Genomic DNA, 143,441 nt, shown 5'->3' with positions numbered 1-143,441 from the left:
ATATTGCTCTGAGGGCCAGAGATAGAGCGGGAAGCCATTCACACACTGATAAAATGAATCCAGTTTCTGGTGGTTTCTTCCCCCAGTTCCTAGGTCTTCCCGAACCAGGGATGTGATCTGTCAGGGGAGAGAAACAGGCTGGCTTCCTGCTGTCCCTGCCACCCAGCCCTTGCCTCACAGCTCTGCATTGTCACTGCGGTCCTACATCTGGGGAGATCACAATTAACATGTTTAAGCTCGTCACCTCTGGTCTCTTTCTTCCATCTTCTAAGCTAAATTCCAAAAGGGTAATTGCATTAGTTATCCCCAAACCCAGGCTTCCCATGGGGCCAGCCCCGCCTCCCACCTGTCCTGTTCCCTTCCCCTCCCTCTTTCATGGAGCTGGAGCCCCATTGCACAAGCCTCTGCCCCTGAATTTCCAACCTGTACCCTCTGTGGAACCTCGTCCTTTCTAGACACTAGCCATCCTCGTGGGAGCTGAAGCCCAGAAGTTTCCAGAATATAACCCTTCTTGTCACTCCCTCCGCCTTGTCGCCAGATACAGGCACGGAAAGCTAGCTGCTGCCACTGCAGCTCCGTGGAGGGAGGGAGGGAGGAGGGGGAGGATGAGGAGGAGGCTTTAAGAAGAGGCGGGTGGGAGGCCCCCGCTGGGAACCGGGCCAGGCCCTGGGCTAAGATGGGTTGGAATGTGCGAAGGGATTCTTGGAAGCTGGGGTTGGGTGTGAAATTGTGCACAACGGAGCTGAATTGCAGCCCTGCAGAGGAAACGCTAACAAGAAGTTTCGTCGGTTTTCCCTACAACCTTGGCATTTTCTCCAGAGTAGCTGTGATTCTCTGTTCTGTGGATGGGGCACCAGTAACTTGCTTAGGACTGTTCACTGTATCTCCTCACCTGCCTCCAGGCCTAAATACACAGGGAGGTGTTTGAAATAGACATCACTGCCCCGGGGGGTGGGGGGTGGGGTGGGGGGGTGGGGGGGGGCGTCTAGCTCATTAAATAAACACATTTGAACCTCCACTCATTCGCCCACCGGTGGACCCCGAAGTTCACAACCCTGTTCAAGGAGGGGTATGTTTCTGCTGTGGGGCTTGGGGTCAGAAATGAGAAATTTACTTGCTGTGTAACTTTGTTTTAAAAAAGTTTTAATGTTTTTGTTTTTGAGACAGAGAGAGACAGAGCATGAGCAGAAAGAGAGGGAGACACAGAATCTGAAACGGGCTCCAGGCTCCGAGCTGTCAGCACAGAGCCCGACGTGGGGCTTGAACTCACGAACGGTGAGATCATGACCTGAGCTGAAGTCGGCCGCTTAACCGACTGAGCCACCCAGGCGCGCCTGTAACTTTGTTTTTTAAATACAGATAGATACTTTTTTTTTTTTTTTAATGAAGTTATAAGAAATGTACTCTCTGTCATCTGGCATCCATTCTGGGCTGATGGCTCTCAAAAATTTATTTTCATAAAAAAAATTATTTTCACGACCCAGTTGCTCTTCCAACATTTGCTGAGAACTTCTTGTGCGCCAGGCATGATTCTAGGTGCGGGGGGCAGGGGGGGGGCAGGGGGGGGGTACAGGGAGCGGGACACAGCCCTGCCCTGGAGGAACTTAGATGGGTGGAGAAGCAGACTCCTTACCAGAAAAATTCTGTGTGTGCGAAAATAGGATGTGTGCTGTAACAGAGGAAGCACCAGATTGCTATGAAAGGACAGACAGGGAGCACCCAAGTTGGGGTAGTCAAGGAAGGAAGGTTTCACCAGGGAGTTGACATTTATGCTGAGTAAGTAGGGTATTTTGACACCCGCTGGCCTGTCGCAGTGCAATTCTGGTGGTCACTTCTCGGAGTCAGCACATCCCCGCAAGACTGCCCCCCACTTCATACACCAGCCACAAATTCAGGGGGTCCCCAGGCCACCTGCCCTTCTGGCTGATTGGCTATTAATTTAGGGGCCCTCTTGACCACATTAGGTTTGATAATTTGCTAGAACAACAGACAGAACTCGGGAAAGAGCTGTATTACAAGTACAGCTTGATTGCGGAAAAATACCTACAGATCAGGAACAGCCAAATGAAGAGACACACAGGGAGAGGTCTGGGAAGATCCTGCCCTCTTCTCATGGAGTGAGGGTGCATTATGCTCCCAGCACATCAAAGTGTTCATCAACCAGGAACTTTGTTCATCAACAACTGAGCTTTGTTGTCCAGAGTATGATTACATGGGCATAATTGAGTGTATCGCTGGCCCCGTGACTAAACTCAATCGCCAGCCTTCCTTCCCTTCCTGGAGCCTCGGCCAGCTCAAAGACCCAACTAAAGGCCCTCTAATCATAGGTTTCGGTCTTCCTGGTGACCAGCTCCCATTCTGAAGCTATCTAGTGAGTCATCTCTTTAACTTAATGATAGTGTAGTGACCCACAGGGCTCATGAGTAACAAAGGCACTTGTATCACTCGGGAAATCCCAAGGATGTTAGAAGCTCCATGCCAGGAACCTGGGGGCAAAAATCACACAAATTGTTCATGACATAACAAATTCTTTCTTTTTTTGTAGCATTTATTCATTTTTTGAGAGGCAGAGAGAGACAGATCATGAGTGGGGAAAGGACAGAGAGAGAGGGGGAGACGCAGAATCCGAAGCAGGTTCCAGGCTCCTAGCTGTCAGCACAGAGCCTGACGTGGGGCTCGAACTCATGAACAGTGAGATCATGACCTGAGCCGAAGTCAGACACTTAACCGACTGAGCCACCCAGACTCCCCATCTATCTATCTATCTATCTTTTTCTTTTCTTTCTTTCTTTCTTTCTTTCTTTCTTTCTTTCTTTCTTTCTCTTTCTTTCTTTCTTTCTTTCTTTCTTTCTTTCTTTCTTTCACATTTGTTTATTTTTGAAAGAGAGAGAGACAGAGAGACAGAGCATGAGCAGGGGAGGGGCAGAGAGAGGGAGACACAGAATCCAAAACAGGCTCCAAGCTCTGAGCTGTCTGCACAGCTGATGTGGTGCTTGAACCCACGAACCATGAGATCATGACCTGAGCCGAAGTCAGATGCTTAACCGACTGAGCCACCCCTACAAATTCTTTTTTTTTAATGTTTATTTATTTATTTATTTATTTATTTATTTATTTATATTTTTTTATTTAAAAAAAAATTTTAACGTTTATTTCTTTTTGAGACAGAGACAGAATGTGAGCTGGGGAAGGGGCAGAGAGAGAGGGAGACACAGAATCCGAAGCAGGCTCCAGGCTCTGAGCTGTCAGCACAGAGCCCCATGCAGGGCTCGAACCCACAAACCGTGAGATCGTGACCTGAGCCGAAGTCGGACGCTTAACCGATTGAGCCACCCAGGCGCCCCACAAATTCTTTATACCAACTAAGGTAGGCTGGGCAGAAAATGTTATCGAATGATGGAGAGTTGCTCCAAATGTAGATTTGAGGGTCACCGGCCTACACTGACCAAAAACTAAGTTGAAGATTTCCCTTGGTCCCTGTACCAGGTAGCAGGTGAACTTAACGTGGATTAAAGGTAGCACGAGTTGTCTCTGTTTGTTCTCTCCCTCCTCTTCAGTCTTGATCTCCCCCTCCTTCTGCTGCTGTTCCTTTCCATCAGCTCCTTCAACCTTCCCTGCCTGAATTGCTTAAGGTCATGGCACAAAGCCCCAAACTCCACTGGTATCAGCATTACATCAGAGAGCCCTCATTTCTAACTGCACTCTTCCCCAGGGCTGCGACTTAGATGTCAACCCCCGGAGCCCCATCGCTGCATCTCACACCAGCAGCCGGAGGTGAAATCGTGTGGCAGTCACCGTGGCTCGGATTTTACACTCTTGAAAGTGGCCACAACTCAGAAAGAAAAATCTGGAGCTTTTTACAGAAACCTTAGAAAGAAGGTAGAAAATGACATCCCCCCAGGATCTCTGTGATGTGAGCTCTGTCTCTCCTCGCACTCTTTCCTCTGTCACTGGATTCTCCCTGTCCTCTTCTGGGAGGTGGTAAGGAATCATCACTGTCCTTGCCTTGCAGATATAAGATTTGTCCCAAAGGATGGCTCTGAAAGAAAGAAGGATTCCTGTGATAGTGCACACGCATCCGTGAATTCTCTCTCTCTGGGGGGTTGCGGTGCTGTTACGGAAAAATTATGAAAAGGGGGGTAAGGTTCGAACTATAAGCAAATAAAATAATTTCCCTCCAGGAGATAAAGATTTTACATCAAAATTCTCATTCTTCCCAGAGGCATTATGAGATTGGGTAGGGGAGGAGGAAGGTTTTGTTCTGTTTTCTTTTTTTTTTTTTAATGTTTATTTATTATTGAGAGACAAAGAGACACAGAGCGTGAGCAGGGGAGGGGCAGAGAGAGGGGGAGACACAGAATCCGAAGCAGGCTCCAGGCTCTGAACTGTCAGCACAGAGCCCCATGCAGGGCTCGAACCCACAAACCGTGAGATCGTGACCTGAGCCGAAGTCGGACGCTTAACCGATTGAGCCACCCAGGCGCCCCACAAATTCTTTATACCAACTAAGAATCCGAAGCAGGCTCCAGGCTCTGAGCTGTCAACACAGAGCCCGATATGGGGCTCGAAGTCACCAACCGTGAGATCAAGACCTGAGCTGAAGTCGGTCGCCTAACCAACTGAGCCACCCAGGCGCCCCTGTTTTATTTTCTTAAGGAGTCCTAGACCTCTCACCCATCCATTCGACAAATACTTACTGAGCACCAACTACGTGCAACACAGTATTCTAGATGCTTGGAATGCAGCAAGAAATGTAATCGAAAAAGTCCCTCTGGGGACAGTCTCTTCAATAAACGATGCTGGGAAAACTGGACAGCCACATGCAAAAGAAAGAAACAGGACCACTTCTTACACCATACACAAAATTAACTCAAAATGGATTAAAGACCTGAATGCAAGACTCAAAGCCATAAAACTCCTAGAGGAAAACAGGCAGTGAGCTCCTTAACATCAGCCGATTTTCATTTTTTGAATCCGACACCCAAAATAAAGGCAACAAAAGCAAAACGAAACAAGTGGGACTACGTCAGACTTCAAAGCTTCTGCACAGAGAAGGAAACCATCAACAAGATTACAAGGCACACTACTGAGAAGGTATTTACAAATCAAATATCCATTAAGGGCTTACTACCCCCAAAACATAGAGAACCCATACAATTCAACAGCAAAAAAGCAAACAACCTGATTAAAAAAATGGGCAGAAGGTCTGAACGGACGTTTTGCCAAAGAAGACATACGTATAGCCCACAGGTACGTGAAAAGGTGCTCAGCATCACTAATTCGCGGAGAAATGCAAGTCAAAACCACAGTGAGATATCACCTCACATCCGTTAGGAAATGGCAAGTATCAAAGAGACAAGAAACAGCAAGTGTTGGCGAGGGTGTGCAGAAAAGGGAACCGTTGCGCGGCGTCGGTGGGGATGCAAACTGGTGCAGCCGCTGTGGAAGACCGTGCAGAGGTTCCTCAAAAAGTTAAAAATAGACCTACCATATGATCTATCATTTCCCCTTCTGGGTATTCCTCTGAAGAAAACAAGAACACTAACTTGAGAAGATTTGTGCACCCCCATGTTTATTGCCGCGTTATTTACAATAGCCAGATGATGGAAACAACCAAAGAAACAACCCAAGTGATGGGTGAATAGATAAAGAAGTTGTGATAAAGAGGATAAAGATAAATAGATAAAGAAGTATGTAAATATACATATGTATATTTATATGTATCTATATATATGTATATACTTGTATGTATCTATATATATGTATATACTTGTATGCGGAATCTAAAAACAAACAAATTAAAAAACCTGAACTCACAGATAGATTGGTGGTTGCCAGAGGTTGGAGGGGGGAGTAGGGTGAATTGGGGGAAGGGGTCAGAAGGTACAAATTTCCAGTTATAAAATAAGTAGGTAATAATCTAATGTACAGCACGATGTTAATGCTATCTTGCATATTTGAAAGTTGTCAGCCTGATAGATCTTAAAAGTTTTCATCACCATAAAAAAAATTTTCTATAACTGTGTATGGTGATGGATATTAACTAGACCTATTGTAGGGATCATTCTGTGATGTTCACAAACAATCATTATGTTGTACACCTGAAATTAATATAACGTTAGCTGCCAATTATACCTCAATTTAAGAAAAGAAGAGAAAAGAGAGGGGCGCCTGGGTGGCTCAGTCGGTTGAGTGTTCGACTTCAGCTCAGGTCATGATCTTACGGTTCATGGGTTCGAGCCCCTCCGCATCGGGCTCTGTGCTGACAGCTCAGAGCCTGGAGCCTGCTTTGGATTCTGTGTCTCCTTCTCTCTCTCACTCTGCCCCTCCTCTGCTTGCACTCTGTCTCTGTCTCTCTCAAAAATGAAATATAACATTACAAAAAAGTTTTAAAAAGAGAAAAAAGAAAGAAAATGTCAGATAATATACTTTAATAATTTCCAAGATGTTACACAGATTCCTTAGGCAGAGCTGAGTTAATCACTGACAAATTAAAAAGAAAACACAAAGAGTTTCAGATGTCTATATTAGTAAAGTGAAATAATCCTATATATCCTATCTCCTAGGATATTGCTTTTATTTCTTTAGTAGTTAGTTTTGCAAATGCTTAGGCTCCATGTATTTTTAAAGTTGAAATAAAAATTTATAGTAATAAAAAAAAAAAAGGAAAACCCCTGTGCTGGTGAAGTTTACATGCCTTGGAGGGAAGAAAAACAAACTAAAAACCATGATATGGCAGGTGGTGATAATGGCTATGGGGAAAAATAGACCGGTTAAGGGATTAGAGAATGATAAAAAGGTGTGAATTTTATATAGGGAGATCAAAACAGCCTCACTGTGAGGTGACATTTGAAGTGAGTTGGACAGTAACAACATTGAGGAGAGCGAGTTCTTAGTGGAGGTGACCAATGCAAAGGCCCTGAGGTAGGACCTAACACAATCCTAGAAAGTCAGTACTATCTTTTTTTCTTTAATTTAAGGGTTTTTTTTAGTTACATACAGTGCAATACTGGTTTCAGGAATAGAATTTAGTGATTCATCACTTACATACGACACCCAGTGCTCATCACAAGAAGTGCCCTCCTTAGTGCCCATCACCCGTCTAGCCCATCTCCCACCCACCTCCCTTTATCAACCCTCAGTTTGTTCTCTATTGTTAAGAGTCTGTTGTGGTTTGTCTCCCTCTCTTCTCTTTCCCCCCTTCCCATATGTTAATCTGTTTGTTTCTTAAATTCCACATATGAGTGGAATCATATGGTATTTGTCTTTCCCTAATTGACTTATTTCACTTAGCATAATACATTCTAGCTCCATCCACATCATGGCAAATGGCAAGATTTCATTCTTTGTGGTGCTTGAGTAATATTCCAGTGTGTGTGTGTGTGTGTGTGTGTGTGTGTATACACCATGTCTTCTTTATCCATTCATCAGTCGATGGACATTTGGGCTCTCTCCATAGTTTGGCTATTGTTGATGCTGCTGCTATAAACATCGGGGTGCAGGTGCCCTTTCAAATCTGTGTTTTTGTATCCTTTGGGTAAATACCTAATAGTGCAATTGCTGGATCATAGGGTCGTTCTATTTTTAGTTTCTTGAAAAATCTCCATCCTGTTCTCCAGAGCGGCTGCACCAGTTTGTATTCCCACCAACAGTGCAAAAGTATTCCCTTTTCTCTGACTCCTCACCAACACCTGTTGTTTCTTGTGTTGTTAATTATAGCCATTCTGATAGGTGTCAAGTCATATTTCATTGTGGTTTTGATTTTTACTTCCCTGATGATGAGTGATGTTGAGCATTTTTTCATGTGTCTGTTAGCCATCTGGATGTCTTCTTTGGAGAAGTGTCTGTTCATGTCTTTTGCCCATTTCTTCACCTGGCTATTTGTTTTTTGGGTGTTGAGTTTGATAAGTTCTTTATAGATTTTGGACACTGACCCTTTATCTGATATGTCATTTGCAAATATCTTCTCCCATTCCACCGGTTGCCTTTTCGTTTTGCTGATTGTTTACTTTGCTGTGCAGAAGCTTTTTATTTTGATGAGGTCCCAGTAGTTCATTTTTGCTTTTGTTTCCCTTGCTTTTAGCCACGTGTCTAGTAAGAACTTGCTCTGGCTAAAGTCAACGAGGTTTCTGCCCATGTTCTCCTGTAGGATTTTGATGATTTTCTGTCTCACATAAAGGTCTTTCATCCATTTTGAATTTATTTTTGTGCATGGTGTAAGCAGTCCGAGTTCATTCTTTCGCGTGTCGCTGTCCAATTTTCCCAGCACCATTTGCTGAAGAGACCGTCTTTTTTCCATTGGATACTCTTTCCTGCTTTGTGGAATATTAGTTGGCCATACATTTGTGGTTCCATTTCTGGGTTCTCTGCTCTGTTCTATTGATGTATATGTGTCTGTGTTTGTGCCATTACCGTACTGTCTTGATGCCTACAGCTTTGTAGTACAGCTTGAAGTCTAGAATTGAGATGCCTCCAGTTTTGTTTTCCTTTTTCAGGGTTGCTTTGGCTATTCAGGGTCTTTTGTGGTTCCATGCAAAATTTAGGATGGTTTGTTCTAGCTCCGTGAAGAATGCTGGTGATAGTACTATTGTTATCTTCCCACCCGCCCCCTGCCCATCGTTTTTTCTCCCACCTCTCCCACAACTTTTCCTCCTTCCTTTCCTTCCCTGATTTTCTCCTTCTTCACTTACCTTGGAGTAAGCCCGGTCTTGTCCAGAAAAGCTAAACTTTTTAAAAAGTAGGGGAAGGGGCGCCTGGGTGGCGCAGTCGGTTGAGCGTCCGACTTCAGCCAGGTCACGATCTCGCGGTCTGTGAGTTCGAGCCCCGCGTCAGGCTCTGGGCTGATGGCTCGGAGCCTGGAGCCTGTTTCCGTTTCTGTGTCTCCCTCTCTCTCTGCCCCTCCTCCGTTCATGCTCTGTCTCTCTCTGTCCCAAAAATAAATAAAAAACGTTGAAAAAAAAAAAAAAAATTTAAAAAAAGTAGGGGAAAAGAACAGAAGGAGAAAAACCTGTCTCAGTGAGTGACACTCAGTCTGCACGTAGCCGCCATGTGACCATAACTCGCTGAGAAAGCCCTTCCCTGGCTCAGGACCACCTGCAGAGCAAACTTCAGCTCTTCAAATGGGGCTACATTCTGCCAACTGTCAATGTCTACTGCCAGCTCTGAAGAATATGGGAAGCAGGACAGGGTATGGAGAGGAAGAGACCGCAGAAAATACATTTCTCTGTCAGCCGCCCAACTGAAAACTCACGACGATCTGCCGTGACAGACTTCCTGGTTCGTGAATTAAAGTCAGAATGCTTAACTGCTCAGCCACTTCCATGAGAGGAAAACCTAAGTCGTTTAGTTTGTATACAGTTTGAGAAAATGCATTACATGTTATAAAACAGAGAAAAACATCTTTAACAATGGCGTAATTTCCCCATCCCGTTCTCCTTAACCTTATGCTGAAAGATATGCCATGATCAGAGTCTCTCTAAGAGCAAGCCCCATTCAGGGGTGCCTGGGTGGCTCAGCCAGTTAAGCGTCTGGCGATCGCACGGTTTGTGAGTTCAAGCCCCGAGTCGGGCTCTGTGCTAACAGCTGGGAGCCTGGAGCCTGATTCAGATTCTGCGTCTCCCTCTCTCTCTAACCCTCCCTGACTAGTGCTTTGTCTCTCAAAATAATAGTGATAATAATAATAATGATAGTAAATGTAAAAAAAATAAGAAAAAAAAGAAAAAGTCCCATTCATATGTGCAAAGATCAACGCAGCCACGAATACGTTCGGAGTGTCTTTGAAGACTTTGGCGGGGGGAACCCCTGGTGGAGGTGGTTCCTGCCTCAGATGGGGACAGAAGACGAACGGACGACCGCCCTGTGTCGTTTATTTCCTCTTCTCCATTCTCCTGTTCCTGGCCCCTCCTGATCTCATCTTCAAGCCACCAAACCCACCCAGTCTCGTGTCTCTCCCGCTGAGAATCCCACACGCACCCCCGTCTGTACTGGCCGCACTTTGTGTCTCTGCTGACGCCCTCCTCACACTGTGGCACGACAGCCCCTTTCCACGTGGCCTCCCCTACCTGCCTGCAGGCCCCTGTCTGTCAGCCTTCGGGTGTCTGTCATCCCCGGGGGTCCCCGTCCCCTGTGCGGGCCCGGAGATGGTACGTGAACGGCTGAGGGGTCGAGCAGGCCTCGCTTCTGAGGGGGAATTTGTAGCCCTGTTGGGTCTTACCTCTGAAGTTCTCATGTCACTGCAATAGCTTTTCCTGAGGCACTTCTTGCCCTTGAAGTTACTAGTGTCCACCACCCCTCCCTCCCTCACGATCCTCCCCTCATCTTTGTGTTTTGTCTGATTTACGCGAAGGAGTCCGCGTTCCGCCTTGGTACGGCGCTTGATGCGTTTCAAATGGCAGGGCCCAAGTCTGAGTTTACACAATCAGGGGCAAGGGCTTAACCCCCAGTAGGTGTGGAACCCTCTGCCGGAGTTGGAACGGTGCCCTCGAGGTCCCAGAGGGAAAAAAGGAAGGAAGAATGGGGACTCTTTACAAAGGAAACAGCTGGAAAATGAGTCCCATTTCTTCATTCACTCGTTCGTGTACTAGTTGAATAGAAAACGTGTTCGCTGAGCCCCCGTTGTCCTGGATATAAGGCATGTAGGAGTGGACGTGGCTTAGGTGGCTGTAGGCCTCGGTGTTTGTGGGCTAGCGCCCCTCAGGAGGCTGGGGACTATGCCTGGCCCAGGTCCCATGGCTGGAATACCTAGCAGCTTTCCCCGGTTACCATGGAGACCCCAGGGAGAAGAGGAGGGAGGTCCTCTCTGGTATCATCCAGCAGCTTCTAAGGTTCTTTCCTCTTGGTCTAAGCTGTGGCCCTTCGCCCAGCTGCCAATGCCTCCCACACTGGGCCCCTGGAGGAGGAAAGAGGAGCTCTTGACCTCTGGGGGCTTCGGGCTGCAGGCGACCCGTGGCCACGGAGGAGGAGGGAGCGGGCTGTGCCTCGCGGCTGGCCAGGCAGAACTGCCATGAAGAAAATTATGAGGTGAATTAAACTTTAATTTGATTTTTATTTGGTTTCAGCAACCAATAAAGGGACAGCAATTTTCCAAGTCCTGTCAGCGGTTGGAGGAATGTTTTGAGAACATCTGTTTTATTAACAGCGGCAACAATAAAAGCCGATCCCGTGTTTGTAGAGGAGATGCCTTCTCAGGGCTTCGCAAGGTACGTGGCGATGTGTGGTCGCAGGGAACCAGTGGGAACGCGTTTCTGGTTGGCAGAGAATTCCACCTTTCTGAAACAATAGAAAAATACAGAAATTTCCTATTGGCCCCCAAGCCTTTTCTCGCTCTCCTCCCCTATAAATCGCGGAAATGCCCGAATTGTTTAAAAAACTAGACATCATTTATTCTAACTACTCGACAGAAACTATACAGGACAGCGATTTCCAAGTTGACTGTAGTTTAGGCACTGGAAGTGATGTGCTTTTGCTTCAGAGGTCAAATGGGATCCACGAAATACTGGATGTCCCTGCAGTGAAATACTGTTTGGCCGGGAAAAGGAGTAACATCCACGCTTTCTCGTGGATGCCACTTGAAAACACTATGCTGATTGAAAGATGCCGGTCACAAATGACATCACGTTAACTGTCCAAGTTAGGAAACAAGAAGGGTTTAATTTAACGACGGGATCAATTCTTCCAAACACTGCGTTGGATGAGCAAGGTCATAGAACGCATATGCATGCTGTGGGGGTACACATCTTGGGTACCTGGGACTGGGTTGGAATGATGGTCAGGGATGAGGGGAGGGGGTCTTAAATGCATTAAAGATGATAATATATCAGAACTGTGGGGTTTGATTACCTTCGAAGGTTATTAAAATATTGCCAAAAAGATTCTTAGGAAAGAAACTGGGGTGATAAACCCTGTAAAGAACAAAATAACGGGACGCCTGGGTGGCTCAGTCGGTTAAGCGTCAGACTTCAGCTCAGGTCATGATCTCACCGTTCGTGAGTTTGAGCCCCACGTCGGGCTCTGTGCTGACAGCTCAGAGCCTGGAGCCTGCTTCAGATTCTGTGTCTCCCTCTCTCTCGGCCCCTCCTCTGCTCGCACTGTGTCTCTCTCTTTCTCATAATTAAATAAATATTAAACAATTTTAAAAAAGAAAAAAATAAAGCAAAATATAACCAAGAATCATGTGTTTCTCAGGTTATAAGTCAACAGGGAAATCCAGTCACTTTTTACAAAAATTGAAATTATTTTCTCTATTGAAGAGTATTATATGAATTAAAAGTATGAATAAATGATTTCTGTTGTTTTTTCCAAGCCGTTTTGGGGTTGTTTTTATTTTTATTTATTTATTTTTTAACTTTTTAATGTTTATTCATTTTTGGGAGAGAAAGAGAGAGACAGACCACGAGGGAGGGAGGGGTGGGGAGAGAGGGAGACACAGAATCCGAAGCAGGCTCCAGGCTCTGTGCTGTCAGCACAGACCCCAAATGCAGGGCTCGAACTCATGAACCGTGAGATCATGACCTGAGCCGAAGTCGAAAGCTTAACTGACTAAGCCACCCAGGCACCCCTGGGTTATTTTTAAAGTTATTCTCACGGTGCAACCCATATTATAACACACACTTTTCGGTTCAGGTTATAAGAAGGATCCTTATCCACGTTATTGCAAATTCTTACTAAATATCCCATTAATCGGGCAACTTTCTGATTATGCGTATTGTGAGAAGGGAACAGATTCAAAATGATGGGTAATAAAAAAAATCGTCTCCACAAAGAGCTAGACGAACTTTGATTAGTCTGACTACTTACAGAATTAATTCTCATTTATAAAATAAGTCTCTGCCTTAAAAATCATGCAGTGTTCTAACCAGGGAAACGGCAAATACAATCGAGAAGAGCAACAGCACAAAGGTATCAATATTAGCTTTGCTTCACCGGCCTCTCGGGCAATGATTTTTTAAAAAAACTATTCTTAGGATGCCGGCAGATACGGAATGGGACAAAGGAGTCAATTGGATGGTCGAATGAGGTTGTTTTAAAGTCACAGCTGAAACAATAGTCTGGAAAGGCAAGGTACCAGAGAGGGGAAAGGGTTTTTAAATTCCAAGAGCTGGCTTTGAACATCAAAAGCCAAACCGGAAGGAGGCTGGGCAGACCGTTCATCCACAAGCCACGGCATAGGTAGGAATGCGGGACCCCATAGGCTGCCTCCTGAGAACTATTTGTGACTGAGAGAAAGAGCTCAGAAGAGAACGTAAATCACCTTTATCGCCGTGAACACGGTTGTGTTCAGTGGGCGCTCTTTTTTTTTTTGCTTTTGGTAGCCAGACTTCTTTGATGCGGGAAACAGTGTGGTGATTCATGGGCCAGCATAGCCTCCCTCTCTTGTCGTTAACCAGCGCTTTGAGCAGCTTGAGTGCGAAGAGAGAGCTTGCGATCCCACAGCGGGGAGGGAAGAGAGAGACCTGGGCAAGGAGAATCGGAGAAGAGGCGATGGTGCCGCTTCCCCGCGAGAACGTTCGGAGTCCTGATCACCACCCCTGCTCCCCTCTCCTTAGGCTTAATCCCCGCGACTGAGTGTGGAACAAGATGGCCGGGCCCCTCTGATAAGGTTCAGGGAGGTGGGGCCGGAGCGGGGCAGGCATTTGTGCCTTGCTCCCCAAGGGGTGGCTTAGGGAGGTGGTGAGGCTCTAGAGATAGTTCCCGCCACCACCCGCAGCGTGGCATGGTGCCAGAGCGGTGGTCACGGCCGAGGAATAAAGTACTTGAGGACGGCCTCCCGGCCTCTTAAAGGCCTCGAGATCCACAGCCCTGGCACGAGGGGAGGAGAACTGTTGTGCGAGGGCAAACGGATGCCAGAGGCCTTGGGTTGGGATGAGGAGGGGCCAGAGCGGTGCATCTGGTGTTGGGAGGTCTCGGCTGGTGCTGGACATCTGCTACAAAGGGTGGGAGGACAGTCGCATGGCCCTGTGGGCCCGCAGATGAGAAGGCAGTGGCGGGCAAAGGTATCCCCCTGGGCCCCTCTTCCACGGGGGCACTTACCTACTCTTCCTACTCCCTCCACCCCCCGCCAACTGAGATGTAAACCGAAAGCAAACCGACCACAGCCTTAGACATACTGTCCCCCTTCCCCACTGGACAAGGAGGGGAGCAGAACCTTGAGTTTACCCAGTGTTCCTCCCTCAAAAAATGGCTGACCATCCCGTCGAAAGTGAGCAGAGTGGGGAAAGACCAGATCTCTACATTGGTAGAAGTGAGGCCTTGACCGTCAAGCTCAGTCAAGAGGAAATAAAGGTCCGTTCTCATACTCTCCAGGTCGTTTCAGCCAGGGTAGGCTAGACTGTGCTGCAATATCGACCCCTAAATGTCCACAACCCATCTACCGTATGTCCGCTGGTAGATGGGTACTTGGTTCATGCTGTTCTCACTTCAGGAGCCGACAGAGCTGGTCGGGGGGCCGTTCACAGAAGGGGAGAAGGCTCTGGGAGGCCCCAGGGCGGTGGGGACGCACACCATTTCCATTGTTTCCACTCTCAACTCCTGGGCCTAAATGGGTCATAGGGCCTCACTCAACCCTGGGGCGGGGAGGGGGGGGGGTCAAGAAGTCTGCGCCCAAAACGTGGAGATCTGAAATATTTGGTGAGCACCACTACCCCTGTGGGTGTAAAATTCTCACCCACTATTTGGTTTAGGGCATAAATACAAAAACTAAACAACATAACATAAAAAAAAAAACAAAAAACAAGATAAACATAGCATAGCTGTTTAGAGCATGGAACCTGGGGTTGACTTCTGAGTCTCCCACTTGCACATAGCGATAGGATCGTGTGTAGGTTTCTTAACCTCTTGGACCTTAGGGTTTCCCTCAGGTCGGTGCAAATGTTACTTAAAGCAACTTCCTGGAACAGAGAAGCGACTCAAGAAATGGCTGTTATTTTCATCTGTTTTGTTAACATTTTGCTTCTTTCTTGCCTTTGTAGTTTACAATCCTAATTAAGTAAGAACTCTAGTTAGTTGGATTCCAGCCAATCGAAGTGGTCTTTTTAGGTTTGTTTTCTTCTAAAAATACCGTCAGACTCTCCCGTGTATTTACAGTGCTAGCCTTTGGGGTCACTCTGCATGATAAATATCCTGACCACCCCCCCTCCCATCCTGGAATGGCTGTATGCTGTTGGGTGGCACCAGTGGTCAGTGACTAAGGAGTGGTCTGCCTTCAGTTTTGTGTGCTTTATGGTTGGCAGTAATTGGGAATAATGGCCCACCCCCACCCGGCCTGACAGATGTGACATTAAGTAGAAGATAAACAATGTGGGGGGCACACCCCGGTCTCCACTGTGTTCACCTTAAACCAGTATTGACGTGATTCGCCGTTAACCCTGGGAGGATTTCCATGAACAGGTGGTCCTGTCGCTTCTTTAGAATGAAGCCAGGGGCACCTGGGGGGTTCAGTCGGTTAAGCGTCGGGCTCTTGATTTCAGCTCAGGTTGTGATCTCATGGTTTGCGTGTTCGAGCCTCGAGTCAGGGTCTGTACTGAAAGTGTGAAGCCTGCTTGGGATTCTCTCTCTCCCTCTCTCTCTGCCCCACCCCCACTCGCTCTCTCTCAAAATAAAAATAAATAAACTTAAAAAAATAAAAGAAAATTATTTCGAATGAACCCAGAGAGGCCACCTGCTATAGTCTGGGGTGTGAAAAGGTCCCCAGCAGAAATGTGGAAACAGCAGCACTGTCCGTTTCCAATCCCCGCTATGTGCACTGGGGGGTTCAGCCTGGGTCGTGGAACAGAGAGGAAGGAAAGCGCCTCTCTTGAGGCAGCCACGTTCCAACTTAGTTGTCTCCTCTTTCCTGACCATTCCCTCTCTCACTCTGCCTGCAGACCACCACGGGGCTGGGGGACACACGGGCCCAAACTCACACCTCCCTGTACCCCCTCCCTCCTTTAATCCTTCTCAAGGAATAGGAACACTTCTGGGAGGCACGTTTCTCCCAGAGTCTGTGTGTGTGTGTGTGTGTGTGTGTGTGTGTGTGTAGAACAAGCCCCTGTGTGATCTCTTTAATCACTGGGGGACCCAGTATGGCAGCTGAGAGTGAGATGCTGGACACTGACAGAGAGTCACCTTACAGGTGAATGGGTTTGGCCTGAGGGGAATGACGTTCTTTGCAGGGAGCCTTGCTGGCATTTAAGGATATCCCCTGCTAACCCCCGATTGTGTTGTAAACTAAGCTCGACCAGCGTGAGGGCACTCCCTTCCCTTAGTAGTGTCACCAGGTTACAGCATTCCCCCAAACCACCCCAAGAATAAAACGAAAGACAGGTCTAGAAAGAATTTTTTTTTTTTCTATAGACCAATCCCCAGTACACATTCTGCAGAGGGAATAAAAAATGTCCTTCAAGGAAGGACAGCCTCAGAAATTGCATTCTCTTTCAAAATTAATTTTAAAACCCCATGGCAGGGGCGGGGAGAAAATCCTTTAGCATACCTTACAAAACGCAGGATAAGGTCAATCACAAATAGCAGAGTCCCTCTCCTAACTTGGTTTGAAAGAAGAGTGAGGCCGAGACTAAAAGATTCCACAAGAAAGGGAACGCTGAAATTAATTAGAGGTACCTGCAGAATGAGAATTTAGACCTCCCCGAGGACACAGATGTCCTCCATGAATCCTGTCTGGAAATGATGTTGGGAAGGTGGGATTCCGGGCTGATCAGAGGCTCTCTGCTTCTCAGAGCAACAGAGCAGAACCAGGGAAAATGTTTCCGTTTGCAAGGTGAAGCCTGCGGCCAGCAACTATCAATCAGGAAGCCAGTAACGGGGTTGACCAGCAGCCTTGGAAATCACCGGGGTCAAGAGCAAAACGTGTGTTCGTGGGTGAGCACGTGGGGGGGTGGGGGCGCACGGGACCATGCATAGATACGTGACGAGGGAGAGAGGGGTTGAAAAGTCCTTGATCCCAGAAATGGAACCCTACTCACCCTGGTGGACATAAATCTAAATGTGCGTTAATAAAAGGGCAGGACCAAACCCTACCGAGGTCCAATTCTGAAGGTGCAAACGCGGAGATCTTTCCCTGGCCTGACCCCTCGGGGTCGTGGAATCTTGGATGCAACTGTTAGTTGGGTCCAGTCACATCTGGTGTCTCCCGACACCGCCTAAAGGGTTTGTGACTTTATGGAGACAGCAGAAGGACTCATCGACGATGACTGTGCCCACACTGCTGTGGGACTGCTGGTGGCAGTGGGCATACCTGACCGTGAGCATCAAGCTAAACAAATGAACGTATCCTTTTGTTACAGTGATAGTTTGAAATGCTCTCTCTCTCTCTCTTTTTCAGGATTATATAAGTGGCCTATGTTCTTCCGTGTGGTTTTGGGGCTAGTCCTCGCTTCCACCTCTCTCCAGATTGGTAGGACAAAATATATAAGAAAAACATTTTATTCCCTCTGCCTGCAGCTATTTTGGTTCCCCTTTGTAAGTGTAGAGCCTTCCTCAACTGTTTGTATAGAATATAGACATGTAAAATAAGGCTTCGGAACCAACTGGATGAATCCAGAGCAGACCTGGGTCCAGCCATCACGCACAGACACTGAAAAATTAATCTCACCAAGGTCCCAGGGTGATCAGACGCAGCGGCTTTGACCCACGCTTTACAAAGCTCATAAAATACAGATGGCGGAACAAAGATGCCCTGTTACTAATGCACATTTTGATTTATGTCCACCAAGGTGAGTAAGGTACTCCTGACCCTTGACCTACAAATTCTCTCCCTGAGGGAAAACGACTGGAGAAGCTCGGTTTATAACCAGAAGCATTCCAGGTGAGCGCAGAGTCGGAGAAGGATGGGCCGAGACTCACCTGTCCTGCCTGAGGCGGCGGCCTTCTCCACAGTGGGGATGATGTGCAGGCCAGACTGAGAATGAGACGTCAGCATGACTGAGCGGTGCTGAGAGGGGTTCTCCCCATGCTCCCTTTTGTCACTCTTATTTCCAACCCCCTTCTGCTTATCACATCACTTCTTTTTTTTTAAGTTTATTTATGTATTTATTTTTAATGTTTATTTATTTTTGAGAGAGAGAGAGAGAGAGAGAGCACGAGTGGGGCAGGGGCAGAGAGAGAGGGAGACACAGAATCCGAAGCAGGCTCCAGGCTCGGAGCTGTCAGCACAGAGCCCGACGTGGGGCTCAAACTCATGGACCGCAAGATCATGACCTGAGTCAAAGTTGGACGCTCAACCAACTGAGCCACCCAGGCGCCCCTTAAGTTTATTTATTTTTGAGAGAGAGAGAGAGAGAGCAGGAGCAGGGGTAGGGGCAGAGAGAGGGAGAAGATCCCAAGCAGGCTCCACAGTCACCAGAGAGGCCTACGTGGGGCTCGAACCCATGAACCCACCAACCGTGAGATCATGACCTGAGCCTAAATTAAGAGTCGGACGCTTAACAGACTGAACCACCCAGGCGCCCCTATCACATCAGTTCTTAAGGGAAGTAAAGCAACTTTCCAAAAGCCACTAGACCAGTTTGCTAAAAGCCATGTGCTGGATGACCAATTACTGCAATTTGCTGAGTGACCAACTTACCACATTATTGATTCGCCAAAACCTTGATTCTGTTAACTGCTTACGGAGCTCGCCACAGATTGTATGACGTTGTTTGGATTTGAGGCATCATTTGCGGTGTCTGTGTGGACAGACATTCGTCCAACTCTTCTACTAGCAATTTGTCAGGCCGGCCCGGTTGAGTTTGGTTTTATGTTTTTTACTTTTCAGATCTTTAGTGCACAGCAGTTTCTATGTTAACGGGTGAGCCCACTCTTCAGCACAGTCTATTGCCTTTCTCTAGTTTTGAGGCCCTTATGCCTCAACTAGATAACTTAGATTTTATAGGCCACGTGCCTAAATTTATACAGACGACTCATTTTCTGAAAAGAATTTTGCTCGTTTCCGCATCGGTTGCGGATAAGCAAAATTAACGAGGAGACAAAAATCTTTTTCCAAAGACTGATAAAGTCGGCAAAAATAGGGAAGGACACATTGTTATAAAACTGGGTTCAAAGGGCAAACCTTTAACCATATTATCTCACGTATATGACATCAAAAGTGAAGGGAGTCTGGGGGCGCCTGGGTGGCTCAGTCGGTTAAGCGTCCGACTTCAGCTCAGGTCACGATCTCGCGGTCCGCGAGTTCGAGCCCCGCGTCGGGCTCTGGGCTGACGGCTCAGAGCCTGGAGCCTGCTTCGGATTCTGTGTCTCCCTCTCTCTCTGCCCCTCCCCCATTCATGCTCTGTCTCTCTCTGTCTCAAAAATAAATAAACGTTAAAAAAAATTAAAAAAAAAACTGAAGGGAGTCTGAAATTTGAAACATGCACAAAATATTTGAGCTTATTCACAAGGCCGTGATTAACAATAATAGGAAAAGCAATGGGCTAAATGTAGTTGCAGAGAGAAACCTACCTTACTATTTATCAAATCCTTGACATTGGAGATGTGCGCACTGCATGAAATTTGAAGTATACCAGATCGTCTCATTGCTTAATGACGTAGACCCAGAGTGCCAACTACACTACCAACTGGCCAGCCTCAGTGACACAACTCTAGCAAACAGTGATCTATTGCAGAGGTCTAAGTTTTAAGGTCCCAGATTTGGCAGTTTGGGGTAAGTTAATCGTTCAGCAAATTAATTTTCAATGCATTGGATTTCGATGAATTGGCCATTGAGTGACTTATCTTTCGGTGAATTGACGTTTGATCCATTGATCTTCCCCAAATTTACCTAAAGTTCTTTGGATTCATTCCCACCATCATTAGGTTAGTGTTAAATCTCTAGTGTTAGGCATCTCTAGCTCTTTAAGATGATTTAACAAATCCCCGACTGAATCCTCCTACGTTGAGTGTATAGTTTAGTCTGAGGGCAAGCATATCTTTAATTTCTCGGGAAACGTGTCACTAACACTTGCCTATACTGTTCGTCAGTATTTTGGTCTCAGCTTCCATTATGCTGCCGAATTATTCATGCCATACGCAGAGTTAGGGCATGCGATTTTCTTGTGAATGGTTTCCTGGGGTCTCCCCAGACATTGGTTCTCAAGGAAGGTCACGCCCCTGGGAGTATTTGGGAAATTTATGCGGGCATTTTTGTTTGGCACAATGACTGGAGGCACCACTGACATTTCAGGGAGGGGACCAAAGATGTTGCACTTCGTAAGACGCACCAGGTAAATCCTCCATAACGGCAGCTGTTCTGGGTCTCACATGACTCTGGGAAGTCACGCTACACATTTGTGTCGTTGAAAATCCTGCAGATGATTATCTGAACCTAGCATAGAACTGTGAATCGAGGGAAGATGATGTTGCGTTTTGTTTAGAACTTCACCACGAGTTGTCCGCGATGTACGAAATGCGTGTTTCTGACGGTAATACCTCTCGCGTTACTGAATCACCAATTTAACCGCAACGATACCAGTTGGTCTTTGTAGCTGTTGCGCTCACAAGGAATTTATGCAAAGGTGCAAGCTGCCAGCATCTGGCTCTTTGCTGTCTTCTGGGGTAGTTGTGTGCCAACGTCACATATTTAAGTGTGCTTTATTTTGTTACCGACTACTTTCCCTTTATTTTTTTCTTTTTGTTATAGGCAGGACGTTGTATTGATTTTTTAAAAACCATATGTGTAGGTAGGTTAAAGTGTCTAAGAATTTCATCTGCAGAGAGTAAAAGGGATATTAGGAAAGATCTCCTATAAAAGGGGAGCGCTGCGTCCGAGAGGGCTGGCCTCTGAGGAAACAGGGCCCTGGTGTGGTCAGGCCTTGGGTCTGGCCAAGAAACCCAGCTGCTATGGGTCCTGCAGGGGTCACCTGGAGGGGTGGGGGGGGCACAGACTTTACCAGGGGTTTGTCAAAGGCTCGTCGTCTCAATGCCACTGACGGAGAAGAGGAGAGACAATTTCCCACAGGAACGGGCCTAAAAAGCTGACATTATTGCCACATAAAGGTGGGTTTTGCAGTAAGGATAGCAGGTAGGAAGTAAAACCAATTAGTTACCTCTGTTGGTGGAATCAGAGGTGACTTTCACTTTCTCCCCTTTCCTTTTCTGTATTTCATAGAAAACGGTGGGCGAATACATAGCGTCCTGGCCGGAGTCTGGCTCTGTGGTCACACCGCTGGGGTGTGAATCCCCAGGCTGCCACTTAGGAACCGTGATCTGAGACAGATGACTCACCCTGCCTCAGTTTGTTGCCTCAAATGCAAAATGGGCAGGTGCTAGAACGGACTTCCCAGAGCAGGTCCAATACTCAGTGAGCTGGTACACAGAGTGCTGTGGCGCTCAGTACCTAGAGTCACTCCAGTGACCGTCACTTTGGAAGAGTGGGTTCCTCTGGGGTTGATCTGGACTAGCCACGCCTCGCGAGAGGTAGTCACTGCCTGTGTCACCGGGGGCCTGACTCTCCCACGTTAGGGACACACAGGCATCCTGGTCAGATCCTCCCCTGCTCTGAATGGACAAATAAATGGACCAGCCCAGCCCAGAGAGCCCAGGAGGTGGTGGCAGAAGGACAGAGGAATAAGTGGGCAGCTGGCCCAGAGAGGGGTCATCTAGGAGAGAAACGATCATCATGGTGACCAGGGCAGGCCTTGCCCACGGAAGTGGGTCATCGGTGCCCTCCCTCTTCCCCTTCAGCACCCTCCACCATCACCAACCTTGGTTCTTTGAAAGTAATGATATTGTGGGCTAGAGCCAGAGTATTCTTACATGGGACTTTCCCCTTACTTTTCATTAGCTGCCAACACAAATCTTTTTATTTTTTTTATATATTTTTTAATGTTTATCTATTTCTGAGAGAGAGAAAGAGAGAGAGAGGGTGCGAGCAGGGGAGGGGCAGAGAGTGAGGGAGACACAGAATCTGCGGCAGGTTCCAGGCTCCCAGCTGCCAGCACAGAGCCCGACACGGGGCTCGAACCCACAAACTGTGAGATCATGACCCGGGTCGAAGTCGGATGTTCAACCGACCGAGCCACCCAGGTGCCCTGCCCGCATTACTTTTAAAATACCATTCGCCTCAACTTTCTCACCCATCTTTGGAAATTCCAGCCCCTTTAACTTTGGTAGTTTTTTTGTTTTCCGTTAATCAACCAGTATTTGCTGAGCGTGGGTTACATACTGGACGGCAGTCAAGCCCTATGACTAGCCAGCATGGGCTCGTAGAGTTATTGCAAGCACACCAGATGTCGATTTGGGGCGGCATGAAGGGAAACTTGCTTCCCATTGGGAGGGTCAGCATGTCTGTACTACTGACTCCTGATGTTTAGGGCCCTGAGTGAGTTGTGGGCTCCCAGGGCTCTGAGAATATGGAAGTGGTGCCATGGGTGGATGGCAGTTCGGATTTGCATCACGAATGCTGGTGTGCCTCCTGCCGTAGTCCTCGAGAACCCTCCTACCTTTCTGAGTTAATTCTGTTTTATCTTCAAACTTCCCACAGAACCTTCTCTCTACCCCTTTTGCTTAACTCAAAGCTCATCCCAATTAAAGGACGTTGTTTCCTTTACTGTTTTCCTAAGTAGAATCTTCTTCTTATCTCATAGTCTTGACATTGCAGGACCCAGAAATTCAAATGTGTAGTTCACTGGGAGTATAGGAGTCTTTAGGAGCTTGTTTCTTATTAACCAATTTACAGGATCCTGGTGTATAAATCTATACTACCCATTTTTCCTTTGCAAAGGGAGATATATCCAACCAGCAAGCCCTAGGCATTCTGCTTGGCATACAGATTGTTCAGAATTGTGTTTCACTGTTAGCAACAGAGCTCTGGGATAACGGTGGTTTTAAAAAGAGAGAAGTTTATTTTTCTGTCATGGAAATGAAGGTTAGATGTTGGCAATTAAGGGCTGATGTGCTGACTCTGTCGTGTCCTCAATGTTCCTGCCTCCTTCAATAAGCCATCCTCATTGGATAGCTTCCATTCACAAGGTCACTCAAGTTGGACATTGCCTCTCCAATCACTGAATCCACAGTTCTAGCAGGAAGAGAAGGAAGGGGACGGCCAATGGGGACTCCCAACAGATTAAACGATCCTTTCTTAGGGGCTTTCCCCAAAGGTCCAACATATTAGAAGCCAGAACTTAGTCACAGAATTACCTACTCTCTTTAAGAGGAGCTGGAAATTCAGTTTTCATCTGGAAATTTCATCACTCACCCTCTTCCCAACATCTTAATTATGTTATAAAAGAAGAAAGGGACAGAATGAATATCGGGTAGACAACTAGCAAGCTCTGCCATTATTGGGGAAATAGGATCAGACTATTTTATTATTATTATTATTATTTTAGAGAGAGAGAGAGCACAAGCAGGGGAGAGGGAAGAGGGAAAGAGAGAAAATCCCAAACAGGCTCCACACTCAGCATGGAGCCTGATGCAGGGCTTGATCCCAAGACCCTGGGATCATGACCTGAGCCGAAATCAAGAGTCAGATGCTCCGCTGACTGAGCCACCCAGGCACCCAGGATCAGACTATTTCAAAGCAGCTGTAGAATCAGAGATCAGCCAGTTAGGTACTCTTTCTTGAGTGAGATCTCATTTGGGCTATGGAAAAGATGGATGAGCACCCCAGCCACACCCAGGGGTATTCAGGGGTATTCGCTCCTGGACTGCAGTGTCCATTTCCTCGTGGCGGGATGGAATAAACACGGATTAAGTGTTCATAACATTCTTCCCCCATGCAGACCATGCAGACCGCACTGCAGCGGGACTGGTCGGCTTACACTCGTGCTGCTTGTGTATCCACTGAGACACCCGTATCGGTTATGAATAGAATGTTGATTACCGATCAAGCGCCTGAAGTTTCCTCTCTGACTGATAGTTTCACTCTAGGAAAGGGGAGAAAATAACCAGCGGCTTATGACTCTTCCTCAGAGAGAGGGACTCTTCCCCTATGCCCTTTTATTAACTCAGAGGCCAGAAGGTAGGGAAGGAAGGGAGACCAAGAGGACATAGCGGGGGTCCTGGGAGGAGAAGGTGCTAGAGAATTCTGGCTTCCTGAGATATGCTGACAGGAGGAACACTCCTTAAGGTCCTTTAGAGGGAAATTGGGAAGCTGCTCAAAGCTTTTGTTCATTCCGTGAGGGAGGTGTGACATAGCTGGTAGCTAGAAGCCCAGGCTGTTGGTCCCAGAAGTTTGCACCCAGGATGGGGATCCTGTCATTCCTGGTTGTCCTGTGGGGGCGCTCTACCTGCCTTTTCAGTACTCTGAGCTTTGCCTTGACAAACAGTTGTTACTTAGAATTACATCAAATTTTCTTTGGCTGCGGTCCACATTGCCAATTTCTGCTTCAACTTCAGAATGCTTTAAGCTTAATGCTTTCTGGGCCAGCCCCTCAGGTATTGAACGAGGTGAATTGGAAACTTGGCACACCCACATAAACACACACTGATAATTATTACAAAGAACATCTTACTCTTCTACAGCAATTCCACAGCAACTTGCCACGGCAGAGTGAATAAAGGCATCCTTCTGGGGACTAGAGTGCAATTTAATTAACCTCTGCAATCAAGGATAATGTCCTTCAGTAATTTGTTTTATCTTAAAAATGGATACAAATTCTGCATTTTACTACTTGACGTTGCTATGTTTACATCAATGTTTCTAACTCAATAACCATCTTGTAATATCTCTATTCCAGGAAGTTGGAAAGAATGACTTTTCATATTATTTGTGTACCTCCAGGGGATGCATGATCCATTTTGAGCTTTCTTTGGCTACCTTTTGGTATTGAGTTAGGATCACCTTGACTGGTATTGGGACACTTGCCAATATTTTTTGCAGAAACGTGGTCACTTCTGGTGATGGCAAATCCTTTCACTGTTTGTTTATTATTTATCATATCTATTTATTAATTTATTAAGTTAGTTAGTCAACTAATTAAATGATATTGTATAGTGGTGATTTATATTTATTTACAAAAACAGATGCTCTATTTAAAGACTGTCTTGTCCATTTTTATATCCTATGGACTTTATTCCTGGGGAATGACTGGCAAATTTTTTCTGCGAAGGGCCAAATAGCAAACCTTTTGGCTTTGTGGGCCTTATGGTCTATACCAAAACTACTCAGCTCTGTAGTTGTAGTGTGAAAGCAGCCATAGACAATGAATAAATGGGCTGGGTACGGATATGTTTCAATAATATTTTATTTGCAAAAACTGGCAGTAGGTGAGATTCGGACCAATTTATTAATTCCTACTCTATACCCTATAGAAATTGAATATTGACAAAAATTGGCTCACATATTTCAGCCACAAGAACCTAACAAATACAAACACCAAAGAACTGGACATCTTTATTTTATATTTTATTTTTATTTTTTTACAACTGGAAATTCTTAAATACTCTCTTAAGTAATTCCTGCATCAAAGAAAACAATCAAAATTGTAATCACAAAATATTTAGAAAATCATGGTAATAAAAAGAGCAAATAGCCAAACTTTTGAAGACTAGCCAAAGCTATACTCAGAGTCAACTTTGTGGTCTTTAAGAAATTTAATATAAATAAATATTTATTTAAATTTAATATAAATATGGATTTATATTAAATATATATTATATATTAATTTATATAGTAAATATACTCGTATATTTAATATATAATAATAAATATATATTTATATTTATATATTTATATTAAATATATATTTATATTAAATACACCATATATTTATTGAAAAATACATGTAAATAAAAAATGAATGCACTGTGTTCTATTCAAGATGTTAGCAAAAGAATAGTAGAACAAACCCAAGGAAAGTGGTAATAAGGAATTAACAAAGGTAAAAGCAGACATTTAATAATTAGGAAACAAATAGTAAAATAGAGTTCCTTTTGACAAAACACAACAAAGTAGATGATCTACTATCTAATCTAAAACAAAAATGAATAAATACATATAAAACATTAGGAATGAGAAGGAGACTATAGTCATAAATACAGCAGGAACGTTTAAGATTTATAAGTATGCTTCATATAGTACATTTGACAATTTGCATTAAACAATTTCTAGAAAAGTATAAGCAGTTACAATTTCCTCAAAAAGATGTAAAAAATAATAAACCACAGGCCATGGAAGAACCACTTTAAATGCTGTATAGAATAACTAGACGGAAGATCAGCAAAGAACTAGAAAACTTGAACAACACTATAAGCCCACAGAACTAACAGCCATCTACAGAACGCTATATCCAACAAAAGCAGGATACACATTCTTCTCAAGAGCACTTCACCTAGTTAGATCATATGGTACGTCATAAAACAAGAGTCAGTAAATTTAAAAAGGTCGAAATCACATAAGGTATGCTCTCTGACTAAATGGACTTAAATTAGACATCAGTGGGGTGCCTGGGTGGCTCAGTCAGTTGACCGTTCAACTCTTGATTTCAGCTCAGGTCATGACCTCAGGGTCATGAGATTGAGCCCGGAGTCAGCCTCCACACTGGGTGTGGAGCCTGCTTAAGATTCTCCCTCTCCCTCTCCATCTGCCCCCTCCTCGCTCATGCACTCATGTGCTCGCTCGCTCTCTCTCAAAATACATAAATAAACGTTCAAAAAAAAAAATTAGACATCAGTAACAGATGAACATAGGAAGAAATTAGACAACATACTCCTAAGTAAATAATCCATGGGTCAAAGACGAAATCACAAGGGAAATTAGAAAATTCTTTGAGATGAATGAAAATGAAAGCGGAACATACCAAAATGTATGGGATGCAGCTAAAGCAGTGCTTAGAGGAAAACTTATAACTGTTAACACCTATATTTTTAAAAGAATGACTTCAAGGCAATAATCGTTATCTTCCACCATAAGAAACTGGAAAAAAAGAAGAGCAAAGTAAACCCAAAGCGAGTAGAAAAAGTAAGTATTATCAGAGCAGAAATAATCGAAATAGAATAGAAAAATAATAAAGAATCAATAAAAGTTTGGTTATTTGAAAAGGTTGACTGGAGTAACAAATCTTAAGCTGGACTAAGCAAGAAGAAAGAAAGAGAAGACAGAACTTCCTAAAAGCAAGAATGAAGAAGGAGATGGCATTTCTAACCTTACAAAAATATAAAGGATTGGGGCGCCTGGGTGGCTCAGTTGGTTAAGCGTCCAACTTCGGCTCAGGTCATGATCTCACAGTTTGTGGGTTCAAGCCCCGCGTCGGGCTCTGTGCTGATGGCTCAGAGCCTGGAGCCTGCCTCGGATTCTGTGTCTCCCTCTCTCTCTGCCCCTCCCCTGCTCGTGCCCTGTCTCTCTCTGTCTCAAAAATAAATAAAACATTTAAAAAATATATATGTAAAGGATTGCAAGGGAAGAATATGAACAACTGTATATATAAATAACTAATTATATACATAAGCCTTCTATTTGTGTGAATTACTGAATAGGAAAAACCATAAGGAAAAAGACGAAATTTTTTTGACTTATCTCAAAACAAAATTTCTGTATATCTGAAAAATTAGCATTAATAAAACTACAAGAAAATAAACTGAGGAAATAATTTATTTGCAAGATATATGACAAAGTCCAAGTGCATTATAGCTACAGACTCTATGTAAATTAGTCAAAAGATAAATACCCCGAAGTGAAAAGGGCATAGCAACTGCAGAGGGTGCAACTTATAAATTATGAAATACCAACAGTCAGTAAACACATGGGAAAAAGCCAGATTCAGCAGTAATATTTTAAAAAGTATGAAACAATGAGATGGCATTTTATTATGTGATTTGGGGCAAGCTGCTGATACTTTCTATACTTTTCTTCTTTAAAATTTATTTGTAATTTTTATCAAAGTAATACATATGTGTTGCTTTACATGTACATCATTTCTAAAGTTAAATACAATTACAAAGTTAATAACAAAAATCAGGAGACACCCGCGTCAGCTCTCTTCCCTGCTGATTTCTGCCTTCTGTGGGCAACCACCTTCACCTGTTTCTTCTAGCAAATAGGACAAGCGGCCCTGAGGTGTGTGATGAGTAAAGGTATAAATAGTCATCGCCTGGGAAGGCTGCAGCTGAAGCTGGGTCCTGAATGAAACGCCAGATTTCTTTTCTTCCTTTTTTTTTTTTTTTTAATTTTTTTTTAACGTTTATTTATTTTTGAGACAGAGAGAGACAGAGCATGAACGGGGGAGGGTCACAGAGAGAGGGAGACACAGAATCTGAAACAGGCTCCAGGCTCAACGCCAGATTTCTTTTAAGGCTAGGAGAGGATGAGGGCAATCGGAGAAGGACGCGGGTCCTCAGGGAGTACCAGGTGTAAGGCAGCCTTTGCAGGAGGGTTTGGAGGTGGGGAGTAGTGGGTGCGCGGGCATGGGCCAGGAGGTACAGGGCATCCTGGGAATGATGGTGTAGAGAAGGTGGGGCCAGGGTGGCTGACACTTGAGCATCATCAGATGAAAGAGGGGACTGGGGATAGTGTGGTTTTGGTTCCCAGTCTCTTTGAGAGCTAAACAGTGGGCTGGGACTAGAAGGTTAGTTTCACTTGGCCTGATGGAGGACCTAAAAAATGACAGACTCCCACCAGCTCTGGGAAAACACTGGCACAGTGCTTAGCACATAGCAAGCATTCGATAACCTCAGCCATCGTTAGCATCACACTATTTTTGCAAAGATAAGTGTGTTTGCTAATATCCAGCCCAGGTGGCAGTGTGGAGAACTCGTACTTCTGCTGATACCGAATTTATACAAACTTCATAGAAGGGAGTTGACCGTATGTTACAAAGAGGGTTTGTTTTCGGATTCTAAGTATGTAGGCACTGAGGTAAGAACTTACGGGAGTTTATTTTGAAGAAATAGCTGGACAGCCATGTGTGTATAAGGTGATTCATCTCGTTGATTGCAATAGGGAAAACTAGAAAACATAACTGTAAAATGAATGAGGCAGCCCCAAGATAGAATACTATGAAGTTGTTAAAAATTGCATGGTAGGGGGGCGCTTGGGTGGCTCAGTCAGTTAAGCGTCCGACTTCGGCTCAGGTCACGATCTCGCGGTCCGTGAGTTCAAGCCCAGCGTCGGGCTCTGGGCTGATGGCTCAGGGCCTGGAGCCTGCTTCCGATTCTGTGTCTCCCTCTCTCTCTGCCCCTCCCCCGTTCATGCTCTGTCTCTCTCTGTCTCAAAAATAAATAAACGTTAAAAAAAAATTTGCGTGGTAGGGAAATACCTTCAGTGGGAAAATATCAAGTGGAGATTAAGTTTAAAAATGTATATAATATGACCTCAAATATATAAAAAGTATGTATTTATATATACACATAAAAAATATCAACAGTGAACTATGATTACAGGTAGATTTCTTTCCTTTTTGTGTTTGTGTGCATGTGTGTTCCAGATTTGCTTCAGTGAAATTTTCCTTTTTATTTTATCATGGTTATTATTTTTGGTAATGGAGGAAAAAAAACCCTCCAGAATGTTATTGGGAAAAGTGTAATGATTCACACCATCCAAGTTCACATTTCATTATCTACTTTTTAAGTATTCTCAAATCGATTCTCTAATTCGTCAATGGGCATGGGATTTGTCTTGTCTGGAAATTGTATTCTGATGGGAAACTGCTTTGGCATGGACGCGTTTCTTATCCTCAATGTTTCTGTCGGACCAGAGCCACAACCCCCGCCTTTAAACAGCAGCTGTACTCCCAATGACAGCAGAAGTCTGCAGAAGTTACTAATCTCACCAAGCCTTTCTTTGGCTGAAGCTTCTGTAATTCCGTGATGGAATCACTGTCCGCAACAGGCACAGATCTCTTTTACTGGCTCTGGGGCGAATTTGCCTTCTCTCCTTCGAAATACCTAGAACATCGAGCAGTAGCAATGTAATTAAGTAAGCTGATAGTGGCATTACCAACAGAGGCCAGTCTCACTTTACACAAACATTCTCAAGCGACAGGTAGTAATGATGTTTGTGGCGTGCACCAACAAATCTGACAAAGCACGTCTGATACCTACAGCAAAGCTGAAAGCCCAATGAGAAAGTTGTTCCAGAAAATAGCAGATGCTCTCAGATCACATATCTCTTCCCAAAGGAAAAAGAAACAAACATCGGAGATGATCCCAGACATGATCAGGGCGTCCAGTTGGGGAAATATCAGTATTAGAGACCAATTAAAAAACTATGTGCTCAGGGTTGATTTATGGTATTAGTCGTTGATTGAGGGGTCGGGGAATGGTAAAATGAATTAGGAGCATGAGAAGATTCAAACTCCCAAGACTTTCAAAATCCCAAGCCATACCTGCAAGAGCATTTTGCGGTTGGGAGGCCAAGTAGGGTGTGAGAGAGGGTGTCGGCTCCAGAGTCAAGCAGGAATGTGTTTTAAGGTCAGTCCTGCCAGTCTAGGTGTGTGACCTTGCGCAAGTAATCAAACTTCTCTGAATCTGTTTTCTTAACTGTAAAATGGGCATAGAAATGCCTATCTTGTAGGATTGTTGTCAGTATGAAACAAGAGAATGCGTGAAAATATCTGGCATAGTGCCTGTGGACATTTCACCCACGGTGGCGCCGAACATTATTAGGAACATTAAGGGACCAGTGCACAGGATCACACAGAGAAGCAAAACAGACTTTGACAAACAAGCAAACAAACCCAAATGGGGTGCCTAGTCATCCAGTTCCTTACCAGAGAAAATAACAGAATGCTTTCGTTTAAAACTAATCATGGGGTTAAACCAATCAATGTTGAGTTGAACTCTTCCACACTCAAAGTGTGGCAAAAAGATATCACTGTTCCAGAAAAGGCTTGGTGGGAGGGAGTGTTGTCTAGAATATTCTTGAGAAAAACCAGGATTTCATTTATTTTATTTTATTTTTTTAATTTTTTTTAATGTTTATTTTATTATTTTTGAGACAGAGAGAGACAGAGCATGAACGGGGGAGGGGCAGAGAGAGAGGGAGACACAGAATCGGAAGCAGGCTCCAGGCTCTGAGCCATCAGCCCAGAGCCCGACGCGGGGCTCAAACTCACGGACCGCGAGATCGTGACCTGAGCCGAAGTCGGACGCTTAACTGACCGAGCCACCCAGGCGCCCCCCAGGATTTCATTTAAAGAGAAAGTTTTAAAAATCACCTTAAGGAAATTGATAAATTTCTAGGAAGTTCCTAATGGCTAGAGGATGGGCATTGAAGTAAAAAAAAAAAAAAAATGTGAAAAATCGTCTTGCTGATCCATAACACTAAAAAAAAATCTACTATGTAGTAGTCACATTTGAATTATTAACTAATTATTTTTAAGTAAAATAATCAAAATGCCATCACATATTGCTTTGGATCTAGAACGAAAATCAATTAAAGTGGCACAGTGAAGAAATTGTCGGGTCCAGGCTCAAAGTTACAAGGTGTATTCCCTTCTCTGTCTTTCCCAGTCGATTGCCCTTGCGTAATTTCTTTAACTCCCGAACCTATTTTTCCAGTGCAAAACGGTGATTAAATGCCTTCTTTTGGTTGTTGTTAGGTCACCTAGATGACGTAGAGTCACAAAAGCTGGGATGTGCCAACCGTGGCTTACCGTAAGGTCTTGGTGAGTCCTGGAAACTTGGGTGGAATACAGGCTCTGAAAGCCAAGTTGAGAGATTTTGTGGAGAAATCAGAGGTGGGGGGCGGCGGGGGCGGGGGTAGCGTGGGCTACAACCGTGCAGCTGAAAGTTGACTTAAAGCTTCAGACTTGAAGAAACATAATTTTATTTAACAACAAAAAAGATGGGAGAATAATGTCTGACGCCATTGTAGCCTATAATTTTCTTGATCATTTCTTAGCTTTATCATAATGAAATAAACACAGCATGATAGGCATCTTACATAGAGAGGTGCACAAGTTAATGAAATGACATTTTATCGGCTAAAGGGAAGGAAGGAAATTTTGAAGGTTGTCCATGCAATTAAATTGTTCTGCTCACTTGCCTTCTGTAGTAAGTACTCTCGGCTTGGCCAGGCCAGTGGAGACATTGAAGGTGCCATGGAGGGCTGATGGCTGTCCATGCACAGGCATGTAGTATTCATCTGGACAGAACTCAGTCCTACCACTGAGACTTCATTGAGGGTCAGGCCTGCAAGGCCAGAGTTTAGAGGGCCTAGTTCATCTTGTTCACTAGTGTGGTGGTGGTGAAAATATTTTATGATCGTAAATGCGATTTTTAAAAATCATCCAGTATACAATCATAACAGACATGATATTTTTGTATCAAGTAAACATTATCGCCTAAAACTCCACATCTGTCATAATGCGATAAAAAGCTTTGATTGGCTTGGCTGAAATGCTGACACACAGACTTTAAAAAGAAAAGAAAATTTAGGGGCACCTGGGTGGCTCAGTCGTCGAGCTTCCAACTTCGGCTCAGGTCATGATCTCGAGGTCTGTGAGTTTGAGCCCCACGTCGGGCTCTGTGCTGACAGCTCGGAGCCTGGAGCCTGTTTCAGATCCTGTGTCTCCCTCTCTCTCTCTGCCCCTTCCCAGCTCGTGCTCTGTCTCTCTCTGCCTCAAGTACCCCAATGTTTATAGCAGCGCTTTCAACAATAGCCAAATTATAGAAAGACCCTAAACGTCCATCAACTGACGAATGGATAAAGAAGATGTGGTTTATATATACAATGGAATACTGCTTGGCAATGAGAAAGAATGAAATCCTGCCATATGCAGCAACGTGGATGGAACTGGAAGGTATTATCCTAAGTGAAATAAGTCAGTCAGAGAAGGACAGATATCATATGTTTTCACTCATATGTGGATCTTGAGAAACTTAACAGAAGTCCACAGGGGAAGGGAAGGGGAAAAAAATAGTTACAAACAAAGAGGGAGGAAGGCAAACCACAAGAGACTCTAAAATACAGAGAACAAACTGAGGGTGGATGTGAGGGGGGGTGGGGAAAAATGGGTGATGGGCATTGAGGAGGGCACTTGTTGGGATGAGCGCTGTATGAGCGTTGTATGTAAGCCAATGTGACGATACATTGTATTAAAAAATGAAAGTAAATACATAAAAATAAATAAGTGTTAAAAAAATTAAGAAGAAAAGAAAATTTGGAGTGGAGGGCCAGGATGTTGGAAGCGAGCTGTGCGGTCTTGCGACCCACTGCATGCACTGAGACGTACATCTTAAGAGACTTAAAATGATAGAGGAGAAAGGAGGGAAGGGATCTTTCTTGATTTGCAAATGGCCCCATGTTCCCCTTGTTATTCCTCTGTCACAACTTACAGGCTCCCAGAGCTTTCGATATCCCTCAACAAACCTTACTTTCTCGGGGTCCGTCTCCTTTCACAGGGACCCCAGCTTATCCATGCCGCTGAGTCACCCCTAATTCACAGACACTGTAAGTACAGCTGGGCCTTAATTCAAAGGAATGAGTCTAATGCTGGGATTTCAAGCCGAAATTGCCTCGGGCTCCCAAGTGCCATTCTTTGTCAGAGAACCCACCAGAGCATCCGCACTCTTCAGAGGAAGACGCTGTGTTTCATTCTTCTTTGCATTTGCAGCGCCCAGAACAATTCTTGTTCCCTAGAAAGTACTCCCTAAATGCTGCTTGAATGAAAGAAGGAAAGAATGGATGAAACCAGCGAAGGAGAGCTTTTCTGGCGGGTCCCAACTGTTGTTGATTAATATATTATAAACCAGGTCGACGGAACGGGTCTAGGATTAGACCCATTTGTCTAAATGTTGGCTGTATGTGAAGTCCTCATGCCCCCTGACCCCACCACTATCGGGCAGGGCGCATTTTCCTTCTGTTTGAAAGACTGTGAAGATGAGTGATTTGCTCTTTCTCTGTCTCTGTTTCCGTCTCTGTCTCTGCCTCTCTCACACACACACGCACGCGCGCGCGCGCACACACACACACACACCCTCCAGCTCTCTGCCATCTCCCCCAGCAGCCTTTGTAATAAATCAAGAGCTACATAACTACCTGTGCCGAACAGCTTTAAAAAGAGAAAACTGTCTGAAATACGCACAAATATTGTGACTCCCTGGAATGAAAGCTTCTCTCCCAGGAGGAGGGAGGAGACAGCGTGCTGAACACTGAACCTCTTTGAACAGCCGTCCTGTAGGTAAAGCTCCTATTTAAGAGCAGTCCCTGGGGGCTCTGGGCTTGTCATCTTCCCGACGCTCTTTTGCGCTGGGCTGTTTATTAGTGAGACGGCTAACACAGACGACGGAGGGAGGCCAACTAGAGCACCGGCTTTGTTCAGGGACTGCGTCTTCTGGATGCTGCCCTGCAGTCAGATTTCAGACTTCTCGGCAATTCTGGTTTCAATCCTCCCTGGGCATAGATCTTTCTTAAAGGCAAAATGGCATGCTAGAAAGAGTGGATTTAAAATTAGACGTACCTAGGTTCAAATGTTCGTTCCCCTGCTTACATTGCCATCCTGGACACATCGCTTAAGCCCTTTGAGTCTGACTTTTCACACCTGTGAAATGGGGATGGAAACAGTGGTTTTACAGGGGCCCCCGGGTGGCTCAGTCGGTTGAACGTCCGACTTCGGCTCCGGCCACGATCTCGCGGCTCATGAGTTCGAACCCCGCGTCGAGCTCTGTGCTGACAGCTCACAGCCTGGAGCCTGCTTCCGATTCTGTGTCTCCCTCGCTCTCTGCCCCTCCCCCACTCATGCGCTGTCTCTGTCTCTCTTTCAAAAAGAAATAAAGGTTAAAAAAAATTTTTTTTTAACAAGAACCACCCAGTGGTTTTACAGAGTTGGATTGGTCAGCAGGGCTACGTGGGACTTGGCCGAGAGGTGGTCAGCTGCCTGCCTCTCTTGCTAGGCCACTCTTGGGGGCCAGCAGGGCCAGGAGCGGGAAGCCACCGAATCGTCTTCCTGTCTGAGGGCGCGTTTGCCTTGTCGTCTCGTTCCAGCAACTTTAATAAGGCAACAATCCGTCTGAGCCACGTCTTCTCAGGGTCCTGCAAAGGGCAGGGAGTCATGCCTGCTGTCTGTCCTTTTGCCGGCTGCGGGGGCCTTTCTTGCCCTCTGTTCCTTTGAGGGATACCCGCTTCTCCCCAAACCGCTCTTAGCGGCTTCACGCGAATGGGGTCAGAGCAGGCCGGCTATCGCTGGCGCAGAGCGGGGCGGGGACCAGTCATAACTGTACCAGCTTTTGGAGTGGCTTTCCTTGGCCCTCCCTTCCCTCCGCGTCAGCCTCAGCTCCCCCTTGGAGAGCGTGGACTTTAGTCAAGACTGGCCTCTCCGGAAGCACCTGCGCTGCCACTATCACTCGGAGAGAAATGCTTTCGGCAGCTCTGGTCCAGCCGTCAGTGTCGGCGAAACGGGGGCTGCTCTCCCAAGCGGGTGCCTGAACTGCTGTGCCTCCCGTAGACGTCCAGAATTCCCTCGGATCTTGAGTATCCCGGCACATACCCCATCACTGTCCCGTCACACCCTCACGGTCTTGCTCACTCGTCACGGGGCCAAAAAAGGAAAAAGGTCGCTCTGAAACGAGACGGAAACAACCTGACTTCTTTGGGTACTAAAAATGACCCATGCTGAATCATTAATTAACTAGGCCGATCAATAATGCCATGCCTTTAAAATAAGACTGATTTAAAAACTGGCGATCCAGTGGTGGGTGTAAAAGATGCTTACTGAGCATTTGTGATGTAGCAGGCATTGTCCTAAGCACTTGACGGATGCCCCCTGCTCTGTAAAGTGTGTAGGCTCTGAAATCAGATGGCCTCCATTGGCATTTTGGCTTTGACGTGGAGTTGCCATATGACCTCGGGTCACTTATGGTTTCACCCCTCCGGACCCCAGTGTCCCCATCAGGTTCTCTGTGGAGGCTGTCTTTCCTCGGGGTCCTTACCTGACTGGCTCCTTCTCATCATTAGAAAAACTGTCCCCCTGATCACTCTATGGCCATCCCACTCCCCACCCACCGTTGTTTCCACTGTGTTACCCAGCTTACTTCTCTCAGAGCACTATTGTCTGTAGCCAAAACACATGTTTGTGAAGAGCACCTTTTAGCCTAGGCTTGACTTCCGGGTGCTGGGGACACAATGGCGAACTACAGGTACCCCCATGGGGCTTGCATTATCCCATTTTACTTTATTTTGTTTTGTTTCATTTTTTTTGTGAGCTCTACGCCCAATGTGGGGCTTGAACTCATGACCCTGAGAGCAAGAGTCCCGTCCTCCTCCAACCGAGCCAGCCAGGTGCCCCGGGGCGTGCATTTTAGCAGGGAGACAGATAAATAGGCGGGCAGATAATAAATAAACAAGTAATAATCTAAATCTTCAAAATTCCTAGTTCACTGCCTGGCTCCCTTAAGAAGATGATTAGCCCCTTGAGGGCAAGTTCACCCGTGTCTTCATAGCTCCTGAATCGCCAGTGCCTCTCATTGTGTTTAGTCCATCATGTACTTCAACAAAGCCAAGTAAAAAAGTAAAGGGTGCGATTTCGAAGAGAAGGAGTAGATAATCCATGCTAAAGCTGTTAGCATGCCCGGAGCACCGTAAACGCTTAGTAAAGTATCAGCTGTTTTCCCATTAGATTCCAAAGCTGTGTTCTTAACCCGCTTTACCACGTCGTGTCTATGATAATTCTAACAGTGGTCACATTATCGTTATAGAACTACACACAACAGCGTACAACTTGCTAAATGCTACAGCATGCCATCGCCTGTCTAGGTATGTTCAAATAGTATCTGATTTAATTATAACCTCACAATAATCCTAACAGACCTGGAAATGGAGGGTGAGGTGGCCCGTGATGGCCAAGTGAAGGAATTTAAGTTTCGTCACACAGGCCGTAGGGAGCACTGTCGTTTTTAAGCAGAGGAATACAAAGAACCAGAATTATGGACCCTGGGAAGATTAGTTTGGTTCTGGGCTAGACAGAAAAGAGAGGAGTCTGGACCTGGTTAGGACCTTTGGCAGTTGCCAAAGCCAGGTGGTGGATAAAGGAGGCCTGGTTTGGGGAGCGGAGACGGTAACAGAAGGAAGAGGGCAAACGTGGTGGGTGGGGTTACTTGGCCCGGGTAGAGGCGGACAGGCAGGTGTCAGACCAGGTGTCGCAGGTGTCAAACCTGTGAGGTTTCAAGCTTTAGGGGATGCTCTCCTGATAGACCCGCCACACTACGGAGCCTGGACTCATTTGTCATTGGTGACCAATTCTCCCACGCCACCCCAGGGGTGAAAGTTTCAGAGAGGCCAGAGAAATTCACATCCCTCTTCTGTAACATTCCTAACACCCACAGCAGAGTCTTCCTAATCCAGCGTCACCACTGTGTCACAGGGCAGCTGGTGCACTGGCCCAGCAGCACTGCTGTTGGAATCTTCCCCACCCCACCCTCCTCACCCTCCTCTGTGCCCACGAGGCTGATCGGATGCCCTATACGCACCAACTCTCTTGCCTCTGGCTTTTGGTTTGTGGGGGGACCGGCAGGAGACTGGAGGCTGAACACCTCTGGCTCCTTCCCTGTGGGGCCCTGCCAGGCTGGGTCCCAAGACCAAAGGTATCAGCTCTTGTAAGACAGCCCCCTCCGCGCAGCCGGCCCTCCCTGTCTCTAGGGCTCCCGTGACAGCTCAGGCTCAGCCTCTTGCCTCTTCAGCCTAGAGATGTGACGCCTGGGGTGCACGCTACCCCTCTACGCTCTGCTCACCGCTTTGTAAATGGACCTCCCTTTTTGAATTACCCTCATCTGGGCTTTCTGTTTCCTTCCGGCAGGCTTCTGATATACGTTGTTTCTTCACAGCCTCCATGTGTTCATTTCCCCTCTAAGGCCTCACCTTTGAGGCAAAAAAAAAAAAAAAAAAAAAAAATCTGTTCTCTCTTTCTCACCCCCACCCCCCACCCCAGGATTCTGCACAGTATGTCCACTCTTGCGGGGTCCCCTTCTGCATACTATTCTCCCGTTATTGTGGGAGTTTTCTCCTCGTGGACTCTACCCAACTCAGGGCTCGACAAAGGATGTTGGTTCAGATTTATCTTTTCTTTCCCGTAAGACAAAATTACTGGCTTTTGGTTGGGTTTGTGTAGCTAAAACCCTGTCCCAATAGTTAATTAATTCTTAAGAGTAGATCGATCCTGTAGTCAGTGCATAGTGTTCTCGGTCCTTTAAAACAACATCATTGGGGAGGTTCCAAAGACACGGCCTTTCCACTGAAATCTATGCATCTCTGTGCTGGTTATCCTCTGTTTGCCCCTTCAGATTCATTTTTTTTTTGCTCTTCTCCAACACTGGGCTCCCCTTCTGGCTGGATTCCAGGCAGGTTTGGCCAGTGAAAGTTACGAGCATGACACCACATGCTAGGAAGAGAGAGAGGTCAGGGTATTCGTTCCCTCTCCGTTTCTGCCAGGATATCGGGTGGCCCTTCTCCCGTGGTTGTGGGTCTTCGGGCTCTGCAAACAGCCCCTACATATTGTCCCTTCAGCCCTAGGGTGGTATCCATTTCTCAGGTAGTGCTAGTACCCGGATGCTTTGCTATTCCTTCCTGTCCCCTTACCCCTGTCCATGCCTCTGTGCATAGTTCCTGCATTAAACTCTCATCCGTTTCCAATGGGGGTGTGCCATCTACTGGGACCTTGACGGGCAACACATACCTTTTAATGTCATTCAGAGACTGGACGGCTGGAGTGCCACCTATCATTCTGGGTTTGGTCTAAAGCAGATGTCACCCTTGTAATCCTAACCCTCTAAATCCCAGCTATTCCTTCAAGCTCATCAAAAATCACATAAAATTTCTATTGGTGTCATTTCCCCAAATAAAGTCTGGACTCCAGGACTCAGCTAAATTCAGAATCCTAAATTCTCAGACACCTCTCTGACGACAGGATTCTAAAGGAGCTCTCCTTGGAGACACAGCAAGCAAAGGCTTTTCTCCAGGTCTTGACCTCACCCCTCTCTGGTTTCATCCTCTAGTGAGCTGAGCGCCTCCACAGAGGGGCCAGTGTTGCCCTCTAGCCTATGAGTGCAGCTAAAAGCAGGCCAGGTGGTCTGTGTCCCCCAAGGCTCACACTCAAGGCTGGGGAAAGACTGGGGGTGACTCTCGAAACCAAGAGTTTTCCATGTTTGTTCAACATCCATTCAGGGGCGTATGAGTTGGGAGTGACTAGGTATGTTTTTAAAACAATTGTCTACCTTGAGGTGATTGAGATCACCTTATTTATATTTTTCATTTATGTTAAAAAAGAGAGAGACGTGTGTGAAGGCCTGAGTTAATTCGCTCCTATGGATGGGTGGGTGCCGGGGGCAGCTGCTCAGCTGGCCTGTCAGTTCATTTGGTCTCTTCATCCCTGACCTTGGCTTTCTAAGTGTTTATCCTCAAATCACAAGATTATTCAAGGTAAGGGGCGCCTGGATGGCTCAGTAGGTTAAGCGTCCGACTTCAGCTCAGGTCACGATCTCACAGCTCGTGGGTTCGGGCCCTGCATCAGGCTCTGTGCTGACGGCTCAGAGCCTGGAGCCTGCTTCGGATTCTGTGTCTCCCTCTCTCTCTCTGCCCTCTCCTGCTCACACTCTGTCTTTCTCTCTTTCAAAAATAAATAAACTTTTTTTAAAAAAGTAAAAAACAAAAATCCAAAAAAACCCACAAAAGCCACAAACAAACAACCAAGATTATTCAAGGTAAGAAGATCAGAAAAGGAAAACACAGCTGTTGTCTCAGGGACATTCTCATTGCTCCCTCCAGAAGACTAACCTCCCAGTTTATTGTGCTTGTGCCAGAAACTTCCCCATAGGAGTGAGATGTGCATACCCTAAAATGGGCCACAACTAGTCTTCTTGCTGGGGGCCATTTTGAAAGTTTACTTATTTTGAGAGAGAGAGAGAGAGAGAGTGGGGAATAAGAAGAGAGAGAGAGAGAGCGTGAGTCAGGGCTTGAACCTATGAACAATAAGATCACGACCTGAGCCAAAACCAAGAGTTGGCTGCTCAGCCAACTGAGCCTTCCAGGGGTGCCTTGCTGGGGGCATATTGAGATGATGTCGTTTCATATGATGAGAATGTTCTATCAGGCTCTGGAAACCAGGGACCAAGGCTCACTGAAATTCAGTGAGCAAAGGGAGAAGGAAAGGGCCACATGGGACAAAAACTGAGCAGTGTTTTTTCCCAAGGCCTCTTTCTTCCTCTCAGTCAGAGAGAAAAGGCCCATCATCAGATGCCGCTGAACTGTAGCCTGAAGGATTAAAGGGAAGGCAAGCGAGTTAAGTCAATTGCTTCGACGGCAACTACGTGCAGTTCTGAGTTTGAGCTCACATCTGCTCCCTTCTGCCTTAGTGTTTTTATCTTTGTGCCCATTGACATGTTTGATGCTTGAGTAATAATCCACACAGTAAGGTTACATAATCTCCGCATCCCATGAATCTCAGTTAAAAACAAAACTGGTCACATGATTAGCGATCACCTACTATTCATCCCGTTGGTGGGTTCCTTGCCACCCCTCTTCCTTCTCATTAATCATCCTATTGCCAACTGCATCTCCTGAAGTGGATTTTTGCGTTGGTCCAGACATCCTGGAGCCCTGCATGGCACATGCCCATCTTCAAATCTTGTAAGTTACGGCAAGTTGAAAGGAACCGTAGAAACCAACCCACCAATGCTTGTCATAAGGGGCTCAAAACATGTCTGCTGGATTCAGGAACCCAACCTGTGTCCGGGAAGGCAGACGTGCCTCCGGGAATAAAGGGTAGAGAATTCTCACCGACCTAGCTCATCCAGAGTGCGGGAAGGATCCAGTGGGCTGTCCACTGGATTGTCCAACCATCCTCCAAGGAATGAAAAGCAAGGGTGACAACGAGATTTCATAAAACCCTGTCTCCATCTCCTTGCCTTGGGCTTCTTTTCTTCCCACCCCCCGCCCCCGTGGTTTGCTTTTGTTTCCCTGCTGTTCCAGAGGGACCCCCTCTCCACCTGTATCTCTGACCGCAATAAAACCCAGTCTCGGTCTAATTCACGGTTACTCTCAAGGGTCCTCCTCACGTCTTCCCACTAGGTTGTATCATAGGTGAAATACTTGATTACTGTTTTAATGTGATGACAGTGCTGTTGTCTGGAGGCACAGCGTTATGGAAGGAGGTGAGGCTGGCCCGTGATAACCCGCCTCTGTCTTTTAAGGTGGGTTCAAATGAGCTGAAAGTGACCAGAGCGAAGGGGAAATGTTTGACAACATACCACTTTAATGGAGATCCAAAGCACTGAAAAGGAACAACCAGAACTCAGCTTTGTCAGGAGAGGGGAGACTTGCCACAGGAGACATTTCCTGGGTCTCGTTACAGAACCACAAACCGGACCACGTCCTGCATTCAGTCCTCCCGCGGACGTAAGCCGAAGTCTCTGGCAAGCTCTGGTTCCATCACGAGCTCACCTCGCCAGTAGGTGACGGACACTGTCAAATACACGAGGGAAGTGTCAAAGCTCAAGAGGACGCCGGGCAACAGAAAATGGTGTCCGGTGGCCTAGCATGCAGACCGCACGCCGACGGCTCTCCTCCTCCCCTCTATCGCGCCTCTGGGGCTCTGCTGCCTGGTACCTCTCTTTTAGGCTCTGCCCCGCAGGACGATCCCTTCCACATCCCTGTCCCTTGGCGGGTGGTGGCAATGTGCGTCCTGATCCCTGTGCTAAGCCGCGCGGCTTCTTGCCATGTTCTCAGTCTCCCAGGTCCGCCTGGCCCAGCTTAATCCTCCCTCCTTCTCTGCAGCTTAGTCCTGGTTTCTTCCTGCCGACGTCTCCAGGCAGCGATGATGGCTTCGTCGTCCATTGCTTTCTCTTCCTCTCCGTCCGTGCTTCTCCGATACTGGGACCGCCGCCCCGAAGCAAACCTCCCTTCTTCTCTGCTTTCCATCCTCTCTTTCTCTCCCTCCTCCTCAGACCTCATGAAGCTCTGGGTGAATTTCCTCTTGGCTCCGAATTCAGAAAAGTCTGAGTTGGACGACTCTTCCACGTCTTCCCAGTCCCTGGGCCTGGCCCAGTTCCGACGCCGTGGTTCCGGGGACTCTTCCCCTTCCGAGGGCTCAGGGGTCCGGCGGAAGAAGTAGGGCTCCGGGCTCTCCTCCCGGGAGCTCGAGGTCTCGCTGAACATCGACCGGGAGAATCTGTGCATCTCTCTGCCCTCCCGGGTAGAGGAGGAAGAGATCCGTGAGGTGCTCCTTACGGAGTTGCCGCTGGCCTCACGGTAGGAGGACGTGTCCTGTTCCTCCGACTGCGATTTGGAGAACTTGTACCTGGAGGACTTGGACTCCGTCTCCCGGAGCAGGGAAGATCTGGCGTACTTCCCCCTGGAGCTTCCAGACCAGTCGCTCTGGGGAGGAGACTTTTCCTCTGTCCCGAGGCCACTGAGCCACTTAGCGATACTGCCGTCCGTGTCTTTGCCGACGCTGCTAGCGCTGCCACGGCGATCAGGGCCAGCCAGGGAGGAGGACGTGTCTGTCTCGGGTTTTTGGGAATTGCTGCGGGAAGAGTAGCGGAAGCTCCCTATGGCGCTGTCAGTGTCCTCGTCCCTGCCACCCCCATCCTCCTCCTCATCTTCCTTGACCTTCTTCTTCTTGAAGAGGGAGCTCCGTTTGTGGTCGGAGGCCAGCTTCTCTAGCTTGTACTCGGACATCTTCTCCCTCAGCCCCATTTGTATCTCCCTCTCCTTCCGGCCAAGCTCCTTCAGGTCGACGTCGTCAGCAAAGAGGCTGTAGACGGGCTTGCTGGTCCCCCTGACTTTGCTCCCAAGACCTTCGGCCCTCGAGCCCGGCGCCGTGCGGGAGGACGGCAGGGACTGCGAGTCGGGGCCGGGTCCCGGCTGGCCCCGGGGCAGCAGGCAGGCGCCCGGGGAGGAGCTGCCGTGTCCGCTGAGCAGGGACGCCTGGTCATCCCCCAGGCAGCTGGCCTCCGGCGCCGCCTTCGCGCTCAACACGGACGGCGGGCGGGACAACAGCAGCACCTCGTTTTGCTTCTGGGCGAGAGTTTCGCTGACCACGCTGGCAATCCAGTTCTGAATGCTGGCGATGGAAATGGTGTCTCCAGGCCCCACGGGCAGGTCAGGCGGTGCGGGGCCGGGGGCAGAGGCCGGGCATCCGCCTCTGTTGCTTCCAGCCTGAGAGGGGCGGGAGCCGTGGCTCTGGGTGCTGAGCACCGATGCCGTGTCCTCCCCGGCACTGACCGAAGGGGCCGCCGACCAGAAGGCGGACAGGGGGATGCTCCTGCCCGCCGCCGAGCTGTCTGCCTCCCAGCTTCCCAGGGACTGGCTCTCCTCCAACGTCTGCCTGCTCCTCTCCAGCAGCTCCAGCCTCCGCTGCCTCTTCTTGGCCGAGGCAGCGTCCTCGCCCTTGCTGAGCTCCACTACCTCCTCCCTGTTCTCGCCGCCCACCTTCTTCTGGTGTTTCAGCTTCCAGGCCTGGTAGGCCGTCAGGTCGACGTCGGAGAGACGCCTCTCGCCCTCTGCCTCCTCCGCCCCTGGCTCGGTGCTGCCGTCCCCGGCCCCCAGCTCTTTCTTGTGGAATCCGAACTGGATTCTCTTGATCTTCCACCTTTCCAGGGCGGTGAGCTTGTCCTTGTTCCTGCTGCAGAAGTTGGAGAACGAGCTGGCCTCGGAGGACACGCTCTCCTCGTCGTCCTCTCGCACCCTGCCCCCCGCCTCGGAGCCTGCGTCCGCCGCCTCCCGCTGGCTCCTGGAGTGGTACTCCCGGGAGGCCTCCCTCTCGATCTCCAGCAGCCTCTGGTTCCACACGTCCCAGGTGCTCTCGGTGGACACGGAGTCCGAGCGGCGCCTGCCCCCTCGCTTCCGGCCGCTCGTCTCCAGCTGCTGCTCCAGGACCCGAACGTCGCGGCTGCGGACGCTCGCCGAAGTGCTGCTCTCGCTCAGGGTGTGCCTGCGTCGCCTCGTCACGAAGCCTTCGGCGTCGCCCGCCTCCACCTCTGCCTCCTCTCTACCCCACCTCTGATGCCCCTCCGCCTGGTACCTCTCATTTCGGCTCTGCCACTCCCGGATCATCCTGTCCACGTCCTCGTCTTCAGGCCCCCCGCCATCCTGGCCGGAGGCCGAGCGCCCGCCGTGTCCCCCCGGGGGGGCCTTGGCTGTGGGGAGGCCCCGCGCCTTCCTCCACTCCTCATACAGCTTCTCCTCCTCGTCGTCGTCAATGAGGGTGAGGGGCTTGGAGGCCTGGCTGGCCTTCCCCAGGGAGGAGCCGCTCAGGTGGCTGGGGGTGTCGTCCTCCTCCTCCACCGTGAGGGCGCCCACCCTGGCCCTGCTGCTGCTCCCCGCGTCCTCGCCCTCCTCAGCCTCATCCGTCCCCCCTTCCTGGCCGGAGTCTTCTTCTCTCTCCTCCATCAGCTTCTCATTGAGCTCCCGGAGCTGCTTCAGGAAGCCGTCGTTGGGGTAGATGGCCCGCTTCTGACGCACAGTCATCAGGGCCTCCAGGATGGCCATGTTGTGGAAAATCATCAGGTAGGCCACCACCAGCACTGCTGACCGGCTGATGCCCATCTCGCTACTGACCAGGACTTTCCCTGAAAGAAACCACAAGAGATACTAATGTAACCACAGTGGCTGCCTTATAGGTTTTTTTTTTTTAGAGCACTGTTAAAAAGAACTGTTTAGATGTGCTGGATTTAATACATTTGCTTGCCCCCGGCATTCATCTGCGCTCAAGTCCCGTGAGGGACGAGCATCGCTGCCCCAGATCACAGATGTCTGAGAGGGCAGGGAGGCCGCCTGCACTCGTGTAAGCATTTTCTGCACTGTCTGAACACGGGCAGAGAGAAGGAGGGAAAGGGAACTAACCAGCATTCCCCGCTTTTGAAACACTGGAGTGCACGACTACTTTCTTCTGGCCAAGCCGAGCATCGGAGGGAGGAGAAATAAAAGAGTTGGGGTGGGGGGCGCCTGGGTGGCTCCGTCAGTTAAGCGTCTGACTCTTGATTTCGGCTCAGGTCATGATGGGCTCTGTGCTGATGGCGAGGAAGCAGCTTGGGATTCTCTCTCTCCCTCTCTCTGTGCCCCTCCCCCTGTGCATGCTCTCGCATGCGCTCTCTGTCTCTCAAAATAAATAAATAACATTAAAAAAAAAGGGTAGGGGAAGTGGGGAGAAAGTAGAAAAGAAATGCAGCTAAGGTGAAGAATCACAGACACATGGAGTCTCAGCGTGGGAAAGCACCACAGACATAACAGACACTTGAGAATTCCCTTTACAGAATCCCTGAGGCTGGGTCATTCATCATCCAGTGGAGACTGGATCCTTCTGTGACAGGGAGCTCAGTATCCTGCGTACACACACACACACACACACACACACACACACACCCTTCACTCCATATTTAGATCAATCTACTCTTTTGAAACTTCTTTCACATGTTACGGCAAAGTATACCTTCCTGTAATGGGCACCCAGGTCAATAAGGAACACATCTATATGAACAGGGGCTTTCATACAAAAACTACTTAAGAAGATCACTATCATATTCTTCATTAATTTTTTTCTTTTCCTGGCGATTCTAGGTTTTTCAGTCATTATTCAGACACCTTTTCGTGTCCCATTACTATACTAACCAACCTTGCAAATGAAACTTTATCAGTTTTTTTCTTAAGAGTCTGTGTCAGGATGGAGCAGATAGGGGCGCCTGGGTGGCTCAGTCGGTTAAGAGTCCGACTTCGGCTCAGGTCATGATCTCCCAGTTCGTGGGTTCGAGCCCCGCGTCGGGCTCTGTGTTGACAGCTCCGAGCCTGGAGCCTGCTTCAGATTCTGTGTCTCCCTCTCTCTGCCCCTCTTCTACTCGTGCTCTGTTTCTCTCTCTCTCTCAAAAATAAACATTAAAAAAAGAAAAAAGGATGTAGCACATGTATTTCAGGTTTGGACTGGCCCACACAGAGCAGAGTGGGCCTCTCTCCACTCTCATTCTGGGCATCGAGCCTTCACGGATGCCATTTAAGCTTGCAGTGTGCATGGCTATGTCCCCAAATGAACTCAGATTATTTTATATCAACTGAAACCTGTAAAGCTTTTTTTAAAAAACTTTTTTTGTAGCATTCTTAAAACATAAGGCTAACTTTACAAATTCCTATTCGTGTATTTGGTAGATATAACCGGTTCTTATAAGCTAACCAACACTTTTACCAAGCCTTGACCCTAGCATTCAATAGATCAATTATCCCCTAGCCTTGCTTTCTGCTTTGTATCCTTCATAAACGTGACAAACACGCCTTCTGTGCCTTTATTCTAATGGCTGTTTACAGTGCAGCCTGGAGCCATTGACAGTCCAGGCTGTCATCAATCTATTTGCCAGCAGTCTTTGGGGATGTTTGTCCAGTCGGTGAAGAGTACTAGCTAACGATATAGGATGGGCGGGGGATGACTTTTGTTAGTATGTCTTTGCATCAGTTAAGACCGTATCTGTCACACAGGAGGTGGGAGACCAAGGCAAGACTAAAAGGGACCTGAGGCCCAGTGATGCTGAAAGGCATTATTGCCAAAGGCCAGCAGTCACTAGAGGGAGGCAAGTGGGCAGAATCAGAGCTGCTTAAGGTGCATCTACAGATTCACTCTCTCATCTCCTCCCACCCCAGCTCCAGGCTCAGCTGTCTCTCGCCAAGGACCTCCCTTTATTTTTTTTATTTTATTTAAGAAAAACTTTTAAGGGGCTCCTGGGTGGCGCCGTCGGTTGAGCATCTGACTTCGGCTCAGGTCATGGTCTCACGGCTTGTGAGTTCGAGCCCCACGTCGGGCTCTGTGCTGACAGCTCGGAGCCCGGAGCCTGCTTTGGATTCTGCGTCCCTCTCCTGCTCTGTTCCTCCCCCACTCACGCTCTGTCTCTCTTTCTCTCAAGAATTTTTTAAAAATTTTTTAACGTTTTGTTTGTTCTTGAGAGAGAGAGAGAGAGAAAGAGAGAGTGAGTGGGGTTGTGGCAGAGAGAGAGGGCGACACAGAATCCCAAGCAGGCTCCAGGCTCCGAGCTGTCAGCACAGAGTCTGACGCGGGGCTCGAACCCGCGAACCGTGAGATCATGACCTGAGCCGAAGTCGGACGCTTAACCCACTGAGCCACCCAGGCGCCCCACCAACAACCTCCCTTTAACTGGCTGCCCAGGCCACCATTTGCTGCTGCTGGCACCAAAGTCCTCCTTCCTTCCTTTGAAGGAGTTACCAGGCCAGCTCACATCAGGACGCTTCAGGCACAACCAGCCAGGCTTCCTCATAGGGACATCAAATGCCTCTTAGACTCAGTCTGGCAGAGACAAAGTTGGGTGGGCCATGCTTTTCCATGCTGTGGAATGTGTGCCTGGCACCCTGGGATGCCTCCATGGAGCCTCAGCGGCAGCCTCTGGAAGAAGGGAGAGCCTAAGGGTCAGACCCTGGGTGACAGGATTGTCCATTTTCTGTTAGGTTCAAGGTCACACTAGCACTGTATAGACTGTGCTCTACACAACTCCAAGGGGCACCTTTCGCATTGAAGTCAAAGTAGATTGGTTATGATGAAAACTTTCCAGCTGTAAGACAGCTGGAGGGAGGTGGTCTTTTTCTAATTTGCAGCCTCCATTTTGATTAGCAGCAGGGCCGCTGCGGGAGGGAGGTTGCATCACGACGTGCTCTCTCTGCTGTAAAAGTTTGAAGGGTGGAGAGAGCACTGGGCTTGAGTGAGTTCTCTCCCCCTTCTCAGTATGCCTTTACATGGCAGGCTTGTGTGCTGTATTCTTCCGATTCATAATTCTCGTTCGCCTCAGAACTTTCCCTCTCTCCATACCTGAGAAAACCAAGAAGGACTTGCCCGGAAACCACCCTCCCCACCTTTGCCACCATGGATAGAATTCAGGGTGGACAAAGGACCAGAGTCTGCCAGGCAAATTTTCTCTCTCAGGGAACTTTGGAAATGGGACTGAGGCCGGAAGTTAGCCAGTCTGTGCCCAGGCCTGCGGGCGGCCTTGCTGTCTGAGGTACGGAAAAAAAGAGAAGATGGAAACCAAGAGTCCTGAGATTGTCCAGTCCTTGTTCCAGATGATCCTGGGGCCACATTCTCCTCTTTGGATTGGTGCTTGTATTGTAATTAATGCCTTTGGCGATGGTTAGGTAGTTTGAGACGGGTCCTACATACCAGCAACCAAGATACTAATCTTGATTATTACACAGCGGCAAAGTCGCTAAACCTTCCGTGGGTCTCAATTTCCCATTTGTAAAATGTAAGTAACATCCTCTGGCTGTGGGCACTGTGATTATTACATGAAGCACCCAGCCCGGTGTTCGCTTTCTTCCTTAAGAGCTGTCTCCCAAGCATCTTGGAGGCAATCACAGAAACTAAGGCTCAGGGGCGACTTCTAGGGATGGTGACAACCGTCAGGGCCCTGACGGGAGGAGGAACCACCCCAGAGGCAACCCCGGTAAGGATAAGGTCCTCTCCCTGTCCGGCAGGGGTGCGGGCGGGCGGGGAGGGGGAAGGGACGCGGCGCGCTGAATGCGAGAGCAGGGGTCAGGTGTGCCGGCTCGGGCCCCTGCTGGTGACGGGGCTCCCCCGGGTGTCCCCAGCGCCTGGGCCAGGCACCCTGCGCACCGCTCGGGCCACAGGGCGGCCCACAGCGCCGCCCACTTCCTCGAAGCCCTGACGACACCCAGGTGGCGCAGCTCCGGTCCGCCCAGGCCCCCCCTCTACGCGCCCGGCAGCTTCTCCCGCCCTCTGGCTCCCGCTGTCGCCCCACTTCTGGGGCTGCGCGTCTGCTCCGCTGATAGTCACCGGCCCTAGGGGCTGCTCCAGGCCCGCCGCCCGAGGCCGCGTCTACACGATCTCCACTGCGCCGCCCGCTGGAGTCGCCAGGGCGCTGCGCGCGACAAGCAGCCCAAGAAATCCTCTCCCCGCTGGCATTTGGACACACGCTCAGATCACATTGGTCAGAAGGAATACATTTTTAAAAAGAAGTTGTTTTTTTTAAAGCATTGAAAAAAAGGAGAAAACCGTTTCATATATATACATACGTATGTAATATATATATGTAAAATTGATAAATTTCACTTTTTTTTTAAATTTTTTTTTAACGTTTATTTATTTTTGAGACAGAGAGAGACAGAGCATGAACGGGGGAGGGTCAGAGAGAGAGGGAGACACAGAATCTGAAACAGGCTCTAGGCTCTGAGCACTCAGCACAGAGCCTGACGCGGGGCTCGAACTCACGGACCGTGAGATCATGACCTGAGCGAAGTCGGACGCTCAACCGACTGAGCCACCCAGGCGCCCCTAAATTTCACTTTTTTAACGTTTATTTATTGTTGAGAGACGGAGCGTGAGCCGGGGAGGAGCAGAGAGAGAAGGAGACACAGAATCCGAAGCAGGCTCCGGGCTCTGAGCTGTCAGCCCAGAGCTGATGGTGGGGCTCGAACTCATGAACCGGGAGCTTGTGACCTGAGCAGAAGTCAGAGCTTAACTGACTGGGCCAGCCAGGTGCCCTCATAAATTTCACTTTAATAAAAATTTATACGTATATAAAAACATTCTATGTATAGATACGTATTTATAAATATACATATATACATAACATATTTATTTGCAACTCTTATGTGCGTTTTAAAATTTTACTCCTGGGGCGCCTGGGTGGCTTGGTTGGTTAAGCGTCCGACTTCGGCTCAGGTCATGATCTCGCAGTCCGTGAGTTCGAGCCCCGCGTCGGGCTCTGTGCTGACAGCTCAGAGCCTGGAGCCTGTTTCAGATTCTGTGTCTCCCTCTCTCTGTGACCCTCCCCCATTCATGCTCTGTCTCTCTCTGTCTCAAAAATAAATAAACGTTAAAAAAAAAAATTAAAAAAATAAATAAATAAAATTTTACTCCTCACAGCAATTTTAGGACGATTAGGTCTCTTTGTCTCTGTGCTATACACAAGGGAAACTGAGGCTCTGCTGGAGAAGGGAACCGCCCAAGGTCCCATGGAATAGAGAGCGTAGCAAAGCCTGGCCTCAAGCCCAGGTTTGTGACACTCCCAGCTGCCCCCGCGGCATGGGCTGCGGGCCCGTCTGCACTGAAGCGTCCTATCCACTCTGCCGGCTCCCACCGCTGGGGTCTCCCAAGCCCAGGGAGCGAGGTTTCTAAAACGCAGATCAGATCAAGGCGCTTTTCCACTCCCTCACCTTGGCGGTCAGCTGCCTGCGTGTCGGGGGCCCTGCCACTCTGCCACTCTGACCCTTCCCCGCCACGCCGATCCGCTCTGGCCTGTGATCCTGAACGCGCCCCGCTTACCCCACTTTTGGAGCTTTGTGCTAGCACTTTCCCCTGGCCGGGAATGCTCTTCTTCTGACTTCTCCGTGGCCAGCTCCTTCTTGTCACTCAGGGTAAAATGTCCCCTTCTCAGAGAGGACCTCTCAACCAGCCTCCCCAAGGAGCTGGCCGGTCACTCCAACACATGGTCCTGCTTAGTCTCTCTGCCTCACGCTTGTCGCGGACATTTTTCTTTGTAATCTTCTCTGCCATCACCACTGTGTGAGATTCAAAGGGCAGGACCCTTGTCTGCATCTTCCACCACCGCACCTACGACAGCGCCCGGCACCTGTTAGGCCCTCAGTCATTACCGATAAGGTGCATGATCATCCTTTCCTTTCCCCTCTCCTTAGGATGAGACAAAAATCTTAAGACAGATCGCCTCCAGACACGACAGATAACCCAGAGGTTTCCATGAGCTCTCCTGGTTGCTTCTCCCCCTTGCGGAATTAATTCGAGCAGCCTGGAGCAGGCAGACTCCCCCCTCCCCCCTCACCTCTATAGGTCAGCAGGGCTTCATCGATGAACTCGGCAGCCTTCCGGAAATGCTGGGAGATGTCCACCTCGGGAAAGTCGTCCACCTCCACACCCAGGTACTGAATCTCCAGGCCAGTGTAGAATTCGGGCCCAGTGTAGACGCCGGTGCCATGAGCGGCGTTGAGGATGTGAGTAATTCCCAGCCTCTTCAGCCTCGCCTTGTTCACAGCTACACTCCTGGGGGGAAAGAGGCAGAGACATGTTTGCCAGAGTCAGAGCTAGAAACGAAAGGTGCACTGCCACTGAGACCCGCAGTCTGCCTCGGCTGGCTCGGGAAGGCCATAGCTCGGTGAGTGCCCTCTGTGCTGCCAGATGTGTCCCTGGCTCACTGCAAATACAGCCATAAGCGGGGGCCAGAGAGAGAAGGCACAGGGAGCCGGGCAGGGGAGGGCAGGATGAAGGGAACAAGACTGATGTGTAAGGAAATCTTTGGTCCACAGATCCCTGGTTTAAAAACCCTCTGCCTTGGGAATGGACATTCATCAAGATACAAAAGTGGCAGGGGAGCCTGGCTGGCTCAGTCGGAGGGGTGGGCAACTCTTGATCTCCGGGTCGTGGGTTCGAGCCCCATGTGGGGTGTAGAGATGACTTAAATAAATAAAACTTAAAAAAAAAAAAAAGACACAAAAGTGGCAGACAAAAGTAGTAATCAAACCCGGTGTGCTTCACTTTTTCAAAGTCCTTTCACATGCATCATCTTATTGTATCCCTAGTACTAAACTTAAGAGGTAGACAGGGCAACTATTTTTATTCCCATTCGAAGATTCGGAAAGTGAATCTGACAGCTTTTTTGACTTCCCAAGACTGAAAGGAAAAAGGACCAAACAAGGGCAGGTGTTTCTGGTTTCTAGTTCAGAGCTCTTTTTGCTGCAATGAATCAGTGAAGACAGGGTTGCCAGAGAAGGAGCAGAAGCCTGGGGCTATCTGGAGGTGTCTGGGTCCCTGGTAAGCACGATGTGAATGTTTCTGGGTCTGCAGAGCTAGCTGGAGATCGCTCAGGACTTGGTGTCCAGCTCTGAGAAGCAGGTTCTAGGCGACAGACTACTTCCGGGGGAGTACTCAAGACCCACAGTCCAAACTTATCTTCCCTACTGCCTGCCACGGGGGCCCCAAATTGCCTCCTTTGCTTCTGCGTATCTGAGTATTTACACTGGGAGAATTAGTTTCACAAACTAGCCTGTTGGTGCCAATTACGCACTGGCAAGAAGATCCTGAAGGAACTGCTTTGGGTTTTGTTTGGGAAACCACTCATAAACTTAAAAAAATAACATTTTTTTCTGATTATAAAAACAAGTGGTGTTTCCTTAGGAAATCCGTCCGGTTCAAAAGAAACCTAAAGAAGATAAACATCAGTGGTAGAACCATCGCCTAGATGGTTACGCTTTTATCTCGTTTGTTTCGAATTTGTTACTTATGCAAAAGCGCATACACATACACACCTATATATTGCTCAGGTAGCATCACACTGTATATATAATTTGTAATTTAGCATCATACTATATATATATACATATATATCATACTATACATATATCATACTACATACATATCATACTATATATATCATACTATATATGTATCATACTATATATGTATCATACTATATATGTATCATACTATATATATCATATTATATACATCATACTATATATATACTATATATATCATACTATATATATCATACTATATATGTATCATACTATATATATCATACTATACACATACTATATATATATATATCATACTACATACATATCATACTATATATATATCATACTATATATATATCATACTATATATGTATCATACTATATATGTATCATACTACATATGTATCAGACTATATATGTATCATATTATATATCATACTATATATATACTATATATATCATACTATATATGTATCATACTATATATGTATCATACTATATATGTATCATACTATATATGTATCATATTATATATATCATACTATATATATCATACTATATATATATCATACTATACATGTATCATACTATATATATCATACTATACATGTATCATACTATATATATCATACTATATATGTATCATACTATATATGTATCATACTATATATATCATACTATATATGTATCATACTATATATGTATCATACTATATATATATCATATTATATATCATACTATATATATACTATATATATCATACTATATATATATATCATACTATATATGTATCATACTATGTATATCATACTATATATATCATATTATATATATATCATATTATATATATCATACTATATATACACTATATATATCATACTATATATATCGTACTATATATGTATCATACTATATACGTATCATACTATATACGTATCATACTATATACGTATCATACTATATACGTATTATACTATATATATATCATACTATATATATCATACTATATATATATCATACTATATATATCATACTATATATATATTATACTATATATATCATACTATGATATATATATGATATATATATCATATATATATACATGTAATTTGTAACCTCTTTGTCCTCTTGTGAAATGTTTCGGTGGTTGGCAATACATACAAAAATCAGTATCATCACTGGCTCCAAATATCCCATCAGGCAACATCAACTTGCTGATGGAGTTATTGGGGCCTTTGCCAAACGTGGGGGAGTTTCATCGCTCTCGGGCACTGTCCAGAAGGGTAGGACAAAGGGTCGTGACCTCCCCGCAGTCAGACTCACTTCTCTGCTATGAAGATATTGGGCCAGACCTCATCCGCCTCATTCCAGGGGGTCTCCTGGCGGTCTTGGACCAAGGCCCGCTGCAGATCCAGGATGCAGGGGGTGTTGTATAGGCTGCTGTCGTCCATCTTCTCCCTAACACGGTTGTACAGGTCCTCCACCAGCAGGTGCTCGGCCGACTCCAGCATGCCTGGACACTCTGCCTCGGCTCTGATCCCCCGCGGCTTGAATTCTAGAAGGGACAGGCAGCACTCTCGTCAAAGAGTCAAGAGCACCATGACGCTCCCTGTTCCTCAGGAGAATCCACTCTTGGCCAGTCTGCTGCCAGGACTCTGGACATGAGCTCAAATGCCAGGAAGGACTTAATGAAGGCCCGGGGTGGGGAGGGGACCTGCACTGGCCTGGACACTTGTGGTCAGGGGCAGCAGCAGCAGAGGTAGATTGGTATAGGTGAAGGGACACTGGTTTTCTTTACTCCTTCCTGTATTTTTCTCAAGCTGGCTGGCAACTTCTTAGACCAAGGTCCTTAAGTACCTGGTATATGTCTGATTCACACTTACAGTTCCCACGGTGCTCCATACAGGGTGGAATCATTTACCAAATGAATAAATGACACTCTTTCATAACGTAAGTCACTTTATTAGTTTGACTCCTTTACATACGTAAGGCAAGTAATCTTGGGAAAAGTAAAACTTTAGACTTCACGTGCGATCACTTTCCCATACACGTTTAATTAATTTATTTCACGCGTTGTCTGCTTCTTCCCACTGGCGTCCGAGCGCCTGTGAGTCTCAGCCTCCCAGCTTTCCAACAGGTGGCAAAGGTTTTGCCAGGAACTCCAATGCCAGTCCCAAAACAGCGCTCAGGGCCTTTCTGCCAACAGCTCAGAAAAACTCAGATTCTAGATGAGTTCAAAATCCATTCACCCACCTCTTGAGCGAGCCTCTCCCTCCTGCTCCTAATATTTTTGTTCTCAATTGATCAAATCTGGGGGGAGAGTCAGATATTTCTTTCTCTGAGAAAGTCTGCAAGAAGAGTGGGGTGGGGGGGGCGAATCCTTTCCTGCCACTTAGGAGCCAAAAATCCTGACTAGAGATGGAAGAAAAGTAAGAAAGGCGTGTTGCCTGTGTTGGCCATCGCTTTCCCTGATGGGTGAAAGCCACGTGTGGCTTTCACGTGAGAGCACAGCCACGTGTGGCACATAGACGAGGCCCAGCCCTTCACGGGAAAAACAGTACACCGGGCTTGCTGCTCAGCGTCTGCGGGTCCTGGGAGTTCTGGGTTCTAGCACTCCCTTTCCCTAAAGCCCTTCTCTCTCTCTCTCTTCCCTTTCCCGCACCACCCGATGGGCCCCCATATCCCTGCGTCAGATCTCAGCTCTAAATGTTCTCTGATCTCCGTTTCAAAAGCGGAAAGAAGAAAACCCCTGCAATCCCAGAGCTTTATTTTGTTTAAAAATAGATGAATCATTCCTATTTTCTCTACCACTCAGTCTCCCCTGGCTCTCCTGGGATCTTACTTAGCAAATGTAAAAGCCCGTCTCCTTTCCTCCCCTAACTGAGATGGCTCTCCTTTACTACATGTAAAAAATAAAACTCCCTGATGCTTCATGAAAATATACATACAGCATTGTCTTCCTCAGCTCTTTATATAGCAGGTCGCTGTCTTGATATTTCCCTTTCCAGTGGAACAAATGTCCCAGTCCCTCATTCCTGCTGGTGGCTCCTGCTTACAGTAGGTCTGTGGTCCACCCCTCGGCCTGTTTCAACTCCACCCCCTCGCCCTGCATCAATTTCTCCCATTTATTTCTGCAATCTAAGGTTTCTTCAGAAGAACGCATATGCAGACTTTCATGAGAATGAAGGATTCTTCAACAATCATTTTTATCTTCAACAATCTAACAATTTAATCTTCAACAATCATTTTATCTGATCACTGGTGAGCAGGGCGATGGCTTGGAATATGACTTGGTACGTTTTTCCTTTCTCTGTCATATACTGTTTCTTCCCCTACCGCCCTTCCGCCACTAAGATCGAGGAAATGTAAGCTTACTGCCCCAGACAAGAGGAGAGTAGCTAAACCCTAGAATCGAAGAAAGGCTTTAGATTTCAACCTACGTGTTCAACGTCCTGTAGACGTGTCCATAGCATTCTATAGGCTTGACAGTGAAGTTTTCAAGAGGGGAAATGGTTTTCTCACAACTCCTAAAGCTGGATTTTCGCTTAGCAAGAACTCAGGCATGGAGGGGGGGGGGGGGGGTCCAGAGAGTGAAACACAGAGCAGGGATGATGCAGGCTGGAAGGTGAGGGAAGTTCCCAAACACACAGGAGGAAACAAAAAACAAAACTTCCGGACTGAGGGTGGTCCCTGTGGCAATTTAGAGAGATCTGGACGCTGGGTGAAGCCACTTTGGTCTGCCTGGAGCAAGGGAACAGAGACCCCAGGTAGGGTGGTGAAATAGAAAAAACTTGAGAGTTCCTTAAAAAGATGGGGCCTCCCACGGTGCCCAGATCGCAAGCACAGGCAAACGGAATTTCTGGCTCCTCGCGAGGTGAACAGAAGATCTAGGCGTCCTCAGGGACCCTGTGGGGACCCAAAGAGCCCAGAACTGACAAAGACCCGGGATTATATAGAGCAAGCAGCATGCACAGTTCTCACGACCAATGGCCGGGGACCGGATTGTGGCCACCATCAAGTGGATGTTGGATTAAGCCCAAAGCCCAGCAGGGCCCTGTGTCGTTAGCAACATCCCACCAGCAGTGACAGAGACACCCAAGACAAAGGAAGAAGAAAAGAAATTTGCTCAAAATGGATTAGAGGGGCGCCTGGGTGGCTCAGTCGGTTGAGCGTCCGACTTCGGCTCGGGTCGTGATCTCAAGCTTTGTGGGTTTGAGCCCCGCGTCAGGCTCTGTGTTGACAGCTCGGGGCCCGGAGCCTGTTTCGGATTCCATGTCCTCCTCTCTCTCTGACCTCCCCTGCTCATGCTGTCTCTCAAAAATAAATAAACGTTAAAAACATTTTTTTTAAATTGATTAGGAAAAAAAAAACCCATCCAATCAGGATGAGTATATTTTCTGTTGTGTGCATATTAACATTTCTCCCCTCCCCACCTTTCCCTACCTCCTCCTTATATATATTTCAGATTGAAAACCATTTCCAGGCACTAGTGGAAATGCAGATCTAAATCTGGATATCCCTTTGAACAGAACTCTCTGGGTGCTTCTGGTCATTTCTTGGGCTTTCAGGTCTGTGTCTCTAGCATAAGCCACCCCAGGACCCCTGAGATTAACTGAAAGAACTGAATGGGAGGCCACAGGAGCAGACTGGAAATGCCTCCCCGGCTGTTGACTCGACAGAGTTATTCATTCACCCTGATACATAATAATTTCCACCTCCGTCTCATGAAGGTGGATAGTGACTTGTGTTGGCAGAAATGCCTCCTCGGATCTGTTCCTCTTAATGTGACGGGCAGCACCTGGGAAGCACACTGACATCTTCCACGGGGCCCCTTCCGAGGATCCCCAGATGAGTCGCGGGCTCTCCCTGCTCCCAACCGCCTTCTGATGGCATTACCTTCATTGATGATCTGTTTAGCTGCAACAGCTGAAGACAGGTGAATGGGTTCCATGAAAATGCTTTCTGTTTCTGCATCTGAGACCATGGAGTACCTGAGAGAAGAGGACATCTGTGTGAGAAGGTTCTGGGCGGCATCTGAACGGGAGCCGCTCTGACTAGACAAGACCCCTGGATCTGACTTCAGGCATAGTGCAAAGCAACGAGAGATGAAGGGAATGCCTTCCTCAGTGTAGGGAGCCCGAGAATGCAGAACACCGTGACGCTGTCGCCACCTGTGTTCAGACCGGAGCTGACACCTGTGTGAGCTAGCGTTTAACGACGAGGTAGTCCAGGCTGTGGACAGAATAGTGTCTGTGGTTGGGCCTGATGTGGCCTCACCTTCTCTACTGGGTTCCCATCCTTGGCTGTAGTGCTGCTCATTTTTTCCCTCTCGCCCCCGTTCCTCTGTTGTCAATACCATAGCATGGCCCTAACCAAGGTGCTGCTGGCTTGGCGGGCTGGGCAGACGGCCACCGTTCCCTCCATGCCCCACATCTTTCCCCTGTTTGAAAGAGAACGGGCTCACAATAAAGGGCTGGCATGGGGAAATCCGAAGGTGTGCTCAAATGCACAGTCCTGATTCTCAATATAAGCAATCAAGGTTCAGCCTGAGACCAGGGATGCAATAAAGTAACTTAGGTAAATGTCAAGGCAATTTTTCCAGAAATAATTCAGCAGAGATGTCAAAAAGGATCTGAGGAACGCGGCGAATTACGGGCAGAAACAAGGGTAGGACGCAGTATCCCTTATGCTGCCCCTTTATGTTCAGCCCCTCCCTGAACCTCATCCCCTGTAAAATCGATGATCTGTTTTCTGTCCCTACGGTGTGGCTTTTTCCCAGAATGTTATATAAGTTGAATCATATCATCGTCTTTTGTATCTGGCTTACTGCACTTCGTACAAGGCATCTATGAGTAATCTATTCTATTGCAATAATCAATAATTTGTTCCTTCTTACTGCCGGGTAATATTCCATTTTTAGGCACCCCAGGCTACTGTTTCCATTGCCTCCAGTCACAACTGGGTATTCCAGAGGGAAAAAATGATACTCATATTGCTGGTTTGGTTGTACTTTGAATTCTATCTTCCTCAACCTGCCTGCTACTATTTACTTTCCAGAGTCCCTGAACCGTTGCTGTATCCTTCTGTTCAGGTTTTATAAAGGCAATCCATGGGACCGTGGCGGGTGTGTTTGCCGACTTACCCAGAATTGGAACCTCTGTTCTACTGTCTTTTTGCTTTTACAAAGTCTGAAGTCAGTGTGTTTCCCGATCCTTGCAAATTGACTTATTTTATCTTTATGGAAACTGATAGGATTTTTTTTTTTTTTTTTTTTTTTTTTTTTTTTTTTTTTTTTTTTTGGTTTTCAGTATTTAGAAACTTCCCAGGGATGTTCCTTGGTCTCTTTTCATTCGTTTCGTTGTGTTGCGAATGGATACCATTTTGGGGCCCCTTTATGAGTTTCATCCTGGCGAAACTCCCACGCAGCAGGTATTATCATTTCTGTTTATTTTAAATAAGGAAACTGGGGCCCAGATAGGCTAATGAAATTCCCCCACGGCAGTCAATAAGAGGCAGGGCTATGATGCAAACATAGGGCCATCCTGTTCTGAGTGGCAGTGAGTCCAGTTGAACTGACCGGAGCTAACTCGAGTGAAGGTAAGTGTAGCCGAATCGATTAGCAGGACAATTTTCTCATAGAAATCCACATTAGGGTCACCGCCTTGGAGAATGGTGTGCTCAGGGCTAGAAAGCCTACGGAGGAGGAAATCGCTTTGCCAAAACGAAGGAGTAGCCTACGACTCTACCCAGGATGGGGCTAGACCTGCCCATGCAGCATAAGGGACAGCACAGTGGGCACTGTCGTTGGTAATTCCTGAGGGATTCCCATTCTTGCACCAAGAATGACACTCCCCTGGCACTCCCAGCACTCCAGAAGATGCATTTTTAAGTAAGCGTGACTGGAGAGTGGGGGTGGATTAAAGGTGAGGTGTGTGGGATACGATCCTTGGATGAACTGGAGACGTCCCGTGGTTTGGTGAAGGTAGAAAAGAATAAAACACCTGGTGGGGGCAGGTGTGAGGTCTGCAAAGGCACACATTAGGTCCTTTCTTCGGCCCCTGTAGCTCCAGACCAGTGAAGGTGATCAGACAGACAGATCACACTGAGTGAAGGGTGGGTGGACAGATGGATGAACAGACGGACGGATGGATGAATGGACGGAATTGGCCAAGTACTGGGCAAGGTGCCCGCACACCACCTTGGGGAGCAAACCCAGTGGCCTCCAGGCCCTTCCATCTCTGGCCTCTTTCTCCTTTCCAGCCTCAGCTTGCGCTGGTTTCCCTTGGGCTGTTGGGAGGCTAATCTTTTGGCCTCCCTTCCTCACCCAGTTTCCTCGTGCGATGGGACTTTGCAGAAGCCCGTCTCCCTGTGGACATCGTGGGCCCAGGTTTCAGGGCAGTCTCAGTTTTCAAATAGCAACACTTCATAAAACTAGGGTCAGAGCCTCAACTTGTATAGAAATGGGAGTCACATCCCCATAAATAAACAAACAATATTTACTAAGGGAGTTTTATTCTTTCGTTTGTAAGCAATATTAGTCATACTAGTATTAGTAAAATAACCATTTTGTTTATTAAGGGTCAGTATTACGTCAAACGAGGTTTGGGGGGGAAATCACAGCAAAACCCTGACCAGGTAATGAGCAGAGAACCCTTGTGTTGCTGCGGGATGAGAGGGGCTTTCTCCTGGCCCCGCACCTCTTTTCTCCCTCAGGGTGGTTTTCCCTGTGCTCTGCGCTCTGAAGAGGTTTTCTCACTCCTGTAATGGGTTTTCTAAACAATGGGCACAAACTGAAAAGGGACACAGGAGGAGCCCTCACCTGGCAGCTGTGTGGAAAGGCTGGCCAGGGACTCACCCGGCAGTGTCCCCAGGATCCCCGCCCGGAACTCTCCGCGAAGCCCACGATCACGCCGTTTTCCCTAAACAACACAGACGCCAGGTCGTCGTGTGGATTTGGTTTCCACGACAAATACAGGGAACTGAGCATCTGTCCTAAATGGACCTGAACTCTGAGGCTGTGGGTTTGATAGGGGAGAATTTGAAATTCAAATCTGAAAATGGAAATGGGTGAGAGCATCCTCCCCTCTTGTGGGTGGTCAAGATTGAGAGGCAGCTAACAGGTCAGTGAGTCTGAGACTCTGGGAGACTCTACCCAGTACACTTTTCAGGAGTTGGCGGCTTCATGGTTGAGAAAGGAGGGGGGTAAAGAACAGATTCTTCCCCCAGCCCCGTGATGTGTCTGTTCTTGGCTGCTGAGGCAAGCAGGTGAACCACAGTAAACTGAGCTCAGCATTATCTAGTGTTGAGGATAGGATGTAAATTATGAGTCATCTGCTAAGAGAAAAGGACGTGTAAACCTAACGGTCCTAAACTGTTGTGTCACAGACGCAGTTTACTAAGTCAAGTGAGGAGTGGGACCCCAAAGGACCTAAGTGGAGAACAAAGTTTAGGCATTGAGAAGCAGTTCTCTCATTTTCCGTGGAGAAGCAGGACTGCAGGGAGGAAAAAGGAGAAAGAGAAGCGAGACCTGAACAACGGGCCCTGTTCATATTTGCAAGGTCAGTGAGATGGTGGCCGGGGAGGCTTTGATTTATGACCACGTCTGTGCCTCCGCCCGCAGATCTGAGACAGAGTGAAATGACACTTACACCCTGATTGGAAAGCAGCAAGGCTGGCTGCTCGAAAAGACAGGCAGGGAAGGAGAGAATCTAGGATCGATACACACCTCATCACAGGATCACAGAGCAGCAGCTAAAAAGCCTTGAGGGTGATTTGGAAGAGAAACAATAAAGCAGAATTTGATGGACTTCCTAACCAAGAGCAGGAGACTGGTGCAGTTTTCTTTAGACCTGTGTTTTTCAAAATTACAGACTGTGCCCATTATGTTTCATAAAATCAATTCAATGGGTCTTGCCCAGCATCTGAAAAAGGAAGGAAGGAAGGAAGGAAGGAAGGAAGGAAGGAAGGAAGAGACGAAGGGAGGGGGGAGGAAAGAAGGGGGAAGGGAGAAAGGGAGGAAGTAGGGAGGAAGGAAGATAGGGAGGAAGGGGGGAGGGAGGAGGGAAGAGAGGGAGGGAGGAAGGAAGGAAGGAAGGAAGGAAGGAAGGAAGGAAGACAGGGAGGAAGGAAGGGGGGAGGGAGGAAGGAAGAGAGGGAGGAAGGAAGGAAGGAAGGAAGGGAGAAAGGAAGGGGGAGGGACAAAGGGAGGAAGGAAGAGAAGGAGGTAGGAAAGGAGGAAGGAAGAAAGGAAGGGAGAGAGGGAGGGAGGAAGGAAGGAAGAGACGAAGGGAGGGGGAAGGAAGGAAGAGAGGGAGGAAGGAAGGGGGGAGGGAGGAAGAGAGGGAGGAAGGGAGGAGGGAGGAAGGAAGGAAGGAAGGAAGGGAGAAAGGGAGGAAGGAAGGAAGAGACGAAGGGAGGGAGAAGGAAGGAAGAGAGGGAGGAAGGAAGGGGGAGGGAGGAAGAGAGGGAGGAAGGGAGGAGGGAGGAGGGAAGAGAGGAAGGAAGGAAGGAAGGAAGGGAGAAAGGGAGGAAGGAAGGAAGAGAAGAAGGGAGGGGGGAGGAAAGAAGGGGGGAGGGAGAAAGGGAGGAAGTAGGGAGGAAGAGAGGGAGGAAGGGAGGAGGGAGGAGGGAAGAGAGGGAGGAAGGAAGGAAGGAAGAGAGGGAGGAAGGAAGGGGGGAGGGAGGAAGGAAGGGAGGAAGAGAGGGAGGTAGGGAGGAAGGAAGAGAGGGAAAGGGAGGGAGGGAGGAAGGAAGAGAGGGAGAAAGGAAGGAAGAGAAGGAGGAAGGAAGGGAGGAGGGAGGAAGGGAGAAAGGAAGGAAGGGAGGGAGGAAGGGGGGAGGGAGGAAGGGAGGGGGGAGGAAGCCCCCCCCTCAAGGAGTCCCTTGGGAATGAAATGGAGGCAGAGGCCCAGGAGGGGGTGTCTATCTTGATGTGGCTTTTGCAAAGAAGGAACAGTGTTCATTCACTTCAGAGAAAGTGACCACACAGGCAAAGTTCAGGCTCCAGAGAAGGAGAGAAGTCAGTAATCTTAAGCAAACGGATTTATGGCCAGCTGCTTCCAGCAAGGTTTGTGAAAGCTGGAAAAATCTTCACGGAAAAAGAAATATAAAAGAGAAAGGGTAATTAGGAGTAGCCATTTCCCAAGGACACACAGACCTGACACTCCATGTCCCCAGTTCCTGTCCCACCTGTCGCTACCAGGCACAGAGACCTCGCTGTAGGGAAGGTTGGCACAGCATCGTTAAGGGACTTAGCTGAAGGTGGAGAGGAAAATGCTGTCACGAGAGACGGTCTGAGGAGATCATCAAGGAGTTCTAGAAAGCGCAAAGGCTTGAAAAATTCAGGTCCAAAACGCCGAAGCAAGAAGTGAATTTTGACTTGGAAAGAAATGAAGGAAAACAGAAAAACGCTCTCCAAATCAGGACAGGAGAAGGCTAAAGAAGTCTGATCCTTCATTTGGAAAGGAAGAGAAAATTGGTCGTAGCCAAGGAGGAAGAGGAGAGGCAGACGTGGGCTCCAGACCACCTAGAGAGTTGGGGGGCGGCAGTCTCCTTACTAGGGAGGGGAGGGCCGGTCTACAGCTTGGTTTGCGGCAGAAGCACGCTGACGTCTTAGACTGTGCTCATTGGGTAAGTGGGGGGGTCTGATGGAGATTATGGAAACGGGCGAGGCCCCACCAAGTCGCCCCACTGGACAGGAGGCTTTAACTTGTAGTGTTAACTCATAAATTACCTAGGGAAATTTGTCTCACTGGGAGATGGCTGAATCTCTAGCTGAAGGCTTTCTTCCAGAGAGAATGATTCACAGAGGCGGGTTTGAATTTAAGGCGTTTGAGGTCAGTGCCTCCAGTCAGGCAAAAACGAAGATCTGACAAGCCCTATCCACTGTCTACACATCTTTCTCAGGTTCTTAGTTCACCCCGGGATGAAATTTACTGACGAGGCTGGAAATGTCAAGACTCCCTGCCGGGACAGCAAGCAGACGTCACCCCTGAACGCGCTCTGGTTGACAGGCAGTGGCTGCCTGCAGCACTGGGTAGGCTTCGCAAGTTCCTGTCCGGGTTGCACAGGGCACAGTACGGTTTCGTCTCCCAGGGGCTGGAGCTAGGGCAGCGGTGAGTTGAATGGTGGTATCCCAGAAAGACATGCCCCCCAGAGCCTGTGAATACAGTTTTATTTGGAAAAATGATCTCCGCAGATGTAATTCAGTTAGGGATCTGGAGGTGAGATCATCCTGGATTAGGGTGAGCCCTAAGTCCAATGGCAAATGTCCTTAAGAAGGACGCACAGAGAAGAGAGAGAAGAGGAAGCATGCGAAGGTGGAGGCTGAGGTTGCGAGGACACGGCCACAGCCAAGAAACTCCTGGAGCCGCCAGGAGGTGGGAGAGGCAAGGAAGGAGTCCTCCCTAAAGCCCTCGGAGGGACAGCGGCCCTGCCAACACCTTGATTTCACACTTCCGGCCTCTGAAACTACAGGAGAACGTATCCGTGTTGTGTTTAGGCAACTCAGTTTGTGGTCATTGGTTACAGTAGCCGTAGGAAACCAGGGCCAAGAGTGGCTGGTGGGCTATTTGCTGACTCCGTACATATTTAGTCTTAAAAAGACTCAAGCCTTTCACTGAAGAGATACAGCAGCGGGCGCCTGGGTGATTCAGTGGGTTAAGCGTCCGACTTCAGCTCAGGTCATGATCTTACGGTTCGTGGGTTCGAGCCCCGTGTCAGGCTCTGTGCTGACAGCTCGGAGCCTGAAGCCTGCTTCACATTCTGGGTCTCTCTCGCTCTCTGCCCCTCCCCCACTCGTGCTCGCTCGCTCTCTCTCTCGAAAATAAATAAACATTAAACATTTAAATAAAAAATCAATAAATGTTAAAAAAAAAGATAAAGCAAGAAGGATGGAATTTCAGTCACTAATTAAGTACAGGGAGGACTATTCAGGATGGAGACCAAAAGCAACGGTGACGATCAGCTGCTTAGAATACAGTATTTGCTGACAGCACGAGAAACATGTGCCATTTTAACGAAGGTGGGTTGGTCTCTTGTTAGATACAAGTTCCTTGACATCGTTAGTTACTGTCAGATATCTTTCTCTGGAAGGAAAAGGAAAGAACCACCATTTATCAATACCTAATGTGCCTTTCTATGTTACAACAATGTGTGTCATATATTACATGTATATTACAAACAACATACGTTATATCATTTAATTTCCACCACTGGGCAAACCAGCTATTCCAATTTTATGAGTAAGTAATTTATGGACGCTCTCATGGCTACTAAGTGGGAGAGCAGACCTGACTTCAACTTTGGCCTCGGTTATACCATTTAAGTTCTTTCCACAGCACTACGCTGCCTCCCGGAAGAGAGTTTTATGTCCCCTTTCATAGCACAGCTTTTTGAGGTATATAATTGTTATACAAATGGCACATACTTAAAATGTGTGATTGGTTAACATTTGACATACGTGGAGCCATCACCACAATCAGGACTGTGAACGTATTTATCATCCCCCAAGTTTCCTTAGGCCCCTTGGAAGCCCTCCCTCTGCCCTCCCTCCGCCCTCCCTCCGCCCTCCCCCTGCCCAACTCCCCAGGCCACCGCTGATCTGCTTTCTGTCACTATAGAGAGTCATTTGCATTTTCTGGAATTTTCTATAAATTGAATCACGTGGTATATACCCTTTCTTGTCTGACTGCTCTCATTTGGCATAATTATGTTGAGATTCATCCATGTGGTTGTATGAATCGATAATTCATTCCTTTTCACTGCTGAATAGTATTCCAGTGTGTAAATCCACCCCCGTGCATTTACCCATTCACTGGTTGATGGACATTTGGGTTGTTTCCAGGCTCTTATGCATACAGTTGCTCTGGACATTCATGTACAAGTCTTTGCAGGGACACAGGCTTTTATTTCTTGTGAGTAAATACCCAGGAGGAGAATGACTAGATCATACAGGTGTAGGTATATGTTTAAGCAGGTGTATGTTTAACTTGTTTAAAAAGTTTATAAAATGGTTGTACCATTTTACGTTCCCACCAGCAGCGGGACTGGGCCTTCCACATTCTCACCAATATTTAGTATGGTCGATCTTTTTAATTTTACATATTCTAATAGGTATGGAATGGTATCTCCTTGTGGTTTTAATTTGCATTTCCCTAATGACTAAGGATTTTGAGGATCTTTTCATGTGCTCGTTTGCATTTCACGTATCTTCTTTGGTGAAGTATCTGTTCAAATCTTTTGTCCATTTTTTTAAATTTTATTTTTCATTTTTTAGAATTTACATCCAAATTAGTTAGCATCTAGTGCAACAATGATTTCAGGAGTAGATTCCTTAGTGCCCCTGACCCATTTAGCTCATCTCCTCTCCCACAACCCCTCCAGTAACCCTCAGTTTGTTCTCCATATTTATGAGTCTCTTCTGTTTTGTCCCCCTCCCTGTTTTTATATTATTTTTGTTTCCCTTCCCTCATGTTCATCTGTTTTGTCTCTTCAAGTCCTCATATGAATGAAGTCATATGATTTTTGTCTTTCTCTGACTGACTAATTTCACTTAGCATAATACCCTCCAGTTCCATCCACATAGTTGCAAATGGCAAGGTTTCATTCTTTTTGATTGCCGAGTAATACTCCATTGTATATATATATACCACATTTTCTTTATCCATTCATCCGTCGATGGACATTCGGGCTCTTTCCATCCTTTGGCTATTGTCGATAATGCTGCTGTAAACATGGGGGTGCATGTGCCCCTTCGAAACAGCACACCTGCATCCCGTGGATAAATGCTTGGTAGTGCAATTCCTGGGTTGTAGGGTAGTTCTATTTTTAGCTTTTTGAGGAACCTCCATACTGTTTTCCAGAGTGGCTGCACCAGCTTGCATTCCCATCTTTTGTCTTTTTTTTAATTGGGGTGTTCGTTTCTTTTTTATTGGGTTTGGGGAGGTTTTTAAACATATGTTCTTGGGGCGCCAGGGTGGCTCAGTCGGTTGAGCGTCCGACTTCGGCTCAGGTCACGATCTCACGGTCCGTGAGTTCGAGCCCCGCGTCAGGCTCTGCGCTGATGGCTCAGAGCCTGGAGCCTGCTTCCGGTTCTGTGTCTTCCTCTCTCTCTGACCCTCCCCCGTTCATGCTCTGTCTCTCTCTGTCCCAAAAATAAATAAAAGTTAAAAAAAATTAAAAAAAAAATAAACATATGTTCTGGATACACGTTCTTTATCAGATATGTGATTTGCACATTTTTCTTCTAGTCTGTGGATTGTCTTTTCTTTTTTAAAGGTACTTAGACTCATTCATCTGGGCTGGTTTAGGCCTGGTTCTGTAATGCAGTGGGATTGACTGAATGATAACTCAAAAGCCAGTGGAGCTGTAATAGTTTATACCTCAGGTTTTATGACGATTATTATAGGAAGAGATGGCCCACGAAGTGTCGCTGTGTTTGCCTCCCTTGACAATCTCTGAAAAGGGCTATAGCCAATTTGGGGTCAGCTTCAAAAACCAATTGCTAAGGAATCTATACAAACCAAGAAAAGCATCAAAACCGACAGGATTCGGCAGGAGTCACCGAGAACCTGGAGAAAATGAGCTCTGTATGTGGGACCATGCTTGCAGGAAGCTCAGCCAGTTCCGTGTAAGGGGGACTTGCAGGCTGAGCCTGTTTTTGCCCAGGACGGGGACTGGCAGCTGGAAGGAGTAAGGATTGAATACCACTGGAACTTCTTCTCTTATAAACAGATGCTTTTGTCCTGTGCGTGGCAGGCTAACTTCATGTGAAACTGTGCAAGCAACACGATTGGCCTTGCCTGTCTCCCACCTCCCCTGATGGTGACCCACTTTTCACCTTCACAGCCAGTGCTCACCGTTTGCGTGCCCCAACCAATAATCCGAGAAGCTCAATGACTAACGTGATAAGCACGTAGTAAAAATATTTATTCCCTAGGGCAGTATCTAAAAATATATACATACACCAGACTTTATATATCCAGCCTACGGTTAATTGGACAGTTCATCCTGTTATTTGCACATTCTATACCCTTAATGACTGTTAGCTGCTAAAACATTCCAGGACTTCTCTCCCGGTGCACAAATGTACTTATTTCTGTTAGGTACGTATCAGCAGTGAGCCTGCTGGGTTACAGGACTAAACATATGCTTAGCTTTAGTAGATATTATGAAAGAGTTTTCCAAGTGGTTGTGCTAGTTTCCTCTCTTCCTAGTTACGGATGGAGTTCTGATTGCCTCCCATCCTCATTAATATTTGCTATCACCAGGTTTTGATTTTAGATAGTCTGGTGGATATGTAGCAGTATTGAGTTGCGGTTTAACTCAGAATTTCTATGATATATTTCTGTGTTTATCGATTTCTAGATGAATTCTCCCAAGGTCAAATAACATATTTTGTACGATTTCAAGCATTAAAAAATTGTTGATACACGTATGGCCCAGCATATGATCTATTTTGGTAAATGTTTCATGTGCATGTGATAATGTATATCCTTCACTTCTTGGGTACACGTTCTGTTAATGCCAAACATTGTTTATCATTTTGTTTAAACTTCCTATATTCTTTTTTTTTTCAATATTTATTTTTGAGAGAGAGAGAAAGAGAGCACATGAGCAGGGGAGGAGCAGAGAGAGGGGGAGGGAGAGAATCCCAAGCAGTCCCCTCGCCGTCAGCACAGAGCCCCACGTGGGGCTTGATCCCATGAACCATGAGATCACGACCTGAGCCAAAATCAAGAGTCAGACGTTTAACCGACTAAGGCACCCAGACGCCCCGAAACTTCCTATATTCTTAATGATTTGGCACGGGGGGGCTCATACTATAACAGTTGCTGAGGTTGTTTTTAAAAAATGTTTCCATTTGACTAAGATTGTGGGTTTTATTTTTGTCTTTAGTTCTGTCAATTTTTGGCTGTATATGTTTTAAGGCTACATTATTCGATCATCGAAATCTTAAATGATGATATCTTCCTGGTGAACCACACCTTTGGTCATTGTGAAACATCCTTCTTTGTCTCTGGTTACGTCCACCTTAGTCTTCCCTGTCTGGTATCAGTAACTGGCTTTAGTTAGTGTCGGTGACTGTGGCAATTTGTGTTTTCCAAAGGTGGCCCCAGCGTTTCCCATCTGGCTCGTTCTCTTTACTCCTGCAGTGGTAGCAGAATTCACGTTGCCTCCTTTTGAGCCCCTGTAGTCCTTTGTATGATTTCTGAGGCTAGCTCATGAGCATCAGTGCACTTCTGTCTTGCTTTCTTGAATGCCAACCCTTGGAATTCAGTCACCAGGCTATGAGAAGCCCAAACTGGCTCGCATGGAGAGACATGTGACAAGACCACCTCAGGTGCTCTAGCCTACAGCCCCCCTAACGCCCCGGATGATGTGTCAGACATGCGAAGATGCCACGATGATACCAGCCCTCAGCGGCCGAGTCTCCCTCAGCCTCAAGTCCTCTTGGACCTTCAAGTCTTTCCAGCCGAGGCCCTAGACATCTTGGAGTGAAGAGAAGCCACACCACTGTGTCTTGTCCAGGTTCCTGATTGTGAACATTAAAAACGGTTCTGACACCACTAGGTTTTGAAGGTGTGAGCAATTGTAACTGAACGGGGTAGTGTAAGTTTTCTATCCTTTGTTAATCGTTGCATATCTCTCTGTTTTTAAGGTGGGTCTCTAGTAAACAGTAGGTAGGCTTTTAAAAAAAAAAACTGAGTCTGATAATACTGGCTTTTAATTGGAGTGTTCAGTTTCTATTCTGTTTAACATAATTATTTCTCCAGGGCTTTGAATCTACAATCCTACTATGTTCTTACTATTCACTATACTCTCGCTATATTCCTTTTCTCTTCTCTCTTGCCTTCTTTTGGATTGCCTCTAGTTTAGTTTTGCACCGGCCCCTCATTGGCTTGTCAGTGACACACTCTGTTGTCAAACTTTTAACAATTCCACTGCACGTGGCAACCTGCATCCTGGACTTCCCACTCACATTTAAAGTCCCAGACACCCTCTCAAGATTACAGTCTTAAGCAGAGAGTGAAGTATGCAGACAAGGAGGCCAAGAAAGAAATCAAGATCGAAAATTATATCTAGGAAAGAGCTTGGTGCGTGGTTTCTGACACAGGAGGCTGTCTGGTCTATGTCCATCGGAAACATATTTAGTTTCTGAAGGGATCATGTTTGCAAAGGAACCATGAGCCCTAAAAAGCCTTTGGCTGTTTTCAGCCAAATTTGGGCCCCCAAATTTCCATAAGTAGGACACAGTCTGCCAAAGCAACAGCCTTCAAGGAAAACACACTCTCTCCAAGGGCCGTTCAGATGTGGTTTGATAACAGACAAGGAAAAAGGCCCAAACGGGGAAGCTAGAGGCCACACAGAACAACAGACAAGGGAAGGCTACCCTGAGAGCCCCATCAAGGTCGAATCTAGGAGATCTTCCTGTTTCTCGGGCAGACATGCTCATTACTTATATGGACTGATGACTGTACCTCCTGTTCCTCCTTTTAGCAAATGGGAGCTTGTCCTCCTTCACCCTGGCCAGCCCGTGACATGCTGCACTCAGACCTGGGCAGCGGATGCAGACCTTCTGGAGAACCTCGCCCTTTTTTTTTTTTTTTTCAAGGTTTTATTTAAATTCTAGTTGTTAACATACAGTCAGAGAACCTAGACTTTGAACGGTATGCAGCGGTTGGTAAACTGCTTTGGGGGTTGTCTCCCCTGGGGTTTCACGAGTGGGGAGAAAAACACCATGAATATTAACCGCCTACAGGGGTATACTGCAGCTGAGACTGGTCTGTATTACCAAACCCATTTCCTCTTTTTTCGGGGCTCACGGACCTCATTCCCCATCCTCCCTTGTAAGAAAGCACGGCTTTGCGGAGTTCTAGCCAATGGAAAATGAATGGAAGAGAAAGGGCCATTTTGAGGCCTGGCCCATAAAAACCTCCTGAGAGATTCCGTCCCATTTTGTCTTGATGCTAAGGGGCACGGTGACGTTAGCAGCCTGCCTGAAGAGGGACGAGCTACAGGCGAGAAGGAGCCTCCGTTCCGGAATCACTGCTCCGGCACCTGTTTGGGAATTTACGTGAGTGGGAGAGAAATACCCATTTGCTAAAGCAAGCTAGCCTTACCCTAACTACCACACAAAGCCTTTCTTCACCTACCTCAATCACACACACAACTCTCTCTGCTTTGTCTGGTAGTTTAGAGAGGGGAGGGATATACTTTAAACACTCCATCCTGATAGTGTTTCTAAGTGGGAACAGAACGCCGAATTTTAAAGGAAAAGTCCCTAACTCCATTTGGACAAAGTGTCCTGGCCCACGAGCGGTAACAGCTGCCCTGTTCCCATCTCACTCCAGTGCGGAAGGCTTTTGAACCCTGGGAAGCAGGAGCCAGCAAGACCCCAGGAGAACGGAAGAAAAATGGAGTCAGGCAGAATCACAGATAATGTTGAGGTAACAGCTGCCCTGTTCCCATCTCACTCCAGTGGGGAAGGCTTTTGAACCCTGGGAAGCAGGAGCCAGCAAGACCCCAGGAGAACGGAAGAAAAATGGAGTCAGGCAGAATCACAGATAATGTTGAGGCAAAGTTACCTTGAGGTATCCTCGTTGGGTCCTTCCTCCCTTTTTTACAGATAAGGAGACACAGGCTCAAGAATTAAAGGGAGTCGTCGCATAAATTTGGTGACAGGGCTAAGATTAGAAGCCGGGTCTCCTGCTATTATCTATGGCAGAAGAAAATAGATAGGCACACACCATTGCTGCAGCCGGCGGTTAAACATTTCTTTGATGTCTTGTAGTTTTCCTGAAGATTTCATGCCAATTCCCCAATCGATACCATAACATACGCTCAATAATTTTATGTAAAAGAAAGTTTTAAATTACTCGTCATCAACTAGAGAGGACTCTCCCGGAAGACGCACTATATTTATCTACCCCTGGATACACTACCACTTACCTCCAGGCATGCACATACCCCAGGTTGAAACACGTGGCTGGATCGCAGACGCAAAACGATCCTTAGCACAAGGGCCTGGGCCTGAACTCTTCTTGTCCTGATTCCTTCCCTCTATGGTCTAGCGCCCAGATTCAGCCTCAGTCCTAGAGAGTCAAGCATCACCCTCCAGGTGGGCCGGTCGGACTCCTACTTGTCCTTCGAGGTTCAGGTCCAACATCATCTCCTCTAGGAAGCCTCCTATGACCCATCCAAGTTTCCCTGCCCCACCCCCCACGCACTAGGCCCGAGGCGTCCTAATTCCCGCACTGCCCACGCCTCGTTCCAGTGTCGTCTGTTGGTATGTTTGCCTCTTCCAGGAAGTATGACACATAAAAAGTACTCAGTAATAGAAACGAGTGACCTGAAGGCGGTGCCTGGGTCTCCCTGGGGCCCACATCTCGCGCTCCCCGGCGCACTCCTGCTGGGGCCGCCCGGGGAGGGAGCTCGGCAAGTGCACACTTACTGGCTGGGGGAGGGGCTCCGGAGGTAGTGGGCCTGCACGGCCCTCACACTGGTTTCATCCTCCTCACTTGGGACGACCTGCTCCTCCTCTGGGTCCCCGCTGGTCGCCATGACAGCCTGCCAGTCCCTGTGGGTTTGGCAGGAGAAAGGTGGTTAGGGAATCCGCTTCTGGAGGTTTTGTGGGGGGAAGGGGTATATCGGCGGCGTTAGCGGGGGGGGGGGGGGGGGGGGGGGGGGGGGAAGGTCAGCGCGTACCACCCACCCCCAGGAGGGAGACGACCCATGGGGAAAGCCCGGTCTGACTTGGGTTCGGCAGGACACCGAGATGCACGCCCCAGCTGTGTCAGCTGGACAGCTGACCTTGTGACCTTGGAGTCACAATATTTAAGAAGCGACAACCTGGCCCCTTCTCAGATCCCGGCAAGGAAGCAGCGAGGCGACCCAGCGCCCTGCGTCGACTAAGCTAAAGCTGTTGGAAAGCAAGGGATTCCTCAGGCCAGAAGGATCTTTCTGTTGGAACTCCTGGGTGTGCCCTCACATACACACAGGCACGTGAGCACACACACGCACGCGTGCGTACATATATGTAGGCACACGCCCCACTCGTGCACAGACGCACGCCTTGGCCTGTCCCGGGGGGAGGGGCGGCTGGCCCTCTTCAGTGCCTCTCACCAAGGCCGCAGGGGTCATTGCCTTTGGCTCAGGCACCACCCTGATTAAGGAACATGAAATCCCTCCGGAGCTGGTCCCACACACGGCTGGGCCTTGCCACTCCAGGCAGAGTTGCTGCCCCTCTGCTTGTAAGTCTCGGGCTCGCAGGACACAATGAAGGGAGAGGCACACTCACCGCGGCTTTGCCTAGATCTCCACACCAAAGGGCAGTCACCCAAGGGCTGAGGGACCCGGATAAAAGGGCCAAAAGTTCCGATCAGCGAGAGGGACCAACCTCTCTCCTCTCTTCAGTGCTTCTGCTCTGAGGGACAGGACAGCTGTTAACGGGAAATCTTAGCTACCTTCTAAATTTAGCCTCTGGCCCCATAGCCTGGCAGATCTCTGGGGGGACGGAATGCAGTCTCAGGACCCAGACCTGAAAGCTGGCCCCATTTAACTCTTTCCCTCCTGCTCCTGGCTGATTCTCTGGACACCGGACACTGACATTGAGCAGCAAAGTTAGAAGAAGGTCAGGCTTCATAGATGGAGAGGCCTGAAGAAAAGGTTTCCTTTGGACTCTCTCTCTTGCCTGCAGCTACCTATTCAAAGTCTTTCCAGAAGGCGGTCTAGTGCCACAAATCTAGAAGAACGGAACAAATTGTATCCCAGCCCCATGTCAGTCTAGAGGGTGCTGGGAAAAAATACCCAATATATAGATTGGGGCAGGGGCTCTGATGGATGTCGGGAGAGGACCGTGGTGCAACTGAAGGGTATAGTCGACGGCTTGTGACCAGGGTTACGTTTCTTTGAACAGCGATGACTCTGAATAGTAAACGAGTAGTTGTGTTCACCCTCTACAGTCCCTCCCCGACGACACTCACATTCGTGGGGATGGTCAAGTGGCAAGCCTGGGTGGTGTAAAAATCCCACGAGCTTCGGGGCTCCTGGCTGGCTCAATCGATTGAGCGTTCGACTTCGGCTCAGGTCGTGATCTCACGGTACAGTTCTGTGAGTTCGAATCCTACATCAGGGCTCGCTGCTGTCAGCACAGAGCCTGCTTCCAATCCTCTGTCCCCCCTCCCTCAGTGCTCCTCCCCCACTCCTGCTCTCTCTCTCAAAAATAAATAAACATTAAAAAGATTCCACAAGCTTCATAAACTTCAAATGAGCGCATAGCCCAGGTTACTGCTCTTTGTAACCTCCCACCATCGCCATGACCAAAGCAAAGCCCAGAAACCCAATAGTTCAGCCCCTCATCTCACACATTCTATAATTACACCTCCATCCATCCATCCGTCCATCCCATCCCATTGGTCTACCCATTCACAAATGTTTATCTACTATGCATCACATAATTATATGCTCAAAATGGTCCTTCTCCTTGGCCAAATGGAACAGTGTCCTACACATAGTACCATCAAAAATTGGCTAAATAAATGAATGAGCTCACGCTTTATTAGGAGGAATGAGACACAGATCAAAAATAACTCCAGCATAAGGCAGAATGTAGTTAGTATCCTAAGAGAGATCCAAAGTGCTGTGTGAGTTCACAGGAGGGAAGAGCCCTCTGGCTGAAGAAGTCAGGAAAGGCTCCATAGAAGAGGTAACGATACACACACTGGCCTTTTAAAAAACAAGTTGGATCATAAGAGCAGATATGATGGGGGAAGAAATGCCAGAGGGGAGAGCATGAACGAAACTGGGGGATGCCAGTGGTTAGAGCTGGGAAGAAAGCAAACAGGTTGTGTGGCAGAGACTGGGCAGGGCTGGAGTTAGGGGCTCCTTTGGAAAGAGTGGTCAAGGAACACATCTCTGAGGAGGAACATGGCACCACCCCGGGCCAGTCACCAAACCTCCACCCTGAGGGTCAAAATAGGGACTCAGGAATTGACTGCCAAGGAATGGCCATAACTGAGAAACGCTGGGGATTCATTTCATGCCCACCCACTTCAAGGTTCCATAAAGATGAAATGTGGTTTGGGAGAGAGGTGAGATAAGGGAGGGAAGGGGCAGGGAAGGAGAGAAGGGCTGCCTCAGTCAGGGTAAGGCTCAAGATGATAGGACCACAGCACAGAGAACGAAAGGGTGGCAGGGAAGTAAGGGAGGGAGGGAAAGATGGAGACCCAACAACACACCTAAGAGAGGCAACAGATAAGGAGGGGACCACTCAGGAGGAGGCATGGCTTCTGTCTTCTGTATACCCTCAGTCACCTGCAGAGGGTGACATCAGGCCACTGGAGTGAAATCAGAAAAACACTCACTAGCTGTATGACCTTTGAGAGCTCATTTCACTTCTCTGAGAATCAGATTCCTGTTTGTAAAATAGAGAACAGTCATACTCATCTCCCCATTTTGTTCTGGCCACTCAGCCTAAAGTGGGGCCCCTTTCCTTCGCTCAATTTCATTTCCTGTAACATTTTCTGAGTTATGTTCCCCATAGCACCATCACCCTTGAAGTAGGGTGACCGGTCATTTCCACTTTGTCTGGACTAAGAGATTCCAGGGACAAGGGATTTTCTCTTTTAAAACCAGGGTAGTTCCGTGGGCGGGGGCGGCGGGGGTGGAGACAATCCCTTTAATAAATGGTGCTGGGACAACTGGACGGCTACGTGCAAAAAAATGAAACTGGACCACTTCTTACATCATACACAAAAATAAACTCAGAATGGATTAAGGACCTAAATGTGAGACATGAAACCATAAAACTCCTAGAAGAAAACACAGGCAGTAATTTCTTTGACATCAGCCACAGCAACATTTTTCTAGATATATTTCCTCAGGCAGGGGAAACAAAAGCAAAAATAAACTATTGGGACTACACCGAAATAAAGAGCTTCTGTACCATGAAAAGAAAAAAAAAAAAAAACATCAACAAAATGAAAAGGGCAACCTACTGATTGGGAGAAGGTGTTTGCAAAAGATATGCCCTATTAGGGGTTATTATCCAAAATATAGAAAGTATTACTCAGCACCAAAACAACAATCTGATTAAAGAATGCACAGAGACCCTGAATAGACATTTTCCCGAAGCAGACAGATGGATGGCCAACAGACATATGAAAAGACGCTCAACATCACTAATCATCAGGGAAATGCAAATCGGAAACACAATGAAGACGTCACCTCACACATGTTAGAGTAGCTAACAAAGAAGAGACAACAAATAACAGGTGTTCACAAGGATGTGGAGAAAAAGGAACCCTCAGGAACTGGTGGTACAGCCACGGTGGGAAATAGTATGGAGGTTCCTCAAAAAATTAAAACTAGAAATACCATATGATCCGGTAATTCTACGGACACAAACTCAAAGAAGATGAAAACACTAACTGGAAAAGACATATGCACCCCTGTTTACTGCAGCGTTATTTACAGTCGCCAAGAAGCAGCCCACGTGCCCTCTGATGGCCAAACAGATGAAGAACATTACTCAGCCACAAAAAAGCATTCCTGCCATTTGCAACAACGTGGTTGGACCCAGGGGGCATTATGCGAAGTGAAATAAGTCCGACAGAGAAAGGCAAATGCCGTTATCATTCCACTTACGCGTGGAATCTAGAAAACAAAACAAACAGACAAACGAAAAGCAGAAGCAGGCCCATAGATACAGAGAACGAACTGATGGTGGCCAGAAGGAAGGCGGAAAAATCGGTGAGGGGAGTAGGAGATCCAGGCTCCAGTTAAGGAACGAATAAGGCACAGCCAAGAGAATTACAGTGAAAGGTATCACAATAGCATTGCAGCATGGTGGGTGGTAGCTAACTTGTGGCGAGCACAGCATAAGGTACAAACTTGTTGAATCGCTATGTTGTACGCCGGAAACGAATGTCACATTGTGTCTGGTTCAACTCTACCTCGATTTTTTTTTTTTTTAAGGACAGTTCCAAGCAAACCGAGACAAGTTGGCCATAGTGTTTCTAAGATGGTCTTCTTTCTTTACTCATGTGACTCTCATCTTCCCAACCAAATGGTCAGTTCTCTGAGCATAGAGCCTTCCTGTCTTCTTCATGACCGTGGCCGCAGTGTGGGTCAGGTGGGGGTTGAGGAGAAGGGAAGGAAGAAGGGGATCCTGTTGTGCTCTGGGGTGTGTCAGCAATTGTGGGCAACGCCCTTCTTTTATGGGCTTAGAGAACCTGCCTCTGAGATCATTCCCCTTTTTATTACAAGATGTTAACTTCCTATCTGTTATAGCAGCCCACGCCTTGGGGAGAAGTCCAGGACTTTGTACACCTGCCAAATGGAGAAAAGGCAGGGGGTGAGGGGGCGGCGACTGGTTCAAGTCCAGTCCAATAGGGTAGCTCCTCTGCCAGACCAGCTGACGAGCACAACCGGGGGGCCAGGCTGGGCAGAGATGTGCAGGAAAAGGGAAACCACAGCGACAGAGGGCTGGGCCAGGCCAGAGGCTGCTGTAAATTCAGCTAGTCAGCCCAGACCTGTCTGGGGCTCAAGCCAGGCTGGGCTTGGGGCACAGAGGAAGCAAGACCATGGCGAGGAAGATGAGGCCCGTGCTGGGGATGCTCTGTGCAGGTGAGTAGGCTCTTCCCCTGTCCAGGGCCCAGGGGCGGGTGAGACAAGGGGCCTGAGTGCTGACAGTGCCTCCTCAGGGAGGCCCTCCAGTGACATAGTTGAGTTCCTGCTGGGCAGAAGTACAGGTTCTGCTGTGCAGGCAGCAGTTTCCAGGCCAGAATCAGTATCGGAATGGTCTGTATATGCGTATCAGTAAATAAAATCCCGGCCCATTTCTGGAATGAATAAATCATAAATTCTCAAGACTGTAAATTCTGATCCCAAATCAGATCACGAGATCAGACACACCATCTGACAATAGGGACTAAGTATTTGAAATCAAGTCCCAGAGAATCCAGAATGTGTGGATATCGACATGTTCACTACCTGGGGTTTTACCCGTCGCCTTAAAACTAGAGGAAAAGGCAATGGTAAAAGTGATAATATCTCCATCCCACGTAGGGAAACCGAGGCAGAGAGACACTGCAACTTGCTCAATATCATCCCCAGAGCAAGAGAAGACTCAAACCCTTCAAAAACCAAACTACAAAGGCCCTCTCCAAAGGTCGAAGCCCTTCAGCCCTTCCGATACTCTGGTCGCTGAAAACTTGGCAGATGGGAACACCCTGCAAAAGAGAAATCAGACATTTGTCGATATAATGTTCAAATCCAAATCCACTGCTGCCAAAGAGCAAAGTCATCGCGTGGGGCCCATGGAGTGTTTAAGGGTTAGGGCGGAGGCCTTGGTGTTGGGGTACTGGGCACAGGGAGGAAGTAGAATGGAGAATGGAAATGGAGAGACTGGGGCTGAGGGAATTGGAGGAGTATCTCTAATTTAGTGTATTTGGCTATGCTGAGAAACCCCATCGGCCTGCCATCTAGAAACTGTTCCAGGCTTCAGGGATCTGGTAAAAATGGGGAGGAGGTGAAGAGTTATACCAGGAAACTCAGGAAACCCCAAGGCCTGGGAAGTGGGGCCAAGGTATTCAGCTGTTAGAGCAAGCCCCAGGACCAGCTGGCCTGTCAGCCCAGCGGGCCCCACGCTTCCCATCGCTCAAAACCTGGCCTTCAAGCCCTTAGGTGGAGGTCAAGGCCTGGATGTTGGCTCAAGCCCCGCAAGAGGCCCAAATGACTGGGGGTGGAGAGGCCCTCGTGAGCAGGTTAGAGGGCCTCGGTGGTTCATTCCTTCCTGGAAAGCTCTTTACTGAACACATGGTTTCTGCAGGGGTCTCAGGAGTGAGGGGTCTGGAATGATCGCAGCCATGAGGGAAACTGTCTCGGCCATCAGTTGCAGACAGTAAGGATGCTTCAAGCCCTGAGGGAGGGAGGCTGAAAGGAAATGACCATCCTCCCCGGACTAGGCTCTGAGCCCGAGGTCTTGCCAGGGACGTTTCCCCCTCCCCCACCCCCCTGTACACATCCTTGCATTTGCAGTCTGGCTACAACCACTGCATTTTTGGCCTAGCAAACAACTCTAAAACAAAATGCTCACCCGGCTTAGAATGAAAAGTGGCCTTAACCCTGAATTGCCCGGAGGGGTCCATTTTGCCCCTTCCTTTGAGGAGGCTTGTGACCCCTGGGGAAACTCCCCCAGTGGAACCAGCTCTTGGGCCTGTGCTCAGACCGGATGATGAAGCGTGCCTTCTGCCGTCATCCCCTTCCCTCTACCCGCCCGGCCTGCCCGGTCCAGCTCCATGGGTCTACCACCTTTGCCTCCATACCTTACACGAAGGGGGAGGAGCTGGAGCAGTGGGCAGGACAAGCCCCGGTCGGTGGCCAGCTCGGGGCGTAGGGACGCTTCGCCAAGTGGAAACATCTGGGGACAAAATGCCCACTGCCATGCACAAGTGAGCAATGAAGGTGTTCAAAGGTCAAGCCTAAGAGCATCTGGGTGGCCCTTCCCACCATGTGTCAGGAGAGGACCCCAGAGGAAGGAGCAGGGAAGTCAGGGAGGGGCTCCTGGAGGAAGCGGAGCTTGAGCTGCGTTCCAGAAGACCTATTAGCCTTCCCTCCCGCTTCCTTTCTCCACCTGAACCTGCACAGGAATGACCTAGATTTTGCTGATGTCCTGGGCAGAGCAACACCCCCTCTGAATGAGCCAGTAGGCCCCAGGACTCATCAGACTTTGGGGAGACAGAAATTATGACATACGGTAGGGACCCAAATGGAAGGTGGCATATTAAAAATTTTAAAAACAATATGAAAGCCCACGGGAAATCAGCCTGACAAGACTAGTTCGCCCTTCCAGAGCAAATGTTTCCACCTCCTCCTATCATGGAGCTCTACCCCGTCACAGGCACTGGGAGGGGCCTCTCCCTTCCTGTGCTGACTTTACACGGCGGCGGTGGGGAGGGCAAATTAGTTAACCTCCATAAACCTCCGTTTCCCGCTCTGTGCAATGGGGGAGGGTAATCTATCATGTGTACAAATGCAGTGTGCCTCCCACAGGGTTATTATGGATAGTAAATGAGTTTGTAAACGTAAAGGTCTTGGAACAGTGCCTGGCGCATAATAAGCATTCAATAAATGCCAGTTATGATTATTACGGATATTATTAGTGTGGGCAAGTGTAAGTTACAGAGAATTTGTAGACTTTGGTAATCAGTCGCCTGAGCGCTGGGATCTGGTTAGACGTGTGCCAAGAAAGAGGCAGGGTCACCGTGGACGAGTCCTGAGTTATCGCCCCTCCCAAAGGCTTCTGGAGAAAACGGCCCAACTCGTACACAGAACTAAGGCTCTTCCCCTCCGGGGAAGTTTTTCCAGCCACCAGACTCCGTGAGACTTGAAGTGACGGCGGTACAGTTGCAGGAAAAGAGATGTGTAAAGAGGAAGCCGCCCGAGGGAAAACAAAGTCTCTAAGCAGCTCCACCTGGAGTCACTAAACTCTTTGAACACTTGATAAAAGACACAAAAAAAAGCCCCACCTTCCCAGAACTAGAGGAAACCCCTTTGAAGCTTATATTAGAAAAACTTTGGAAAGTACCGCATTACACAGAGAAACAAAGGAATCTATCATCCCAAAATACAGTAGAGGAGGAAATACATTTTTTCTCCCCCATCCGAAAATATTTCAACAAATCCATGGATGCTTGATCCATGGGGGGGATGGGGGGGGGTGTCTTTCCTGGGATCTAGGCGTCCAGGTTCCTGAACTGAGGCTGACATGCCCTTTTAGATCCCTTCCCTGGGGTCTCTGCTAGAGCCACAATTCCCAGCAGGATGATTTTCCCTAAAAGACTTAAACTTGTCCGCTCGGAAGGTCACACAGGCTCGGGGAGGTCCCTGTGCTCTGCCCTGTCACAGTGCAGCAGATCTGAGCTCAGTGGCAAGCTGTATGTCCAAGCTCCTAAGCAGGGACCCGGCCCAGGCTGTGAGGTTTGTGGATTTCGGCCTTAGACGTGCACACCTGAGTAGAATCAGATAAGAGGGTGGCCTTGCGCCCAGGGAATCTTGACTCTGAGAGGACCGGTACTCAGGCCAGGGCCAGCATGGTGTCAGCGCGGCGCGCTGTGAGATGGGCAGCCCAGCCTTTCACCTGCTCCGTGGGTATGAGCCCTGTTGTCACGCCCATCCCCCGGGCCCGGCTCCCACCAGGGGCCTGGGTACCACCTGCTCCTGGTATCTGAGCACAGGTCAGAAGCCAGCACTCCCAGGGAGGGCTCATGTGCCCAGGGAATTACACAGTCTACCTGCCAGAGATTCGATCAGGATTAAAATGCCCCAGTCCCAGCCGCAGCCTCAAAGGGGAAAGATGTCATGAATGGTCAGCCCAAGGGGAGGACGCGTGCAAAGGGGGAGGAGTGATGGTTTAGGGCAGTGGCTATCAACCCGAGCTGCCCATCACAATCACCGGGGGAGTAAAAAACAGAGATGCCCCGGCCCCCCAGACCTTCTGAATCAGAATCATGGGGAGGCAGAATCTGCGTGTCTCCCTGAGGTCGACACAGTTACTCAGGTGATTCTCACGTGCCATCTATGTTTATGTCATATACTGAAACTTGAAAGAAAGTAGGTAATCAAGGGTCACCGCTGTTGCCACGGATACTCTGCAAGTGACTCGGCTCAGTTGTGCGCCATCTGGAGACTGTCCTGAGTTACCGTCCGGCCTCTGATTTGGTGTCTCGACTCAGGGGCCCAAGTGCGTGCATTCTCGCACTTTCGCGCGCATAAACGTCCCCTGGGGATCTTGTAAAATGCAGACTGATTCGGCAGGGCAGGGCCTGAGATTTCGCATTCCTAACAAGCTCCCAAGGGATGGTGATGCTGAGAAACGGTTTAAGAAGCAAGACTCCAGGGCGGAACGGGTTGGTGGGCACAGGTGTGACCCTCATCTTGCCCTTGTCCCCCAGTCCCATCCCCGGGCTTCTGGGTAACGCAGCCACACTGCTGACTGTGAGGTCGGTCCCTGGGAGGCCTGGGGAGAACGCGTCTGGCTCAGGATGTGCTTGTATTCCTGGCAGCCCTTGACCCTGCTCATCCCTCCTTCCGGAAACTATTCCGTCTGCCCCCATGATACCCCCTCTCCCGGTTCTCCTCCTCCGTGCTGGCCTCCTCCTCTCAGGTGTGTTTTGGGGCTTCATTCTCCTCTGCCCACCAGGAAATGTCAGAGCTCCTCACACCTAGACCCACTCTATTTTCAGTCTACAGTCGCATCCACATCTTCGGGCATCACCCGTTTCCAAGGGGCTCACGATTTGTGCCTTCAAACCCGACCTCTCTCCTGAGCTACCTACACCCGCAGATCCAACAGCCCGCATGACCTCTCAACTTAGATGTCTCAGAACCACTTCCAGACTCACCAGCTGAAAAGCAAGCTCGTAATCTTTTCCCCTAACCTGGCCTTTCTCAGCGGACTCTGCCTCGTAAATGACGCCCATCCGTCCAGGAATGAAAGCCAGAAACCTAGCAGTCGTCTGCTAACAGCTTCCTATTGCAGTGTGAGAAACCAGCCCCGGACTGAAAATGAGAAAGTAGGCATTTGTTTTGCTCACGACTCTGCCGTTTGGATGGGGCTGGGCAGGGACGCTTGTCCTTGCTCTGGGCGGCATCACCCGGGATGACTTCCCGGGGTTGGAAGGCGCACTGCCAGGATGGTCCGCTGGCTGGCCAGCTGATGCTAACTCTGGCTCCTCTCTCTCTGGGCCCCTCTACAGGGAGGCACAGCCTCTAACTGGCCCGGTGTGCCTGTTTTGCCCCTTCTGTCTGTCCTCTACACTGGAGCCAGAACGATCTTTTAAAGTAAAATGATGACCATGTCAACTACCCCTTACTTAAAGCTCTGCAGTGGTTTCCCACCTACTGCCAGACTCAAATCGTGAGGGTAGGTTCTCCTAATTAGGTTAGATTTAAGTTCTATTGACCCCTGGAATGTTCACCGAACCCCAGCATGTCAGCACTCTGACTGATCCCCGAGACTGCCTCCTATACCTTGGACAGTCCAAATATTTCTGTCATATCACGTGTTTACTCCTCGGTTTAGAAACTTATTAATCACTGGCTTTACCTGTAGTAGCCACACCTTCCTTTTTTTTTTTTTTTTTTCCTGTCTAATCTTCAAAGGCCACAAGTCCCTTTCCTCCATTAAAGCCTTCTCAGGTCACTTTGGGCCCCACTGATGTCTTCCTAATAGGAATTTATCGTCTGACCACTTTGCCATTTGTTATGTTGCCATTCAATCTTACACTCACTTTGGGGCTTAGTTTTCCTAAACAACCTGGGGGTAAGAACTGTTCAAATTTTTCTCCTTCCTTCCTTCCTCCCTCCCTCCCTTGCCTTCCCTCCTTCCTTCCTTTCCTATCACAGTTACCAGAACAAAGGCTCACAAAGTATGCCTGGTTTTCCACAATCCACTATAACTTTCTGGTCCACTTTTCCTCTCCAACTCTTTTCATTGAGCCCTCTCCTCACCTCTGAGACTCCCTTTGGTCTGACTTGGGCTTCCATCCTACCAAGCATTCTTAGCTACTGTTATTGATCTGGGAGATTCCACACTGCAGTCCTGTCCTTGGTGATAAAGGCTCTTCTGCCTGCTCCTCTCCTTTTCAGTACTCCCCTCCTCTCCCCTCAAAATCAAAAGTACCCTTCCAGGCCGACAACTTCCACAAAACAAAGCTTCTTCCCAACCAGCAGCTGACCTCTCACCCCTCCCGAGTCTCCTTGCGCCCATTTCCGGGCACTCGTTCTCTTCCCTAAGATGGCCGCCACGGAGCACAAGGAAGGCGGCTGGTGTCCCGGCCATGCGGGGCCACCACCGTGCTGGGGCGGGTGGGGGGGGGGGAGGGGGTCAGAGGAGGTTGGGCCCGAGGAAGGGGGCGCTTGAGGAGGAGGAAGGGCCGGAGAGGGGGACCCCCGGATATGGCCGGCCCACGAGGCTCACCACTGAGCTCCTAGCCTCTGGCTCTAGCCAGAACCCACCTGCCTGGCACAGGAAGTGGGGGCCTCATCCCCCAGCATCAGGGGCCGGAAGTGATTGTGGCTGGTGCCCAGATGTGGGGTGAGGGCGTCTCTGTCTCCACCGAGCGCTTAGATGGGCTCTTTTTCCGACGTGGCAGAGCTTACGAACCGTACTACTGTTGAAAATAACTAGGTCACTTGGCCTTTTGATGCTCACCACCGGGTTCCTTGGACTGAAACCAGTCGTTATAGCGCAAGCCGTGATGACAAAAGTTGTGTTGAGGGGGTTGCTGTCAACCAAACCAGGAACCTAGGACAAGAGATTGGCTGAGAGCACATGGCAGTGCCTTCCTTGCCATGAAGACTGGGATAAAGATTTGTGGGAACAGGTCAACGCCCATTTGGGCATAGCCAACTACTTTAGCCACGACAGCCCCACAAACAGCATAGTTACGGAATGTAAGACTAACCTGGCTTTAAGCATGCCCCTTTCCAAGTCTGCTGTATGCTCTGCCGTGGAAAACCGATGGCAATGCGCGATAACCGAGTAGATTATTCATGTGCTAGACTCTAGATAATGCTTGCCTTTCCCCACTAGCAGGGGGTTCTTCATTTTTCTCCTTATCTAATTGTAGAAAGATAAACTGGTTTTCAAACTAATTAGTGCTCTTTTTTTCCCTCCCCCCTTGAGTCTTCACTTCTTTGATGCAAAAAAGAACTGTATCAATTTAGCCATCAAGGCAGATAGTAAGAGAACCCACACACAATAAAACCCCTCAAATTGTCGTCATGGCCTTTTAGACTTGGGCCCCGTTCCACATTTCTGGCCACAAGGCGTTCTAGGACAGCCCAGAATTGCATTGTAGGACAGTCTTGAGGGGACAAGGGGAGGCAACCTGGCTGAAAGAGGACAGATAGTGGAATTTGTCCTAAACGGCTTCTTTTCCTTTCTGGAATGTGCCCCACCTTCTCCACGCCCTGACCTCTGTACAATGCTCTTCCCCCACCCCCATCTCTTCTCCAATTTTCTTGTGGTTCCCTCCTGCTCATCCTCTAATGTCAGCTCAAGAGGCTCTCCCTTAGGATCACCTCTTCTCATCCCCAAATTTTGTTATATCCTGTCGCTGAATGTGTAATACTTGTTTTCCATGGTGGTTTTACATTTGTCTCTGGGATTCTTCATTCCAGTTTGACTCACCCAGAAGATTGAGTGCCGTGAGAGCGGTGACCCTGTCTGCCCCTGCTTGTCATTTTCTCCCCAAAGTCTAGCACAGTGCCTGCAACATGCGTGCCCCGCAGCCATTTGCTGAACAGGCTGTTAATGAATGAGAACCTACCCTTTGGAGCCTCACTAGGCAGCAAGCTGGTTTGCGTATAGTTATCTCCTGTCCTGCCTTTCTTTCCTTCCCTCTTTCTCTGGGCAGTCCCAGCTTCTCTCCAAGTCTCCACTTTCTAATCTCATCTGCTTCTATCAAAAGTCACCCATTCTAGGGACGCCTGGGTGGCTCAGTGGGTTAAGCGTCCGACTCTTGATTTGGGGTCGGGTCATGATCTCATGGTTCGTGAGTTTGAGCCCCACGTCGGGCTTTGTGCTAACAACCCAGAGCCTGCTTGGGATTCTCTCTCTTCTCTCTCTGCCCCTCCCCCGCTAGCATTTTTCTCCCCTCCCCCCGCAACAAAATAAACTTAAAAAAAATAATAAAAGCACTTAAAAAAAAAAAGTTACCCATCCCGAGCGCCTTTCCAGGGTCTGATGGATAAGAGGGATTAATTAAGGAGATGGGTCGGTCCTGCAGGTGAGAGGAAGAGAGTCGCCCAGTGTGTCCCCCCTCCTTCCCAGACAGCACTTGCATTCAGCAGCTTCAGTGTCGCCCCTCAGTGGTAGGAATTTCAGTATTGAGAAAGTTGGTGGCGGACGTATTCGACCCGGAGGCTCTTAGAGAGGGTGTTGCCCCTCAAACTCCTCTGTGTCGGCAGAACCCGGGTCTTCCCTGCTGGGCTTGTCTCTGTTCCCAGCTAGCCCTGTCCCTGGAGCAGCCCTCTCTGCCCCAGCACCAGCTGTCACACTTGGAGCCCGCCTCCTTCCTGAGGTGCCTCCCTCCCCTGTGCCACCCGGTGGCCTTTGGGCTGCTTCCTCATTTTCTGCCCTGGTGAGTCAGGGATGCCCTAAACACCTGGCACGGGCAGGACACAGTCACAGACAGGGGCTCCCACGTAGGGACTTGTCTCTCCGCACACATGGAAGCAGCTGACCCTCGCCGTGAGCACGGCTAGTCCCATAGGACCTGATCCCACCCTTCTCGCCCTGGCGGGAGTCTTGCTTTTTCTGGCTGCTTCTTCTACGTTCTTACATATACGAGTTCAGCATAGTGAATTGACTCCTTCGGGGCGGGGCAATTCCAAGTCCCGCCTCCTCAATGAGCCTTTCTGTTACAATCCTTCTTGGGGTGGTAACACTGCCCCTCCCGTCCCTCCCCCTACACTTGACTCCCTTGACACTTATGCTTAATTAGGCTCCATTAGGCTGCCGGCTGGCAGGGACCTCTGACTCCTTCCTGTGCAGGGAGTCCCAGGCCACTTGTTTTTAAGTTTATTTATTTTGCACGAGAGAGAGAGAGAGAGAGAGAGAGAGAGAGAGAGAGTGTCAGTGGGGAAGGGCAGCGGGAGGGAGGGAGAGAGAGAATCCCAAGTAGGCTCTGAGCCGTCAGCACCGAGCCTAACGCAGGGGCCCGTGACCCCAAGCCCAAGTAGGACGCTTAACCGACCGAGTCGCCCGGGCGCCCCAGTCCACAAGGTCTCATGAGCACCCAGCTCTGTAGAAACCTTGAGGGGGGAGCTGGCAGGCAGTGGCGACAAGAGAAACGGGAGACACCCTGCCAGCAGGAGCGTGCCATCTGCCTGCACGCACCAGCCGTCAGAACGTGAAGATTGTGCGTGCACGAGAGAAGCGTACCGCCTGAAGCAGGTCCGGACAAGCCTGCGAGCAGGCGGGGGCTGGGACGGTCCCGGTGGTTTCTGGAGGAGGGCCCAGTGGTTTCTGCTCACTTCCCCAGCGCCTGGCCCTGAAGTAGGACCCTGGCGAAATTCATTGACTCGATTAGAAGTTACGGATCCCTACACGTCCAGGCTGACAAATGCTAAGTTCTAGCCACTGCGGCCACCAGTGGAGGCAGCACAGATCCACCCCCCCCAACCCCCCTCCCCCCCTCAACCCCCCCACCCCCCGCCGCCCAGGCCCTGTGAGCTGCCCCTCCCCCTCCAGGGGACTAACACTTCCTCAAGGCCAGAGCCAGCGCCTTGCCCTGGGGCGGGTGGGGTCACCTCTGGCCTCGGGGCACCTCCTCCTTAACCATGTGGTTTCTCAGAGCAGATGGATTTTCCTAAGTGAAAGCCTCACTGCCAGTTCCCCAGGGGTTCCAATAATGCGCCGCGTTTGCCTCAAGTGGCCAGTTCCATCAAACATTTCATTATCCTCCTTGGATGTATTACTTTCCGGTGAGCTCTCAGGAGACAGTTTATTATCTTCTTAACAAACCTTAATTATTTACAAGCAGTCATCAGGGCTTCAGGCTGGGTCTCTGACCCCACCCTTTTAGGGAGGTTCAGTGGACCTTTCTCCTTTCCAACTGGGGCGTCTTCCCCTCTCAGGGGGCTCTTTGGGTCCTTTATTTGATTTTTTGGCATGTTTCTAGCAATCGGTAAGACAGGTTCTCCAGCAAGTTTCTCTGGGTGTGAATCCCACCCATCTTTGAAGCTCAGATTCTCTACAACTCGTTTATTTGCTGTGGAAGAGTACTTGCTTGAGCACCTCCTCGGTGGGGCCCTTTGTTGAGCCCTGCGGACACAAAGATGAGGAAAACAGAGTAGCAGAGGGGGAAGACGTGACAATCTAGAATGCTGGTATAGTTCTTGCCCCTGTGCCAGGGTAGGGGACATGCACGCTGACTATGGTAAGCCATGCAATCCCCCCCAACAACCTTGAGTTAGGTAATACTGTTATCCTCGTTTCATAGCTGGGAAAATGGAGGCACAGAAAAGTTAATTAAGTTGGTTAAGGTCACACAGAAAAAGAGGGGTGCCGAGGCGGCTCTGTCGGTTAGGTGTCCAACTTTGGCTCAGGTCATGATCTTTCGGTTTGTGGGTTCGAGCCCCGCGTCGGGCTCTGTGCTGACAGCTCGGAGCCTGGAGCCTGCTTCAGAGTCTGTGTCTCCCTCTCTCTCTCTGCCCCCCCCCCCCCCACGCCCTGTCTCTCTCTTTCAAAAATAAATAAACATTAAAAAAAAACTTTTTTAAAGTAAGAATGATGATGGTAGCCTGGGCAGTTTGGCTCCCGCATTTGGGCCCTTGGCCACTCTGCTGTATTATGTTATAAACTTTCAGGAGACAGAAGTGCTAAGAGGCAGGTACTCCTGGGTAGCAGGTGGCACAAAGGAGACAGGCATCCACTCTGCTTGGGATAGCCTGGACCTTCCCTCTAGGACAGTGGACCCACTCTAAACTTCTTCCTCAGCAAACTATGGCACCAGGAGATTCTGATTCCTTCCAAGAGGTGAAAGCACTCGCTCTCCCACTTTGTCTGTCCTTGGAGTGGTTAACACAACACTGACCATTTTTAACCCCTTGTGGGGAATTAGCTGAGTCAGTTGGATACTCTTCACGAATAGAAGGGCTCAGCCTTGAGGAGAACCTTGAGGGGGGTGAGGGTGAGAGAGAACCCTTTGAGCATGAGGCAGGCCGCTCTCAGGCAGCAGCAGGAAGGGGGGCAGCAGCTGTTCGGGGCAGGGTGGGTTCTGGGCAGATGGAAAGGAGATATTGGATAATTGGAAGGCTCTAGAGATGAACTTCTCTACTTCTTACTTTTCTCATCACAGATTAGATGTCCCGTCCGACACTTTTGTCTCACTCGCTGAGTAGGGATGCAAAGATCCCATAGAAGAGGAAAACAAAGGCTGCAGTATTAAAAAAACATTGTTTAAATCATGAAACATATATTTTTAAAAAGGCACAGACCTCTCTCAGCCCTACAGACTCCTTTAGCCCCCACAGCCCCTTTTCTCTCTCTCCCTTTTTTTTTTTTAATGTTTATTTACTTTTGAGAGAAAGAGAGAGAGACAGAGGCGTGAGTAGGGGAGGAGCAGAGAGAGGGGGAGACACAGAATCCGAAGCAGGCCCCAGGCTCCGAGCTGTCTCCAGGCTCTGAGCTGTCAGCACAGAGCCCAAGGCGGGGCTCGAACTCACAGACTGTGAGATCATGACCTGAGCCGAAGTCGGCCGCTTAACCGACTGAGCCATGCAGGCGCCCCCCTCTCTCTCCCTTTTGGCAAAAGCCGTCCTCTTCCTCTCCTCCCATTTGCTCTTGAACCCATTTCCCAGGCTCCATCCCTCTCCACTCCGTGGAATCTGCTCATACCAAGGTCACCTCCATGTGACCACAGCCAGTGGTCATCTCTAGGTTCCCAGTTCCCTGGCCCAACAGATGGGCAGCATCGGAGTGGTTGGCCCCCTCTGCGTTCATGAAACGCTTCCTGCGCGGCCTCTGGGAAATGCTTTCTCTTGGCTGTCTTCCTAGCCCCCTGGCCAGTTCTCTTTCTCCCTTGCCGGGTTTCCCCTCATTTTTGCCACCACTAAGCACTGGAGTGGCCCAGGGCCCCGTCCCGGATATCTTCCCTGTCTTCGTGCACTTCTCTGTTTTCCTCCCCATCCTCTGGCCTTCAAAGACCTCTCCAGGGAACTTCAGACTTGCACAACCGTCTCCTCAACACCTAGGTGTCTAATAAGCATCTCAAACTTCACATGTCCACAAGCAAACTCCAGATCTTCCCCTGAAACCTGCCCCTCCCTCAGCCTTCATCTTCTCCGTAAATGACGATCCCACCCTCCCAGTTGTTCAGGCCAAATCCCGTACAGATCCTTGCCTCCTCTTTTCCTCTAACATGTCAAATCTAATGTGCAGCCAAATCCCATTGGCTCTATTTTCTACATCCATTCGAATGTGGATCACTTCTCTCCACCGCCACCACCACGACCTCCTGCGCCCAAGCCACCATTTGCACTCATCTGGACTGTTGAAATAGCCCCTGGAATGTTTGCCCTGCTTCCGTTCTGTTCCCCAGTATCCTCCTTCCTTTCACCTCACTTCAGCCAGGATGATGCTTTAAAAATGTATGTCAAATATGGGAAGGCAAGCTGGTGCATCCACTCTGGAAAACAGTATGGAGGTGACTCAAAAAACTAAAAATAGAACCACCCTCCAACCAGCAATTGCACTACTAGGTATTTACCCAAGGGATACAGGTGTGCTGTTTCGGAGGGACACAGGCACCCCCATGTTTATAGCAGCTCTATCAACAATAGCCAAAGTATGGAAAGAGCCCAAATGCCCATCGATGGATGAATGGATAAAGAAGATGTGGCATATATATATATATATATATATATATATATATAGTGATATATATATATATATATAGTGATATATATATAATGTGATATATATATAATGTGATATATATATAATGTGATATATATATAATGTGATAATATTATATATATATATTTATATATATATATAATTTTATATATATATATAATGGAGTATTACTCAGCAATCAAAAAGAATGAGATCTTGCCATTTGCACCTATATGGATGGAACTGGAGGGGATTATGCTAAGTGAAATTAGTCAGTCAGAGAAAGACAAAAATCATATGACTTCACTCCCATGAGGACTTGAAGAGACAAAACAGATGAACATAAGGGAAGGGAAACAAAAATCATATAAACACAGGGAGGGGGACAAAACAGAAGAGACTCAAAAATATGGAGAACAAACTGAGGGTTGCTGGAGGGGTTGTGGGAGGGGGGAGGGGCTAAATGGGTCAGGGGCCCTCAGGAATCTACTCCTGAAATCACTGTTGCACTAGATGCTAACTAATTTGGATGTCGACTTAAAATTAAATTAACAGGGGCGCCTGGGTGGCGCAGTCGGTTAAGCGTCCGACTTCAGCCAGGTCACGATCTCGCGGTCCGTGAGTTCGAGCCCCGCGTCAGGCTCTGGGCTGATGGCTCGGAGCCTGGAGCCTGTTTCCGATTCTGTGTCTCCCTCTCTCTCTGCCCCTCCCCCGTTCATGCTCTGTCTCTCTCTGTCCCAAAAATAAATAAAAAATGTTAAAAAAAAAAAAAAAATAAAAAATAAAAAAAAAAAAATAAAAAAAAAAAAAATTAAATTAACAAAACGTATGTCACATGTATAACCTCTGCTTAAATCCCTCCCAAGGGCTTCCCACGCCTCCAGAGTAAAATCTAAAGCCCCAAATATGTGCTACAAGGCCCTTCTCTGTCTCATCTCTCCTCCTCACTCCCCTCCCACCCTTGTGTCTTCCTTGCTGTTCCTCGCGTGGACCACACTTACTCCTGCCTAGAAAATTCTCATGACACGTATCCACGTGGCTTTCTGCTCCAACCACCCATTGCTACAAACCAAACCACCCAAGACTTAGTGTCTTGAAACAATGCCAACATGTATTTTGCTCAGGAATCCTCACTATGGGCGGGTTCTGCAGGGTCCGTTCGGTTCTGCTTCCCTCGATGGCTGGGCTTGCTCAGTTACAGGCTGGGAAGTGAGGGTGGCTGCCCGGGGACCTCCGCTGGGGGCGTGTCCCAAATACCTGCACGTGCTCTTTCCATGCGGCCGCTTCACTTCCTCGCGGAATGTTGATTTAGGTTCTCAGAGTGAGCAGCTCAAGAGGACCAGGCAAAGCTTACGGCCTCTTACAGGTTAGCTTGAGGAGCCGTATGGCGACACCCACACTGTAGTCACAGCCTCACCCAGATCCAAGAGGAGGGGACACGGAGGAGAGTCACCATCATGTGGTAAGATGAGCACACATGATGGGACATACTCGCGTGGCCGCACTGGTTTCCTCACCTTGTCCTGATAAACTTATGTAGAATAAACTCACCAGGGACACCTTTTCCCGACAAACCCCGGGGAATACCTTCTATCTCTTTACCTTGATCTAATCTTATTTATAAAACTCCTTACCACCTTTAAGCGCTGCGTAAAAATGTGTTCAGTGAATGACTACATCATCATCACAACGAAAAAGATGGTGAGGACTATTTATCAAGAGCCGTCTATGTGACGGGGACTAAAAAATATATATCTATTTACGCGTCTTATCCCATCAAGTTCTCCCAGAAGCTCTAGGGAGTATCCGTGTTCCTACTTGACGGATGAGAAAAGTTCACGCAGCTGGTAAGAGGTGGGGCTGAGGCTCAAAGCCGGGCTTTTAGCTACCACACTACCGCACAATACATTTAACTTTGTGGTGCTGCGGGATGGGTATAGGGTGGACCAAGGTGCACGTTTGTCTTCGCCTTAGTCTTGGAGGAGAACAGCTGGTGCGCCACGGCCAAGATCACAGTGTGATCTTGTCCGGCTGCGAGTGCAGGGGGAGGATGTCCCTGGGTATTCCCTCAGAAGCCCTATGGGCGACGAGTGGCTATGCCGTATCATTTACTTCTTCCCGCTTCCCACTTCCTTTCCAGTCTGGGTGACTGCCAATGCCATCTTTGTGGAAACCCCCCGGAATGTTCTCCGGGCTGCCCGGGGAGACAGCGTTACCCTTCCGTGCACCTACCACACTTCTGCCTCCAACCGAGATGGATTTGTGCAATGGGACAAGCTTCTAAGGAGTCACTCGGTAAGGATCCTTAAAAAATACTCCTGTCATGGGAATGCGTATTACCTGACCACGACCTCTTAGGGGACAAGCACCAAAGAGTCTTTCAATAAATGTTAGAATAAACGTTAACACCCAGGCTGGGCTGACAGGAGGAAGCAGTGAATGTTGGCCCCGGGGAGGGGTCCTTTATCATGAAAAAGTGACCTTCTCTAAAATATCCTTCTGCTGGACTGTCTCACATGACCTAAATTGTGTCATTCGAGACCGTCATTCCTTTTCACGAGCACAGAGCTCTCCCCGAGACCAGATTTTATAGGCAGCATATTCCAGGCTGTTCTGCCCCTTGCATTTTTCACTTCATATCGTTCCCAGAGAGCTTCCTGTATCAGTTAATAGAGAGCGCCCGCATTCCTTAAGAGCTCAGGTAGAATGCGCTCCCAGAGAGGGTAAATGCTTTTACGATTTCACGGAGGCTACCAAGCTGCCCTCCACAGGGCAGCATTTTGTGTTCCACCAGCAGGGCCTGAGTGCCTGTTTCCCCACAGCCTCAACTGGGTGAATGTGTGTGTCTAAATAGCACATGCTTGACAGGAGACCTCGGGCGAGGGGAAGGGGGGGAAAAAAAGTCACAGAGAGGGAGGGAGGCAAACCCTAAGAGATGCTTGGGTTTGCCAAACTGAGGGTTAAGGGGGCGTGGGGGAGAGGGGAAAGGGGGTGATGGGCATGGAGGAGGGCACTTGTCGGGATGAGCACCGGGTGTGGTAGGGAAACTAATTTGTCATTAAGTGACATTAAAAAAGTAAATATATAAATAAATAACACATGCATAGGACCGAAGTTGAAGCAGTAAAAAGGTACCCAGAGTGAAAGTCTGTCTACCTCATACCCTAAACCCCCAGTGTCCTGTTCCCCTCACCAGAGGGAACCACCCTTAACAATTTGGGGGTGGCCTTCAATACAGGCTATACACAAATACAAACGTACGTGTAGACTTATGTATGTGCACATATACATATATGAATATGTATGTTTACATAGACTACACATACGTCGTTCTGCACTTGGCTTTTTCCTGTTAATACGTACCATGAAGATCCTTCATACGTCAGTACATTTATATCTATCTCATTTTTTAACCATCTGCATTGTGTTTCATTTTAGGAATGTGCTATTTGTACCAATGATAGACATTTGGTTTGTTTCCTATATTTTGCTGTTACGAGTAATGGGGCAATAAATATCTCTATATGAGTGTCTATGGATATATATATATACACATATATAATAGCATGAAGGTATATTTAAATTATATACATATAGGATAAATTATTTAAAACGGAACTTCTGGCTCCTAGGTGGCTCAGTCGGTTGAGTGTCCGACGCTTGGTTTCTGCTCACAGTTCGTGAGTTCGAGCCCCTCATTGGGCTCTGCACTGACAGCCCGGAGCCTGCTTGGGATTCCCTCTCTCCCTGTCCCTCTCTGCCCCTCCCTCTCTCCCAAAAATAACTCAATAAAAACAATTTTTTTTAATGGAACTTTTGAGTCACAGGATATGTGAATTTAAAACTTTGATAAATAAAATCAAATTGCTGTCATTCGATGTCATGGCAATGTCCACTCTCACCAACACGAGGGCACCTCCTTCTCCAACACAGAGCATCCTCCAGACTGTTTGATATTTGCCATTTTGATAAGTGAAAAAGGTATCTCGTTATTGATCAAATTCACATTTCTCTAACTTTAAGAGGTGGAGCACCTATTTGATTTTTTAAATTTTATTTTTGGAGGGGGGGGGGAGAAAAAAGAACATCCAAAATTTATTCTCCAGCAGACAGACAGCATCAGCTGGTAAAACTGCAGGGGTTTCTCTCCTGCCTTCACAAGGCATTATTTGCTTACCAGTGAGAAAGCCTCTGGTGTGTTCTTTGTAACAATATCCACTTCACAGTATAAATGGGCACCAGGATTGTGTTCCACTTACAATCCAGGAGGAAAGGCACAACGTGGCAAAAAAAAAAAAAAATTTTTTTTTTGGATCCTAAAGTCAGGGGCAATCACGCACACGGACTTTTTTTTTTTTTTAATGTTTATTTTCGAGAGAGAGACAGAGTGCAAGCAGGTGAGGGGCAGAGAGAGGGAGACACAGAATCTGAAGCGGGCTCCAGGCTCTGAGCTGTCAGCACAGAGCCCGATGAGGGGCTTGAACTCATGAACTGCATGATCATGATCCGAGCCAAAGTCCGATGCCTGACCGACTGAGCCACCCAGGCGCCCCCAGACAAACTTTTGATAACAGTCTTGATCTCCTTTTCCACATAGATGGAGACCCCCTCCCAGAAATTAGGCTCTTTCTTTCGCCTTCCTTTGTTAAACATTAGAGCCGTATTTCCTCATTTTCTCATGCTTAGCATTACATATACAAAAGGGGGGAGAGGTTAAAAAATCACAAAGGTATCTTGAATGTCCCCCGCTCCCCAAACGTGCCTGCCACAGGTGAGCATTAGGGCCCTGGAATACCCAGAGTGAAGGCATTTAGCTTTCTCCCTGACAGGAGAGAAGGGGTGACCCAGGACACCCAGGGCCTACAGCAGAAGGACGGATGGTAAAGGAGAGGAAATCGTGGCCTGCTGCACCTGCTGTCTGTGGCTCCAGGGACGCTGATGGGCCACGGGCACACGTCCTATTTCCGGAATCCTAGCGGGGAAAACCTAGAGAGGGAAGGTGCTGCCTTCAGCCCGAGAAACTGAAGGATGTCTCTTTCACCATCACGTGGGTTCAGCCAAGCAGATGCAAAGTCTGCCAGGCACCTCTCCGAGTGCTCAAACACTAAAGCTCTTCCGGATGGATCCCTCACCTCCGAAAGGATCTGAGGCAATCCCCTTGAGAGTAAGCAGGGTGCAGTGCAGAGGAAGGGATTCGCTCTGTGTTCTCAGGGAGATTCTTGTGACACGGGCGAGGGGATGGGTGATCAGGGAGAAGCCACAGGACAGCTGTGATTGGAAGGGCGGTTGGGGCATGAAGAGTCCGGGGCAGAGCCAGCAGGGCCGAAAAGAGCCGAGCTGGGAAGGATCTGCGTCCACGGACCGGTCCACAGCCGAGCCCGTCCCGCCCTGATGTTCCGCCCCTTCTATCTGTCCCCTCCGGGGCGGTCACAGTGACGCCCTGCCCGGCAGGGGACACTCCATTAGCCAGCTCGAGTGCCCTGGCACAGGCTGCGTCTGCCCGAACACTAGGCCTCCTTTTTCTAATTTCCCCAAAGGACACGGGCGGCGGCACCCCTGACACTGTGGCCACGCTCCCGTCTCTCCCCAGCGTGCTCTGCCCGCTGCCTCCGCCAAGCCCCTGGCATCACCAGCAACTTCTCTTCCGCTGACTTCAATGTGCTCCTCCGGCCTCCGGTTTCATCTCGCGCTAGCAGCTCCCACTGTCAACCTCTTTCAACCTCCGTCTCGAATCTTCCTCCCTTGGCCTTTCGGCAGTCTCATCCTGGGTTTTCTTCCTACCTCTCTGACCTCCCCTTGACCTTTCAGAACGAAGTAACCCGGCACTTGGCGCACCTTCTTCATTTACCTGGGGCGGCTTCATGTGGCCCACGGCTCAGTCAACATCTCCGTCACTGACTCCCAAGCCCCCATCCCTTGGAGCCCAGCTCCTCCCGAACTCCCCCCGCCCCCCTGCTGCCCGCCCCCGTGTCCCATCAACGCGTCAGGCACATCACGTTTAGCACAGAATGAAGTTTGTCTTAGAACATTTTCTCTCGGGGCACCTGGGTGGCTCAGTCGGTTAAGCATCTGACTCTTAATTTTGGCTCAGGTCATGATCTCTGTGTTCTCGGTTGGTGGGAAGGGGCCCCACATCAGACTCTGCACTGAGCACGGAGCCTGCTCCAGATTCTCTCCCTCTCTCTCTCTCTCTCTCTGCCCCTCCCCTCAAAATAAATAAACATTAAAAAACCCATTCTCTCTCTAGGTGTTTCCTCTCTTGGAAGTGACATCACCACACACCCAAATATCCGGGCCAAAGACTCTCACCCTTGACGTCTGCCACTCCCCAACCCTATACCTTTAATGCGCCCCAAGCCCCATTGTCTGCCCCCTTCACGCTCCTCAAATTCACTCATTCTTCCCATCTGCATGGGCACAGCCTTACCTCAAGACCCATCACTTGTCATCTGAATTGCTAACTGCGGATTTCCTAACCGCCCTTCCTTCTCCTTCTAATTCATTTCCCACCCTGTGTTGAAGCACGCAGGCTCTCCATGCTTTGGGGGTAAAATGCAAACTATTCAATCCCATATACCCGGAGCCTGCAATCTGGTAACATAGAATCAATGTTCAGGCTCTGAAGCCAGAACATCTGGTTCAAATCCCTGCCCTGCCATTCAGTTAACCATGTAAACTTGGGAGAAGTCCTTAACCTCTCGGTGCCTTGGTTTCCGCATGTGTGAAATGGGTGTAATCACAATACCTCCATCATGGGGGTATTGTGAGGATTAAGTGAGATAATACATACAAAGTGCTTAGAAGAGTACCCAGCATGCAACACGTGCTCAGTAGACAGCAGTCTGATCTTCACTGCTACCTGCCCGTGGCTCACCTCCCACCCACCCTTCACTACACACTCACCTCCTTTCCTATGAACCACTTGGGGTTGACCCAGAGCTTCCCACTCCGAGGACCTTCCCCGTTGTTCTCCGTTTGCCTAAAATGCCAGATACGTCTGTCTTCCTCCAACAGGCACCGCCCCAACTCCCCAGCCCTTTGCCTGGCTGGTTCTCCTTTGTCCTTCGGGGTCCAAGGCACTGTCTTCCGGGAACTCTTCCGGGAAGGCTTCCCTGATTTCCCAGTTTAGAAGCAATACCTCTCTTCTGAGGTCCCATAGCTAATTATCGGGCGTTGTTAACATTGGGTTGCCTATCGCTCTTGTTATTCTTTAAGGGCAGAAATCATGAGTGATCCGTTTTTGAATGTCAGGCACACCTAGTAGGTCCTCAGGAACAATTATGTCTAGCGCTCACAGCAAACCTAGCATGTCGGGCAAAGCCCTAACTGCTTTGCTTATATTACCTACTGTCCTCCTCACAAAAATCATATAAAATAGGCATTATTATTTTGATCTCCATTTCGTAGAGGAGGAAACAGGGAGGTCAGCATTTTGCTCAAGGTCATACAACTGGTAAGTGGAGGACCTGGAATTTGAATAGAGGCAGTCTGGCTAGAAAGTAGTGATCTGAGCCAGTGTCATGTTCATTTTGGTAAACAACGAGTATATCAACGAATGAACATATTCCAAAGGCACGAGTCAAGTAAATAAAGTGGGCTCGGAAGCCGAGGGGGGCTGCCTAACATCATGTATGGCACATAATAGGTGCTCAATAAATATGGGTTGGCTGAATGAACAATGGACTGAAATTGAATGGGTAAGAGAGAGGCCAGAACTGCCACTTGTACGAAAGGCGACAGTGTGGGGGTCTGAGAAGGCCCCATTTATCCACATGTGCTCCTGCGGTATGAACGGCCTACCTGCCCAGGTCTTCCAAAATTTTCGTTAAAAATATACATGCACAATAAAAGGATCCGCAAACGGGCACCACGTATTAGAGCTGTTTGTTCTGATGGGTTGGTGTGTCAGCACTTTGGGCTTGGGAACGATGGGTGAGGGTGGTCAGCACGGGCTGCAAGCTCCGTGCTGAGACTTGGGGTAAGACCGAGTGCTGTTTCTTCTTCCTCCCAGGAAATGGTGCTCATCTGGAAATTTCTGACCAAAACCCTCATCAGCGGTGAACTTTACAAGGACCGAGTCAATGTATCTGGCAACGCTGAGATCTCAGACGCCTCCATCACTATCGGTCAGCTGACTATGGAAGACAATGGCACCTACGAGTGCTCAGTGTCACTGATGGAAGACCTGGGAGGCACCCCAAAGTCACGTGTCCAGCTCTTAGTCCTCGGTGAGTGTCTCCATCTCTATCCTGGTCTTTCCTGGGCCAGCAGGGCCGTGGTGCAGGGAGAGGTGCAGGGAGGAGGAGCTCCCTGGTGGTCAGGTAAAGCCAGATTCCCCAGGGCTTCCCTTTTTATTCTGAGCTGTGTCCACCAAGGACAGTTCCCCGGGCAGAGGAGAAGGCCTGTTTGGAGTGGCCCTGGGGTCAGCCTGGGAAATTCTGTCCCTGCTCTGTCCAGTGTTCTTCCCCATGCCCCAAGCTCTCTTCCTTTTCAAGGCGAACTTATTAGGGAGGAGCAAAGAGAAATCGCAGATCCTAGATGAGGGCTCTCACTGTGCCTTTCTGTGGTGCTGAGGGCCAGACATCTACTTTAGTATCTGCATTTTGTAGACGAGGCCCAGAGAAAGTAGGCACCTGACTCAGAGTCCAACTGTTACTGGGAACATTTTAGTCAATGTCTATTCTATGTCCAATATGAGGAATGGCCTCTACCCTGGGAGGTGAGCAGCACTTTATTTTTTATTATTTTTTTTAACATTTATTCATTAAAAAAATATTTTTAATGTTTATTTATTATTGAGAGACAGAGGGAGACAGAGCATGAGCAGGGGAGGGGCAGAGAGAGGAGGAGACACAGAATCCGAAGCGGGTTCCAGGCTCCGAGCTGTCAGCACAGAGCCCGATGCGGGGCTCGAACTCACGAACCGTGAGATCATGACCTGAGCCGAAGTCGGACGCTCAACCGACTGAGCCACCCAGACGCCCCTAACATTGATTCATTTTTGAGAGACAGACAGCATAAGTGGGGAAGGGGCAGAGAGAGAGAAGGAGGCACAGAATCTGAAGCAGCCTCCGGGCTCCGAGCTAACCCTTTAAACCCAAACGATGGATCATTTTCCTTTGTAGTCTCCCTTTACACTACTTGGTGGGATTTTCGTTTTAATTGAATAAAGTGGCTGCCTGGAAGCAGTTGTTGATATAATGCCAAACAGTATAGCCCTGAATAAAGAATAATTAACTGTCTCTTCCTTCCGGTCTGCCACCAGCACGGTAGCTATTGGTGGTACTGATGTGTATTCTTCCATACTTTTCACCATGTGCTTTCAAAACACGCACATGCGCACGTGTGTGTGCATGTACACACACACACACACACACACACACACACACACACTTTTTCTTTCTTTCCTTTCCTTTGGGGAAAAAAAAGAGATCATATTACAAAGATCACCCTGCAACTTATCTTGGGTAATGTTACGTGCATATTTCTCCAGGTCAATATTGATAGATCTACCTATTAGCATACGTTCGGTCGCATGGATGTACTACGGTTTGTTCCAGTGTTCCATACTGATGGATATTCTCAGGCTGTTCCCATTGTTTTTTGTATGCACAATACTGATATCAATAGATACATAGATATTCTTCCACTCCGTTCTTTTTATTTTTATTGGATAGATTCTTAAAAGTAGGATTTCTGGGTCAAAGACTATGCTCTCGTTAAATGGCAATCCGTCCCGGCAAAGTGTTTTCCCCAGAGCAACTTACATTGCTGGGAGCATTCTCTGAGCATAACTGTGTCCTCATATCCTTACCAGCACCGAATGTTACCTTTTAAATTTTCGTAAATATTGTTCATTTGTTAGGTGAAAAAAAAAAAATCAGTTGAGCCTAAATCAAAATCTTAATCTAGCCACTAATAGGCCTCACCATCCCCCAATCGGGCCCAACCCCCTAAAGCTTAGGGACCAGCGGCGGGGAGTGAGGGCTTGGGTCTGTCTCCTTCCCCTCCTTAGTCCAGCTCCTTCCACCCCGCGAGGCCATGTGGCTCCTCTGAGGCCATGGCCAAGGGAGGCAGGGATAAAGGGGAAAAGGCAAAGGCCTGCTCACCTGGCTGGACCAGGTATATCTCCGTCCTGGCTCTCATACAATTCCAGTCATAGCGGACCTCCCCACCACAGCCTTTTTAGGGGTGCCATGGTGGGTTCCACCACCTGACACAGGTAGTGTGTGTGCCCCCCTCCTTTTCTCTACCCAGCCCCTGCTTGTGGCACTCACTCCTGCTCTCTGCGCACCCACTCTGGGCTCCCTGCAGCCCAGCAAGCAGAGTCCTGCCGCATGACACGAATCGGCCCCCGCCCTTACCCTGCCTTCGCAGCCTGCTCCAGCCAGCTTCTCTCGGCAACAGGCAGGCCCCACAGTCTTCAGATGGGTCCCCAGAAACGCAGGAGCGACTATAAAGTCCTTCCATCTTCGGGTTGCAGGATCAGCACCCAGGAGCTTACAGGTTTCTGTCACTCAGGGAGCTTCAGCCAGGGAATGAGAGATGCCCGCTCTAATGGCAGAGCACCCCAGTCTCCACGTGGGATTCTCTGGGTGCCTCCCTGACTTGAGATGGGGGACATGGCTCCTTCACTTCTAAAAGAAGGAGGTGGGGAGGAGGGGTGCCTGGGTCACTCAGTCAGTTAAGCGTCTGACTCTTGATTTCCGCTCAGGTCATGATCTCATGGTCCGTGAGTTCGAGCCCCCTCCTGGGCTCTGTACTGACAGTGCGGAGCCTGCTTGGGATTCTCTCTCTCTCTCTGCCCTCCCACCCCCCCACTCTCTCTCTGTGTCTCTCTCTCAAAAGAAACAAAATAAAAACTTAAAACAAAAAAAAAAAGGAGGGGAAATGCTTCTGGATCTCTATTCCTGAGCACCTCCTCAAAGGAATCTCCTCCCTAATGAACCTCCAGGCTTCTCTTCCGTGGGTGGGAGGAGTGTGACGGATAACCCAAGGGTTTGCTCCTGGAGAGGCCGCTGGGACCTTTCTCATGCTTCTCCTTAATTCTGAGGACACTTGCCGTCCTGGAAGTTGTGGTGGAAATTCTGAGACACAGAAGTCCTGATCTTTGTCTTGTTGATGATTTCTGTCATGCATTTGGGGCCCCTTGTCATGAACGTCTCTCTCCACTGCCTTTGGGACTATAAAAATGAAGTCAATATTCTTTCCTTATGTCTTTAAGTCTTATTTTTTACACTTAGACCTTTATTATATCTGGAATCTACTTGTGTAAATAGGATGCTGGGAGTTTAACTTTGTTTTCTTCCAAATGGACAGTCAATGACATCGGCATCATTTGCTGCAACAAAGAAACACTTATTATTTCACTGGACTTCCAGCTTTGTCACATGTTAAGTTCTTACACAGACATGGCTGTTTTTTTACTCTTCATTTTGTTCATTTTCCTTTTGATTATTCCTCTGCTGATATGACATGGTTTTGATTACAGCATGTTTATAACCAGTATTGATATGTATATTTTAGTTGGAGCGATCAGGCTTTTAATATCTGGTGCTGTGTAATATCTTTTCTTGCTAAACTTTTCCCAATTTTGTCAGGTTTTACACATTTACTCTTCCATGTTAACTTTTCACATGTTGCTTAGTTTAAAATAAAAGTTGATTGGGGGCGCCTGGGTGGCTCAGTCGGTTAAGCGGCTGACTTCAGCTCTGGTCATGATCTCACAATTTGTGGGTTTCAGTCCTGTGTCAGGCTCTGTGCTGACAGCTCAGAGGCTGGAGCCTGCTTTGGATTCTGTGCCTCCCTCTCTCTCTGCCCACCCCCTGCTTATTCTCTCTCTCTCTCAAATAAATAAACATTAAAAAACAAATTAAAAAAATAAAAGTTTACTGGAAGTATGGTCAATTTACACCCTAATTTGCAAAGGGATGACATGTTAAAAATATTGAGTCCTCTCATCTAGGAAGATGTATATCAGATCCAATGACCTTCAATAACAAGGCATCTCTGTAGAATATTCCAGGCCTCCTGTGGACAGATGCGGAGCCTTTCTTTGTGTGCAGGAGACAGGCAAGGAACCCTTTCACAACCCTGCACCCATCCCCAAAGCCAAATTCTTTGTGTCCTCCTGCTCTGCAAACAGAGGGGATTTATCTTAAATAGAGAGAAAACTACCATCAACTTGCAATGACCTTTGTCTGTGTGAAAGTTGCCAGAAATTCATGGTGCTAAGGGCTCCCATTTACTGAGGACCAGGTATGCACCAGGCATCTGAGAGCTTTACAGATATTAGGGCTTCTAATCTTTGCAATCTATCGGTGGAAGCGGACATTAACACTCATGCTTGATGAAGAGAACACTGAGGCTCGAGAGGTTGAATGACCTGTAGAAAATTCTCCAAGCTTCCATGGAAACAGGACAGCCCAAATGCAAAGCCCTTCACTTCTCCACCTCGTAAGCCTGCCACTCCCAGCCTGCAGCAATGGGTGCAGTTCAGGATGATTCCCGAATCCTTCTAGATTTATTTTCCTTTTCAAAGTACCGTCTCTTTGAGTGGATAGCAGACGTAAGCTTGAGGATGATGTTTGATCTCGCCCCAGGCAGTAACTTGTGCTTTGCCCGGGGCCAACAAAAGAAGGTTGGAGGGGGCAAAGCCGTGTCAGCCCTGGATGTGCCCCTCGCCCTCGTTTGCCCATAGAACACCCACATCTTGGACACAACGCTCATTGATAAGCGAGAGTCTGTAACTGCTCTTCTCCGGGAAGGTCTTTGCTTAGGGTCTGGGAGACGGCCCCGTGAGCGCACCAGCCGTGGTTTCTGCGTCTTCACTAGGAGCTCTAGAGGGTCTTAGTCCCTTGGAAACATCCCCACCCCCTCTCATCTCAGGGACCAGGCTGCCATCATCACACTCTATCCTCTATAGCATTTTTACAGCTGTGTTTTAGCTGGTCCCAATCTAGGTGGGGTGCCCCGATGTGTTGTGCTAGCTGGCTCCGTTCGAGCAGGGGGCCTGCTGTCTGGAGGGCTCCTCGCGTAAGAGACTCAAGTACACAGAAGGTGGCAAGTTGTTAAAATGGAGCTCTGCTCGCCCGCTCTCTCCCAGTGTAGCGACCTTGATCCAAACACCTATGAGGGCGTCTGGTGATCCCTCCCCTCTTGAAAATACTAATAAGAAAAAAAAGAGAGAGGGAGAGAAACTAAAAAAGAAATTCAGTGGCGTCCCTAGGTTTTATGCTTGTGCGCGTTTACTTCCAGCTCGGTCCCCGACTGACCGAATTTGTAGCCTAACAGGTATTGCTGCCCTAGCCCTGAGCGCCCTCGAAGCCCCCCGCGGTTCCAGCAAGTGGGTGCAGAGTCCCCCGTCCCTGGACGGAACATGCAGCCCGTTCCAATTAAGGCTTTGTAAATAATGTTGCAAGAAACCGTTCCGTGCGCATAGCTCTTCATTTTTTATCTGCATCGGCTCCCGGGAGAGAGAGAGCCCCGAGCCAAGAAAACGCGCATTTTTCGCTGGTTTCTATTCTGCACTGCTTATTGCCTGTTAGCCCCCGGCTGAATCTCTCGCTTCCCCTGGTCCTTTTCTGGCTAATTCTGTCTCCTTCCGGCTTCCCTTAAGCAGCTCCCGTGTTCAGCGGCCAGCACGCGCTGGTTCGGGGCTGGGCATCCAGACGTCACCTTAGTGTGAACGTCCGCCTCCTCCGTCCCCTCTCAGGGCCAGCTTCATTGTAAGACGGGGACTGGCTAGCTGGAAGGGCAAAAGATACAGTTTAATCTGGGAAGGTGGAACTCGGCGAAACCAACGTTTTGCTTTCAAACAGAGGAAGAGAGCGCGAAAGAAAGCGAGAAATCGTTTTGTACCAAATGTTAAGGAATCCAATAAAAATCTTAAAAAAAAAAAAAAGTTTCCAAATGCCTTTGCCACTGGGTTATTTTTAGGCAGAAGGGCTTTAATTATACGGGGCCGCCCCCTCGGGCCGGGTGACCTCACCGTAAACACCGAGCCGAGAGCTTCCGGACGGAGGCGGAGCCCACGGAGCTGGTCACCGAGCGGGGGAAGCCACCTGGCCCGGGGGCGGGACAGCCCGTCTCCCCGGCCTCTGGCGCCCCCTGGCGTCATCAGCGGGAGGTGCAGGCTGTGGAGCGACGCGGTGCCCTAGCGCCCCGGGCTGGCCCCCCCAGCGCTCCGGCTCCTGATATCCTTCCAGCTACAAACTGGGGGGGGGGGGGGGGGGGGGGGGAAGGACGAGCCCACCCAGAACCCGAGATCTCCGGGAGCCCCGCAGGCCTCACAGCCGCGCAGCGGGAGGAGGGACTATTTGAACTAGAGCAGACTCCAGGCCCTAGCTTGTTCGGATGGGGTGGGGGCTGGGGAGGGAACCCTTAGAGAAGGGTCTGGACAGAGTGAGGGCGGGTGACCCTAGGCTGGGTTGAGGCGGGAGGGCAGCTTGGGGGCTGAGGTTGGTGGCCCCGGGGTGACAAATACTGACACATTCCTCCGGAAGGCTGGCCTCCTAGGCGCTGGTTGGTCTCTTGTCATCTCTTCTGCCTCCCGAGTGAGTTAAGGATTTGCCTTGATAATTTCCCCTAGCAAAGCTACCCTCCGGTTTGTTCGGATTGCTTTTCTATGCTCCTTTGCCTCGGACCCTTGTCTCCCCTTTTTGTCTTGGATCCCAGAGAGAAACCTGGACACAGAGGGGCCTGGCTACATTTATGCGCACTTCGTATGACGCTGGTTGTTGTGACACTTCTCAGGGGATACTGTATTTTCGGCCAGCTCTCTGTGAAATAAAGTTTTAGTCCCCTGGTAAAGGCATACTGGGCAACAGGGCGATGCTTTTGATGAGTGGAGAGGGATGTTCCTGTACCCCTGGAGAGTGCAGAGGCAAAGCTTGGCTCCGCAGCCCTGACCTAGAGCCAGTCTCTTGGGAAGCCGTGTCCCCCCCGCCCCCCCCCCCCCCCCGGGGTACCTGCTTGCTGGGCCAGCAGAGAGGAGGGCTCCTTGTCAGGGCGGTGAAGGCAGCAGCCTCTTCCTTCCCAGGCTGCTTCATTCCTGGCGCCTGGACCAGGATGTAAGAAGCCTGTTCTTGAACTTCGGGCCTCTTAGGTTTAGGGGCTGTCCAACCGGGCTGGCATAGGGGAGCGCCTGTAATGTGTTCCATGCTTGTCCCACACCTGGCTGGCCCTCCCTAAAGCAGCAGGAGATGTGGGTCACACCTACAAACCCCCTGCCTGTTTCAGAGAAAAACTGGTTCTGGTTGGCAGGGAGAGGTGCATTCTGGGTAGCTTCCCCCAGCAACTCCTGGTGGGGCTACGCAAGACCGGAAGGCAGTCTCCACGCTCCGTGACCACTCAGGGCAGCACTATTTCCTGGGCAAGGGTCTAAAGAAAGAGGTGGAGGGGACAGGGCTGCCACACAGCAGTTCAGTAATAGCCCTCTGCACTGCGTGTCCTCCCCTTCCCTGCCCCAAGGACACTACCTGAAACCTCACGCATACTTGATGCTTCTTCCCGCCTCAGAGCCTTTGCACATGCTGTTCCCTCTGTGTGGCGTGCCCTCACCTCTCTGACCACCACCACCTCCATTAGTGGCCTTGTTTAGTTTCATTCTTCCTTCAGGTCCCAGCCCAGGGTGCGATGGGGTCAGAGTCCCTTCCCTACCCTAGCAGCCTTGCCTCCTGCCTGGTCATTGTCCAATTACTTGTCTCTTGTCTCCACTGGATTCCTTGAACACAGGAAGTTGCTCACTATGTCATCCCAGTGCCCAGAGGTATCAGACATAATAGGTGCCCAATATAGTTTGTAGAATGAACCACCCTACACAGTGGTAGTTAGTGCCGAGTGAAAAACACCGGCTTAAGGTCTTCAGGAATTATGGGAGATCAGGTTAGGATTGAGTTCAGGGGGGCTGTTGGTTTTTGGAGCCTCCTTTCTGTAGGCTTCCCTTTCTCTGTCTCTGCCTCTCTGTCCAGCCCCCCTGCTTCTGTCCTCATTTTCCATCCAGAATGCAACTCTGCTGCCCCCTGGGGTTTTTCCAATCACCCAGTTACTCCGAGCAGTTGCATTTTATCAGCAAAACACGGGACAAGGGTCATGCTTAACACAAAGGGAATTATTCCTAAGAAGTTTGAATTGAAGGGCTCCAGAGAGAAGGGTTTTCCCCTAATCCAGGGGTGGGCAGACGTGGCCAAATCCAGCCTGGGCCTGTTCATACATGGCCTGCAAGCTAAGAATGGTTTTTGTGTGTATAAAGCTTTATTTAAAAAGTCGAAGCAGTGACAGAGCGCAATGTGGCTCACAGAATCCAAAATATTACCTTTGACCCTTTACAGAAAAAGTCTATTGTCCCCTTGTCTTACAGATGGGAACACTGAGGGATTGCAAGATTTCCCTAAAATGGCACAGATGAGCCAACATTGGGGGGAACTTGAATGGGCTGGTGGAGAGAGCACTGGATGTGGAAGTCAGATGACCTGGGTTCTGGTCCCACCAGGCTCTTGCCTAGTCTTCTCTCTGGGCCTCAGTGTCACCCACCTTTATAACAGTGGTGACTCTAATCTTGCACTCAGGATGCTTCCGGTGGTACTGCCTCTCTGTGATGGTGACAGGCCACGGAGGAGATATTTCGGGCTGCACTGACCTTCCAGCAGTATTTGTCACCACCAGGCTATGAACTTCTCCACCTGAGAACAAAGCAGTATGTCTGTATTTCTGGGGCAGGAGGTGGCTGTCCCCAAGTCCCGCCTGATTCATGCCTTCTCTTTGGTCCTTCGCCTACACAGTCCCACCCTCCAAACCAGAGTGCGGCATCGAGGGAGAGACCATCATTGGGAACAACATCCAGCTGACCTGCCAATCAAAGGAGGGCTCTCCTGCCCCTCAGTACAGCTGGAGGACCTACGACATCCTGAACCAGGAGCGGCCAGCCCCACCAGGTAACAGGGAAGACAGCGGGGAAGACAGGTGCCCCCGCCCACCCCAAAATGCAGGTGATTGGCTGAGGCTGACCAATCAGGCCCCCCTGAAGGCCGTCCCTTTCCCCCACCCTGCAGTCAGCCTTTGATATCTTGCAGCATCTCTAAGTTAACTCGTGATAATACCCATCTTATAAGTTGTTGTGGGAAATAAAAGTGACTCGTGTAAAGCACTCAGTGGAAGCACATAGTAAATGTCCATTTGTTATCTTCATTTCCCGCAACTCAATTCTCTTGAATGAGCGTGTCTGGATAACCACTCTGTGCAAAAGCACCGAGGAGAGGAGGATTTTAATTTTGACTACGGTCATGTCCTGAAGTATACATTTGAGGCCCCCGGTCTAACTCTATGGCTCCACCCAAGGGTGGGAATTTCTCATACCCATTCCAGATCCAGGCTGGTCCATCTCAGATTCCACTGAACCCCAGCTTCCCAGACCTGGCCCCCGTTTATGGGCGTGCCCACCCACATGACCAGGTCCGCTGTAAGGGTCCCACATTCTCAGAAAAGGAGACGGTAGGTTCAGCTGTGGTTGCCTGGAGACCAGCTTTGTACTGGGAAGCTTGGTATTTGACCTTTGGTCAGGAAACAAACTGAAAAAAAAAAAAAAAAAAAAAAGTCCCCCGTCCCTGGGCTCAACATGCAGCCCGTTCCAAACAGGAACTTCAGTCCTGACCTCGACACTTTGTAGCTGTAAGTCACTTACAGCCCCTCTGACACTTATCCTCATCTGGAAAACCAGGATGATCATTATACCACCTTCCCTGAGGGCTGTAAGGAGGAGAAGAGGAGATCCCATGTGTGATAGTTCTGAACATCCTTGGTAGACCCCACCCCAGTCAGCTGAGCGTCAAGAACTGATGGAGTAGGCATTGGGGTATCAGTGAAGGAGGGAAGGGTAATTCTGGGGGCTAGAGCACTTTAGGGGAGGAGGTTCTTGGAAGGTTGAGGGGTGGGCACAGGCCCTGCAGCCAGGGAGGATCTTGAGGGTCCTGGATGAGAGGTGGCGGCCCGAGCTTGCGGAGAAGCCATAGGATCGGGGTTGGGGGGGACGAGTGGAAAGCGGCCGGGAACGGGAAAGCTAAATCTTGCCAATTCGACGTCAGTGCCCCTGGGAGACCAGGGTTCCTCGGTGGGGAAATCTCTCTCCAGCAGGAGCCCTGGGAAGTGGGAGGCTGACTTCCCATTGCGTCCCCCTTGTTGACCACAAGGTGCCGCCACTGCAGCGGAAACGTTAGCTTTAGCGGACTTTCAGAAAACTGTGCTAGGTCCTTTCCAAGAGGAAAAGGGGCTTGGGAGCCCCAAGTCAGGATAAGAACAGGTCTTGTGGCACTGGATATGCACTGGTTAATCCCAGGGCAGTTTCTAATGTCCACCGTTCCCTTTGAGGAACAAGGTCCGGAGCCCAAAGCTGGCCTCTGATAACGGGAAGGTCCTAGGAGACACTCTGAAGTCTTCTGTCCTGATCTGTCTGCAACGTGCTGTGTATACCTTACACGTAGACCGCAACTCTCACTCTGAAGCGTGGGATTCTGATAAGGGCTATAGACCCCCTAAGTATTCCCAGGGTCATAGAGCATTTCCCAAAGTGTGTTCCTTCTAGATGTCTCTTAAAAAAAAAAAAAAAATCGGGTTAGTTTACAAAATAAGACCATTAATACTATAACCCCCATTATTTTTTATTTTTTATTTTGTAAATGTAATTTATTGTCAAATTGGCTTCCATACAATACCCAGTACTCATCCCAACAGGTGCCCTCCTCCATGCCCATCACCCACTTTCCCCTCTCCCCCACCTCCCATCCACCCTCAGTTTGTTCTCTGTATTTAAGAGTCTCTTAGGGTTTGCCTCCCTCCCTCTCTGTGACTATTTTTTCCCCTTCCTTTCCCCCATGGTCTTCTTTTAAGTTTCTCAAGATCCACATATGAGTGAAAACATATATCTGTCCTTCTCTGACTGACTTATTTCACTCAGCATAATACCCTCCAGTTCCATCCATGTTGCTGCAAATGGCCAGATTTCATTCTTTCTCATTGCCAAGGAGCATTCCATTGTATATAGAAGCCATAACTTCTTTATCCATTTGTCAGTTGATGGACATTTAGGCTCTTTCTATAAATTGGCTATTGTTGAAAATGCTGCTATAAACATTGGGGTCCAAGTGCCCCTAGGCATCAGCACTCCCGTATCCCTTTTTATGGGCGTAACGCCCATTTTATGGATACGCGGTGCTCATTAGCATATTAGAAGCTCTAAGAGTTGTGTTCTTCAAAAACTGATTTAACCCTCTCTTGATGATGTCTAAAATTGGTAGGTCATGGACCCCTTTCTTAGCACCGTATGTTAATGTCACATGTAAGCAATAGTCCAGAAAACACTCAGAGGGATATGAGACTATAGGAGAGAAGAGGTAGCATTTTATAGAGAGTGAGCATCCAGAAATACTGCTGTGGGTTTCAAGGGAAGAATCTAAAGAAAGTGCATGGGGAAAGATTGGAAGAAAATAACCCAAATCACCAGCTGTTATTTCTAGCTGGTGAGATTATAGATGATTTTATTTTATTCTCTGCTCTTTATACCGGCTTTCCCTGCCCCTTCGGATGAGTTTAAACTCCCTTACTGTAAACCCAAATAGCATTTCCGCTTTGAACTCTAATCACCCTGTGGTCACCCTGGTTTCACATCTACCATTTTCCTACCAGGAGGACACAGACCCTCCTCGTCTTGTTTCGAGCTGATGCGAGCAGCCTCTGAAGATTTTCTGGACTGGACTGAATTGAAATAATAGCTTAATGTCATGTACAAAGTCTTATAACGAACATACGTTGTTTCTAGAATGTATATGTATTTTTGAAGACAACTGTCAGTTGCTCCAGGGAGTTCTAGACCTAAAACAGGACTTTTGTGACGCTCGGTCATTTCTTAATTTTGCTACCTTGGGCAAGTTCCTTAGCGTCTCTGAGCCTCCAGTTACCTCTGTGACACTGGAGATGGAAATATTTGGTCCGCCGTCCAGACACGATTGTTAAAAAAAATCGTAGGAAGTCGTCCTTGAGGAAATCTAGCGGGTAGCACATCCAGACCCGGAAAATCCACACCAAGCGACTATCTTGCCAGAGCGTGGAGGTGGGGCAGGGGCTGGTCTGGACACCAGGAGAATTGGCAAGAGATAAAAGCTGGTGTGAATGCAGGACCAGATCTGTGACCCTGTGATCATATTAGGAAGCCCGGACTTGCTATTTTTCTTTTAAGTTTTAATTTCAATTCCAGTTAGTTAACATACAATGTTATATTAGTTTCAAGTATAAACTATAGTGATTCAACAATTCTGTACAACATCCAATGCGCATCACCACAAGTACACTTCTTAATCCCCATCACCTCTTTAACCCACCCCACACCCTCTTCCCTTCTGTTGACCATCAATTTGTTCTCTATTAATAACAGCCTGTTTCTTGATTTCTCGCTCTCTCTTTTCGCTCATTTATTTTGTTTCTTTTTGTGTTTCTTTATTTTTGATAGAGAGAAAGAGAGACATACAGAGTGTGAGTGAGGGGAGGGCAGAGACAGAGAGGAAGACACAGAATCCAAAGCAGGCTCCAGGCTCTGAGCTGTCAGCCCAGAGCCCGATGCGGGGCTCGAGCTCACGGACCACGAGATCGTGACCTGAGCCAAAGTCGGGCGCTTAACCGACTGAGCCACCCAGGCGCCCCTCATTCGTTTTGTTTCTTAAATTTCAAGTATGTGGAAAACAGGATGGCGTTTCCTCAGAAAGTTAAAGTATTTACCCAAAGAATACAAAAACACGAATTCAAAGGGATACGCGCACCCCTACGTTTATAACAGCATTGTTGACAAGAGCCAAGATATTGAAGCAGCCCAAGTGTCCATTGATTGTTGAATGGATAAGAAGAAGTGATACATAAATATATATATATATGTATACACACACACACACACACATATATATATATATATATATATATATATATATATAAAATGGATAATGGATTATATATATTGGAATATATATATATATATATATATATATATATATATATATATATAAAATTCGGCCATAAAATGAATGACATCTTGCCATTTGCAATGGGTGGACCTACAGAGTGTAATGCCAAGTGAAATAAGTCAGAGAAAGCCAGGACCTGTTACTGGAGCTGGTAGGCCACCTCTGAGCAGTGCCGTGACTAGATCCTGCTTGCCGTGTCAGATGTCTCCTCTGGATGAAACGGAACCACCTGGTGGCAGCAGAATCTTATGAGGTTGACTCTGCAGCAAATTAGACGGAAAGGTCTCTCACTCTCCGCTCCAAACAGCAGTTATGATGAAGCGTCTTTGAGGACAGGAAGTACGTGTAAGCATAAAGCTCTCCCTTTCCAGGTGAAGAAACCCACAGGATCACAGATTCAGCAGGACGGTGTCTCATGAGGACAACTGGACCATTCTTGATTTCTTTTTTAAAACAAATTTTTTTTTAATGTTTATTTATTTTTGAGACAGAGGGAGACAGAGTGCGAGTGAGGAGGGGCATAGAGAGAGGGAGACACAGAATCCGAAACAGGCTCCAGACTCTGAGCTGTCAGCACAGAGCCCGATGCGGGGCTCGAACCCACGAACCATGAGATCGTGACCTGAGCCGAAGCCGGACGCTTAACCGACTGAGCCACCCAGGCGACCCCATTCTTGATTTCTTAGAGACGTCTCCCATGAGTCCAAGCTAAGGGATTCGGTTTCTGAAGATCATAAAAGTGGTTACAGCCACATTTTCTACTTATAAAGCATTTTCATGTCATGCCTAACGTATTTTATGTTTCCTGAGCACTTGCGATACACCAGGCATTCTGCTGTGGGCTTGTATCGATTAGTACCTCATTTTACGCTCACATTTACTGTGTGCGCTGCGGATTATGACTATTTCCATTTGAAAATAAAGAAGCTAAGGTTCAGTGCACCTAAATTCCTGGGCCAAAGCCGCAAACTTAATCAGTGGTGGAACCAGGCTGCGAACCCAGGGGGTTTGAATTCTAAACACTTCAGAGTTGCGCTTCCTGCCTGCATTTGTTCTAGAAGGCCCGGAGGTGGACATTTTGTCCACCTTACGGACGAGGCTCAGACAAGTTCAGTGGCAGTGCTTGTATCCACCTAGGAATTCAGGCTTTCGAATTCCCAGCTGTTTCCACTGAACTGCGTTGACCGGTCTCCTCACCCTGACTGTCCTTCCTTCCCAGTCACAGGCCAGACTTTGTCTCTGAAGAACATCTCCACAGACATGTCGGGTTATTACATCTGCACCTCCAGAAATGAGGTGGGGGAGAAGTCCTGTAACATCACTGTGGCTGTCAGACCTCGTAAGAGCAGTTTGGGCGTGGGGGGAGGGAGAAGGGTAAGGGGGGTGGACGAAGCCCAGGGGATCACTGGCTTGGGGTGCAAAGAGGCAGCTGAGAGAGACCCTGTGGAGGTGAGTTGGGGCAGCCTCTTTAGGGTCACCGGCTGGCAGGGTAGCTGGGGTGACCTCAGCCAGACGCTCCTGTCCCAGCCTCCCTTGTCTAGAGGCCAGTCCTGTTCCCTTGGTTCTTTGGAAGAAGAGCCTCAGACTGACTTCTGGAGACCTGCTCAGTCCCGCCCGCCCTTAGGGCTGCTCGGTGGCTATGGGGAGGTGCCCAGAGTCAGCTGCCACAGAGTCTGGACCTTACCCGGTCACCCTGACCAGCTCAAGGACAAGCTAGAGAGGACCTGGCATGGCTGGCAACTGAGGACATTTCAGGAGCCTGGGTAGCCCAGGGAGTGTTGGGACCCAAGTCGATTGGCCTGTGTATCTTTGTATACACCTCCATCCTGAAGAGTGTTCCCCAGCCCCACCCGGTCACCTTCCTACAAGGCCATGCCTCATGGAGTGTTACTAGAAGATGGCTGTGCTGGCCCCTGGGCTGGGAGGGGGACTGGGCCTTTCCAGAGGAATCCCTCAGCACAGTTCGTCGTCGTCAGCTCCGCTCACGCCCCCAGAGCCTGGGCTTCTGGCCTGGGAGGTGCACCTGCCCTGCTCTGTGTCTTGCAGCCTCCATGAACGTGGCCTTGTATGCGGGCATTGCGGGGGGCCTGGCTGCAGCCATCATTGTCATCGGCATTGTCGTCTACTGCTGCTGTTGCCGGGGGAAGGACGAGGCCAAGGACACAAGGCAGTGAGTGTCTGGGGACACCTGTTGGCGAGGGTCTGAGCAGTGTGGGAGGAAGTGTCACAGCTCCTCATGGCCCCTTCTAGTCATGCCAGCACTGGGCACAGCTGCCCCCAGGTGGCGTTACAGGCCTGGTACCTGACTCCAAGGCCCCTGGTTCCCCAGGCTTCCTGTGGCCTGTGCAGGGACAAGCTTGGGGTTGAGCCCCTGCCACCGTCTGGCCCCTCCTTGTCTAGTGGAGCCGGCCTGTTCCCGTGACACCCTGAGCTCATGAGCAGAGCAAATCTGTGCCCCCTGCCCGTCCTGCAGCCCAGTGTCCCTTTGCATCTGGAGGAGTAGGGATGGCAGGTCCCGTGGCTCTCTTCCCACGCAGGGCACTAGGCCCACCTCCCCGACGCCAGAACGAGGGCAAACCCTTCCCCTCTGTCCTCGTGCCCGCAGGAATCGGGTGGCCTACCAGAAGCCTCCAGAGCAGCTGAGAGAGCTTCAGACGGGGAGGGAAGAGGAGGACGACTACAGGCAAGAAGACGAGAGGAGCTACGGGCGGGAGTCCCCGGGCCACGCTGACCGGTGACTGGAGCACACTGCAGGCTGGGGTCGGGGGAAGATTGCGGTTCATGCCTCTGCTCCTGCCTCCCGTCTCCTCACCCATTTTTCTGGCCCTCCGTCCCCGTCATGGATGGGATGCCTCTTCCCCATATCATCAGCTGGAGGACCTGGCTAAGGGGATCTCGCTCGTGACTGACCCTGCCAAGTGCCCTCACCCAGGAAGTGACCTCTCCCTGCCGCCCGCCTAGCTCAGGGCCCTGGACCTCACCCTGGACCAGGCCACAGCCCCCCCTTCCTCTGGAGCCGGGAGTGGGGGGCTCCCAAGGCACAGCATGGAGCCGGGCGCTCCCTCGATTGGCCTCAGGAGGGCAGTGGCTGCCAACCCAGGGGGGCGCCTCGGGAGCGCCTGCCTGTGTGCGTATTTGTTGAATAAACGAGAGAATGAGTCCAGGAAGGACTCCCTGTGATTTATCCACCCTAAGGGAGAACTCCTGCTTCGGGACCCACTTTGGCCTCAGGCTCCCTTTCCAGTTCCTCCTCCCCGCTCCCCCGCCCCAGATTTCCCATGCACTCCAGAAACTGCAACCTCCAACCCACTGCGTGCTTCCTCAGGGATTCCTGGCTTTCTCTCTCTGCCTGGGATGCCCATGCAGTTTCTCTCCCTCTCCACCCGTCCCAGCAGGCCCATCTCAAATCCCAGGGACTCCGGATCGTTCCACACATGGGAACAATCTTGTCACCTTGTCCCACACTCATCATGGGCCACACGGCCGTTACCTGGGCATTAGTCTCTCCCTACGCTGACGTCTGAGCTACCCCAGCCGCATGATCCTCCTGGCAGGTGCTTACCCCAGCTGAAGTCGGGTCCCTGCTTTGGTAGGTTGAGTCTCCCCCTCTGTGGTCTCTGCAATATGTTTGTAGACTCACAACTCCCACCCAAACCCCCTTGCTAGTTTAGGGAAGGAAGTACGCACTGCTTTAAGTGAACGCATATGTATGCACACGGGGCAGCTTGTTCGCAGTAGGTCCCACATTCTCACATCATGATAACTCCTCTCAAGGCCGGAATAACAGGCATGGCCACCCCTGCTTCCTGACACCTAACCCTGGCCCTGCCTGGCCCTGGCTCCGCTCTGCTGGTGGGTGGTCACCGTGCCACAACTCCTCTGCTGGCTGGGAGCTCACGAGACATGTCCCGGCTTAGAGCTCGCGGGCCCCTGGCTAGTCTCACCCAAATGCAGTTTCCTACTAAGTAAACATCCCTGTCTTTTCTGGGTGATCAGAAAACCAATTCTGTAAATCTGTCATCTATTTGTGATTAAAAAAAAATTTTTATATATATATATATATATATATATATATATATATAGTTGTTGTTAAATTCGTTGCTTCATTCAAAGTGCTATCAGTAATAATAAACTTGTTAGTGGAAATTCTTATTTCTTTTTTAACGTGGGGCTTGTTCCCACCAAGGTAAATCTTGTGTCTCATGGGTTTGTGTCTACTTACCGTATACGTCATCTGCTTCCGAGGAGAGGAAGGCGATGTGATGCCTGAGACTAGGGGGTCAGATCCTGTGGGTCCCATTGCCCATGGCCATAGGAGGGTCAGGCTGTCTCTAGTGGTTGCTAGGGACAGGACAGCATCATACCTGGCAGCCGAGAGACACTCCAGGTAAAGTGTTGGACAGGCCATGGCGGGCCTTGGCAGTCAGTTTCCGGGCTTCAGGGAAGATGGTGGAAATGGTTATACCCAAAATGGCGCCCCTCCAGGGAAAGAGGAGAAAACAGTTCTGTTCTAGCCGTCAGAGAGAACAGGTGGCTCTCCCTCCTCAAAGCAGCATGATCCACGGTTGCTTCTCGCCTCTGACATGGTCTCTTCTGCTACATGTTCAAAATTCTCTCTTCCGTGTCCCTTCCCATGGCGACTTGTGCTCCCTCCTGTCCCAGCATCTGTTACCATATGGTCTGTTTCTACCTAGGCCTTACAATTTATGAGGACAGGAACTGAATCTCATTCATGGCCTGGAGCATGTTGACACTTGGTCAGTGTTTGCAGAATAAATGATGTTTGGTATCAATGTGTCTTGCCCAAGGTCATCTCCTGGTCTTCTAGATACTTGGAGGTGTCTTCCAGTCCTCACGATGCAAGGCTCTACCAGCATGTTCTTGAGGCAGCTGTGGAAGGGCAGGTGTCCACCTCCTCTGATTTGGGCTGGCTTGTCTCTCTGCCTCTGGAAAGGCTCTCAAGGTTCATGTGCCTTAGCCCCAGGCTTGAGTAAGAAAATAGGGGAAATCAGGGCCCACTGCATTAATTCAATGACCTTAAATCAGGACCTAATGCATGAATTCCATAACAAGCCTTTTGTGAGCACGTACTATGGACCACGGACTCTGCTGGATGAAGGGTATGTTAAGGTCACTAAGACACTCTTACTTAGGAGGAGTGACAGACAGGAACACACGTACATGAGACGGAGAAGATGCCATAGGAACACAGTGGGGACCCTCAGGGAGTTCAAGAAAGCTCCAAAGAGGAGGTGACGTTTGGGTTGCATCTTGAAGGAAGATGAGTGGTTTTGTAAGGGGGAGAGGGGTGGTGCTGACACGTCCATACTCCAGTGTGGGGCTCTATTACTTGAGTCTCAAATCACATTACCAGCTGGCAAGGCTACCGCCTCCTGCTGAATTTATTTCAATCCAGAAACTCAACGGGAATTAGATCGTTGCAGGTTCTCTTATGGTCAGAACCAGCTGATACAGGTCTCCTCAGGCTGTCAGGCACTCCCTTCCCAATTTGTGGTTTCTGGCCGACAGTTCAAAGACTTGTGGTGCTTGAGAAGAGAGACAAAGGCCACCAGTGACCTGGTGTCTCAACAACACATTTGAGACAGTTTTTCATACAATCCTTATTTACGGCTTCAAACACGAAGGCACGTGGCAAGATGAGGCATGCGTATTATCACCTAAGGAAGGACTCTGGCTGCCCAGAGACGTCCCTTCAAAGTAGCATGAACCTCGGTAAATCGGCCACTCTTCGGGGTCTTGTTCTTAAGTTGCTTTTGTGCACACCCACGTAGCACTGGCTTGCAAAGGCAGAGTGACACTAACGAACCGCACAGAGCTTGATGGACAATATTAATAGCAAACACTCAGGTAGCGCTTGCTCTGGGCCAGCCACTGTTCCAAACGCTTTCTATATAGCTCTCATAATCCTCACGGCAACTTGGAGAGCTAGGTGCTATTATTATCCCCATGTTACAGTCGAGGAAGCTGAAGCACAGTGAGTTTTAGCAATTTGAATAAACACAGAATGTCACTGTGCTATTTGCAGTGTTAGGCACACCAGACTTTCTGTCTACCTACCCCAGGCATTCTCACCCCCATGAGTCCCATGCTCTCGGTTGCTTATTGAACATGGACTCAGAACGAGGGAAGCAAGTTACGTTCAAAGAGCCACGTGCGTCACCAGGCATCGTGTTATCTGGGGGGATGGTGACAGATTCGCTGGCCTTTCCCCATCCCTGGGGTTCTGGCTCGGGACCCTGAGCGTAGGCAGGGGTGGTGCCTAGTCCCTACTGGAAAGTGCTGTCCTGTGGGAAGGACCTCCTCGGGGACACTCAGCTATTGGCTCTTGAGTTTGTTCGTGGAGACTGGCTTTCTTCTGGCCAATTTCCGGAAAGGTCTTTCTACCCTTTCTGTTACAGATGAGGAGACCGAGGCTCAGGGAGATAAGCTCATCTGAGCTAACATAGGTAGTAGGATTAGACTCAGTTCTGTCTGATTCTGAAGACCATGTCCTTTCTCCTTGACTACATTTCCTCCTGACCCCATGCATGTGTACAGGATGACTGAATGGGGAAAAAAGCAGGGATGAAGAAAGAGTTATGGGCTTTTTGCTTGTTTTAAATTTGTATATGGGAATTGTTATCTACTATAATACAGACATTTCAGATATAACACTATATGTGCATTTCTGAAGACCTTTGCATTCTGCAAAATCGCACACTAAAAATAATAGGGCTTATAAGAAAATTAGGGTAAGAGGCAGACCACAGAAAACCAGTGGAATTTCGTAACTGAATCACTTTTAAGACAACAATCCCAGAAAAAAATACAGTGGGGCTGAATTTATGCTGTTAACAGCAAGTAGCTCATCAAACCTCCACCCTCAAACCCTTTTGATGTTCATTTCTATAGCAACCAACTTATCAAAATTTTAAAAATGACCCAGGCGGGGCGCCTGGGTGGCTCTGTCAGTTAAGCGTCAGACTTCAGCTCAGGTCATGATCTTACAGTTCATGGGTTCGAGCCTCGCATCAGGCTCTGTGCTGACAGCCTGCTTCGGATTCTGTGTCTCTGTCTCTCTCTCTGTCCCTTCCTTACTCAGGCTCTGTCTCTCTCTCAAAAATAAAATAAACATTAAAAAAAATTTTTTTTTAAATGACCCAGGCAATTCATCTGGCTGTAGAATTGGGGAAGGGGAGTCTCCCTTTAAAATTTTTTGGCTTTTATCCTGCGTGTTGATTTCTGGCTATGTGCCTATCTTTGTACTTGAGTTCTCCTGTTGGCATATGGGTATATCCTGCCTTTGCCAGTTGTGGGAAGGGGTCAGGATATATTGCAAGGTGGCTTACCATTAGCTCATCTTTTATAAAACCAATCCTTCCTTTTTTTTTTTTTTTTTTTTTTTTTTAAATAGCACAAGGTAAGTGTCTTTTGTATTAATCAGCTTGAGGCAAGTTATGGGATGGTAACCACCTACGATCTCAGCGGCTCACAACTACAAAGGGTTATTTCTTGCTCACATTGTGTGGGATCCCAGGTTAGCTCAGGGATGCCGCCCTTCCTGATCACGGGATGCAGGCTGAAGACCAACCCAGCTCTCGGGACCTTGCTGGTCTCAAAGGCAGAGGGAGAAGAAAATGACCGACACTGAGAAGACTCATACGACTTCTGCTCGGCAGGGGCCGCCACTCCCCCCGGCTCCGATTTCGTCGCACGGAGCGAATCACATGGCTCCGGGACACGGGCCCACCATCCTTCTCAGGGAGAAGCGGTGAATATCGTTCAGCGGTGAACTCAACGATCACACCATCTACTCCACCTTCACTGTCTCCTCCTGGGCGCTCACGACTTCCCCGTACGGTTTAACCCAAAGCAAAGTGAATCGATTCTTGAAATCACTTACCCTGAAGCCACTTCCTGAATGAAAGGAAGGCACTTGGCAGTTGCATTTAGCTTTTTTTTTTTTTATTAAGGCCACCATGTATTGCGTAGGCTTTGTCATGTCTGGGAAAGCCATCACCTCGCCAAGGCCCAAAAGACAAGGGGAGAGAAGGGGGTGAACCCTTCCAGAACCCAGTGGGAGCTAGAGACACAGGAGAAGGGGTTTCTAACAGGAAGTGGAGTCATGGAGAGACTCCAAAGCCAAAATGGCAGCACCAACGCAGGGAGTGGGCAGGGGAGGAACCACCACTCTCCCACCCTGCCCGCCTCCCCTGGCAGAACCCAAGCAGAAGCCAGGTGACAAGACATTAGGTCACTCATACTGTGGGGATCAGCCTCTTGGAGTAAAAATGGAGGAAGAAAGGGCAAGAGAATGAAGGTGCGGGGGAGGTGCAAATGAAGACTAACCAACACACCTGCCTTCCCCTACAACCAATGGTGCATATTCTATTTTGAGCGGGCACTAAATCTCTTCATTCCCACTCTTCGGCACCCCCTGCACCTTCTTAAGGGATGAAGAGGGATTCATTCTACCTTCCATCGTTTTTTTCTTTTTTTAATTTATTTTGAGAGAAAGGGAGAGAAAGAGAGAGAGAGCACGAGCAGGGGAGGGGCAGAGAAAGAGAGGGAGAGAGAGAATTCCAAGCAGTCTCTGCACTCAGCACAGAGCCCAACATGAACTTAAACTCACAAACCATGAGATCATGACCTGAGCTGAAACCAAGAGTCAGACGCTTCATCGAGTGAGCCACCCAGGCGCCCCCGTTCTACCTTCTAAAAGAGTAAAAGCTCATTCAGAGATGACTCAGTCTAAGTTCCAAAAAAAGGAATTTAGAAACACTTGTATCCTATTTTGGGGGCCCAAAGAACAAATGTCTTCCAGTGTCTTCCTAGTACCAGCAAATGGGGGATTGATTCTTCAGATGGCTGGTCCTGCAACCACATCACAGGTGACTGGGAGAGGCTGTAGGAGAGGTGCAGAAGGGATGCCAAACATATACAGGAAGGTGCTATACTATCTCTCCACTGGATTATTTTCTTCTTACACTATTTTTCTTGAAACAACCTCAAACTTACAAAAAACGTACAACATGAAAGACCTCTTCCCCGAACCATCTGAGGATGCCAACACAATGCTCCCTCCCCCTACATGTGTATTATATATGTATAACATTTCATGTGCATTTCCTCCCTATAAGGATATTCTCCTGTGTAACCACAATACAGCCATCAATATCAGGAAATCAGCATCAATATCCTCAAACCCCACTGTTTTCCCAATCTTCCCAGTAATATCCATTAGAGTAAAAGAGTCTAGCTCAGAATTACTCATTGCATCTAGTTATATGTTTATATCTCTACCTATCTGTTGTATCTATCTATCTATCGTCTATCTATCATCTCATATATGTTGAGACTGAAGCAATTCCTCAGTCTTCCCTTGATTTTCATGACTCCGACACTTCTGACGATGGTAAGCTAGGTATTTTGAGGAAGTCTCTCGATTTGGGTTTGTCTGGTATTTCTTCATGATTAAACTCGTGTGTTTTTAAGAAGAGTATTACAGAAACAAAACTGTGTCCTCATTGTATCCTATCTGGTGGCACAGGAGTTTAGTATTCCTATTGCTGATAATGTTAACTTTGATCACTAAATTAAAGCAGTGTCTACAAGTTGTTTCCACTCTAAAGTTACTTGTTTTCCCACTGCAACAACTTTTTTTTGAGAACTTCTTAGACACTATGCAAACATCCCATTTCTCATCAAAATTTTAACTTACCCGTCAATTTATTAAATCTCTACGGGCTCTTGAGTTTCTATTTTATCTTCTGGGTTGTAATCCATTGCTATCATTATTTAAAAAAAATTTTTTTTAACGTTTATTTTTGAAAGAGAGAGAGACAGAGCGTGAGCAGGGGAGGGGCAGAGGGAAAGGGAGACACAGAATCCGAAGCAGGCTCCAGGCTCTGAGCTGTCAGCACAGAGCCCGACACAGGGCTCAAACTCACGAACTGTGAGATCATGACCTAGGCTGAAGTCAGACGCTTAACCGACTGAGCCACCCAGGCGCCCCTATCATTATTTACTTTGATGCTCAAATAGTCCCAGGTTTGGTTTCTGTGACCTTTGACAATCTTTCTTTGTACACTTCACCATTTTCTGACATAAGGTATCTCAGGTTCATTTTGTACTTTCTCTTTCTCAGCGCTGAAATCGGTTGTTTCCCCAGAGAGCACTTGTCCATTTCAGTGAAAAATGGTGTGCAGAAATGAAGATCTGAGAATTAGGTGAGCTCATAGTTATTGTTTTCCAGGCCCTCTCAGCAGTGTAAAGGTCTAGTGAGTGAATTATATATCTATCAGACACAAGAAGTTATATATAATATATAATTTTAATATAATTATTATATAATTTTTCTATATACACATTATCTTTTACTTTACCTCTATATTTGTTTCTATATTAATAATCTCTCTATATTGAAGATCATAAGTTCACACCAGTGCCTCCAGTTCCAGGCCAACACCCCAGGGGGCTTGAGTTTCCTCCTCTTCTGTATTTGTAGCTTCCTCCTCCTCCAGCAGTGGGAACCACCAGCGATCTTTCTCCTTCCAGATATGAGAGAAGTTTGGAGACAATTCCCTATAACCCACTCAAGGGAAGTAGCGTGTCCCTGATCTCCTCTTACCAGCAAACCTCTATTAGCCAAAAAAAATAAGTTAAGTTAAATTTTAAGAAGGCATGAAAAGAAAAATGGTGAGAAAACACTCCACTTGGTTTTCAGTAGTGGTCCCAACGCCACTTGTCATTGTTATGGTGTGGGGGATTCACCCAGACCTTCAGAGGAACGATAAGGTCAGTGAGAAGAAGAAAAAGAGAAGGCGAGGAGTGAGGGGTGCACTAAGGAGCCACCAAAGTGAATGCATAATTTCTAGACGTATTTTGGTGGTTCCGACTCTGAGCAGTATGCATGGCCTGAAGCTCCTTCTAATCCTAGACGGAAAGACTGTCTTCTGAGCTTGCCAGGGGCCACACGGCAGGGGGAGCAGCTCCGTATCTGTTCCTCTTGCCCTCATGAAGGGAGTACCCATCCAGATGGTTACCCTTATTCTCTCTGAAAGGCCTTCCCCACTTCAACCAGAAGCTGCTGTAGAGTAAGGTACAAGCACAGGTCTTACACAAATGTCTTGGCAAAGAGGCTGATGGGCTGAGGTAACTGAAAGCCAGAAGCAATGGTGTCTTAGCTGTAGAACAGAGACATGACCAACTGGCATTGAGGTCTGCGTGGCTTTGATCACCAGATGCTAAGGGAAATGGGCCAAGAGCGAGATGTATGACCTGGTAAGCTTGTTTCCTCTCCATTTCCTTTGTTGGAAGGCAGAGAAATTGAAGATAAGGGTTTGTGGAAGGTGATAGATACACCCAATAAAGTTACACAGAGACCATCTAACTTCACCTACTGCAATAACCTGCTTGTCTCTCCCTGGAACTCCTATTATTTGAGTAACAACACGTCCACTTCTAGCATCCAGATCTAACCCTTTTTAGATTTTCCATCATTCATTTCTTCCTGATACCTTCTGGGAGTGTTCCTTAATCCAGTCTTCTAGCTCTAATTCTGGGATTGGGGCTGGCTTCCTACAGCTTCCCCTGAAAGCAGAGCCTGGGAACAAGGTGCTTGTCTTACAAGGTGATATCAGGAAGCAGCCGTGGGGCAGTAAGGAGAGTGACATAGGGAAAAAGTCAGTAAAATCTGTGTGATTGAGCTGGTTCCTGCTGTGGGCAACTAGGGCTCAAACACACTGCGCACCTTCTGAGAAACTGCAACATGCCTCGGAATTTTCCCACTGAAGGGATGACCTACGGGGGCATTTATCTACTAACTCCCATCCCCTATAGATTCTGCTAGTCAAGAGTTGTTTCTGTAGGTGTTGACTTTCCCACCCTTGCTAGCTGCCCTGCATAGGTCATGTGATGTCCTCCTGAGGCAAAAAAAAGGGAAAGAGATTGTAGCATGCATCCAAGTGGGTGCAGAAGCATCATGCACGGACCTGTCTCGTAACTCCACTGAACTCAGGTGACAAAGAGAATGAGATGAGGGACCACAAGTGTCTGCCCAACCCTAGTTGCCAGGGTGGAGAGTCTTCAAGGTTGCTCCCACCCATCTCCCCTCCGGTAACCATATAGTTTCTTCTCTACAGTTGAGTGTCCAGGTTTTGTTGTTGTTGTTGTTTGGGTTTGTCTCTTTTTTTCCCCTTTGGTTTGTTTATTTTGTTTCTTAAATTACATACAAGTGAAATCATATGGCATTTGTCTTTCTCTGGCCGGCTTATTTCACTTAGCATAATACCCTCTAGGTCCATCCATGTCGTTGTAAACGGCAAGATTTCATTCTTTTTCATGGTCGAATCATATTCCGTTGCTCTTCATCCATTCATCAGTCCGTGGACACTTGGGCCACTTCCATAGTTTGGCTGTTGTAAACAATGTGGCAATAAACATAGGGGTGCAAATATCCCTTTGAATTAGTGTTTTTGTATGTTTGGGGTAAACACTCAGTAGTGCGAATCCTGAATCATAGGGTAGTTCTACTTTTAGTATTTGGAGGAACCTCCATGCTCTTTTCCAGAGTGGCTGTATCAGTTTGCATTTCCACCAACAGTGCACGAGGGTTCCTTTTCTCCATATCCTCACCAACACTTGTTGTCTCTTGAGTTTTTTATTTCGGTCATTCTGACGGGGATGAGGTGATGTCTCATTGTGGTTTTGATTTACATTTCCCTGATGATGAGTGATGTTGAGCATCTTTTCATGTGTCTATTGGCCTTCTGCATGTCTTATTTGGAGAAACGTCTGTTCATGTCTTCTGCCTATATATATGTTTTAAGTTTTTATTTATTTATTTATTTTGAGAGAGAGAGAGCGAGGGAGAGAGAGAATCCCAAGCAGGCTCTGTGCCATCAGTGCGGATCCCGATGCAGGGCTCGAACTCATGAACTCTGAGATCATGACCTAAGCTGGAACCAAGAGTCAGATGCTTAACCGACTGGGCCACCCAGACGCCCCTCTCCTGCCCCTATTTTAATTGGATTATTTGTTTTTTGGATGTTGAATTGTATGAGTTCTTTATATATTTTGGATACTAACGCTTTATCAGATATGTCATTTGCAAATAACTTCTCCCATTCAGTAGGCTGTTTTTAGTTTTGTTGGTTGTTTCCTTTGCTGTGCAGAAGCTCTTTGTTTTGATGTAGTCCCAATAGTTTATTTTTGCTTTTGTTTCCCTAGAATACATCTAGAGATGTATCTGAAAAAAGTTGCTAAGGCTGATGTCAAAGAGGTTACTGCCTGTGTTCTCGTCTAAGATTTTTATAGTTTCCGGTCTCACATTTAGATCCTTAATCCATTTCGAGTGTATTGTTGTGGATGGTGTAAGAAAATGGTCCAGTTTCGTTCTTTTGCGTGTTGCTATCCAGTTTTCCCAACATTATTTGTTCCCATACTTCAGCCTCAGGCATTGCCCCTCTTCAGCCTCAAAAATGTGGAGGGAAGGAGGGTCCAGCCAGGGTCCTTCTCTTGTTATTTGCTCTGGCATGTGCCTTGATGTTTGCAACTGATTCCTGCAGTGTTGCATTGTAGGCACCTCTTTTCCGTGTATCAGCAGTGATTTGCCCAGGGCAACATGGCGAAGAGAAAAGAGCACAAGTGAAAGTCTTTCCCCCACATGAGGGTCCTGCTAGACCACTCTTTCTCTTCAAATCAACCTGTGGTCAGTTCTGAAGATTCCCCCCTTTTCTTTAGCTTTTCTCCCTTGTGTCGTCATCCTCCTCTCCATTCTCCTTGCTATTTTGGCATTCTTCCATGGCACAGAGATCTGGGCCTCATTCGTGGACACATCCCTGGTGTGGACTGAACCTGGAATTGTCTTCTGTCCCTTGGTAGCCCCTCAGTCCATCTCCTTGAAGAGACAGGTGGAATGGCTTCTGCTAGGTAAGCGTCTAGATTATGCATTGCAACATTCATAAAAGGATGTCACTTTTACCCCGACTCCCGATGGCTGGCTTTTAAAGCAAGTGTGTCCTCGCTTAACTGCCAAGAAAGACTATTTGCACACCAGAAGCATCAAGCAACTGTAACTTAAGACTCACTGTCAGTCAAGAAATTTCAAAATGTCTGTTGGAAAAAAAAATGAAACTCACAGAAAATTCCACAGAGTATATAATATTCTTTACCCTTGACTGAAACCACACCATCCGTTTTGCGTACTTGGTTTGCACCATTTTAATTTCTTCTGGAATTCTTTCACATTAACTGTGTTATATGTGTTCTTTTACACAGCTATGTTATTCCGTTGGACACTATGGTAGAAGGTTTTTAGAAACAGTGTTGGGTCTCTCATTTTTGTATTTAGGATGCTGTCGAGGACACTGGTCATTGCACTGCAAATGTCTTGTTGATGAGAAGCCACCAAAGAATTTTCGCTCATTTCTGCTTCCTAGAAAGGTTTTTGCTACTTGTGAACGATGAATTTGCGACAGCCATACTGTTTTAATTTAACGTATGAATTGTGAACGTGTGTTTCCCTCTTTGCGAAGGTTACTAGCAAGCTCACAGTCAGACCCATGATGCAGGTCAAACAACCATATAGAACTTTTCTAAATAGATTTGTGAACTAACGTTTTCCATTACCTGACTTTTTTTTCCTTTGCCCTCATTTTTATCTTCACATTGATCTTGACTTTATTTATCGTCTTGAGTTTTCATCTTTTATGTGTCTTTGGAATCCACTTTAAAATTCTTTTGAAGATAAGGTGGGCTTGATTGGCAATAAGGATAATGGAAACAGCGATGGGGTGTGAGGTCTGAGTGCCCAGAGCTCCGGAGAGAGTTTTAGCTGGTTCAACACTTCAAGGGTCACCAGCATCCAGGAGGTGGTGAAGTCCTGGGAATGGAGGAGATGCCCTGGGGGAGGGGGTGGTGAGAGAGAAGCCAAGAAGAAGTCCCAGGGACATCTCTAACGACGCATGGAGGAAGAGAACTCAGCAAAGGAGATGGAAGGGAAGCCTGCAGCAAGGTTGGAGGAAAGCCCAAGAGAACAGCAGGAGAATGGAGATTCTCCTCTTTTAAAATATCTTAAACTGAGGCGCCTGGCTGGCCGAATCGGTTGGGCAACCCACCCTTGATTTCAGCTCAGGTCGTGATCCCAGGGGGCGTGGCCTGGAGCCTTGCTCAGCGTGGACCCCGCTTGAGATTCTCTCTCTTTCTCTGCCCTTCTCCCCTCTGCGCGTGTGCGCGTGCGCCCTCTCTCTCTAAAACAAAGAAAGAAAGAAAGAAGAAAGAAAGAAAGAAAGAAAGAAAAGAAATCTTAACAAACCCATCGTGTCTCTATCTCACCTTTGCCTCATAAAATCAACACGACGTATTTCACTGTTTAAAGTGTTGATTGAGCCTAGCTTATTCAGCACAGCAATCTTCTATGATTTTTTATTTATTTTTATTTTTTATTTTACCCACGGAGAGACGAGCCTTTCTGTTTCCACCCCAACATTCCCGGAGGCCTTGATGGACACCCGTCAGCCTGATCTCCCGCCAGGTTAAGAAGCCTTCCAGTACCTTGAGGCTGAGCGCCTGCCCAGACTCCAGGCGGACCTCCCCGGGGGCAGAAGTGCGGGGCTCGGGAAGCACCGGTGGTGGAAAAGTGACGTCAGCATCGCAGAGGGGCGGAAGTGGATTTCTGCAGAGACACCTGGACTCATAATTTAGGCAACTGTCACTTCCTCCCCCACTTGGCAATCAAAACCGGAGACGCTTTTGAGCTTTCTTTTGTGCTGCCAGGAGAGAAGATGGGCTCACTGTGCCAATGGGTAATTATTTCATGTCGCTCCAGAAAGAGTACAGACTGCAGCTGCCGTGGAGCAGGGGCTTTGAGAGGTGGATTTAAAGAGCCTCATCTCACCCGGCATCAAGCAGGCGGCTTCAAAGAACCTGCCGAAACATTAACTGAGCAACTTTCTGGAAAAATCAGCCTCAGCGAATGGCAACTAGTCTCTCTAAATATTGTGGGGTATGTATACGCATGCTTGAGGTTGTTGGGGTGGGAACCGTGTATCAGAAGTTCAGGAATGGCTAGTTCAAGATTGGGAGAAGTATTGAACTTTGTAAAGCGTATTCAAAGACATGACCTATTTTGATCTTCCCAGTCACACTGTCAGCCAGATAGCCACACTATCTCAGAAGAAACCGAGGCTCAGAAGAATTGAAGTGACCTGTCAAGGATTCAGGCAGCTGGTTAGCGATAGAGCAGGAGACCAAACTCAGGTCTCACTACGTAAGTCCTGGGCTTTATTATAGGACTTTTACTCAGAGAGAGAGAGCCAGAACCCTCAAACAAATAGGTTAGCTGCTTATGTATGACTCTACATGCCATGAGCCTTCTTCCTTTCCTTCAGGAATAATCTATATGGTTTATCAGCTCAGAGCAGCCTTCCTCCTTTTCCAGCACGTTGCTTTTATCTTCCTGCACCCACTTTTCTCGAACTGGTTTTTATTATCTCCCTCATGAAATTAAAAACACCTTGCAGTCCCTTCGAATCCATTCCATGACTCCGGGGAGCTCTGTGGCTTGGCATGTAGGGGAGAGCCAGGAAACAGGCAGGCAGAAACAATGCCACCACCAAAAATTGCCCAAGGCCCCATTAATTGGAGTTATTCTCTAGACCAGACAGGGACCAACAGATGGGGTTCCATTTGTGTTAATTTTGCTCCCTTAACTACAGTGTTGATGCTGTGGAAATAACTCAGGAAGACCTGAAAACCAGGGGCTTGGCGGTGTGACTTAGTAATAAGATCTCTGAATTTTTTTTCCTTCATTGATAAAAGAAGGCAGTGAGACAAAATGAGGTCCAAAGGTCCTCTTCCAGCACCAATAGCCATTTCTATGGCGACAGTTTACCGCTGCTTTGAGCCACTAGTAGGATTGACCCCAAATTTCTGGGTTTCACAGGTGGAACCATGGGGAAAGTCGTATGAACTAAGAGTATATTCTTTTAGGGAAAATCTTTCAGCCTGAATCAGAAGAACAATGTCATTTCCTTCTCCATCAGCTTCCTGAGGTCGGAGAACGAGCTTGTTGCTGGATGTCCAGTACCTAAAACAGTGTTTGGATATAGCATGTGCCCAGTAGATATCAGTTACATTAATGAGTAAATGAAATTAACGTAAACACCCAAGAAATCGAAGGTTTTCAATCTCGTAATTCAAAACCCTGATCAATATTTGAAAATATTTGTACATATCACCCTTCGACTTCAAACTGAAAGGTTTCTTTGATGTATCCTATTCTTGCTAAAATTTGAGACTGCGTTAGCAGAAAGATAATAACTTGAAACATAAGGAAAAGCCTGAAGAATCCATTATCAGAGATATGAATGGACAATGCACAAAAAAAGAGTGAAAATTACCCTTACCACGTGAAAAGATGTTCAACATCACTCACAATAAGATAAATGTAAATTAGGGGTGCCTGGGTGGCTCAGTCAGCTCAGCGACTGACTTCGGCTCAGGTCATGATCTCATAGCTCATGGGTTCGAACCCCGCGTGGGACTCTGTGCTGACAGCTTGGAGCCTGGAGCCTGCTTCGGATTCTGTGTCCCCCTCTTTCTATGACCCTCCCCCTGCTCATGAGCGCGTGCGCTCTCTCTCAAACATAAATATTTTTTAGAAGTTTTTTTAAATGTTTTTTGAAAAAAAAAGAAAAGATAAATGTAAATTAAAACTACACTGAGCTCAACTTCCCACCTGTAAGACCTGTAAGAATCCAAAATTTGGCCCATACACTCTGTGGGTGAGGCTGCGGTGAAACAGGATCTGTATGCATTGCTGGGAGGCACACAATGGCCCCACAGTCCCGAGGGAGGGGAAATTGGCAATATTTGGCCACGTTATACGTACGTGTATACACACGTGTATCGTGTGGTCCAGTAATCCCACCAGAAGTTGATATTGTAGGCATCTAGATTTCACTATCCTGAAAACCCACGAACAAAAATGTGAGATGATGTATGCCCAGATGATGTGCACCATCTGTAATAATAAGACTGGCAATAACCTGAGTCACGAGGAAAACAGTTAAATGAAAAGTGCTTGAGCTGCACGGTATAAAAAGGAATGAGGCGTTATGTCTACACCCAACAATGCAGGGATCTCCAGGGAGTATCGTTAAGGAGAAAAGACATAGCAGAGAAGAACGTGTATAGTATGCTACCATTTATATTAGAAAGGGATGATTTGCATTTATCTGTACGTTGATATAGATATTAGATAGACACAGGGATATACATTTATGCGTCTTCACCTGTAATAAAAACCAATAAAAACCAAACTAAAGGAATAGCGCAAAATTAAAAATGGTTATACAGAGGGCAAGATGGAGGAACTTCTTCAAATAGTATAAAGATTTGTCTTTAGAGGCATAAATATTTCACAAAATTAGAAAACAAAATTAAATAAGACCCCCCCCAAAACAAAAATAAAATACATGTGATTATATCTGCATATCCAGTTAATAGCGTAATGACACAGAGATGAGCTTTTTCAGGTGACTTTACGATAGTAATTTGACCGTATGTTCCCACCGAGATCAACCGTAAGCACAAAATCACAGCAAAAACCAGAACAAAGCCTTAAACTGTTCTCCGTAATCATAGCGTTGCTGGTAGATGGGGGGCTGCTATTCTGAGATTGTTTTACTGGAAGAGTGAAGAAAAGTGATTACTTGTTATCGTTAAGAACCAGATATTTCTGGCACAGTTGGAAGGAGATACAGACACAGGATTAGTGAGTTAAGTAAAAGCCTGAGGACCTGTACTTTGTAACGTAGCAGGAAGTCAGGATGTGTTCAATCTTAAAAATGCATATTCTCTACTTGTACCTACTGAGGAGATGCAGACACAGTTCCTGACTATATTCAGGGGTCCCCGAGACCAACCTCAGGCTCACTGACTCTCTAAAAATATTTATAGAACTCAGCAAAGCTGTTATACTCACCGTTACAGTTTATTCAATGAAAGGGTACACGTTGAAATCAGCGATGGAAAAAGGCACACAGGGCAGAGACCAGGAGAGGCCAGGAATAAGCTTCCAGTGGGTCTCTTCTCAGTGGAGTCATGCAGACAGTACTTAATTTTCCCAGCAGTGATGTGTGGTAACCACAGAATCTTACTCTAGTCTTGACGTCAGGATACTGACCTAGTACCAGTGAGGCCCCCCCTAGTACTCCGATCGTGGTTTTTAAATACTACTGCTCACAAAAGATAATAGGGCTCTTTGGATAAATGGCTGAATTCGGGCCTAGGGCAGGAAATAATGTACAAGGCAAGCCCAGAACATATTGTCATACCGGAGTCAGATATCAAAGACCATTGGGATTGTGTCAGTAGGAGTCAGGAATCAATCGTTCCCCGGCCAAAAAGAACAATTCGAGCATCGACAGAGATAATTACTACAGTAGATTAAAACACATAAAAAATATTTATATCTAGGGGCGCCTGGGTGGCTCAGTCGGTTAAGCCTCCGACTTTAGCTCAGGTCATGATCTCACGGTTCATGGGTTCGAGCCCTGCATTGGGCTCTGTGCTGACAGCTCAGAACCTGGAGCCTGCTTCGGATTCCGCGTCTCCCTCTCTCTCTCTCTGCCTGTCCCCCACTCACACTGTCTCTCTCTCTCTCTCTCTCTCTCTCTCTCTCAAAAATAAACATTAAAAAAGTTTTAAAAAATACTTATATCTGTTATTCATAATGGTATTAAAATAACCACAACATTAGTCACCTTTGGAAGATGCTAAGAGCAACACACATCATTGGTTTGAAAAGACGTCAATGAAGCATTTGCCCTTTCTTTCCTAAATGATCAGGGAAACCAGATCATTGATGTGGGGTGAATGTGCAAGGGCTTCTCTTTGTGGAAGTATTTCAACTAAAAAGAGGTGGAAGGAATGATAGAATACCACTCTTTTTCAAACACTACTGAACTATTGGATTTGGGCAATGATCATCACCCCTTAAAAAAGAGAGGAAACAAGAGACTGTTCCTCCTATTAGAAGTACAAATACCATGAGTAAAGAGGTTTGAGAAAAACAGAGGAACCAAAATGTGACCAAGCACCTAAATCTACTGACCAATTTATAGGCAACAGGAGACAAGGGGACATGTGAAATGTCCCTTGGGAAGGCAGCGATGCAGTCAGCAGAGTCCAGACTATGGGGAATACAGTACATTTATGGGGGATTGGTGCTATGGAGCTGGTTTTTTCTACCAAAAGTTTGCAGAAAATAAAGGAAGAATCTATAGAATAAAAGAGGCACAACATCAAATTGGAATATATAATACTTATTTGTATCCTAATTCAAACTATCAAAGTGAAGAACAAAGCAAAACTAAAAACACAGCTGGGAAAAGGTGAGCACGCATTATGTGATGATATTAAGAAATTAATTGATTTTAGGTGTGATGAAATTGTGTCTTTCTAAAGGATTCCTTATCTTTCAAAGATACACAATAGAATCCTTACAAATGAAAAAAATACGATGTTTGGGATTTGCTTCAAAGTAATCTTTTGGGAGGTACAGGGAATGGATGGGAATATAGATGAAACGAAATGGGTCATACTTGTATTGATAATTGTTCAATTGGGGTGAGAGCTCCAGCATATATTCGACTTTTACATGTTTGAAAATTTCTGTAATAAAAAATAAAAATAACAAAAGACAACAAAAACAAAAGTCCTGTAGCAAATAGTAAGGCGATCCCATTATTTTGACTGAAAAAAGGAATAGGCAATCTCATTCATTCATTCATTCATTCATTCAACAAATTATTGATCATCCATTCTGTGCCAGACAACAGTGAAGGGAAGAGAAAGAAAAATTCCTTGTCTCCATGGAGCTTACATTCTAGTGATGGGAAAAGGCCACTGTAAATAAAATGAGTGAGTGAAACAAAGTATGCCAGATGATTCTAACTGTCATGGTGGATTGTCAATTAGCCTAAGGGGCTAGAGAATTTGGGGGAACGGTTATGTTGAAGAAGCTGTCCACAAGACGATGACATTTCTTTCTTTCTTTTAAGTTTTTATTTTAATTCCAGTTAACTACAGTGTTATATAGTTTCAGGTGTAAAATATAGTGATTCAACAATTTTATGCATCACCCAGTGCTCATCGCGACAGCCACACTCCGTAATCCCCATCACCTATTTAACCCATCCCCCCTGCCACCTCCCCTCTGGTAACTGTCTGTTCTCTATAATTAAGAGTCTGTTGGGGCGCCTGGGTGGCTCAGTTGGTTAAGCAGCTGACTTCGGCTCAGGTCATGATCTCACGGTCCATGAGTTCAAGCCCTGTGTTGGGCTCTGTGCTGACAGCTCAGAGCCTGGAGCCTGTTTCAGATTCTGTGTCTCCCTCTCTCTGGCCCTCCCCTGTTCATGCTCTGTCTCTCCCTGTCTCAAAAATAAATAAAACATTTTTTAAAAATTTTTAAAATAAGAGTCCGTTTCTTGATTTGTCTCTCTCTCTCTTTTTTCCTTTTGCTCATTTATTTTGTTTCTTAAGTTTCCCATGAATGAAATCATATGGTAGTTGCCTTCCTCTGTCTGACTTATTTCACTTAGCATTATACCCTCTAGTTCCATCCATGTCATTGCAAATGGCAAAATTTCATTCTTCTTTATGGATTAATAACATTCCATATATACATCCATTCATCAATCCACTCATGAATCGATGGACACTTGGGCTGCTTCCATATCTTGGCTGTTATAAGTAATGCTATTATAAACATTAAGGTGCATGTATCTCTTTGAATGAGTGCTTTTGTATTGTTTGGGTGAATACCCAGTATAAGTAGTGCAACTCCTGGATCATAGGTAGTTCTATTTTTAACTTCTTGAGGAACCTCCATACTGTCTGCCATAGTGGCTGTACCCGCTTGTATTCCCACCAACAGTGCATGAATGTTCCTTTTCCCCCACATCCTTGCCAACACCTGTCGTTTCTTGTTTGTTGATTTTAGCCATTCTGACAGGTATGAGGTGATATCTCATTGTGGTTTTGACACGCATTTCCCTGATGATGAGTGATGTTGAACGTCTTTTCGTGTGTCTGTTGGCTATCTGGATGTCTTCTCTGGAGAAATGTCTGTTCATGTCTTCCGTCCATTTTTAGTTGGATTATTTGGATTTTGGATGTTGAGTCAATTCTTTATATATTTTGGATACTAGGCCTCTGCCAGAAATGTCGTTTGCAAATGTCTTCTCCCATTCAGTAGGTTGCCTTTTAGTTTTGTTGAATGTTTCTTTTGCTATTTATTTTAATGTAGAAGCTCTTTCTTTTGATGTAATCCCAATAGTTTATTTTTGCTTTCATTTTGATGTAGTCCCAATAGTTTATTTTTCCTTTGTTTCCCTTGCTTCAGGAGACATATCTAGAAAAAAGTTGCGAAGGCTGATGACAAAGGGGTTACTGCCTGTGTTCTCTTCTAGGATTTTCATGATTTCAGGTCTTATATTTATGTCTTTAATCCATTTTGAGTGTATTTTTGTGTATGGTGTCAGAAAGTGGTCCAATTTCTTTCTTTTGCATGTTGCTATTTTCCCTACACCATCTGTTGAAGAGACTGTCCTTTTCCCATTGGATGTTCTTTCCTCCTTTGTTGAAAGTTAATTGATCATATAGTTGTGGATTCATTTCTGGGTTTCCTATTCTGTTCCATTGATCTAGGTGTCTATTTTTGTGCCAGTGCCATACTGTATTGATCACTACAGCTTTGTAATATAACTTTAAGTTTGGAATTGTGAGGTGTCCAGCTTTGCCTTCCTTTTTCAAGGTTGCTTTGACTATTTGGGATGTTTTCTGGTTCCACACAAATTTTAGGATTATTAATACTAGTTCTGTGAAAAATGCTGTTGGTATTCTGATAGGGATGCATTAAATGTGTAGATGGCTTTGGGTAGTATAGAAATTTTAAAATATTTGTTCTCCCAATCCATGAACATGGAATGTCTTTCTATTTCTTTGTGTCATCTTCAGTGTTTTATAGTTCTCAGGCTGCAGGTCTTTCACCTCTTTGGTCAGATTTTTTTCCTGGTGCAATTGTAAATGGGATTATTTTATTAAGTTATTTTTGGTGCAATTGTAAATGGGATTATTGTAATCATTTATCTTTCTGCCGCTTCATTATTGGTGTATAGAAATGCGACAGATTTCTGGACCTTAATTCTATATCCTGTGACTTTACTTAATTCATTTATCAGTCCTAGCAGGGTTTTTTTTGGTGGAATCTTTTAATAGTATCATGTCATCTGCAAATAGTGAAAGTTTTACTTTTTCCTTAATGATATGATGCCTTTTATTTATTTTTGTTGTCTGATTGCTATGGCTAGGACTTCCAATACTATGTTGAATAAAAGTGGTGAGAGTGGACATCCTTGTCTTGTTCCTGACCTTGGGGGAAAAAGCTCTCTATTTTTCCCATTAAAGATGATGTTAGCTGTGGGTTTTTCATACTTGGCCTCTATTATGTTTATATGCTCCCTCTAAACCTACTTTGTTGAGGGGTTTTATTGTGAATGGATGTTGTACTTTGTCAAATGTTTTTTCTGTGTCAGTTGAAATGATCATATAGTTCTTAACCTTTCTTATTGATGTGATGTATCACATTGATTGATTTGTGAATATTGAACCACTCTAGCAACGTGGGAATAAATCTCGCTTGATTGTGGTAAATGATTTTTTAAATGTATCGTTGGATTTGGTTTGCTAGTATTTTATTGGGGACTTTCCCTCAATCTATGAAGATCTATATTCATCGGGGATATGGGCCTGTAGTTTTCTTATTTAGTGGTGTCTTCATCTGGTTTTGGTATCAGGATAATTCTGGCCTCACAGGATGAATTTGGAAGTTTTCCTTCCTTTTCTATTTTTTGGGATGATTTGGGAAGAATAGGTGTTACCTCGTCTTTAAATGTTTGGAAGGATTAGCCTGTGGAGCCATCTGGCCCTGGACTTTTGTCTCTTGGGAGGTTTTGCTTGTTTGTTTGTTTCCTGATATAATTTCTTTCCTGGTTATTGGTCTCTTCAAATTTTCTATTTCCTCCTGTTTCAGGCTTTGGTGGTTTATCTAGGAATTTATCCATTTGAGAAAACATGTAAAGAAGGTAAGGGGAGAGGTGCATAGGTATCTATGGGAAGAGCATTCCAGGCAGATGGACCTAGCACACAGGCACTGAGGCAAGAGGGCACTGAGAGTGTTAATAGAACAGCAAGGAGACTAGTGTGGCTGCAGGAGAGTGAGCAAAGGCGAGGGTAGGAAGCCAAGTCGAAGACGTAGTGCAGGGTCTTGGTAGCTACAGACAGGACTCTGTGACATGAATTGAAATGGAAAGCCATTAGAGGTTGATTGGTCTGTATTGATTGATTGATTGATTGATTTAAAAGTAGGCTCCGGGGTGCCTGGGTGGCTCAGTCGGTTAAGCGTCCGACTTCCACCCAGGTCATGATCTCACAGTTCGTGGGTTCGAGCCCCGCATTGGGCTCTGTGTTGACAGTTCAGAGCCTGGAACCTGCTTCAGATTCTGTGTCTCCCTGTCTCTCTGTTCCTCCCCTGCTCTCACTCTGTCTCTCTCTCACTCTCTCAAAAATAAATAAAGATTAAAATAAATAAATAAATAAAAGTAGGCTCCATGCACGCCCAATGTGGGGCTTGAACTCACTACCCTGAGATTAAGAGCTGCATGCTCTACTGACTGAGTCAGCCAGGTGTCCCCGATTGGTGTGTTTTTTTTAGTTTCTTGAGGTATGTATTAATTTCTTAGGACCGCCATACAAATTACTACAAATTGGATAGCTTAAACCAACAGAAATTTATTCTCTCAACATTCTGGAGTCTACAAGTCCAAAATCAGAGTGTCAGTGGGGTTTATTCTTTCTGGAGGCTGAGCCCCGAGGAACTGTAAAATTTAGATGAAGGGAGAAAGCATAGCTAAGACTGATGAACAATCAGACAGGAGGGAACCAAGAGAATGTGGTGTCCTGGAAACCAAGTGAAGAACCTGTTTCAGCTGTGTCTAAGAAATGTTGCTGACAGGTTCATTAAGAGGAGGACTGAGACTGACCATTCAACTGAACAATACGAAAGGCACTGGTGACCTTGGCAGAAACAATTACAGCTAAATGACAGGGACAGATACCTTATTGGGTTCGGGAGACAATAGGAGCAGAGAAAAAGAAGAAAAGACCATTCTTTTTGAGAAGTTTTGCTTTAAGAGAGCCAATAATGGAGCAATATAGAGAAGTACAAGGATAGCTTTTTTTTTTTAATTTTTTAATTTATTTTTTACTTTTTACAGAGAGAGAGAGCACACCAGCGAGCAGGGAGGGGCAGAGAGAGGAGACACAGAATCTGAACAGGATCCAGGCTCTGAGCTGTCAGCACGGAGCCCGATGCGGGGCTCGAACTCACGAACCACGAAATCATGACCTGAGCTGAAGGCAGACACTCAACCGACTGAGCCACCCAGGCGCCCCGAGCTTGTTTTTATTTTTAATGGGAGACACAATATTGAGTTCATAGAGTAATGGGAATGATCGAATAGGGAAGGAAACACGAAGGGTGCCAGAGGAAAAAGAATTGCACGTGAAATGCGCTGGATGAGAGGGATGAGATTTAGATTGAAGGAGTGGTGTTGTCCTGAGTGTGACCAGATCAGCCCTTCTACAGGCTGGGGTGGAGAGGACACAGACATAGGACAGACGCCAGCAGCTGGGTATATGTCATGGTGGGAGCTCGTACAAGTTCTCTTCTGAATACTGCTTCTTTCTTAGTAAAGTGTGAAGCTAGGAGTGAGGAAGGGGTAGGAGGTGTTGGAGTTTTGAGGAAAGAAGGGTAGGTACGAGAGAGCTATCCAGAAGAGTGGGAGAGTGAGCGACTAGGGCAACATAGCAGCATTAAGGGTGTCCTTGAGGTGGTGCTCAAACACTTAGCGAGACGGGGCAGCCTGGCAGCGTGCCTTTCGCCAGCTCCTGTCAGATGTGCAGGTGTTGACACAGAGTAGGCAGAGAGCTGGGTTTAGCAAGGGGCTGCATTATGCCAAGCGAAGAAAGAAGATAAGCAAAGGTGGTGAGAATGTATGCAAAGGAGGGGTGATAACACTTGATGTGGACTTTTAACATGGGAAAAAGCAAGGTGAAGACGGTGTGGTACAAGGGGGAAATGGTGATTGAATCAACAGGTTGTAGGTCCCGTGTGCAACACAAGAACTATTGAACTTGGGTATCGGGAGATAGGAGCTAAAAAACTGAGGGGGCGAGTAGAGCGGAGAATTTGAAGTGGGACGGATTCTGGGGTGGTGTTACTGGTAATTAGCAGGGCCAGGGTACGAGGAGGGGGTGGGTAATTGAGGTGGGATGCAGGACAAGTGCACTGAGAGGATGTCAAAGAACTGAGGCATGAGGATTGAAAAGATCGTCTCCACGGAGACTGGGATGTCCAAGAACCATGGCAGAAGTAGCCCTGGAGAGTGTGACAGTGAGCCCAGAGCTGAAGTTGTCGAAGAATGAGGGCAAGCGTGCTGGCAGAGTAGAGGACAACGGCAAGGAGCCGTAGGTGACAATCTATCCAAAGGACGCTCCAACCTGGAAGTTCTTAGGGAGAGGTGATGGAAAAGGAGGAGCTGGGGGCGGGGCATCCGTCTCACCTCTAGGCCCAAGGGTATGAGGAAGGTGGGAGAGAACCAGCCAGAAGTGGAGAGGACTGAGGCGCAAGAAGGGGAGGGGAATGGTCTGACAAGAGCTGGAGTATGCCCACAACTCTCTTGAGCTCCGGAGGGCCCAGTAGAAGAGTGTTATGAATGGGGAGGGCTGGGAGATTGGGCCAGAAAAGAAATGTACAGAGCTGCAGAGGGTTTCCCGTGTGGGGAAAGAGGATGACCTGAGTCTGATGTGTGGGAGCAGGGGGCGGGATGGATGATAAAAACAGAAAAAATGGCCCAAAGAGATTGGTCTCAGTAGTCTCAAGACAGAAGGTGGTGAAGCCACTGCATGTTGGGTGTGAGGGAGCGGTAGGGTCTTGGGCTATGGTAAGGTTCCTGTCAACCAGAGATGAGGAGGCAGGGGAGAGGACATTGAGAGATCCCTGGAGGCTTGTGGAGGTAGGGGTCAGGGCCGGGTTGTCTTACCTAGAATTTGCTTGGCGCCACGAATATTCTGAGTGCGTTAAATCTCTTAATCCTCGTAACCACCCTACAGAGCAGGCGTTATTATCCCCACTGTTAGATGAGAAGCACAGAGAGGTTAAATAATTTGCCCAAGGCCATACAGCCAGTGAGTGGTGAAGCCCAGATTTAAATGGACACTGTCTGCCTCAGGGGCCATGTTCTTGATCACTAACTCTATCAATATTTGACATTCGTTGAACGTCGGCGGGGTAATATCTACGTGCCCTTTCTAAGGCACGTGATCTCTGTGAGCTTTCTAAGAGTACAGACTGCTGTTCATCTTTTTCTCCCCTGCACTGGCATAATGTCAGGTAGTTAGAAGGTGCTTAATAAATGTTTGAATAGTAAATAAATGGGTGTAGGAATTGAATGAGTAACTAGATGAACGAAATAAACAAATTTGACCTTGCAGAAGGCTAGAGGTTGGGTTTTATTTTATTTTATTTTATTTTTTTAATTTTTTTAATGTTTATTTATTTTTGAGACAGAGAGAGACAGAGCATGAATGGGGGAGGGTCAGAGAGAGAGGGAGACACAGAATCTGAAACAGGCTCCAGGCTCTGAGCTGTCAGCACAGAGACTGACGTGGGGCTCGAACTCATGGACCATGAAATCATGACCTGAGCCGAAGTCGGACGCTTAACCGACTGAGCCACCCAGGCGCCCCTGGAGGTTGGGTTTTAAATGAATGAAATTGTCCCTTTGCCATACCGGATCTTACAGACAAACAACCAGGTACTCGTTGTAAAGCGATAAGGAAAACAGGGCATGAACACATGAATAGAACAGAAGTCAGGCATTAGACCTAAATATGCAAAGGAATTTATTAAATGAAAAATCAGCATTTTGAAATCACTGTGGAAACATGGATTTAATAAGGGATCCAGGGAAACGGTTTATCCCGGGGAAAATGTGTATCTAGATTGCATCTAGAGAAAAATGTATGTCCAGATTGCATCTAGAAAAAAATGCAATCTGGATCCATTTCACACTGTCACCAGGATACAATATAGATGGATCAAAAATTAAAATATAAAACAATGAAATTCTAGAAGTCTGAGGGACAAGGATGTACACACTACATGCATTTTTTATCTCAATGTGTGGAAGGCATTGATAAATGTAATAAAAAGCCCCAAAACGTAAAAGGTTGATAAATCTGATCAACATAAAAATAAAAATTTCAGCCTGGCAAAAGCCACAACTAATCAAGATAATAGATACGCAACAAGATGGGCTAAAATATTTGCAACTCCTGTCATAAAGGGCTTCTAAAAATCAGGGTTCAAAACAATTCAATAACGTAGTGGACAAAGAACAGGAATGCGTAGTTAAAAAGAACGGAAATATAAATTGCTATCAAGCACGTAAATATCCTCAGCCTCACTCATAAGAAGAGGAATGGGATTCAGATGATATGGCATTACCACGTTGCTATCACGCCGGCAAAAATCCAAGTTTTGATAACATACTCCGTGGTGAGAGTGCGGGGAAACAGGCACCCTTGTGGACTCACGCACGTGCAAAATTACACACGAACAAGGATATTCGCGGCAGCTGTTGTAACAGCAAAAGATAAGAATCCATTAAGGATATGAGGCATATACGATACCCATGCAGGGGTGTGTTGCTACACATACAGGTAAGTACAAGCACCTGCTAAAAAGCGGAAGGAAATTCTATAGAAGGATGTGGAATGGGCTCCAAGATTCATCGAGTAGAAAAACCAAACAGGGGGCAGAACAGGATGCTACCATTTCTATTTTTTTTTTGTTTTCCCGAGAGAGAGGAAAAAGAACCTATGAATGTATACGTGTTTGGTGTGGTTCGATAGAATAGCACATGTTGAAGGATGTTGAAGGATAGCCAAGAAACCGGCAATATGGGGGACACAGTGAGTGGTCTTATACATGTCACACATAGACACTCATGCATACCCTTCGTGTCTTTTGAATTTGTGCGTAAGGTACCTGTTCCGAATAATTGTAGTAATATAAAAAGAACGTCTTTTTGTCCTCAAGTTGGGGACACCCCGCTTTACTACAAGATGAAAAATGTTAGGTGTCCTGAGAGAGGCAGAGATGAAATCATGTTCTGGCCTGGCTAGAAAGACGGGGCTGGTGGAAATTTAGCGGGAGTGTGCTTATATTTTATGTAAATATACCCAAATGCCCTGGAATGAGTATACTTGATGTCTAAGTTCAGGTCATGTTCAGCAGCACTTTAGCCCCCAACAATTTTTTTTTTTTTTCCAGCTAAAAGCAGGTGCCTGAAAAGTTGAAGAATTCCACAAGGGCACGGATAGCATGTGGTAAAAGTCAAGGGTCTGAGAGGGGCGCCTGGGGTGGCTCAGTCGGTTGAGCTGCCCCTTCAGCTCAGGTCATGATCTCACAGCTCGTGGGTTCGAGCCCCGCATCGGGCTCTATGCTGACAGCTCAGAGCCTGGAGCCCGCTTTGGATTCTGTGTCTCCCTCTCTCCCTGCCCCTCCCCTGCTCATACTCTGTCTCTCCCTCTCTCTCAAAAATAAACATTTAAAAAAAAATTTTTTTTAAGTTAAGGGTCTGATGTTACTAGTTAAAGGCTTTTTAAACACTCACCAAGCTCCTTTCTCACCTGTCCTGGTGGTAAAGTAATTGTACTTAACACCATTGTGTGCCAGTGGGAGACAGAAAATGTATGTTATTTTTAGCAAATTCTAGTAAAAAGGGTAGATGCTCTTTGGACTCTGCTGGCAGATTTGCCTCTCAGCTCCTGGGAAGCCAAATTTATTTAAATTGCCATCCTTGCCTGTCATCTCAAATGGAGAAATGGACTTTTTAGATTTCCTCCAACTGTGATGTGGTGGGTGAATCAATTCCCAAGGTGCCATCCAACTGGGGCTGGCAAAAAGTTTCAGTTTTTCTTCTTAAAGCCAAGGAAAGACACAAAGTCTCAGCTCAGCAGCTGATGCAGACACCTAATTTACAGATGTACCACTCAGAGCACCTCTGCCTGTATTTTCTTTAAAAAAAAAAAAAAAAGTTTTTTTTTTTTTTACATATATTTATTTTTTGAGAGACATAGAGAGACAGAACACAAGTTGGGGAGGGGCAGAGAGAGAGGGAGACACAGAATCCGAAGCAGGCTCCAGGCTCTGAGCTGTCAGCACAGAGCCCGACGCGGGGCTCGAACTCACCAACCGTGAGATCATGACCTGAGCCGAAGTCGGGCGCTAACTGACTGAGCCACCCAGGCGCCCCTGCCTTTATTTTCTAAAGTTCCAGGTGACTCATTAACTCTAGCCCTTTCCATATCAACTAGCAGAAACCGTCTTAAAGATTAAGATATTGTTACTCGAGAGAAGGAAGCTCTTTATTTCACTGTTTATTGCCCGAGTCACCAAAAACTTCTATTAAAATTTGCTCTGTATTATCCCTTTCAGTGTAATATTTGACACATATATTCCTCTGCCTTTTTCACTTTCATTCCCCAGAGGCAGCCACTATCCTGACTCTGTGTTTCTAATTTCCCGCCTGTGGCTTGTCTTCGCATAATCTCTGTAGTTTTGTTTTTGTTTTAACGAGCACAAGTTCATTAAAGTAGCCCACACGTATCAATAGTTTTTATAGTGAACTCTTTCTGTATTATGTGTTCCAAAAATCCTTATGACCTCAATCCTTAGGACCTTATACATCTTCTAAAATTTTCAATTTCTTTTCATATTTAAATCCTTAGGCCAAGTAAAAGGACTTTTTTGAATAAGGTAGTGAAGGGGTCTAATTTCAGGGGTTTTTTTGTTTTTGTTTTTGTTTTTTATTTTTGCATTTATCAATTTCTCTAAATAGACAATTTCTAAGTGGACAATTTTCTAAATAGTCCCATTGGTCTGAAATGTCACTTCTGTCCTATATCAGTTCCATGAAGGCACAGTCTTTGACTCTGTTGCATTTGTTAATTTGTCTATCCTTACCGCAATATCTCATACTGCAGAATTCACAATCTTAATTATAATTACAATAATCTTTGAAATAAACTGAAGAAACCGTGGATCTGAAGATTCACGTTATTCCTCTACAGGGGTGTCCTGGCTTTTTCTTTGCCTCTATTCTTTCCAGAATTCACTTACTAAGTCCCATAAAAACAAGGTAAGGATTTTAACTAAAATTGCGTTCAATCTACAGATGAGTCCAGGGAGAATTGAAATCTTTATGATATTCTTTCTATAGTTAGAAAACCATCTGTAAAGAGAAAACCTATCTATAGAAAGACTCGATATTAAATAAACTTCTGTGTAGGTCTTTATTAATGTTTTTCACTAATGTGTAGTCGTGTGTGTGTGTGTGTGTGTGTATTTGCTATTATAAGTGCTGTCTTTTCTTTTTAAAACTTTTTTTCCAAACTATCGGTTGCTGATGTGTAGAAATGTATTTGACTTTTTATACTGATCATTAGCCAGCCAAACTTACTATTTCTGCCCATTATCTACAGATCTTTTGAACTTTTATGTAGACAACCATATCTGTGCATGACAATTTACTCCTTTCCAAATTTTATTTTCCTTTTTATACTGTACTTGCTAGAAACTCCAGTACAATGTTGAACACAGGCAGTAACAAAGGGCATTTTGTCTTAATCCTGGTTTGAAAGGAGATGCTTTTAAAGCTTCCCCACTAAGAATATTTGCTGTAGAATTTTTGTAGTTGCTTTTCATCAGGCTAAGGAAGCTCCAATCCTATTTCTAGTTTGGAATTTTTACCATGAATAGGTGTTGAATTTTGTCAAATGCTTCTTTCTCCATCTATTCTAATAATAACATGCTTTTCTCCCTTGAATCTATTAATGTAATAAATGACATTTATGGATTTTCTAATGCTAAATCACTTTTGTTCTCCTGAATAAACCCAGCTTGGACACAGACATATGTATACGGTGTAGGCTTTCTCTGCCTTAAGGCACTTCTAGGGAATTATATTTTTCTAGGAATTTGTTTCCAGTTCACCTGAGTTTTCAAATTTATTGGTTCGAAATGTTCATAGTATTAGTCCATCTCTTTGGCCTCTGCTGGCCTGGATTCATGTCCGTTTTTACATTCCTAACATTGTTTGTGCCTTCTTTCTTTTTGGAATGGTTCATCTCATCAGTTTTTTATCTATTTCAATAGTCTTTTCAAAGAGCCACGTAGGACTATGTTGAACCTTACTACTGTATCTTTGCTTTCTATTTCATTGAGGTTGAGTCATTTTCTCCTACTTTTCATGGGTTTATTGTTCATTTTCTAATTTCTTAAGTTGGGTATTTAGTTGCTTAATTTTCAGCCCTTCTTTTCTTAGTGTATTTAAAGCCATATTTTCTCTCACTCAGTATCCTAATGTAATATGTAGAATTTATATTATTGTTTAATTCTATCCAGAATCATAACATTAGTTACTATCATTTATTTTACTATCATTACTATCATTTAGCTACAAAGAAGTTTTTGGATTCCACTATGACTTCCAAATGTATGGAGTTTTTTAAATTATATTTTTAGAACTGGGGTGCCTGGGTGTCTCAGTCGGTTGAGCGTCCGACTTCGGCTCACGTCATGATCTCCCGGTCTGTGAGTTCGAGCCCCACGTCAGGCTCTGTGCTGACAGCTCAGAGCCTGGAGCCTGTTTCGGATTCTGTGTCTCCCTCTCTGACCCTCCCCCGTTCATGCTCTCTCTCTGTCTCAAAAATAAGTAAACGTTAAAAAAAAAAGAAAGAAAACACAAAAATA

At 47.4% G+C, this 143,441-nt stretch overlaps 2 protein-coding genes across 3 annotated transcripts; one reads left to right on the top strand and one right to left on the bottom strand.

Moving 5' to 3' along the window:
- Positions 1–41,062: 41,062 nt before the first annotated feature.
- STYXL2 (serine/threonine/tyrosine interacting like 2) lies at positions 41,063–72,462 on the bottom strand. 2 transcript variants are annotated; one of them, XM_042925148.1, is made up of 6 exons: positions 72,384–72,462; positions 71,538–71,663; positions 56,981–57,075; positions 53,408–53,639; positions 50,614–50,831; positions 41,063–44,400 (listed from the first exon to the last, which is right to left on the bottom strand). In XM_042925148.1, the coding sequence occupies exons 2-6, from the start codon at positions 71,645–71,647 to the stop codon at positions 41,582–41,584; spliced, it is 3,474 nt and encodes a 1,157-aa protein (XP_042781082.1). In that variant the 5' UTR covers positions 71,648–71,663; positions 72,384–72,462; the 3' UTR covers positions 41,063–41,581. The 2 variants fall into 2 exon arrangements, with proteins under 2 accessions (XP_042781082.1, XP_042781081.1); XM_042925147.1 differs by lacking the exon at positions 72,384–72,462 and having other exon boundaries at positions 71,538–71,710.
- Positions 72,463–76,008: 3,546 nt separating this feature from the next.
- On the top strand, positions 76,009–114,497 carry GPA33 (glycoprotein A33). Its single transcript, XM_042925867.1, has 7 exons — positions 76,009–76,711; positions 91,633–91,787; positions 97,504–97,720; positions 106,274–106,426; positions 111,714–111,833; positions 112,541–112,664; positions 113,100–114,497. Exons 1-7 carry the CDS (start codon positions 76,669–76,671, stop codon positions 113,230–113,232), a joined length of 945 nt encoding a protein of 314 aa, XP_042781801.1. The 5' UTR covers positions 76,009–76,668; the 3' UTR covers positions 113,233–114,497.
- The last annotated feature ends 28,944 nt before the right edge of the window (positions 114,498–143,441 follow it).

This window comes from Panthera leo, chromosome F3 (genome assembly GCF_018350215.1).
Source record: "Panthera leo isolate Ple1 chromosome F3, P.leo_Ple1_pat1.1, whole genome shotgun sequence".
In the NCBI taxonomy this organism is placed as follows: domain Eukaryota; kingdom Metazoa; phylum Chordata; class Mammalia; order Carnivora; family Felidae; genus Panthera; species Panthera leo.
Note: the sequence above shows the minus strand (reverse complement) of the source record. Positions and strands in the feature narration are given on the sequence as shown.

Coding starts and splice junctions, on each gene's coding strand:
- STYXL2 (XM_042925148.1), bottom strand. CDS start 71,647: ATGGCGACCAGCGGGGACCCAGAGGAGGAGCAGGTCGTCCCAAGTGAG. Junction 53,640..56,980: donor TAAACAGATCATCAATGAAG/GTAATGCCATCA, acceptor TGTCCCTTCTAG/AATTCAAGCCGCGGGGGATC. Junction 50,832..53,407: donor AATATCTTCATAGCAGAGAA/GTGAGTCTGACT, acceptor CTTTCCCCCCAG/GAGTGTAGCTGTGAACAAGG.
- GPA33 (XM_042925867.1), top strand. CDS start 76,669: ATGGCGAGGAAGATGAGGCCCGTGCTGGGGATGCTCTGTGCAG. Junction 91,788..97,503: donor AGCTTCTAAGGAGTCACTCG/GTAAGGATCCTT, acceptor TCTTCCTCCCAG/GAAATGGTGCTCATCTGGAA. Junction 106,427..111,713: donor GGAGCGGCCAGCCCCACCAG/GTAACAGGGAAG, acceptor CTTCCTTCCCAG/TCACAGGCCAGACTTTGTCT.